Source organism: Dendrobates tinctorius, unplaced genomic scaffold (assembly GCF_039654945.1).
Source record: "Dendrobates tinctorius isolate UK_male_01 unplaced genomic scaffold, ASM3965494v1 ptg000384l, whole genome shotgun sequence".
NCBI lineage: Eukaryota > Metazoa > Chordata > Amphibia > Anura > Dendrobatidae > Dendrobates > Dendrobates tinctorius.
This window is the reverse complement of record NW_027362050.1, coordinates 2,926,755-3,070,933: the sequence shown is the minus strand read 5'-3', so window position 1 is coordinate 3,070,933 and position 144,179 is coordinate 2,926,755. Positions and strand designations below refer to the sequence as shown.

General features: G+C 44.7%; 1 protein-coding gene and 1 long non-coding RNA gene across 6 annotated transcripts; one reads left to right on the top strand and one right to left on the bottom strand.

Moving 5' to 3' along the window:
* Window positions 1–84,007: 84,007 nt before the first annotated feature.
* Window positions 84,008–132,810, bottom strand: LOC141076015 (uncharacterized). Of its 5 annotated transcripts, none has more exons than XM_073563258.1 (5): window positions 132,521–132,810; window positions 114,626–114,865; window positions 96,452–96,668; window positions 87,515–87,625; window positions 84,008–85,722 (listed from the first exon to the last, which is right to left on the bottom strand). In XM_073563258.1, the coding sequence occupies exons 2-5, from the start codon at window positions 114,656–114,658 to the stop codon at window positions 84,368–84,370; spliced, it is 1,716 nt and encodes a 571-aa protein (XP_073419359.1). In that variant the 5' UTR covers window positions 114,659–114,865; window positions 132,521–132,810; the 3' UTR covers window positions 84,008–84,367. The 5 variants fall into 5 exon arrangements, with proteins under 5 accessions (XP_073419359.1, XP_073419360.1, XP_073419361.1 ...); XM_073563259.1 differs by lacking the exons at window positions 114,626–114,865; window positions 132,521–132,810 and adding an exon at window positions 132,075–132,216 and having other exon boundaries at window positions 84,008–84,924; window positions 84,988–85,722; XM_073563260.1 differs by lacking the exon at window positions 114,626–114,865 and having other exon boundaries at window positions 132,521–132,804.
* LOC141076016 (uncharacterized) lies at window positions 132,167–138,903 on the top strand. Its single transcript, XR_012227391.1, has 2 exons — window positions 132,167–132,250; window positions 138,350–138,903. It is a non-coding gene; the product is annotated as an uncharacterized lncRNA (long non-coding RNA).
* Window positions 138,904–144,179: the final 5,276 nt, after the last annotated feature.

Below are 144,179 nucleotides of genomic sequence, written 5' to 3'. Positions count from 1 at the left end.
GAGGCGTCAACTCATGTTAAGTCCTATCTGAATTTGCTCTAATATTATCATCTGTGCCATGATGCCACTATATAGAGTTTGGATATTTTAAGTGAATTTTGTGGGATATCCTGAATTGTATGTTTAGCTCCATTGTATTTTGGGCTTCTTTTGGTGCTACAGTATTTTATGTACAGGACCATTTAAGGAGTCACTCTGTTTGATTTTGGGTCCAAAAAATATCTGCTCATTTTCTATATTAGGATGTTATCTGATAGAGCTGGTTTCTGAGGATTATTGCAAAGGGATGGTGGTGGTATATCTTCAATTCATATAGAAAGTCCATTTCACCATGTGTGTTTATTGTTACTGTAGTACTATTTGTATAGGACTTTTATACATTTAGATCTGCCAGATAGCAATTGAGCGGGCAGGTTTTGCAATTTTTTGCTTGTGTGCCTGTACTGCCTAACCAATAAGGATAACCTATGGATTATGTTGTGTATTAGTATTTTATAAGGATCTATTCCGTTCATTCCTTTCTTTACTATATTGTTTTCCCACCTATATGGATAGGGTGAGTCAGGGGAGAGAGGGATAGTCCACCTTGAGTGGGGGCGCCAAAAAATAGTTTCTTAGGGTGCCAACCTCCACGGCAAGGAAGGAGAAAGACTAGGCTATTGTAGGGTTGTGGCAGGCAGGTTTTGTTTTTGGTCATATTTTGTGTATCTTATGGTTTATATATATTTACCTCTCTACACTGGGTTAGGTGTTTTTTCTAAAAGATTTGAATAAAGTATACTGTTTTTAAAGGAGATTCATGTACACTTTATGATTCAAATTTCCTGGAATATATTTGTTTAAATGTGAAATTTCCAATATACTATTGGTTTTCTAAATCTTAGCTTATAAGTAGTAGCTAAAGTCAATCTGGCCTTGTTACGGACATGTTGTTACAGTACAGTTATCAGAAGACAGTTTTGCAACGACATGAGAACCTATCCAGGTTTTGATCTTCTGAAAGACTATGAGAGTTCCTTTTAACTGCTAGCAAAAATCTTAAGGCTTTTTCACATATTGCATTTTTGCCCTGTTATTTTCCAGGAGAAATGCAACCGCTGAAGAAAAGCCTCCCCAAAGCATGATGCTTCCACCACCATGTCTGATGTTGGGGATGGTGTTTTCAGGGTGATGTGCAGTGTTTAATGCAAAAAGTTGGTCTCATTTGACCAGAGTAGCTTCTTCCACATGCTCACTGTGTCTCTTACATAGCTTTTTGCAATCTGTAAATGTCACTTCTCATTGCCTGTTTTAAAAAATGTCTTCCTTTTGGCCATTCTTCCATAAAGACCAGATTTGTGGAGCGACCAACTAATAGTTATCCTGTGGACAGATTTTAACACCTGAGCTGTGAATCTCTGCAAATCCTCCAGATTGACCATGTACCTCTTGGCTGCTTCTCTAATTATCACTCTCCTTGCTTAGGATATAAGTTTAGGTGGACGGCCATGTCTTGGTAGCTTTGCAGTTGTGCCATACTCCTTTCATATCTGGATGATAGATTGTTCCTGTGAGATGTTCAGAGCTTGGACTATTTTTTTTATAACCTAACCCTGCTTTACTCTTCGCCACAACTTTATCCTTTACCTGCCTGGTGTGTTCCTTGGTTTTCATGATGCTGTTTGAACCCTAATGTTCTCAAACAAACTTCTGAGGTCTTCACAGAACAGCTGTAGTTATACTGAGGATAAATTACACAATTGTGGACTCAATTAACCAATTATGGTAATTGGTCACTCAGGATTTTATTTAGGGGTATCAGACTACAGGGGGCTGAATACAAATAAATTTAACAATTTTCAGATTTATAATTTTTAAATATTTAGAAAACCCATGTATCATTTCCTTTACGATTCACAAATACTTGCTATTTACTTAGTGTTGGTATATCATATAAAATCCCAATTAAGTAAATTTAAGCTAGTTAAAGTGGATTTAAAATCATGCAAGGTCAAAAAATGTTATTGACATTGCTAAAAATTTCTTGTTAAAAACAGACTGGCTGATATGTTATGTTTAAAAAAAATAACATGTGCCAATGATCTGCTAGACTTATAGGCTCTTATCACAAGGAAGCTTCGTAGTTTCTAACGTATGACATTTGGAGGATCATTGCGCTCAGACTGACCGACGGGGATGATTTCACCACCGATCAGAAGCTGTGTTCGCCGTGCTGTCATGCACATGACAGCTTGGTAAATACTGGATGTTCGGGCCTCTCATTCAAGTGAAAGGGGTTTGGATCCGGGAAATGTTCTGGTACCCAAACTTTTTGTAACTGTTCAGCCGAACCCCCCGGACCCGAACATTCAGGTGTCCACCCATCTCCAATTATATACTGTTTTTGAGGATTCAGTCTGTCCAATTGATGCCGACTCCACCAAAATGGACACTGACTCCAATTTGACAACCCTGCTGCTTTTAAAATGATAGTGTATGGGGATAGATTGAGCTACTAGTGTTTTGTCCCCTTCATTCTTCATTAGCCGGTGTAAAGAGGTTGAGAAACAAGAGCCAAACGACTTCAATATTGTTGATCACACTCATTGACCAGACTGAACTCAGCGAATGTACGGTAAATACAACCAAAATGTTTGAGTGTCATGGTGCAATATGTGAGCATTGGGGGCCTTATTTTATTTTTTGCCTAGGGCCCCACTTTATATAAAACCAGCCCTACCAACACCCCCCCTTCCCGGAAAAGTGTGGTGACCCCAACACAGTGTTATGCCCCAGCTGTGATCCCAACACAGCCCTCCAAACAGCATAATGGCCACCACACAGCCGTCCACACAGTATGATAGACCCCACACAAACCTTCACATTGTATAATTTCTCACATGCAGTATAATATGGCCCTCCAAACAGTATAATGGCCTCCATCATACCCTCCAAACAGTATAATAGCCCCCCACAAAGCCCTGAAAACAATGTAATGCCCCCCACATATCCCTGAAAATAGTATAATAGTTCCCACAGCCCTCAAAACTGTAAAATGACACACCACAAAGGCCTGCAAACAGTATAATCCCTCCCCCGCATAGCTCTCTATAAACTATAAAAGCTCCCACGTAGCCCTCCAAATATTATAATTTACCCACACATAGCCCTCCAAATAGTATGATATCCCCCATATTGTCCTCCAAATATTATAATGGCCTCCATATAGTATAATAGGCCCAACATAGCTCTTCAAATAGTATAATGGCTCCCACATAGCCTTCCACATAGTATAATGAGCCCAACATAGCCCTTCATATAGTATAATGGCCACACATAGCTCGCCATATAATATAATGGCCCCCCACATTGCCCTCCAAATATTATGATGGCCCCCACATTGCCTTCCATTTAGTATAATGGGCTCCACATTGCCCTCCATGCAGGATAATGCACCCACATTACCTTCTATATATTTTAATGAGCCCCCATTGCACTCCATATAGTATAATGCACCCTCATTGCCCTCCATATAGTATAATGCAGCCCCATTGCCCTTAATATAGTAAAAAGCACCCCTATTGCCCTCAATATAGTATAATGCACCCCATTGCCCTCCATATAGTATAATGTGCTACCATTGCCCTCCATATAGTATAATGCACCTCCATTGCACTCTATATAATATAATGTGCCTCCAGATAGTAAAATGCACCCCCATTGCCCTCCATATAGTATAATGTGCCCTATTGCCCATTTTGTAATATAATGTGCCCCATTGCCTTCCATATAGTATAATGCACCCTCATTGCACTTTGTATATTATAATGCACCCTCATTGCAATTCATATAGCATAATGCGCCTCCATATAGTATAATACACCCCATGTTAGGAATCTGGTTTCTACCATGCCTATGCAGGAATCCAGATTCTCACATTTATCTCCAGAGGCTAAGTCCTTTGTGCCATCTTCTGAGCATGCTCACGGGACGAGCTCCCATTGGAGTTCAGGAGTCAGGTGCTCAGGTCCTGCTCCGGATCCTATTGGCTCCTTTTGGAGACCTGGAGATTTCCGGCAGGTCCCGTACGCTATAAAAAGTGCGCATGGCCGTTCCGCCATGCGCTAGTATTTTCATACGGCTGCTGTATGTATGGTGATGGATGCTTGGACTGGTGACTGACTTATTAAGAACCCCTTCCCTCTGATAATACGTCTGTGTGAGTGTTTGGGCATCAGCCAGTATTAGCACCAGCGCCAGCGAGCTCAAGCTTCACCTTTGCCAGCAGCTAGCGTCCTGCATCACGCTTGCAGCATAGCGGTGCTTTCTCTGTGGCTCAGTTCACGCCGCGCTGCGGTTGCAGCCTGTCGGGCGTTCGCAGTTGCGACGTTCCGCATCCTATTTTTACGTTAGGTCTAGAAGGAGTAGGCCTGGTGTTTAAGGCTACTTCTGTGACCTTTAATACCATATCTGCATCGCTGCAAGTCTGTGACCCTGTACAGACTCAGCGTTATTTATGCTTTTGTTTGCAGCTCTGTGCATATAACAGAGTCTGCTTCAGTGCACTGGGTGCAGCTAAAACCCTGTGCACATTACCGCCTTAGTACTCTGCCTCTTTTAGCAGCGGTTATTCCATCCACTGCACGGTGGACCCCAACTGGTGAAGGCACTTTATTTATTTTTTATTTAGTGTCTTCCGCCACTCATAACTTAATACTAGCGCCAGGGTCTGGCTAAGAGATGGCAGATCAGCAGCAACTTACACAGTGCATACGGCAGCTTGAGAACCGGTTGGTTGCACAGGCCACTAATGCTGCTGTCAAGGCTCTAACTGATGCGGTTGCACGCATGTCCATGTCTACCCTCGCGCCGACAGTTACCCGCCTCCCGTTGCCTGAAAAATTTTCCGGTGATGGCGCCTCCTGTAGGGGTTTTATCAGCCAATGCTCAATTCATCTGGAGCTGCTGGCTGCGCAATTCCCCACGGAACGGGACAAAGTGGCATTTATCATATCCCTACTGTCGGGCAAGGCTCTAGAATGGGCTACGCCGCTATGGGAGCGTGGTGACCTGGATATTCGGACCGCAGCTCATCTGCTAACAGCTATCAGGTAGGTGTTTGTCGGTCCATGGGTTACACACGACACCTCTCTACAGCTCCTCGCTCTGTCCCAGGGATCCCTCTCGGTTAGCCAATATGCCGTCCGTTTTCGGACATTGGCGTCCGAGTTGGAGTGTTCCGACAAAGCTCTCATCCCGGTATTCTAGAGAGGATTAGCGGAGCATGTCAAGGATGCTCTCTCCACGAGAGAGATTCCCACCAGCTTGGAGGAGCTAATATCTATCTCCTCACGGATTGACCTCCGTTTTTCAGAGCGTGGTTTGGAGCGTGCACACTCCAAACGGAGAGGTATTCCGGCTCCCGAATTTTTTGAGCCTCTGGAGCTGCCTGAACCAGAGGTTCTACCCCCAGAGCCCATGGAGGTGTCTCGTGCCTATGCTAATACACGTCCGGCTCAGGAGTCCGTTTGCGGTTGTTACCGGTTACACGCTGCCTCTCAGGAGTACAGCGCTCCGCAATCGTCGGATTCCATGCCGGTTGACGAGACCTTTGTCCCTCCTCATTTGAGGCCTAAGATTCTCGCGTGGGCACACGCGTCCAATGCGCACAGCCATCGTGGCTATATGCAGACCACGAAACTATTGGCTTGTGCGTATTGGTGGCCGCACAGGGCTCGGGACATCAAGAGGTTCATTCAGGCCTGCACCTCATGTGCTCAGCTTAGCCTCCCTAGGCAGAGTGTGGCGACGACCGTCGACACACGGCGGCGTCCTACTGTAACTCCCACTCCTGCTGTCTCCCAGGTGTCCCTTTTGAAACCTGGCGACCTGGCCTCTGCTGAGGCCTTCCACGTGTCCCCGGTTACCGTGTCGTCTCCCAGGACACCAGGCTCGCTTCCCAGCGAGCCTAAAACCTACGCCACTATCGGGCACAGGCCGGTGGCTCGGAAGGCTCAGGGAGGGGGGGTAATGTTAGAAATCTTGTTTCTACCATGCCTATGCAGGAATCCAGATTCTCACATTTATCTCCAAAGGCTAAGTCCTTTGTGCCATCTTTTGAGCATGCTCACAGGACAAGCTCCCATTGGGTTGCAGCCTGTCAGGCGTTCTCAGTGGCGACGTTCCGCATCCTATTTTTACGGTAGGTCTAGAAGGAGTAGTCCTGGTGTTTAAGGCTACTTCTGTGACCTTTAATACCGTATCTGCATTGCTGGAAGTCTGTGACCCTGTACAGACTCAGCGTTATTTATGCTTTTGTTTGCAGCTCTGTGCACATAACACAGTCTGCTTCAGTGCACTGGGTGCAGCTAAAACCCTGTGCACATTACCGCCTTAGTGCTCTGCCTCTTTTAGCAGCGGTTATTCCATCCATCGCACGGTGGACCCCAAGTGGCGAAGGCACTTTATTTATTTTTTATTTAGTGTCTTCCGCCACTCATAACACCCCATTGTACTTTATGTAGTATAATGCACGCCATTGCCCTCCATATAGTGTAATGTGCCCCCATTGCACTTCATATCGTATAATACACCACACAATGCACTTATTGATTAAAAAAAATTACCTCCCCTTGGACTCCCGCTGCTCCAGTCTCCTCAGCATGTGGTCTGAAGCACCGCACATCTCAGCAAATGTTAATTTCATACTAAATTACTGTTTAATTTAATAATCTAATTACTTTTCTAATGTTCTTCAATTAAAAACTCACTACTGTTCAATCTCTACTCTATCTTCATATCTTGGTTTTTTGTTTTTTTTTTACTTCTGATGATGTTTCTTTTGAGAATCCCCAGTGCACGCTGGGACACTCAAATGGGACATCATCAGGGAGCCAGAGCTGCGATCACTTTTGAAGGTGCTGTCCCGATTCAGTAAGGAAACGTCATCCATTACCTTCATATCAGGGGCTTAGCTAGTCCCTGCTCCACTGAGCATGCGTTGGTTGTCAATTCAAATGCATGCTCAGTATGCGCTCCCTGCGTTATACTTCCGTTATACTTCTTTGAATGTACAGTGACAGTGCGCTCCCTCGCCGGCTCTAAAGAGAAGTGATGAGCCGACAAAAGAGCGCACTGTCAGTTTGCATTGAAAAAGAAAAATACGGCGAACGGAGAGAACAGAGACCAGCCAATGAATCAGACGTCACGTCAATGGGAGTTAAAAAGAAGAAGCAGAGTGTTAGGCTTTGGGTTCTTGCCTCTGCACAGGAGGGAACTCGAGCTTTGCCTTCTGCGGTCTCCCACTCCTCTCCAGCCAGAGAGGAGGCTGCTCAGCAGAGACGTCAGTCCCAGCGCCTTGCCCAGGCTAATGCTAGGCATCTGGTTGCTCCTTTTGGCTCTACTATTGTATCATACGTGAGACAGCAGCAAGCAGATGCTCCTCGGACTAAGTCCTGCTTTTCCCCTACTGAGCATGCCCGTGGGACGACCTCTCTTTGGAGGTCAGTGGTCACGTGCTCAGGTCCTGTTGCTGCTCCGATTGGACCACCAGGAAGGTCCCAGAAGGCTGCAGCTATAAAAGGTTCGCATGGCCTCCCGGCCATGCGCTAATATAGAGATTTACTCTTTTGCTATAATGGTGTGAAAGATGATGGATGTCTGAATCTGGTGAATGACTCATTATATACTCCCTCTCTTTGACACGCCTGTGAGTTAGGGTTTCAGAGTAGAGTCAGCACCGAGTATGGGCACTGCCTAGCGCTGCAGTGCACTCAGCATTCTCTAGTCTATTAGCGCCTGAGGGCATCAGTCACCACATGGCTCCAATACCGCTGGTACCGCAGCATCTATCAGAGCAGTGCCGTGCGCAGTTAAGTGCGCTTTCCAGCGCTAAGCTTACGCTGGTTAGTGGCGTCCGCCAGGGTTGACGTTGTACCTGCTCAAGGCAGTAAGCTATACGTTGTCGTGCCCTGTGATGCATAACAGGGCACGCTTTATACGCTGGCTAGGGCAAACTCTTTGAAGTAACAGAGTCTGTTCTCGCACACACCGGGTCAGTGGTTCCCCGCTGGTGTCCGGCTACCTTCTGCTATATTCTGTTTGTCATTGTCTAACAGCAGGTAACATCTCTGCACCCCGGACTGCGAAAGCACCTAGCTGCTACGTACTTTTAATTAGGGGAGTTCCGCCAGTCCGTAACACAGAGAGAAAGTTTGGGTAAAGTGGGACAGGTAAGGAATTTTTAATTGAAGTATATTAAAAAAGTGGTTTGATTAATAGACGTTTAGTATGAAATTCCTCTTTTGTTTCAGACCACCCCATCAACCACAGATTCTGCACTATGGAGCGCCCTGTGATTTCTCCTTTTCCTTCCTTGACATTTACATATCGTGGCACAATCAGTCAAGATCCATGATAAATTATGGTTTTGACAATTATCTTTTCCCATGTTTTCATCGTCAATTATTATCATTTTCTTGGAGGTGACTACACTGCGTTCCAAATTATTATGCAAATAGGATTTAAGTGTCATAAAGATGTAATTTTTTGTTTTTCAAATAAACTCATAGATGGTATTGTGTATCAGGGCTCTTTGGATCACTGAAATCAATCTCAAATTCCTGTGATAATTAGTTTACCAGGTGAGCCCAATTAAAGGAAAACTACTTAAGAATGATGTTCCACATTATTAAGCAGGGCACAGGTTTCAAGGAATTTAGGAAAGAAAAAGGACCTCTCTGCTGCTGAAAAGCATCAAATAGTGCAATGCCTTGGTAAAGAGATGAAAACATTAGATATTTCCCAAAAATTTAAACGTGACCATCGTACTGTTAAGAGATTTGTGGTTGATTCTGAGCACAGACATGTTTGTGCTGATAAAGGCAGAATGAGGAAGGTTTCTGCCAGGCAAGTTCATCGGATTAAGAGAGCCGCTGCTAAAAAGCCATTACAAACCAGCAAGTAGATATTTAAAGCTGCTGGTGCCTCTGGAGTCCCTCAAACCTCATGGTGTAGGATCCTTCAAAGGCTTGCTGTGGTGCATAAACCTACTATTCGGCCACCCCTAAAAAGTGTTCACAAGCAGAAATTGTAGCAGTGGGTCCAGACATACATGAAGACTATTTTTCATACAGTCTTGTTTACTGATGAGTGTTGAGCAACCCTGGATGGTCCAGATGGATTGTTGGTGGATGGCCACTATGTCCCAACAAGGCTGCGACTTCAGCAAGGAGGAGGAGGAGTCATGTTTTGGGCCGGAATCATCGGGAAACAGCTGGTAGGGCTCTTTAAGGTTCCTGAAGGTGTGAAAATGACCTCTGCAAAGTACTGTATATAGAGTTTCTGACTGACAGCTGTCTTCCATGGTATAAAAAGCAGAAATGTGCCTTCAGGAGCAAAATCCTCTTCATGCATGACAATGCACCATCTCATGCTGCAAAGAATACCTCTGAGTCATTGACTGCTATGGGCATAAAAGGAGATAAACTCATGGTGTGGCCACCATCTTCCCCTGACCTCAACCCTGTAGAGAACCTTTGGAGTTTCATCAAGCAAAAGATCAATGAGGGAGGCAGTTCACATCAAAACAGCAGCTCTGGGAGGCTATTCCGACTTCATGCAAAGAAATCCAAGCAGAAAATCTCCAAAAACTCCCAAGTTCAATGGATGCAAGAATTGTGAAGGTGATGTCACAGAAGGGTTCATATGATAGCATGTAACTTGGCCTGTTAGGATGTTTTGGAGTTAAATATCCTTTTTGTTCAGTGAATGTGACCTCCTAATGCTGCAAATTCCACAAATGAGCATTTTCAGTTCTTTAAAACAGATCAAATGTTTAGAAATTCTACTGTGCCTAATAATTTGGAACAGTGCAATTTGAGTTTTCATTCATTTTGGAGATTATACTGTTATCATTGGGAGGTTTCTTCAATAAAATTTGATGTATTCTCTAACGGGTGATGACTTTTATTAGACTGACTGTCATTTGTACCGACTATTTAGGAAAATCATAGAAAAATATCATTTGCATAATAATTTGGAACACAGTGTACATTGGGATGATTCCTGGCTTTAGTGATTAGTAATAGTGTGTGAAGCGCAAACAGATACTTGATATCTTGCAAAAAAAAAAATAACTATCACAATCCCTGAAGCTACTTACACTATCATACAGTTCACTGAGGATTCAAATTTGCATGAAAGAACCCTCACGTAATTCTTTTTTTTACAGCTCCTTCTCTATAGACAATGCTTGGCAAGGGTTCGGAGGAAGATAACCGGCGGCATTCAGTTAATACTGGCATAGCGAAATCCGTGCATATATCCCAGATATGAAACTGGTAGAACCAGTGTGTACGAGGTGTAATTTCAATAAAAGGCCCTTGTTGGAGTGAAGTGCTGATAAGGGTGATGTACGGCATGATTACATAGACATGGACAGATCCTTCTACAGGAATTCTCACCTGCTAATCACTATGAAGAATCATTCCGAAAGTATTTTCTACTTTACGAAGGTGTTGTCAAAGCTGCCGGCATCCACTTGTAAAGAACGTGTGTTGTACATATATACTCCAGCACAGAAAGCGCCCCGCCCACTCATTTGCATTGATCCCTTCTGGTGATGTTGGTTCATTCATACTGGATCATGGTGTAGACAAATAACTATTTTAGATGGTAATAAATGTAGGTTTTAAAAATGCATACATCTATCCTTTCTAACTCATCCTGGCCTTGAAAAAAATATTCTTCTTTAAAAGGGATCTTTTGCTATGTAATCTGAGATCGGCATGATGTAGGGGTAGAAAGCCTGATTCCAGTGATGTATCACTTACTGGGCGGCTTGATGCAGTTTTAATAGAATCCCTGTTTTTTTTCTGCTGTAGATGAAATAGAGAGCAGAATGCTGAGCTCTGTGTAACCTCGCCCACACCCCTGATTGGCAGCTTCCTGAGTACACTGTGAGCAAGCAGCCAATCAGTGGTAGAGGCGGTGTTACACAGATTAGCTGGACAACATGGCGGGAGACACCTAGTCTTGCAGTAATAATCTTCTACTGATTGTATTGAAACTACAGCACGCTGATGAGCAAGCAACACATCACTGGAATCAGGGTCTCTGCCACTACATCGTGCTGGTATTGGATTACATAGCAAAACATGCTGACAGATTCCCTTTAAGAGTGAAATTGCTTCCTTTTTTCCCCATCAGACACAAGAACTGCACTATTAAATGTTTGTAATATTTTATTGTACAAGAAAAATGTCCAGGATATTTTTTCCCCGCGCTCTCACTGAGTAGCTCCTCTTGGCTCACGCTCTCCCTTTACTTTCCTCCTAGTTGTGCAGTAATAATAGGTCTTGCAAACCGATTTGCTCCAATTCTACTTCTCTGTGAAAAATTAAATTGAGAAATAGTAATTGTAAATTCTTCAGTTTCTTGTAGTCAAATTGAAGGCAAAGTTTCAGCTTCACAATTGATGGCATATTCACAGCATTTTTCATGAGTGCCTGTTTGGTAAAAAAAAAAAAAAAAACTGACGTGTGAAACCGGTCGGTAGGATTCACATATAATAATAATCTTTATTTATTTATATAGCGCCAACATATTCCGCAGCGCTTTACAGTTTAACAGTTTCAAAACACAAGTCATAAGTAACAACGTTAACAATACAATAATTAAAGCAAAATAAGACGACCCTGCTCGTGAGAGCTTACACTCTACAATTGTATGATATGATAAGATTCACCAGTCCGCTCACCATAGTGTCACGTCACCGTTGGACTCGGTGACTGGTACTCCGGCCTCGGCTGCTGGGAGGCGCCAGACTCCTTCGACTGGTGGTGCCGATGATAGGAGGGCTATATCCTCATATGGTCCTGCTCCTTTGACGCATGCCTCTGTCGCTGGGCATCGCCGTGTTTTTCCTGTGGGTGATGTTGGTGACAGAGAAGGGGTCCCTGCGCAGGGGTCTGGTAGGCGCAGGCTTCACTCTTCTGTCAGAGGTGAAGTGGTTGGTGCCAGTCGTGCATCGCCATCTGGCCTGGTTCTGGGGGCGGTCCAGATTAGGTGATCAGGCTGTGAGCCTATGAGAGGTAGCCGTATCCTTCAAATACATTGGAGCCTGTCCTGCAGGCTGCCAAATATAGTCTTGGTTTCCCCAGTGATCTAGTGTGAATTACTATTTTGACTCTGACCTTAGCTTGGATTTTTCGACCCTTCTACAGCCTGCCGATTTTGTACCTCTGCTGCTCACCCGGTTTTGACTTGGACTCCTGACTACGCTTTCGGTTCCATTTTTTAGTCCCTTCCTAGAGACCGTCCTACTCCGGTCCACTGCTCTCATAGGCAGCTACCCCCTGGGCTCCACTGTAATTCCAGATCCCTGTATGGCGGTAAAGGGTCTCGGGGTTTCTCGGGGTGCTGTCTTACTTGCAGCTAAAGACTCGCAACAGACGGACGTTACACATAGAGAGAAAAAGGTGGCATGCAATTGCTCATAGTTACAGTAGGATTGGACATAATAATTGGGATAAAACATATTTAATAAAGTGAGCACAGTTTGTACGGCAGAGTAGTTTTCTATGTCCAGTGTCACTGGGTAAGTCTTTCTCTCCAGTAGAGTGTAAGCTCTTATGGTCAGCAGAGTCCTCTCTCTCCTGTAGAATGTAAGCTCTTATGGTCAGTGGAGTCCTCTATCTCTCCTGTAGAGTGTAAGCTCTTATGGTCAGGGTAGTCCTCTATCTCTCTCTTTTAGAGTGTAAGCTCTTATGGTTAGCAGAGTCCTCTCCTGTAGAGTGTAAGCTCTTATGGTCAACAGAGTCATTGCTTTCTCCTGTACAGTGTAACCTCTTATCAAAGCGGGGTCCACTCTATCTCTCTCCTGTAAAGTGTAAGTTCTTATAGTTAACAGGGTCATCTCTCTCCTGTAGAAAGTAAGCTCTTACAGTCAGAGGGATCCTAACTCTCTCCTACAGAGGGGAGGCACTGCTAAACCTAATATTATCCAACAGGCCAGACCGCATATCAAATGTAAGGGTTGAGGGTCACTTGGGTAATAGTGATCACAAATTAACAAGTTTTCATGTATCCTTTAATAAGATGTGTAGTAGAGGGGTTACAAGGACACTAAACTTCAGGAAAGCAAATTTCCAACGGATGAGAGAGGATCTTGTCTAATTAACTGGGACGATATCCTGAGACATAAAAATACACAAAGAAAATGGGAGACGTTTATTAGCATCCTGAATAGGACCTGTGCACAATATATACCGTATGGGAATAAACATGCGAGAAATAGGAGGAAACCACTATGGCTAAATAGAGCTGTAAGGGGCGCAATAAGAGATAAAAATAAAGCATTTAGAGAATTAAAGCAAGTAGGTAGTGATGAGGCATTAAATAAATACAGATTAAAGATTAAATAAATTCTGTAAAAAGCAAATCAAGACAGCAAAGATTGAGACAGTGAGACTCATTGCCAGAGAAAGTAAAAATAATCCCAAAATATTCTTTAACTACATAAATAGTAAGAAACTAAAAAATGATAGTGTTGACCCCCTTAAAAATAGTCTGGGTGAAATGTTGGATGAGAATGAGGAAAAAGCCAATATGCTAAATGACTTTTTTCAACAGTGTTTACACAGGAAAATCCCATGACGGATAACATGATCAGGGATAAAAATTCTCTATTAAATGTCACCTGCTTAACCCAGCAGGAAGTACGGCGGCGTCTAAAAATCACTAAAATTGACAACTCCCCGGGCCCGGATGGGATACGCCCCCGAGTACTGCAGGAATTAAGCACAGTCATAGATAGACCATTATTTTTAATCTTTAAAGATTCCATAATAACAGGGTCTGTACCACAGGACTGGCGTATAGCAAATGTGGTGCCAATATTCAAAAAGGGGACAAAAACTGAACTTGGAAATTATAGGCCAGTGAGTTTAACCTCGACTGTGGGTAAAATCCTGGAGGGTTTTCTAAGAGATACTATACTGGAGTATCTGGAGAAGAATAAACTTATGACCCAATATCAACATGGGTTTACAAGGGACCATTCCTGTCAGACTAATCTGATAAGCTTTTATGAAGAGGTACGTTCCGGACTGGACCAAGGGAATGCAGTGGACGTGGTGTACATGGACTTTTCAAAAGCTTTTGATACGGTGCCACACAAAAGGTTGATACATAAAATTAAAACAATGGGGATAGGGGAAAATATGTGTAGGTGGGTTAAGAGCTGGCTCAGGGATAGGAAACAAAGGGTGGTTATTAATGGAGCACACTCAGACTGGGTCACGGTTAGCAGTGGGGTACCACAGGGGTCAGTATTGGGCCTGCTTCTTTTTAACATATTTATTAATGACCTCGTAGGGGGCATAGAGAGTAGAATTTAAATATTTGCAGATGACACTAAACTCTGCAGGGTAATCAATACAGAGGAGGACAATTTTATATTACAGGAGGATTTATGTAAACTAGAAGCTTGGGCTGATAAATGGCAATTGAGCTTTAATGGGGATAAATGTAAGGTCATGCACTTACCTAGAACGAACAAGATGTATAATTATGTGCTTAATTGTAAAACACTGGGCAAAACAGTCACTGAAAAAGACCTGGGTGTATGGGTGGACGACAAACTCACATTTAGCGGCCAGTGTCAGGCAGCTGCTGCAAAGGCAAATAAAATAATGGGATGCATTAAAAGAGGCATTGATGCTCAGGAGGAGAACATAATATTACCTCTATACAAGTCACTAGTGCGACCACACTTAGAATACTGTGTACAGTTCTGGTCTCCGGTGTATAAGAAAGACATAGCTGAACTGGAGCGGGTGCAGAGAAGAGCGACCAAGGTTATTAGGGAACTGGGGGGTCTGCAATACCAAGACAGGTTATTACACTTGGGGTTATTTAGTTTGGAGAATCGAAGGCTTAGAGGTGATCTTATTACAATGTATAAATACATGAGGGGACAGTACAAAGACCTTTCTAATGATCTTTTTGCTCTTAGACATGTGACAGGGACAAGGGGGCATCCTCTACGTCTGGAGGAAAGAAGGTTTAAGCATACTCACAGAAGCGGATTCTTTACTGTAAGAGCAGTGAGACTATGGAACTCTCTGCCATATGATGTTGTAATGAGTGATTCCCTACTAAAATGTAAGAAGGAACTGGATGCCTTTCTTGAAAAGTATAATATTACAGGGTATATACACTAGTTTCCTTGATATTACGTTGATCCAGGGAGCTAGTCTGATTGCCGTATGTGGAGTTGGGAAGGAATATTTTTCCCCAATGTGAAGCTTACTGTTTGCCACATGGGGTTTTTTGCCTTCCTCTGGATCAACATGTTAGGGCAAGTTAGGATAGGATATGGGTTGAACTAGATGGACTTAATGTCTTCCTTCAAGCTTAATAACTATGTTACTATGTTACAGAGTGCAAGCTCTTATAGTCAGCAGAGTCTTCGCTCTCTCCTGTAAAGTGTAAGTTCTTATCGTTAGTGGGGTCATCTCTCTCCTGTAAAATGTAAGTTCTTGTAGTTAGCAGGGTCCTCTCTCTCTCCTATAGAATGTAAGTTCTTATGGACAGTGGAATCTTCGCTCTCTCCTGTAAAGTGTAAGCTCTTATGGTTAGTGGGGTCCTCTCTCTCTTGTAGAGTGTAAGCTCTTATGGTCAGTAGGGTCCTCTCTCTCTCCTGTAGCGTGTAAGCTCTTATGGTCAGCGGGGTCCTCTCTCTCCTGTAGAGTGTAAGCACTTATGGTCAGCGGGGTCCTCTCTCTGCTGTAGAGTGTAAGTTCTTATGGTCAGCGGAGTCTTCGCTCTCTCCTGTAAAGTGTAAGCTCTTTTGGTTAGTGAGGACCTCTCTCTCCTGTAGAGTGTAAGCTCTTATGGTCAGCGGGGTCCTCTCTCTCTCCTGTAGAGTGTAAGCTCTTATGGTCAGCGGGGTCCTCTCTCTCTCTCCTGTAGAGTGTAAGCTCTTATGGTCAGTGGGGTCCTCTCTCTCTCTACTGTAGAGTGTCAGTTCTTATGGTCAGCGGAGTCTTCGCTCTCTCCTGTAAAGTGTAAGCTCTTATGGTTAGTGGGGTCTTCTCTCTCCTGTAGAGTGTAAGCTCTTATGGTCGGCGGTGTCCTCTCTCTCTCTCTCCTGTAGAGTGTAAGTTCTTATGGTCAGCGGAGTCTTCGCTCTCTCCTGTAAAGTGTAAGCTCTTATGGTTAGTGGGGTCTTCTCTCTCCTGTAGAGTGTAAGCTCTTATGGTCGGCGGGGTCCTCTCTCTCTCTCCTGTAGAGTGTAAGTTCTTATGGTCAGCGGAGTCTTCGCTCTCTCCTGTAAAGTGTAAGCTCTTATGGTTAGTGGGGTCTTCTCTCTCCTGTAGAGTGTAAGCTATTATGGTCGGCGGGGTCCTCTCTCTCTCTCTCCTGTAGAGTGTAAGTTCTTATGGTCAGCGGAGTCTTTGCTCTCTCCTGTAAAGTGTAAGCTCTTATGGTTAGTGGGGTCTTCTCTCTCCTGTAGAGTGTAAGCTCTTATGGTCAGCGGGGTCCTCTCTCTCTCTCCTGTAGAGTGTAAGCTCTTATGGTCAGCGGGGTCCTCTCTCTCTCTCTCCTGTAGAGTGTAAGTTCTTATGGTCAGCGGAGTCTTCGCTCTCTCCTGTATAGTGTAAGCTTTTATGGTTAGTAGGGTCCTCTCTCTCCCTTACAGAACGTAACCTTTATGGACAGCAGAATTATCTTTCTCTCTCCTCCTAAACCCCTGTGTATATTCAGAGCAATTACAAGTTTTCCAACAAATGTTTGGGAGGAATTCAGTGAAGTCGGTAAATTCGAATTTCAGAAGATTGGCTCATCTGTAAATAAGACACTTGGAGGCAGTGACACCAGACATCAGGTTCAGGCGGGTGATGCTGTAATCATTCCCCATATCAGTAATTATATTTTTTTTTATAAAAAACTAGCGAATATCGTCCATAAGCAAATTAGATGTGAAGGTTTTTTCCTGAAGAGCAGAAGTGTTTGAACAATATTTGGCACTTTTCACGCACCCATTAAAGTTTTCCACAGCTCCACACATTTATCACTTTAATTGCTACTTTTAGGCAAACATTTAATGTGCCGGTGTCATGAATTTGCATAGATTTACCCACAAAAAAAATGCTGATTTATATGTGGTGCTGCTAAAATAACATTACTGTTTATATAGGAAAATCATCTTTTTATTATTGGTTTTAAAATTTCAAGTATTTTTGTCAGAAATTAAGGGCCCAATTCATCCTCTCTTTTCCACCAGTTTTTTTGAGAATGCATCTCAATTAGGGACTTTTTGATTTGCGACAAATTCATCTAGCGATTTGAAGGTTTTTTTCCCAAGTTGTCTTTTGTAGTTTAGTTTGTTTTCTGATTTTTACATCATTGTGGCTTTTCTAAATGTTTTAGACATTCATGAAATGTGACTTTGTAAAAAGTCACAAAATTTGGCTAAATTCTACCTTAATCCTCCCCAGGAGTGATTTTTTTTTATATATCCATCAGTTATTTTGGCACATTTTTCATCTTGGCGTTTTTATTCTTTGCTTTACGTCTTTCAAATGCCATAATTTTCCGTCAACAAAGTCATATGAGGGCCTTTTTTTGTGGGTTAAATTCTACTTTTGATAAATTTGCCATTCATTTTGCAACACAATGTAATGAAAAATGGGAAAAACAAATCCCAGTGCAGTGAAATCGTGAAAAAATTCTATTCCGCCATTGTTTTTAATATAGCTGTCAACTGACTGTAACTAGAACCTCACAAGATACACCGATAATTACTTGATAAATGATTTTATACCTGACAAAATTACAGGGAACCTGTCATGTCAAAAAATCTTATTAACCTGAAAATATGGGGCTAATCTTCAGGTTCATAAATTTTGTAAAGCTGTTTGGGGCGGGCAATAAGAGCCCAGCTACCGGAGGAAATGTACTTTCTGCCTCTTGGCAGCCTCCGGCTTTCAGTCATAGGGAGTCGCCGGCGTGACTTCAGTCATAACTCAGTAGATAAAAAAAAAGGATTAACCAGATCGCTAAACGGCGTAGCGAGAAGTCAAAATGCCAGAATTACTTTTTTTGGTCGCCGCGACATTGCATTAAAATGCAATAACGGGCGTTCAAAAGATTGTATCTGCACCAAAATGGTATCATTAAAAATGTCAGCTCGGTACGCAAAAAATAAGCCCTCACCCAACCCCAGATCATGAAAAATGGAGACACTGCGGGTATTGGAAAATGGCGCTTTTTTTTAACAAAGTTTGGAATTTTTTTTCACCACTTAGATAAAAAAGAACCTAGACATGTTTGGTGTCTATGAACTCGAAATGACCTGGAGAATCATAATGGCCGGGCAGTTTTAGCATTTACTGAACCTAGTAAAAAAGCCAAACAAAAAAAAAGTGTGGGATTGCACTTTTTTTTTGCAATTTCACCGCACTTGGAATTTTGCTCCGGCTTTCTGGTATATGACATGCTAAAACCAATGATGTTGTTCAAAAGTACATTGAGCAGATGCTCATTTATTCTCACATATAGGGGTCTCTTCGTCCTGAAAAAAATAAGCCCTTGCTGTAAAAATAAAAAAAAGTTATGGCTCTGAGAAGGGGAGCGAAAAACGAAAACGCACAACCGAAAAAAGCTCCGGTCATGAAGGGGTTAAGCTTTCATGAACTTTAGCCTGTTGTCTCTCGACAAGTCTTTTTTCTTAACTCCAGAAAAATTAATTTACAAGTTATGTCACAATTTAACACGTTCGATGTAACATTGCATTTTGTCTCTGAGATGCTATTGAAATATGCAGTACTATATATACGATAAAACTCAAAATCTGTAGTAGCCCCCTCTATACAAATCCACAGTTCTCTTCTGATTTGGGTGAAATTTGGCACGCCCCCTCTCCACCCACAGGAGCAGAATACTGCGCATGTTGCATCTCATTAGCGTCCCCTCGTCATGAGATCGGGGCCCCCGAAGTTAGGCCCTATACATATAATGGAGAATGTGAAGGTGAAAGTAAAAGTGTTGAGGGGAAAACAACAGTTGTGACTGACAGGGACGGATTATAGCGACGGCGCCAAAGAATCACTGTGAAAGGGGACACACCACCACACACAACACACAAACATTTCACAAACACCATACAAACATCACACAGACAGCACAAATACACCAACCCACAATCACAACTCCACACAAGTGTCACAACACACCATACAAACACCAGACCACTCTAGACACACACAACACAAACACCACCCCACAAATACCACAACACCACCCCATAAATACCACACACACACACAAGGACCTCACACGCATGCAAACACACTCAGATGGATGCACCCTACGCACATGGACGAACATTACTGAGCAGCAATATTGGTCAGGCGAAAAATGCCTCATAGTAAGATTGTCATTATTGCTTACTATACAGGGAGCTTTCATCACTGAAGCTACTGAGGTAAAGTGAAAGCTGAGCTCTGATTGATTGCTATGGGCAACTAGACAAGTCAGCTTGTGAGACGGTTTTCATTAATGAGATGTGAGCTCCCTCAGGTCATAGTAATACTGTGTGAGGGCTGCTCTGTATTTACTATCCATCCTATTACATCTCTTATCAGTGTCAGGTGAAGGGTCATAATACTAAGGACTGTGTTTTAAAATGCCGCCCAAAAAACGATCATCTATTGGGCAAGTTCATCCAAAAGCTGAGAAAGCAAAATTGTGTCAAAGATCTGAGACAAGTGAACAACGCGACTCGCTGCTTGAAAAGAAACGGATGAGACAGGCTAAATGTAAGGAAGCTGAGACATCAGAGCAACGGGAATGTCGTCTTTCCAAGAATCGGATAAGGCAGGCTGAAGCAAGGAATATGGAAATGACTGCACACGACATATGCAACGTGTGCAAAGATGTAGGCAGGCTGATTTAAGTTTGGAACCATTTCACTACAAGACTATAGGTCACATAAGAAAGTCATAATTGGCAAAATGGACATAATATGCAAACATTGTCAAGCAAAGAAGTTTATCTTGGAGTCGCCTGGTATGTTCTGCTCAAATGTCAAAGTCAGTTTGCCACCTTTAGATCTACCTCCTGAACCACTTCTTTCATACATGTCAGGAACAACTCCAGAGTCCAAGCATTTTCTGCAAAATATTAGGAGATGCAATTCATCTTTCCAGATGACATCCTTTGGTATGACAGCTGTACTCTAGGAAGCAGAATTTATGCCAACTTTTAAAATCCAGGGCCAAATATATCACAAAATCGCTTCAATGATTCCTGTAGCAAATGAAGAGCCAAAGCTTTTACAAATGTATTTTTTAGGAGATGAACAAATGCAAGCTGTTAGACGTTGTGAGGGGGGAAGGGTTGCACTTTGTTGTTAATTTGGTGTAAATGTTTTATATGTTTGTGTAAGATGCATAAATTTTCATTTTTGATAAAAAATAGTTAAAAAAAATAGTTGTAATAGTTTATACTACATAATATGTATTGAATATGTAAAATCAATAAAAATGATAAAATAGAAAAAAAAGTTGTTGTTCACATCAATGTCATGGCAAATTAGTAAGATGCCAAAACAATAAAAATTTAAAGTGGAAAAAATTTTTTTTACTGTAGCACTCTGAAAATGTCAATTTCAGGGCGACACTGAAAATTTTACTTTAGCTACCATAACCAACAATTTAACATATAAAAACTACGTATTACCTTCTAAACATATATATATATCATATATATGTATATAAAAATATATATATACAGTATAATATGAAATGTGTTTTTCTCGGATAAAATTAAAATATATAAACTTAAATTTTAAAGGGAATCTGTCAAAAGGATCCACCCTCCTAAGCCGTCTATATGAGCACATAGGTCATAGGAAGATGAATAAAATGATACTTTAATATTTACAATCCAATGTCTTAGGCTAGTTTAACACTAGCGTATCTACACGCAGCGCACGCCGCCGCTAAGCCCCGCTCCCTGCCGCGCCCTCTCCGGTCATCTCCTCCTACTATCGCACAGCGCTGCATGCGATCTGCGCACCCTATCTTTAGCATAGGGTGCGCAGACCGTGCGCTGGCCGAGCGCTAGTAGGATTTTGCGTGTGCTGCGCCCTTTTGACGGTTATTCTTAATATGAGCTGTTAAGCTCTACCGGTGAGACATAGATCCCTTTCAGAATTTGCCTCCAGAGCCTATTTTAAATGAAAGGAGAGTTACCAGTGTGAGTCATGTAGATCAGGGGAGCAGACTGTCAGTCATTACATGTTTCACACAGGTAACGCCCCTTTTATTTAAATTAAGCTCTGGTGGCAGATTCTCCAGAAGATCTATGTCTGTCCCATAGCCTGGAACGGCTCATTTACATATTAAGGAAAGCATGGATTTCTCTGGAATAAGACATCGGATCACAGATATGAAGGTATCTGTCGTGACTCTGGAAAGGATGGTTCTGCCTCCATCCTGGTCAGGTCAGGGCTAATTCTAGTTCGCCTCTCTTTGGTTCTGGGGCGGCTATTTAATGTTGGTAGTTCCTGGGTTTGGTGTCGGTGATACTTCCGTGTACTCGGTTTGTGGTTGCTGACCCAAGTTACTCATCCGTAATCATTGTGCGTTTGAGCTTTGCTGTGTATGACCCAGTTTGTCCCGACTTTTGACTCTGTGTCCTGCTCTGTACTGCTCTGTCCTTTCTGGTTCTCTGACCCCTTGGATCGTCTTGGTTCACTCTCTGTCTTATCCCTAGGTACCACGATCTCATTTGGCTTTTGACCCTCGGCTCTCCACTGACTACATTAACGTTCTGTGCCCTGTACTCCGTGCTCTCAGCTGCTTTCCCTGTCCTTACACGTGGTGACTCCTCCTCCCTGTTATCACGTGACTGCTGAGTCTCAGGTCCTGTGCGCACTGCTTAGTCTCAGGTCCTGTGCGCACTGCTTAGTCTCAGGTCCTGTGCGCACTTTGTGCCCTAGTTCTTCCACTCCCTGTGCTTGGTCCTGTACCCCCTGATAGCGCCCCCTAGGCTGCCCGAGTGACACCGTCAGTGTCATTACAGTATAATTTTAATCAGCTTCCTATGACCTACATGTCCATATAGACATGTTTGAACTCAAGTCAATAATTTTAAATGATGTGGACACCTTCATCAGCATTTTTCAATTACATGCATGTATTATGGGCTAAAACTTATTTTTACTTTTGAGTTTCATTAAAAATTTTGCATCATTTGTGATTTACAGAATTTTTTTTCCCTACACATTGCTAGCTGCAGAAAGAGCTAAATGAGAATCGGTCAGTGAAGGTGTACTGATGGGTGATTTTTGGCCATATCAAAGTTCAGCTCAACTTGGATGTGGTCTCTGGTCATAAATCAGCTCAGAAGGGTTAAAGTTTAAGCAGCAATTTCTAATTTTTTTCCAAAAATGTGTTTCTTTAGGGACCTATTCAGATTTTAATGGACTTTGAGGGGCCTATATATTGGAAATTCCCCCAAAGTGATATCATTTTAAAAATCACACCCCACAAATAAAACTGCTGGCAGGCTTTTTTTTAAACCCTACAGGTGCTACACAGGAATTAATGCAAAGTCGAATGAAAAAAAAATATGTTTACTCCAAAATGTTGCTTCAGCCCCAATTGTTTCACTTTTACAAGCAATAGCACAGGAAAATGGACCCCACAGTTTGTTACCTAGCTTCTTCTGAGTGCACTGTTACCCCACATCATGGTCAGAAACAAGGGCTCTGAAGGGAAGGAGAACCATTTGAATTTTGTAACACAAATTTGGCTGAAATAGATTGTGGATGCCATGTTGCATTTTCACTGCCCCTAAGGCACCCTAAAAGCAAAAAAAAAACAAAACAAAAAAAACCAGAGGGGACCCATTTTGGAAACTACACCTCTCAAGGATTTTATCCAGGAGTATATTAAGCATTTTGAACCCACATGTGCTACACAAAGTTTGATAACATTATGTTGTCATATTGAAAATGTTCAATTTTTTTTTCACAAAAATGTTGCTTTAGCCCTAAATGTTTCTCTTTTGCAAGAGGTAACATGAAAAAGTGGACTGTAAGTTTGTTAGTCTCTTTATTCTAAGCGTTCTGATACCCCAAACATAGTCGAAAAGTTCCATTTGCACACATAGCAGAAGGGAAGGATCACCATTTGAATTTTGGAGCACAAGTTTGGATGAATTCGATTATGGGCACCATGTTGCATTTGCAGGGCACCTGATGCACCCAAACAGCAGAAAACCTTCACAAGTAACCCCATTTTGGAAACTACACCCCTCAAGGATTTTGTTATAGGGTATAATGAGCATTTTGAACTCACAGATACTGCACAAAATTTGATAACATTTGAAAATAATAATAATAATAATGATAATTTTGAAAATGTTAATTTTTTTTCACAATAATGTTGCTTTAGCCTCAAATTTTTCAGTCTTTAAAGAGGTAACATGACAAAGTGGACTTCACAGTTGGTTAGTCACTTTCTGAGCTTTTAGCCACTTTTCTTTCTTCTATACCGTGCATGTAGTCAAAAAGTTCTGTTTGGACCCACAGCAGGGCTTGGAAGGGAAGAAATGATATTGGGTATGTGGAATGTAAATTTGTCTGGAATAGATTGGAGAAGCCATATCTCATTTGCAGAGCCCCTGAGATACTAAAACAGCAGAAAGCCACACAACTGACCCCATTTTAGAAACTAGACCCATCAAGAAATTCAGCTAGGGGGTTGTTGAACTTTTTGAACCGGTAGGTTCCTCATCCTATCCTATGGATGTGAAAACAAAATTTTTGTTTTTCCCGCTAAAATGTTGTTTTAGCCCCAAATTTGTCATTTTCACAGTAGATAATAGGAAAAAAAAAGGCCCTATAATTTGTCATGCAATCTCTTTTGAACACAAACATACCCCATATGTGATTAAAAACTGCTGATGGGGCACATGGTAGGGCTTGGAAAGAAAAGAGCGCTATTTGATTTTTGGAGAGTAAATTTGTCTGGAATAGATTGTGAATACCATGTCGCGTGTAGCGAGCCCTCAAATACCAAAACAGCAGAAACTCCCCACAAGTTACCCCACTTGCAAACTAAACTCTTCAAGGAGATCATCTAGGGGTATAGTGAGCATATTTAAACTACAGGTGATTTCTGAAACTTTATAACATTTAGATGTGAAAACAAAAGAATTACATTTTTTTTAACTAAAATATTGTTTTAGCACCAAATTTATAATTTACACAAGGGGTAACAGGAGAAAATGGGTCCCATAGTTAGTTTTGAAATTTTTACCGAATGTGGCAGTACCCCATATGTGATTGTACTCTACTGTTTAAAGGGAATCTGTCACCCTTTTTTGAGATATCATATAATGATATCATTCAATTGTGTGTCACATAAGGATTCTCTTAGTACTTTTGCTTCCCTCTGACCCCGCACCTTTCATGCATAAATACCTATTTTATATCGGTTCAGATGTATGTAAACTGCCACGGTCCAGTCCGATGGGCGGGGCTTATTCAACTGCTCCCCCCTCCCTGCCTTGCTCTACACAAGAAGAAATGCGTAGAGCAAGATGGGGGGGAGAGCAGGTAAATAAGCCCCGCCCAGCGGACCGGACGGCGGCAGTTTACATACATTTGAACCGATATAAAAAAGGTATTTATGCATGAAAGGTGCGGGGTCAGGGGGAAGAAAAAGTACTAAGAGAGTCCTTATGTGACACACAATTGAATGATATCATTATATGATATCTCAAAAAAGGGGTGACAGATTCCCTTTAAGCACACGGCAGGGATCGGATCGGAAGGAGCACTGCTTGGCTTCTAGAACGCAGATTTTGTATGAGTAGATTGTGGACTCCATTAGCCGAGCCCCTGAGGTGTCAGAACAGCAGAAACCCCCTCACACACACCTCCACAGGGGACCCCGTATTGGAAATTTCACTGCCTAAGGAATTCATGGAGGGGTGTAGTTAGTATTTTGAACCCATAGATACCTCACAGAATTTCATACCATTGGGAAGTGGAAATATGACATTTTAGGGGTAAAAATGTTATTTTTGCATTTGGTGCGAATTTGTCAGTTACACAAGGGTTAATAAGTGAAACTAGACCCCACAATTTATTGTGCAACTTCTCCTGAATGCGATGCTGCCCAACATGTTGCCAGAAATTACTCTTAGGCCACACGTCAGGGCTGAGAAGGAAGGAGCGCTATTTGGCTTTTGGAGCACAGATTTTGCTATAATAATTTACGGGCGATATTAGTAAAGCCACGAAGGTGCCAGAACAGAAAGACCCCAAAAGTGACCACATTGTAGAAACTGCACCTCTAAATGAATTCATCTACGGCTGCAGTGACTATTTTGTAACATTCATGCCGTGTTTTATTCTGGAGAATTGCAAATCTGTAAGTCTAGTACCCATACATTGTGGCCCCATATAGTGTGGAGCCCCTATATAGAGTAGTGCCCCCATACATTGGGCCCAGCTTGTGCTTCTGTAGACATGCACCGCATACATTTTTTATTGGGCTCTCTCCACTACTATAATGTCAAACATGTGGCCTCTTAATGTGGTTTAAGGACAACGGGGCTCAGGAGGAGGAGGGTATATGGATTTGGGAGCACAGAAATCACCTGAACTTATTTGAGGGGGCGAGAGCCATGTCGCTTTTCCTGAGTCTTTGTTGTACTAGTAACATAGGAACCCCCTATAGTTCCAGTGGCAGTTGACGGACCTGAGTGGGGGCTGGTTTTGTGCTGGATAAATTAGTTTTTTATTGGTAACATTTTGGGGTACATAATATTTTTTGATCGCTTCCAGTATAAGGCTGGGATCACATTATTGTGTTCTACGCTGAGCACTTACCTCGGGGTTTCCGTGTAAATTACACAAAAAGTGTGATTCCGACAAAACCCCAACGGAACAACCCACCATGAGACAAATGGAGACACTTCATACTCCGTTTGGCATCTGCTCCAGCGGTCTTCATCTTTGTAGGCAGGCAAAGATCTGTGGGCGACCACACTTTGCGCTAAAAAGACGCCGAAAATAAGTGACACCGATTGAACACAGACCAGACGGAGTCCAAAGCAATTCCATCTGCCTCATAAGTGAGTGGTTTCGTTGGAGATTTTACCTGATTTGCGGTTTTACACATTCATTATTTTACTATTTTTCACCAAGTCCCACTGTGGGACATGTGTACTTTTTACTCTGATCGTTGGTCTCAGGCACTGCAGTACTCATGTACTGCAGTGCCTGAGACTAGGGATGAGCGAGTAGTAAAGTATTCGGACTCGCTGTACTCGTTACAAGTACCTCCTAATACTTGGGTACTCATAATGAGTAGCGAGTCCAATGTAAGTCTATGGGAAATGCGATTAATGTGCTGTGTGTGTGTGCTGGGCTGGGTGGCGACTGTGCGAAGACTGTGCTGGGCTGTGCGGGACTGTGCTGGTGTGTGAGAAGACTGTGCCACGCTGTGCGGGACTGTGCTGGCCTGTGCGAAGACTGTGCCGCGCTGTGTGGGACTGTGCCGGGCTGTGCGAAGACTGTGCCAGGCTGTGCGGGACTGTGCTGGCCTGTGCGAAGACTGTGCCGGGCTGTGCAGGACTGTGCTGGGCTCTGCAGATACTGTGCGGGGACTATGCCGGGCTGTGTGGGACTGTGCTGGCCTGTGCAAGACTGTGCTGGGCTCTGCGGCACTATGCTGGGCTGTGCAGGTACTGTGCGGGACTGTGCTGGGCTGTGCGAAGACTGTGTCGGGCTGTGCGGGACTGTGCTGGCCTGTGTGAAGACTGTGTCGGGCTGTGCGGGACTGTGCTGGGCTCTGCAGATACTGTGCAGGGACTATGCCGGGCTGTGTGGGACTGTGCTGGCTTGTGCGAGACTGTGCTGGGCTCTACGGGACTATGCTGGGCTGTGCAGGTACTGTGCGGGACTGTGCTGGGCTTTGCAGGTACTGTGTAGGACTGTGCTGGGCTTTGCAGGTATTGTGCGGGGACTGTGCTGGGCTGTGCGGGGACTGTGCTGGCCTGTGCGGGGACTGTGCTGGGCTGTGCGGGGACTGTGCTGGGCTGTGCGGAGACTGTGCAGGCTGTGACGAATATTGCGCGACGAGTAGTGAAATACTCGCCAGGATTCGAGTACCGCGAGTACCGCATTACTCACCGAGTACCGAATCCTAGCGAGTATACTTGCTCATCCCTACCTGAGACCCGTCAGTGACTCCACTGACTTTACCTTTGAGATGCAGCCTATATCTGGATCTCACAGGCCACCGTACTCTGGGGTCATCAGATGACTTCAGGGTACCATGGCAACGATTGGCACCTGCGATTACGATAGTGGGGGGGCGATACTGCCGTAGGGGGTCATTCAACCACTTAGATACCGCTGTTACGATAGTGGTATTTAAAGAGTTAAACTGTCCCAATCGGCTCTTGTACAGCTGTCACCTGCGAAAATTGCGCCTGCGGCGGTGGATGCTATTAACTTATTTCCAATCGCCGTTTTATAACGGCAATCCTGAATAAGGCCCCTTAACGACCGACGTTTTAATGCGTATTGGCAGTCGTTAAGGGATTACATTTTCTTAATTTTTCACAACTATCTGTTTTGGGCCATAGCGCTAAAATTTTATGTTATGAACGATCTGACTTTTACAAATATAGTTTATTTTTTTATTTATTTTTAATGCGAAAAAGTGAAGTGATTTGAATTTTTTTATTTTTTTCACTTTTTTACATTTTTTTTAATAAAAACACATTACATTATTTTGCAGGGGGGAGAATTCATTTAGAAAGTTCTTCAATTTTACTTGGCACTCGAATTTCTCAGAAATACTCAGAGGATTAATAAGATTTATAATAACTCAAAAGATAAAGGGACCGTAGTTGTTTTTAGGTAATGGGGCCATATAATGGGGGGGGCGGACATGTGAATGTAGACTATTATATGGGAGGATCATGTAGGAGGGTCCGGGTGTTTGTTTTGCTGCGCTCTTATTTCGTGATTGTGTTAGTCTGGCGCCTTTTGTGTTAGAATTGAGAAAGAGAATTGGATGTGAGACTATGCAGGTGTAAGAACAATAATTATGAGGACGAGCTCAGATTACCACCAGGTGGGGGGACGGTTTTTGTTGTTTTTTTTTCCTAAAACATGAAACCAGAAATACCCCATACACAATATGGCCTCTTAAATACGTTCTTCATTTCAAAGGGTAAAACCGGCTTTATTCCATTTATTCCATGCCGTTATTTATAAAAGAAAAAGAAATTATAGCGACAGCTACATAATGAATCCAACATTTAACTCTCTGTACAATGATCAGGAGAAGAAACACAAGAGCACGCAATAAATTCCATATAGAAAAATGTAAATTTTTATTAAATAGATAACAACAATATAAAATGGATAGCAGACGATGTGCTCATGGACAATTAGGACAATAGATCCCATGTACCGACCCAATCCCCCCAGATGGAAAACCAGGTGAGTATGTATCAAGAGCCTCAGATCATATCATAGATCAACGTACCACCCCAGCAGATATGAAATATATAATCAAGGTAGCGGTGACTGATAATGCCGGTGCCAATACACGCTAACAGCGAAAATCAAAATGCTGGTGGATGTGATATTCCCCTTTTTTCTTCCCCCCCCCCTTTTTATCTTGTTTAGACTTAATCTGAATTAATTGTAATATGGTTCTTCTAACTTGTTTCAGGTTCCCGCAGGACTCTATATTTCCCATGTTTCCCTGTAGTGGTTGTTTTATTATTTTTTCTTTTAATCTTATTGTTTTTAATTCTGATATATATTTTTTGTTATTTTCAGTATTACCTTATATGTCCCGGTTTCGCTTCAAGTAGCCCTATATATTGGATCCGATTGTCCTTTGTCTGCAATCAAGAATACCTATGGATATTTCTATAGGTCGAACATCATGCAACACGCTGTATACTTGAATGTGTTCTCCTTTTTCCTTTGTTATATATTTTTGTATTCCACTTTTTATTGATCTTATGTTCAATTATTATAATTAGTATGGAATTACATCTTACTATATTATATATACAATATTGCATGGGGGCTTTTTGGTATATTGTCTACAGTGTCTCTAGTATTTATATACAGCATGGTTGCCTCTAACATTATGGGGTTTATTTTTACACAACCCTGGCCCCCTGACATGGAACTTTGGATCAGGGATCACATACATTGTATCCTATTTTAATTTCTGTATGGCCGTGCGCATCGCCGTGCTGTGTGCGGCTCCATGCTGCGGTCGGCGTCCTCTAACACAGTGCGCCTTGCCTCGGGTTCCGACGCATGCGCAGTGTGTGGACGCCGGGCTGCAGCATAGGACCTGCAGACACCCCGGCGCATGCGCGGCTTGTGCCATTCTGATTGGTTGACGCCGGTCATGTGACCGGGGTCATGGGCTATTTGAAGGCCCTACTGGGACCTTCCTACTCACTCTCCTCCTTGATAAAGCGGCGGGGGACGTCGCGAAACGCGCGTCGGAGGCCCCACTGCTGGACTCCTTCCTCTTCCCCTCCCTGGTGAGTTGTTACCTACTTGATCCTCTATCTTTACCAGCACTTTGACCTTCACTAGTAGTGTGTATTGGCACTGGTATTATCGGTCACCGCTTCCATGATCATTTACTCTATATCTGCTGGGGTGGTAGTTTGATCTGTGACATGATCCGAGGGTCATGACACATACCCACTTGGTTTTCCATCCCCTACTTCCACCAGCATTTTGATTTTCGCTGTTAGCGTGTATTGGCACCGGCATTATCAGTCACCGCTACCTTGATTATGTATTTCATATCTGCTGGGGTGGTACGTTGATCTATGATATGATCTGAGGCTCTTGATACATACTCACCTGGTTTTCCATCTGGGGGGATTGGGTCGGTACATGGGATCTATTGTCCTAATTGTCCATGAGCACATCGTCTGCTATCCATTTTATATTGTTGTTATCTATTTAATAAAAATTTACATTTTTCTATATGGAATTTATTGCGTGCTCTTGTGTTTCTTCTCCTGATCATTGTACGTTTTGAGCTTGCGTTTAGGGTGTTGGAGCTGGGTTGTCCCTTGTCTCCCTCATACCCTTTATTTATGGGACTTTTGTTGCCAAACATTTAACTCTCTGTGTAGATCCTAAAAAGACGTGACTGACAACTATATAAAGAATATGGGGTGTTAGTATCAACAATTATGTTAGGTTTCGTAGAATTCAAATAAAGCAAAGGATTGGTCACATCTTGCAGAAATGCTTATGTTCAGGTCTTTAAGTTAGGGCACGTTCAGACGTGGTAGATTTGTTGCAGATTAAAAAAAAATAATAAATCTAAAATCCCTGACAAATTGAAGAATAACACATTTAAATTAACCACAGTAACATGTAAAAGTTTGGGCTCCCCCGGTCAAAACGACTGTTATTGTGAACAGTTATGTACGTTGAAGATTAAATGATCTCTAAAAGGCCTAAACTAAAGATTACACATTTCCTTTGTATTTTAGGAAAAAAAAAAAATACTTTCATCTTTTACATTTTAAAAATTACAAAAAGGAAAATGGGCCGATTCAAAAGTTTGGACACCCTTAGAGATTTGTGTGCTCGCACAACTTTGACCAAGGTTTCAGACCTTAATTAGCCTGTTAAGGTTATGGCTTTTCAAGATTGCCTTTCTTCAGTTCAAAATGTAATTATAAAATGGCAGTTACGGTAACAGGAACAGTGGAGGTCAAGATAAGATCTGGAAGATCAAGCATTGATAGCTGCTCGTAGGATTGCTAGAGAAGCAAATCAGAACTTCCGCCTGACTGCAAAAGATCTTCAGAAAGATTTAGCAGACTCTGGAGTTGTGGTACATTGTTCTACTGTTCAGAGACACCTGCATGTTATGAATGGGTCACCGAGGAGGAGAGCAGGCCCAGGTTAAGCCACAGAAAACCAGAGAGGTTGGTAACTAAGCGGATTGCAGACCCCTGATCCTATCCACACAACTAGCAGTAGCCGTGGAGCGTACCTACGATCATACTTGACGCCTCGGCACAGCCGGAGAGCTAACTAAGCCTAAAGCAAGAAAGGGGAAATCTAAACTGCCCCGGAGCAGACCCCAAAGGAATAGATAGCCCCTAAACATATATTGTCAGTGAGACAAGATGAAAACACAAACGCAGGCAGGAAAATAGACTGAGCAAATGATGGGGCCCACACTGACTAGACAGGACAGGAAAGGAAAGACACTGTCTGCAATCACGCAAAAAACCCTGCAAAAAGTCCAACACCTCTGATGCACAAAAACACTAAAGTCGCACGACTTCGCCCCCACTATATCAGCACTCTGGTATATTCTGAAAGCATAGCAAAAAGAGACCAATCTAATCTAATAGGGGACAAAACAAACTGGCACAAGCAGTAACATATGGGTGGTGATTCAGCACAGCCCCAGCCGGAGCTGGCTGACCCGCACAAAGCAGAGATAGACAAAACCAGATCAAATGCAAACAGAATAGCAAATGAACCACTAAGCTGAACCATGCAGAGACAGAGCAGGAGACATCAGACCTCAGGAGGCACAGGAAGAAAATGACCAGCAGGGATAGAGGGATTCGACGGTCTTAAATACCAATCTGAAACCCCAGATCTCCAATCCTCATTATTAGGTGGCAAGCCTCTGTCAATCAGATCAGCTCCATTACCTCCAGTAATCACCAGAGGGAGCCCAGAAAGAGAACTCGCAACCCCTCTGTCAATCTGACCAGCTCCACTACCTTCAGTAATACCCAGAGGGAGGCCAGAAAGTGAATTCACAACACCTGCACAAATATGGCCTTCATGGAAGAGTCATCAGAAGAAAACTTCTTCTGCATCCTCACCATAAAATTCAGCATCAGTAGTAAGCAAAAGAACATCTAACAAACCTGATGCATTTTGGAAACAAGTCCTGTGGACCAATGAAATTAAAATAGAACTCTTTGGACACAATGATCAGAGGTATATGTGGAGAAAAAAAGAGCACAGAATTTCAGGAAAAAAATACATCTTGCCAACCATTAAGCATGGGGTAGATCAATCATGCTTTGGGGTTGTGTTGCAGCCAATGGCACGGGGAACATTTCACGGGTAGAGAGAAGAATGGATTCAATGAAATTTCAACAAATTCTTAATGAAAACATAACACCATCTGTAAAAAAGCTGAAGACGAAAAGAGGATGGCTTCTACAAATGGATAATGATCCTAAACACACATCAAAATCCACAATAGATGACCTCAAAAGGCGCAAGCTGAAGGTTTTACAACGGCCCTCACAGTCCCCTGATCTAAACTTCAGTGAAAATCTGTGGCTAGACCTCAAAATAGCAGTGGATGGAAGACGATCCCAGAATCTCACAGAGCTGGAAAAATTTTCCAAGTAAGAATAGATAAAAATCCCTCACACAAGTGCTGAAATACTCTTGTCTGGCTAGAAAAAGCATTTACGAGCTGTGATACTTGCAAAAGGGGGTGCTACTAGGTACTAACCATGTAGGCTGGCCAAAATTTTGCATTGGCCTATTTTCCTTTTCAAAATTTTTAAAAAGTAAAAGATGACAAAATATATATATTTTTTATGCCTAAAATACAAAGGAAATGCGTAATCAGTGACTTTAAGCCTTTTAGAGATCATTGCATCTTCAACTTGCTTAACTGTTCACAATAACAATAATTTTGTCCAGGGTTGTCCAAACGTTTACTTGCCAGTGTATATATACTGGAAAATTTAGTGCTGTGGATATTAAAATCAGTCACATGTTACAGATTTGCTGCAGATTTTACTCTTTGCAAAGAAAAGGGGGACACCTATTACTCACTTGTCCCAAATATTACGCTGTGCTCCATACCTTCCTTTTCCAGCGACCAGCTCCCTCTGCTCTTGCTTAGGCCTTTTAAGGACAACTCAGGCAGCACTACACTGCCTGAGTATTCAGGCAGCTAGGCATGCACCATTACTATCTATCTGGAATCTGTTGTGTCTCCTGACAAACACAGCTGAGCCATACCACCGAGCTTTACTTCATATATTCTAGTGAGTTTCCTGACAAATTTAACTTGCCAGTTTGCTTTGTCAGCTTTGCTGTTTCAAGATACCCATTCACATACTCAGCTCTCCATTACCAAGGTGTCCATCTGTATACTAGGCTCTGCTGTCTAAGGTACCTGTATGCATACTCGGCTCTGCTGTACCAATGTGTCAGTCTGCAAACTCAGCTTTGCTAGGCAAAGGTCCCAGTCCCCACACTTTGCTCTGCTTTACCCAGGTGCCTGTCTACATTCCCAGTTCTGCTGTTCCACATGCTATACAGCATATCAAGTTCAGTTGTTCCATGGGTTGTCGGACATATCCAGCTCCTTCTCCACGTAGTACCATCTGCCTTTTACCATATCCAGCTCCACTTTTCCATGATGAAGCACGTGCCATCCAGGATATCCAGCTGCATTGTTCCCCAGAGTTCAGGTCCTGACCTGCCTATCGGGCTCTGCTGTTCTACAAGCTGTCTGACTTTTCCAACTACGCTGTATTTCACTGCACCAACAAATCTGGTCTGTGATCATCCAGACCCATGGTTTAGTGAATACAGTTAAATGCACTTTACCGCATGCAAAGTCTTTCGAGCAGGTCAGAATATCCCCTGCATGATTTTCTTGACCTGCTTGAAAGACTGTAGATACAATAAAGTGCATTTACTTGGATTTGGAGATAGAAAAGTGTTTGGATTGCTTTTTTCAACTTTTCCATGCACCAGTCATAATGATTCAGATCTATGAGATCCCACCAGGTGAACCATAACAAAACTCATGACAAATTTGCTGCAGATTTGTTACTCCTTACACCTCATTCAGACATCTATCCATTATTTCACAGATTGAACTTATGCCCACTATTATCTAAGGTGCTGTTTGCATTTCTGGGTGTTTTTCTTATGTGGGTTGTGTGTCTGCAAGAAAATGGAGACATCAGTTTTGATCTGAGTCACAGATCAAACTCTCCTCTACGAATCGATGGGTCCATGTAAGAAAAAACTGTCCATTCTTCACTGTTTAAGGGCTCAGGCAGACGCCCGAGTAACACGGTCCGAGAACGGACCGCAACGCACGGGACTCCCGAGCTCAGCATGACAGCTTTCCATAATTCTATGAGTCCGTCACGTTAAGGTCAGGAGAACCGCTTCCACTCCAACCATTGCAGTCCGTGATTGGACCGTGTTGCACAGACGTCTGCATGAGCCGTAATTGGTAAGAGAACCTTAGAAATGTTGTTGTGCTTTGTAGATGCGAAAAATGCATGTCATACCGGTGGCAAAACTTGATAAACAGGAAAAAAAAAAGGATGAAAATCGATATAGGATACATGCAAAAAAAAAAAAAAAAGCAAAAAAGTAACAGCAGAACACTAACGGCTTCCATAAAGATATTTTAATCCCCTGCGACATAAATACTAACTCAAACATAAGTGTAAACAATGAATCGGTTATGGAGATACATTAGTATAGTACAATAGTTCACTTACTACATTCTAAAAGATAGCATTAATATCAGCATTAAAGGGGTCGTCCAAGACATTTATATCTTTTTACCATGGGCCTAATAACTAACAGTCTGTTAGTTGCTAACAGAGGAAACTACCTGCCGGCTCAGAGCGGTCATCGAATGCTCCGGCTGTCGACTCAGCTGCTCCACATCAACATAGCAGCTCTTCTTCTTTTGGGCTGCTCAGTTGATGGGGCATGACTGCCGACGTCATGCTGATTGACCGCTGGATCCCCGCAGTTAGGCAGCTGGGAGCCGACTGTCAATCAGCAGCATGTCGGCAGTCACGTCCCATCAACAGCGCAGAGCGGATGAGAAGTCGCTGAATCGCCGGCAGGAGCAGTTAGTGACCGCTCTGTTCCGGAAGAGATTGGCATCGGGCACAACAGGCAGGTAGTTATCAGTTACATTGCCAGTAAGTTATTTGCCCATAGTGAGAAAACTGAATAGTCCTGGATATTCCCTTTAATTAATAATATTAAGATATTCACATTTTTTATAGTTCTGATATTGCTTTGTGCCTCATTAGGAAGCCTTTCTTTTCACAATTAATTATCATGAGGACGTTATAACGAGCCACATAATGGAGCCGTACGTAACACGAAAAGCATTCGCTCAGAGCCAATTAATCTAATTCCAGAAAAGGGATCAGTGTAATGAAACCTCTTGTATTTTTTTTTTTCTTTAGCTTGTCTTAAACTATCATTTTACTGGAGTAAGAACACCTGCAAAGATGGAACAATACATAACCCTACATGTGAAAGGACTACTGATTGCTGGGGATTAAGAAAATGTATGGTAGTTGCTTTTAGCAAGGCAATTCCATAGTAGGTAAGTGGGTTGTAAACTTTGAAGAGGTATTTATTAATGTACCAGAGCGGGCAGAAATACCACTATTAGTGTGTTCTGATAAAAGGTAATTGGAGACTGCAAGGATTCAGGCTAAGAAATGCATTAACCCTTTAGATCACGTCAGACAATACCTAATGTAACTCACATTGACAAAAAAAAATATTGAGTACACACGATTGTTTTCGAAAAGATCAGAGGGAGAGGTACGGAGGGATGAGGCTGCGATTATGTCGGTGCCTTCTTTTTTTGTGCCGTTTATTAGAAATATTTCTATAAATGCATCATTTTTGCTCCAGGTATTTATTGATGTCATTATTTGGGAAAAAAAAATGGCTGTCATTGTACATTAAGGGAACCTGTTACATTGTACATGCCGCTTTTTTCTTTTCATCTTCACGATTCTTCCGAATGGTTTGCCATTCAATCCGTTTGCAGATGTATGTCACCACCACTGTATTAAGTTCTATATACCACTTTGGCTGAGTGTGTATACAATTGTGGCCAAAAGTATTGACACCCCTGCAATTCTGTCAGATAATACTCAGTTTCTTCCTGAAAATGATTGCAAACACAAATTCTTTGGTATTATTATCTTCATTTAATTTGTCTTAAATGAAAAAAACACAAAAAGAATTGTCCTAAAGCCAAATTGGATATAATTCCACACCAAACATAAAAAAGAGGGTGGACAAAAGTATTGGCACTGTTCGAAAAATCATGTGATGCTTCTCTAATTTGTGTAATTAACAGCACCTGCAACTTACCTGTGGCACCTAACAGGTGTTGGCAATAACTAAATCACACTTGCAGCCAGTTGACATGGATTAAAGTTGACTCAACCTCTGTCCTGTGTCCTTGTGTGTACCACATTGAGCATGGAGAAAAGAAAGAAGACCAAAGAACTGTCTGAGGACTTGAGAAACCAAATTGTGAGGAAGCATGAGCAATCTCAAGGCTACAAGTCCATCTCCAAAGACGTGAATGTTCCTGTGTCTACCGTGCGCAGTGTCATCAAGAAGTTTAAAGCCCATGGCACTGTGGCTAGCCTCCCTAGATGTGGATGGAAAAGAAAAATTGACAAGAGATTTCAACGCAAGATTGTGCGGATGTTGGATAAAGAACCTCGACTAACATCCAAACAAGTTCAAGCTGCCCTGCAGTCCAAGGGTACAACAGTGTCAACCCGTACTATCCGTCGGCGTCTGAATGAAAAGGGACTGTATGGTAGGAGACCCAGGAAGACCCCACTTCTTACCCCGAGACATAAAAAAGCCAGGCTGGAGTTTGCCAAAGCTTACTTGAAAAAGCCTAAAACGTTTTGGAAGAATGTTCTCTGGTCAGATCAGACAAAAGTAGAGCTTTTTGGGCAAAGGCATCAACATAGAGTTTACAGGAGAAAAAAAGAGGCATTCAAAGAAAAAAACACGGTCCCTACAGTCAAACATGGCGGAGGTTCCCTGTTGTTTTGGGGTTGCTTTGCTACTGGACTGCTTGACCGTGTGCATGGCATTATGAAGTCTGAAGACTACCAACAAATTTTGCAGCATAATGTAGGGCCCAGTGTGAGAAAGCTGAGTCTCCCTCAGAGGTCATGGGTCTTCCAGCAGGACAATGACCCAAAACACACTTCAAAAATCACTAGAAAATGGTTTGAGAGAAAGCACTGGAGACTTCTAAGTTGGCCAGCAATGAGTCCAGACCTGAATCCCATAGAACACCTGTGGAGAGATCTAAAAATGGCAGTTTGGAGAAGGCACCCTTCTAATATCAGGGACCTGGAGCAGTTTGCTAAAGAAGAATGGTCTAAAATTCCAACAGAGCATTGTAAGAAACTCATTGATGGTTACCGGAAGCGTTTGGTCGCAGTTATTTTGGCTAAAGGTTGTGCAACCAAGTAATAGGCTGAGGGTGCCAATACTTTTGTGTGGCCCATTTTTGGAGTTTTGTGTGAAATGATCAATGTTTTGCTTTTTGCTTCATTCTGTTTTGTGTTTTTTCATTTAACACAAATTAAATGAAGATAATAATACCAAAGAATTTGTGGTTGCAATCATTTTCAGGAAGAAACTGAGTATTATCTGACAGAATTGCAGGGGTGTCAATACTTTTGGCCACAACTGTACATCTATTGCAACGTTCAGCTCGCATTCTAAACAACTGCTTACTTTTGGTAGCTTTGTGTATTAGACGGTGCTTATATCACTCATACCCGCTTCTTCTCTCTTGTATGTTTTCCAGGTTATTTTGGTGTGTGGCACTTTATACCGTGTACCACTACGAGAACCATGCAGTCTTGGTGCATAATGTGATTCTTTTTGTATGTGGCTTGAAAAAGGCCCTTTGTGGCAGAAATGTCGTTTTTTTTGTTTTTTTTTTATTCTGTATATGCTGTATAATAATCAAGATAACCTTTTGGAGAAAAATTGATTGGATATTTTGGATTTGGTATTTTATATGTAGTATTCGCATCCCAGCTTCATTTGTTTCGCCCTTTATGCAGTTCTCCTATGCAGCCGTAATGCAGTTGACAGAGCAGTGCTCTTCATCTCCACAACTCATCGCATCTGGCCGGTACTAGGAACAGTTGATTGGCAGGAGTGATGTTGATGCATCCTCCCCCCGATCTGATGTTGATGATCTATCATGAATCCTGAGGACAGGTCATCAATATTAAAGTAATGCCTGCAGCCCCGACGCACGTTTCGCGTGGGCTTCATCAGGGAGTTGACAAGCGTGTAAAGCAAACTGCCCATCGGGGCTGTAGGCATTGCATCCTACAGGGAGAGACATGGGTAAGAGATATCTGTACCTTTCTATATAAATTAATTGCTGTTGTCTTCTATGCAGCTTTCTATTTAGCAGTATCATAATTTAGACCATATAGGGACACACTAATGGTTGCCGTACATATAATGGATAGGTTTTTTTTACTTCCTTTTGCTAAATAGGCACATGTGTAGTAACCTTGATACCCTTATGCATCGTTAATCAGCATTGGCACTTTATAGACTTTTTATCTTATAATATTCTCTTCCATCCCCATTATGCATATGTGGAATACATGCCTTTAATACCTGAGTCTTATTGTTATCAATTTTATTCTTATATGGGGATGCACATATTTTTGGCATTTTTTCTATAACTTAATAAAATCTATTGAATATATATTGTTGGATTTATGTGTGACGTTTTCAGTAGTATATTCAATACTGGGAGAACCCATCTGGTTATTTGAACATGCCTTTTTGAGGCATGAGCTCTATTACACGCATTGTGTTAATATATTATGTTTTTCTGTTCAGATGATATTGTTTAAAAGGCTTGAGCCCCAAGCCTGGACAATCCCTTTAAGTCTTAGACAGGGAGAAGTGTTTGCTGTGGCTTTCCATATGGTATAAATTTCTAAATAATCCTTCTTCTGAAATACATGTGATAGAGTCAAACTATACTGTTTCCCAGAAGTAAATGCTGCCAAATTACCAGAACCAACCGCTTAGAGGGCTAGCTCGGAAGAGCAGCATTAATGCCTAAGGCGGTAAAGCCAGAGAGGCAGCATTTGCTGCCAGATTAAATATGTCTAGATGTCTGTTTACGAATTAAAAGTGTTGTTTGTCTGGCAAAACTTTAATGACTTTGAGAACCTTCCGAATTATTTTTTTTAAGCTTTGATTTTCTGCTTTGTTTGGATTGGCACTCCTAAATATAATACTTTGTTTGCTATTGAAACAATGCAAGAAGCAGAAGAAGCAGAAGTTGCAGCATGGTAACTAACTACGGTTAGTTATAACAAATTATAATGATTATATCTATATATATATAAAGCTGAGTGTATAGCCCCGCCCACTCCGCATAGCCACATTCACTATAATATCCCACATCGTCCCGTCAGCCAGAGCTACCGGACTACTACCCCTAATATCCCAAATCATCCCGTCAGCCAGAGCCACCGGACTACTACCCCTAATATCCCACATCGTCCCGTCAGCCAGAGCTACCGGACTAATAACCCTAATATCCCAAATCATCCCGTCAGCCAGAGCCACCGGACTACTACCCCTAATATCCCACATCATTCCGTTAGCCTGGGGTCAGAACCAGAGCGCTGAGTGGAACAGTCCACTCCTAACTTCCATACCGGGGATCCCTATAAGAGAGGCCTGGGGTCAGTACCAAAGTGCAGAGTGGATTTTCCCTCACTTCCATACCGGGAATCCCTTTAGGAGGGGCCTGGGGTCAGAACCAGAGCGCTGAGTGGAGTTGCCCTAACTTCCATACCAATGATCCCTTTAAGAGAAACTGGGGTCAGAACCAGAGCGCTGAGTGGATTTGCCCTGACTAGCATACCAATGATCCCTTTAATAGAATCCTGGGGTCAGAACCACAGCGCTGAGTGGAACGGCCCTAACTTCCATACCGGGGATCCCTTTAAGAGAGGCCTGGAGTCAGAACCAAAGCGCTGGATTGATTTGCCCTGACTTCCATACCAATGATCCCTTTAATAGAAGCCTGAGGTCAGAATCAGAGCGCTGAGGGATTTGCCCTATCTTTCATACCAATGATCCCTTTAAGAGACCCTGGGGTCAGAACCACAGCGCAGAGTGGATTTGCCCTCACTTCCGTACCGGAGATCCCTTTAAGAGACAATGGGGTCTAAACCAAAGCGCTGGATGGATTTGCCCTAACTTCCATACCAATGATCCCTTTAAGGTAGGCCTGAGGTCAGTATCAGAGCGCTGGATGGATTTGACCTGACTTCCATATCAATGATCCCTTTAATAGAAGCCTGGGGTCAGTATCAGAGTGCTGAGGGATTTGCCCTAACTTCCATACCGGAGATTCCTTTATGAGGGAAGATGTACCTATGGGATGGAGGATGTGTGATGGGGATATGGGTATGGGAGGGGGTGATTCATTTGTCATGTGCTCTCTGCTCCTTTCTGGGGGGCAGACAATGGCTGGGAGCTTATGTTCCCGGGGAAGCTAGATTTCTCCCACCATGTCAGTGTCTGCTGAGGTGTTATCAAGTGGGAAAACTGTTGCTCATAGCAACCAATCACAGCTCAGCTTCTTTTAAACAGCTCTGGTGAAATGAAAGATGCTTAGTGATTGGTTGCAAAGAAAGCTGTTGCTCATAGCAACCAATCACAGCTCAGCTTCTCTTTAACAGCTCTGGTGAAAGATGCTTTTTGATTGGTTGGTGATACACATACACATACATTCAATTTTATATATATAAAGTCGTGACGCCACCCGTGATGTTCGGCAATAGATGGCCGACGCTGCGATTCAGGTCCACTGGGGGGTTGGTGACGCAGCAGACATGTTACAGTTCTCCACGGGTAGAGTGGGCCGCAGGGCAGTTATAGGGTTAATTTGATGATGATAGCTGTTGTAGTACAGGGCAGGTGATACCTTAAATAAATCTGAGGGCACAGCAGGGTGCAGTCTTCACACTTTAATCACAGTCTTTAGGTTAAAATCACCAGCTGGGTGCTGTGTCCTCCGGGTCGGTGGTCCAGCCAGCTCTCAGGTAGTTTTGGTGCACTTTTCCGGGACCCCCTTCTTGTGTACCTTCCCAGGTTGTCTCTCTGCTCTGGCTCACGCCCTCTGATCCTGCACCTCACACACAGTGTCCCAAGCCAGCAGCCTCATGTCCTGTCAGGTGACGACCTCCTGGTCCCCTTGACCCCATGTGGCTGCCTTTTTAGTGATTGTGTGTCGTACATACAGCCTCCGGTTTTCTAGCTGAGTCCTATCGTCTCTCCATCAGTCTGGGGCTGGTCCCCACTGCGACCTGGTCCCCACTGCGACCTGGTCCCTGCACCCGACTACGGTCGGCGTGGATTCGGGCACCTAACCTAACCTTTTTCCTAACCTAACAGCTGTTTGTCTTCTTTGTAAACTAATGCAAACTTATAAACAGTTGTGTAACTAAAGCTCAAGTGACCATGATGTAAAAAGCCCAATCTTCTGAAAATAAATGATTATTTAGTGAAAAGTTATGCAACATTATGTTTTTTTTTTCGCTGTGAGGTCAGTTTCACATGTTCACGAAACAAGAACTGTGCTCAGATGACAATCCCAGGGCTAACTGTTGGGTGTCATGACCTGAGCGAACTTCCTCATAGATCTTATACAGCTGAAATCAAAATTATTCAACCTTCCTATTGCAAATTTGATTTATCAGAAAAATTTTCAAACTTTCTGTCATTTGCAATAAATCTAACAAGAACAATTGAAATAACAATAATATAATGACTTATTTCTCCAAATGTAACTTTTACCGACAGCAGCAGTCTCAGAATTATTCCAGCCCTTCATGAGAAGCATTTTTGGCCCTTAGTAGCGCTCCTCTGACTGTTATCCCTGCTGCAAATAGCCGGACTGCAGCTTCTGGGAATATTTCTGAAGAATCTTAGCCCATTCTTCATCTACAATGACCTCCATTTTCCTACTATTTTTGGGTTTGTGTGCCGATACCACCTTCTTCAAATCCCACAAAAATTGTTTTCTGGGGATCAAGTCAGACGATTGTGACAGTCATTCCAGAATCTTTAGAAACTTTGTACAAAACCAGACCTTTGAGGTATGCTTGGGATCATTCTCCTTTTCCAATGACACTGAAGCTTCAGCTTCTTCACAGAAGACATGACGTTTCCGCCTAGAATTTCCGAACAATTGTTCTACAGCCAAATTGGTTCAGAGACGAAAACAGTTGAACTCAACTAATTTTGTGATGCTGAACATGAATGTAATGCTTACATTTGCTGATTGGCTCTAATTTTCAAGATTCGGAGGAGGTTGTTATTGCTTATGACACCTTTCATGAAGGCTTATAGAAAAATTGCGTATTTATTGTTGCATTGTTAGTAGCTGGTCTATTACATCACCAATTTAAAACAATAGTCAAAATAAGCAATTCTTAACACTTTTGCCAAGAGAGGAAAGCACCTCACTCCCTAAATGAATCCACCACACATGGTAACAAGTGGAATACTCCCAGAAATATGAACACATGAAGGAACGGAGTACAGAGAAACCACCAAAAATAATAAAACCGCAACATGTATAATAAGCGGGAACTGGCAATGATCAATAAAATATATTTGTACATAAAGCCAGGCTACGAAGCCGCACAAGTTTTAATCCTGCTTACCCATCATCATTGGTAGTGCCCACACATCAAAACTTGTGGGGCGTGGTAGCCTGGCTCTACTTATGTACAGATATATTTTATTGATCATTGCCGGTTCCCACTTATACATTTTGTGGTATATTGCTCATATCTGATGTTAGTTCTGATCCTGCTCACCATTGGGTACTTGTGATTCACCCTCTCCCTGCTGTTCTAGCATGTCTCCTCGTTTATTATCCTCTCTGTATTATGATGCCTATTGCATTTCATTTTCATATGAATTATTGATTTAATAAAACTATTCATTTTATTATTCTTGATGGTTTCTCTGTACATCATCTATTTAGTCTATTGAACCTTAAGTATTCCATCACCTTGGATCTAATCCTTACAAACAGGGAGGAAATGGATGAGGAGGTAAGAGTGGCTGGTACCCTAGGAGGTAGATTTTATAATGTTGGACAACTAGAGGAGAAAGACCTGTGAAGACTCAGACGTCAAGATTAGATTTCAGAAAGGCAGATTTTAAGTGACTCAGAAAGAGAATTGGTGGGATCCAATGGTTGAATATCCTTAAGTACAAAAATGCCCAGGAAGGATGGGAAATTTTGAAAAATGAGATTATCAAAGCACAATTGTTAACAATTCCGAAAAGTGGGAAGAATAGGAAGCATTTAAGGAAACCAGGATGGATGAACACAGAACTTAAACACATGCTAAAAAGGAAGAAAGAAATATTTATCAAATGGAAAGACGGAGGCATATCTAAAGAAGAATATAATGCTGTCTGCAGAACCTGCAGGGCACGAATCAGATTATCTAAAGCTGACAATGAATTAAGGCTTGCAAAAGATGTCAAAAGCAATAAAAAAGGATTTTGGGAATATGTCAAAAGTAAAAGAAAAGTCAAAGATGCTATAGGATTTTTACAAGACGAAAATGATGAAATGGTAAGAAAGGATGTTGAGAAGGCCAAATTTTTAAATTCCTATTTTGCATCTGTTTTCTCTCAGAAAGGAAATGTAACACCAACTGATCTTCACTCTTCTATAACAGGAATAGAAGAATCCAGGCTATCTATAAACAGAAAGATAGTGAGGGAATACTTAGCTAACATAAATGAATTCAAGTTTCCAGGTCCAGATGAATTACACCCCAGACTACTGAAGGAGATAGCAGAAGAAATTTTTGAACCACTCTCCATAATTTTTGAAAATTCTTGGAGATCAGGAGAAGTCCCAGAAGACTGGAGAAGAGCAAATGTTCCTATCTTCAAAAAGTGGAAGCAGGTGGACCATGGAACTATAGGCCGGTGAGTCTGACTTCTATACCAGGAATGATCTTTGAACAAATTATTAAACAACATGAATGTACGTACCTGGATAAGAATGAAGTGATTAACCAGAGTCAGCATGGGTTTGTAACTAATAAGTCATGTCAGACTAACCTAATTTCCTTCTAAGACAGAATCACTGACTTGGTGGATCAGGGAAATGCTGTATAGTATATCTTTGCGACGCCCGCTAGAGCCAGGGGTACTCGGTCCAGGCCGATCAGTTCTTCAGGGGATGTCACGGCAGCAGTGACTCGGTCTGTGGCACTGCGCGTGCATTAAAATGTAAGGGGGAAAGTTTATAGGGGATTAATTTGTGACACCACCCGTGGTGTATGGCAATAGATGGCTGACGTTGCGATTCAGGTCCACTGGGGCGGTTGGTGACGCAGCAGAGATGTTACAGCTCTCCACGGGTAGAACAGGCACCAGGGCAGTTATAGGGTTAATTTGATGATGGTAGCTGTTATAGTACAGGGCAGGTGATGCAGTAAATAAATCTGAGGACACAGCAGGATGCAGTCTTCACACTTTACTCACAGTCTTTAGGTTACAATCACCAGCCGGGTGCTGTGTCCTCTGGGTCGGAGGTCCAGCCAGCTCTTGGGTAGTTTGGGCGCACTTTTCTGGGACCCCCTTTCTTGTGTACCTTCCCAGGTACTCTCTCTGCACTGGCTCACGCCCTCCTGCTCTGCGCCTCACACACAGTGTCGCAAGCCAGCTGCCTCAGGTCCTGTTGGGTGACGACCTCCTAGTCCCCTTGACCTCATATAGCTGCCTTTTTAGCAATTGTGTGTCAATTTGGCAGTCACACATACAGATACTACAGCCTCTGGTTCGCTAGCTGAATACTACAGTCTCTCCACTAGTCTGGAGCTGGTCCCCACTGTGACCTGGTCCTTCCACCTGATTGCGGTCGGCGGGGATTCGGGCGCCACGGGTGGATTCTACACTTCCCTGGCCCCTAGGAACTTTTCTCTCTCCCTGGAGCCCCTCTCTGACCCCACCGTCACTCCTCTCTCCTCTCTTGACACTAGCTCCACCTGACTCCCGTTTCCATGACAACTATCCACTACCAACTGTCAACATTCTCTCCAACTGTCACTCTGCCTCAAGGTCTCCTACCCTTATCTACTTCCTCCACCCACACCCTCTACCTAGTTCCCCCTGCAGCCTGAGATGGGGACCTCTGTTATGATCGAGTCACCGTAGGAGGCAAAAACCAGAAATGCTAGCTAAGTCCTGAAAACCAGAGAAGTTGGCAACTATCAGATTGCAGACCCCTGAACCTATCAACACAACTAGCAGTAGCCGTGGGGGGTTCCTACGATGACCTAGACCCCTCGATCACAGCCGGAGAGATACATAGGCCTAAAGAAGGAAAGGGGAAATCTAACTGCCCCAGAGCAGACCCCAAAGCAATAGGCAGCCCCCCACATATAATGACGGTGAAGCAAGATGAAAACACTTACACAGACAGAAAGACAGGCTGAGCAAAGAAGGGGCCCAAAAACTACCTAGATAGGAACGGATAGGAAGGCTGCTGTCTGCAATCTGCCAAAACCCTATCAGAGACAAAAGCCAACAAGCTGATATAAAAATGGCCCTGAAGCAACTAAGCTTCAAAAACTAAATCAGCACTCAGGTACATTCAGAAGACAGAGCTCACGGAACACTGCACACTCCAGCAGGGAGTGGCAGAATCCAAAAAGCTAGAAAAACAAAAACAAATCTTAGATGCAAAAAGGCAAAACAGAAAATTTAGCTTTAGGAGAGCAGGAATCAGACTGGAGTCCAAGAGTCCACAGAGAAATCACCCGCAGGGCAGAAAGGGTGTAGGCTGCCTTAAATCCAGTCAGTGACTCCACTCAGCCAATCGTCCTCATCAGTCCCAGGTGTCTGATAATCAGGCTCACTACCTTTCTTCACTAGAATAGGGAGTTCACCAGGCCTCAGTGACGGAGGGGAAAATGAACTCACAACAGTACCCCCCCTTGAGGAGGGGTCACCGAACCCTCAACAACGCTACCAGGGCGATCAGGGTGAGCCCGATGAAAGGCACGCACCAATCTTTTGGCATGAATATCAGAGGCAGAGACCCAGGAATTATCCTCCTGACCATAACCCTTCCACTTAACCAAATACTGGAGTCTCCGTCTAGCCAGACTGGAATCCAGAATTTTCTCTACCTCATATTCCAAGTTACCTTCAACAAATACAGGGTCCGGAGGTGCCACCTCAGGCACAACTGGCTCAACAAACCTCTTCAACAGGGACTTATGGAACACATTATGGATCTTAAATGTGACAGGAAGAGCCAAACGAAAAGAGACCGGATTAATAATCTCCAAAATCTTGTAAGGTCCAATTAATCTAGGCTTAAACTTAGGAGAAGCCACCTTCATAGCAATATTTTTTGATGATAACCACACCATATCACCAATCTTAAACTGGGGACCAATGGTCCTATGTCGATTGGAAAACCGCTGGGCCTTTTCCTGGGAGAGAGATAACTTATCCACCACTTGGTCCCAGATCTGGTGCATTCTCTCCACCACAGTGTCAACACCTGGGCAGGCAGAAGGCTCCACCTGCCCTGAAGAAAATCGAGGGTGAAAACCAAAGTTACAAAAAAAAGGTGACATCAAAGTGGCAGAACTAGCTCTATTATTTAAAGCAAATTCGGCCAAGGGCAAAAATGAAACCCAATCATCCTGATCAGCGGAAATAAAACATCTCAAATACGACTCCAAGGTCTGGTTTGTTCTCTCTGTCTGCCCATTGGTCTGAGGGTGAAAAGCAGAGAGAAGGACAACTGAATTCCCAACTTGGAACAGAACGTCCTCCAAAATTTAGACACAAATTGAACTCCTCTGTCAGATACAATGTTCTCAGGAATCCCGTGCAAGCGAACCACCTGTTGCAAAAACAGAGGCACCAACTCAGAGGAAGATGGCAACTTAGGGAGTGGTACAAGATGAACCATCTTAGAGAACCTATCACAAATCACCCAAATAACAGTCATTCTTTGAGAGACCGGCATATCAGAAATGAAATCCATTGTAATATGGGTCCATGGCCTCCTGGGGACCGGCAAAGGCATCAACAACCCACTAGAGCGAGAACAAGATTTAGACCGGGAGCAAGTCCCACAGGACTGCACAAAATTCCTGACATCATGAGACAAGGTGGGCCACCAAAAAGAGCAACTCACCAGATCTCTAGTACCAAAAATACCTGGATAACCAGCCAATGCAGAGCAATGAACTTCAGACATCACTCTCTTCTTCCACTGGTCAGGAACATACAACTTTCCACTGGGGCAACGCTCAGGTTTGTCCTCCTGGAACTCTTGCAGAGCAAGTCTCAAATCGGGCGAGATGGCAGAAAGAACTACCCCTTCGCCTAAGATGGTGGCAGGCTTGGTCACCACAGGAGAATCAGCAAAGAAACTCCTAGAGAGGGCGTCTGCCTTGACATTCTTAGTTCCAGGAAGGAAAGAGACCACAAAATCAAAACGTGTAAAAAACAAGGCCCACCTAGCCTGTCTAGGGTTCAAGCGTTTAGCCGACTCTAGGTAAATCAAATTTTTGTGGTCAGTGAGGACCACAACTTGATATTTGGCTCCCTCCAACCAATGTCTCCACTCCTCAAATGCCCATTTCATGGCCAACAGTTCCCGATTCCCCACATCATAGTTACGTTCAGATGAAGAGAACTTACGGGAAAAGAAAGCACAGGGATTCATTTTAGATGTTACCGGATCCTTTTGGGACAACACCGCTCCTGCACCAATCTCAGAAGCATCCACCTCTACCTGGAACGGGAGTGAGACATCAGGTTGCCGCAGAACCGGGGCGGAGGTAAATCTACGCTTCAGCTCCTGAAAGGAAGCAACCGCCTCCGGAGACCAATTCAACACATCCGCACCCTTCCTGGTCAGGTCAGTCAATGGTTTGGCAATACTAGAAAATTTTGCTATAAATTTCCGATAAAAATTAGCAAAACCCAAAAACTTCTGGAGGGCCTTCAAAGAAGTGGGCTGAACCCAGTCATAAATGGCCTGTACCTTGGCCGGGTCCATTTCAATAGTTGACGGAGACAAAATAAATCCCAAAAAAGAAATTCTCTGTACTCCAAAAAGGCATTTTGATCCTTTGACATACAGAGAATTCTCTCTCAAGATCCGGAACACAGTCCGAACATGTTCCACATGAGAATCCCAATCCTTGGAGAAGATCAAAATATCATCCAGATAGATTATCAAAAATTTATCGACAAAGTCTCGGAAAATATCGTTCATGAAGCACTGGAAGACAGAAGGGGCATTAGTGAGCCCAAAAGGCATCACCAGGTACTCAAAATGTCCCTCCGGAGTATTAAACGCCGTCTTCCATTCATCCCCCTGCTTAATGCGGATAAGATTATACGCCCCCCCTGAGGTCAAGCTTGGTAAACCAGCAAGCACCTCTGACTCTAGAGAATATATCCGAAATCAGGGGTAACGGATACTGATATTTAATAGTAATTTTATTGAGGGCACGATAATCAATACAAGGCCTTAAAGAACCATCCTTCTTGGCCACAAAAAAAAAACGGCACCTAAGGGTGAAGAGGATGGTCTAATATGACCCTTCTCCAACGCCTCCTTAATATAGGACCGCATGGCCTCGTGCTCGGGTACAGATAAATTGAAGAGCCGACCCTTAGGAAACTTACACCCCGGGTTTAGTTCAATTGCACAGTCATAACTCCTATGAGGAGGCAAGGACGCAGACTCATTCTCACTAAATACATCATAGTAGTCTGCCAATTAGTCAGGCACCTCATGCGACTGAGGAGAGGTGGAAAAAACCGGAGCCTCACTAAAGGTACACCGGCAACCCCAACTCACCACAGACACAGACTTCCAATCCAAAACTGGATTATGAATCTGCAACCAGGGAAACCCCAGAACAACGGCATCATGCAGACCATGCAACACCAAAAATCTGCAATTTTCTTGGTGGTCTGGGGCGACCCGCATGACCAACTGGGTCCAAAACTGAGGTTTATTTTTTGCCAGAGGGGTAGCATCAATCCCCCTCAAAGGGATAGGCGTCTGCAGAGGTGTCAACGGAAATCCACAACGTTTAGCAAAATCCAAGTCCATTAGGTTTAGCGCTGCTCCCGAATCCACAAAAGCCTTGGCGGAAAATGTGGACAGGGAACAGATCAGAGTAATCGCCAAAAGAAACTTAGGCTGAACCCCACCAACAGAAAACGTGTGTGCAAAGCGTTTCTCACGTTTAGGACAAACAGAAATAACATGTGAGGCATCCCCACAGAAAAAACACAGCTTATTACGCCTTCTGAATTCCTGACGTTGCGCCTTAGACAAAACTCTATCACATTGCATAGGTTCAGACGTCTGTTCAACCGGTGGCAACACCTCTCGTGTAATCTTGCGTTCACGTAAACGCCGATCAACCTGAATAGCTAAAGACATAGAATCGTCCAGACCAGAGGGAACAGGAAATCCCACCATAGTATCTTTTACGGCTTCTGACAAACCCTTCCGAAAGAGAGCAGCCAAGGAACTATCATTCCAGGTAGTAAGGACTGCCCACTTTCGGAACTTTTGACAGTACAACTCTGCAGATTCTCGATCCTGGTTCAATGCTAACAGGGTCTTTTCAGCCTGATCAATAGCATTAGGTTCGTCGTACAGCAACCCCAAGGCTTGAAAAAATGCGTTCACATTAGTCAGAATAGGGTCATCTGGTTTCAAAGAAAACGCCCAATCCTGGGGATCGCCGCGCAGCAAAGAGATGACAATTTTAACCTGCTGCGCGGGGCTCCCTGACGAGTTAGGCTTCAAAGCAAAAAATAATTTACAATTATTTTTGAAACTCAAAAATTTAGATCGATCCCCAAAAAATACATCAGGTGTGGGGATCTTTGGTTCAACAGCATGTGAACGAGCAAGATAGGCGGAAATTCCTCGCACTTCAGCAGCGAGCTGCTCCACACGATCAGACAATTGCTTTATCTCCATTGAGAGAAAAAAAATTCCCCCTACGGCCTCAGAGATATAGAGGAAAGAAAATACACTTTTTTTTTTTTTTAAACACAATTCTTTCCTGCTATTGAGTACCCCAGGATCTGCGGTTGGGCGGGTGATTCTGTTATGATCGAGTCACCGTAGGAGGCAAAAAACAGAAATGCTAACTAAGTCCTGAAAACCAGAGAAGTTGGCAACTATCAGATTGCAGACCCCTGTACCTATCAACACAGCTAGCAGTAGCCGTGGGGGGTTCCTACGATGACCTAGACCCCTCGATCACAGCCGGAGAGATACATAGGCCTAAAGAAGGAAAGGGGAAATCTAACTGCCCCAGAGCAGACCCCAAAGCAATAGGCAGCCCCCCACATATAATGACGGTGAAGCAAGATGAAAACACTTACACAGACAGAAAGACAGGCTGAGCAAAGAAGGGGCCCAAAAACTTCCTAGATAGGAACGGATAGGAAGGCTGCTGTCTGCAATCTGCCAAAACCCTATCAGAGACAAAAGCCAACAAGCTGATATAAAAATGGCCCTGAAGCAACTAAGCTTCAAAAACTAAATCAGCACTCAGGTACATTCAGAAGACAGAGCTCACGGAACACTGCACACTCCAGCAGGGAGTGGCAGAATCCAAAAAGCACGAAAAACAAAAACAAATCTTAGATGCAAAAAGGCAAAACAGAAAACTTAGCTTTAGGAGAGCAGGAATCAGACTGGAGTCCAAGAGTCCACAGAGAAATCACCCGCAGGGCAGAAAGGGCGTAGGCTGCCTTAAATCCAGTCAGTGACTCCACTCAGCCAATCGTCCTCATCAGTCCCAGGTGTCTGATAATCAGGCTCACTACCTTCCTTCACTAGAATAGGGAGTTCACCAGGCCTCAGTGACGGAGGGGAAAATGAACTCACAACAGACCTCCCTATACAGGGTCCACCCAGATCTCCTGGCCTGGAGTGGTGTGGTGTTGGATGCTAGTGTGCGGATACCGGGTAGTACCCCCTCCTTATCCGAGAGTGGGGTACCACACCTCTGGCTGAGGTGCAGTACCTCTGTGGCGACTGGACCCTCAGGGGCGCCACATACCCCCCGTAAAACACAGCACGTCCGCGAGCTGGAACAGAGTAAAACAGATGTTAAAACATGCAAATAATTTTCTGAAATGCATTTCAACGAGTAAAACAGTTAAACAGGTAACTCTTTCTTCCCTTTATGGGAGGTACTTTTTACTTGAACATTGCATATAAATACCGGAAATATAAAACATAGCATTACTCTAAATAAAAACTTTCTGAATTAAGTTCAGCAGGTTTCAGTGAGATCCCGAACCGCGGTGTCCTTCTCACCATCCTCAGTGCAATATTGGGGAACCCGTCTCAAACCCCCAAGGTTGGCCCTGGGCATGGCAACAGGGCATAGCTGGTGAACTTTTTGGACCATTTTTCTGCCACGCCAGACGTTTTTGTTTTTTGGTCAATTGTAACTATATACAAGAAAAGTTCTGGCCATTCACTGTCCATGACCACATTGTCTTTCATACCTAACAAGGTTAACTATCTATTTATATTTACATTCTGCCACTTCTCACTTTCTCTTCCAAGGCAGTTCTTTAGGCCTGCAATCTTCTGATCGGGAAGTTCTTTCTCATATATCATACCGGACGACACAAACTGAGCATCTCCTGCAGTCGGGGTCTGAGTTGCCTGTGTCCGCACTGCAACTTTATTTGAAGCTGCAAGGACTTGTGTAGTGTCGGGGTTGAAGACGCTGGTTGCCTTTCTGGCACTGCAACCACTAACATGGGGGCAACACATCCCCACGTACTATTTTTCACATTGAGGGAGTACCACCCCCTTTCGCCCACATGTTGGGTGAAGGTCACAAGATTCCCCAGGTACAAGTCACGATAGGGTTGCCCCTTTAGTAAGTGTGACTCCACGTCCCGTCGAGTCACGAACAGTTTTGAGGCTACCCCAGGCTCCTTGATAAACCCACAGCCCCCTTTCAAGTCAAAGTAGACCACAGTGCCTTGGCTCTGTGGACTCCGGTTGGCGGGTCTAGCCTTGCAGGCCTGGGTCTTGGCGTTCATGTTTCTGTCCTCCATAGCTCTCCAGAGGGCTTTGTGTTCTTGCACCTCCGCTTCCAATTTGGGTATCTGCTGCCAGCAATAGTCCTCCCAACTGAGGGTCTCTACCCAGGCTTCTCCCGCTTGGGCCTCCCCAGGGAACCCTATCAGTTCCATCCCCAGGTGTTCCCAACGAAAACCCACTCTTGCACTGTGCACCTCCCAGGGCATGGGTTCAGGCTGAAGTGGAATTGCCAGTCTATCCCGGTGTCTGACGACCGGTCCCAGGCTATATCCCTAAACACCTGGCCAGGTTTTAGGGCTGTTGGGGGTTTTAAGGGCCCAACCAGGGGTTCCTTGGCCTTCGTGGCAATGTCGTTACCTGTATCTTTTGCCTCTCCGATGCCGTACTCCTCTTCCTCCTCCTCTGGGGTCGAGGATGCTGGTTGGGAGGCCGCCCACCGCTCAGACACCTTTTCCAGCAGGGCCTCCCTCCATTTCGACATCACTGTGATGTTTCTTTAGGAGTTGGCAGCGTAGCTCCTCCATTTCGGCTCTAAGAAATTCCAAGTCTACCGCGGGCAGCTGGTCTGGGTCTTCATCCCGTCAGCTGGGGGAGCCCACCGCTTCAACCCCACGCTCCGGAGCTCTCTCTCCACTGCTCGCCATGGTGCTCACAGGGTTCCTTATCGCCTCTCCCACAGTACACATTGTCGCACACTCTCTAGTGCTTCTTCCACCCTCTCCCTTTTGTGGGTGGTTACTCTCTCTTCTGCTGTCAGCCACATCAGGAGGCAGACCCCCTGTCCGATGGACAAGTCTTTTTGCATTGAAGTCTTTACAGTGGGCGGGTAAGGCTTTCACACTGTTCAGCAACCCGGCCCACGATAGGCACACAGGACCCGGTTTACCGGGTCGGCACATCCTGTTCATGATGCCAAGATTGCCACACCCGCTAGAGCTGGGGTATTCGGTCCAGGCCAATCAGTTACTCAAGGGATATCATGGCAGCAGTGACCCAGTCTATGGCCCTGGGCATGCAACAAAATGTAAGGCAGTAAGTTTATAGGGTTTAAGTCGTGACGCCACCCGTGGTGTTTGGCAATAGCAATTCAGGTCCACTGGGGCAGTTGGTGACGCTGCAGAGATATTACAGCACTCCACAGGTAGAGCGGGCCTCAGGGCAGTTATAGGGTTAATTTGATGATGGTAGCTGTTGTAGTACAGGGCAGGTGACGCAGTAAATAAATCTGAGGACACACAGGGTGCAGTCTTTACACTTTACTCACATTCTTTAGGTTACAATCACCAGCTGGGTGCTGTGCCCTCCAGGTCGGTGGTCCAGCCAGCTCTCGGGTAGTTTGAGTGCACTTTTCCAGGACCCCCTTCATGTGTACCTTCCCAGGTCCTCTCTCTGCGCTGGCTCAAACCCTCCTGCCCTGCGCCTCACACACAGTGTCCCAAGCCAACAGCCTCAGGTCCTGTCGGGTGACGACCTCCTGGTCCCCTTGACCCCATGTGGCTTCCTGTTTAGCGATTGTGTGTCAATTTGGCTGTTGCACATACAGATACTACAGCCTCCGGTTTGCTAGCTGAGTACTACAGTCTCTCCACTAGTCTTGGGCTGGTCCTCACTGCGACCTGGTCCCTCCACTCAACTACAGTACCTCTGTGGTGACTGGACCCTCAGGGGCACCACATCTTGACTTCAGAAAAACATTTGACAAAGTATCTCACACCATCCTTATTGAAAAAATGACTTAATATGGAATGGACAAGGCAACTGTTAGGTGGATTCATAACAGGCTTAGTGATCGTGTCGAGGTAGTTATTGAGGGAGGATCAAGTGACCCTTCACGGTTGACCAAGTGATTTCCAAATTAATCCACAGGGCATTGCTAGCAACTGAGAATGACCAGACGGAGATGTGTGTATCTGTATGGGAGGACCAAGGCAGATCACTAACCCCGTTTATTATGTCACCTTTTTATAGTATTTTGCTTAATTATGCAAAGTACTCAGCTACCAATAGCATCGTCGAGACACATTTACTTTATAAGCCAATAGTATTGCAAGAAAATCGGAATATGTCCCTAGCTACATGACGTAGAGAATAGAACAATAGCACATTCATCAGGGTCTCATATCTTATATCTTGTGCAAGCTGGAACAGTCTGGTTTCATAACAACCGTGAACTTTACCCTAGTTAAGTTACTAAAATTTTTCTTGCAAACAAGATGGCGTCGCAAGCACAAAAATGGAGGTCTGGAGAACAAGATGTCACATACATCTGAATACTGTACTTCACAATCGGACCCAAAGAGTGGTCGTAAATGGCTGGACATCCAGTTGGAAGAATGCCAGTGGGGTACCACAGGGCTCTGTTCTGGGCCCTGTATTGTTCAACATTTTTATAAATGATTTAGATGAAGGAATTGAGGGTACACTGGTTAAATTTGCTGATGACACAAAGTTAGGAGGAATTGCTAATACTAGAGAAGAGAAAGAGAGGATTCAAAAAGATATAAACAAACTGGAGCAGTGGGCAGCAACTAACAGAATGGTTTTTAACAGGGAAAAACGCGAAGTACTACATCTCGGCAATATAAATGAAAAAAAGCATATATAAAATGGGAGGAATAGGGCTAAGCAACAGCATATGTGAAAAAGACTTGGGTATACTATTAGATCATACATTAAACATGAGTCAACAGTGTGATGCAGCAGCAAGAAAGGCAACTACAATTCTGGGATGTATTAACAGAAGCATACAGTCTAGATCACGTGAAGTCATTATTGCCCTCCACTCCTCTTTGGTCAGACCTCATCTGGAATACTGTGTCCAGTTTAGGTCACCATATTTTAAAAAAAGACATCAACAAACTGGAGCAAAGTTCAGAGAAGAGCGACCAGAATGGTGTCCGGTATGCAAACCATGTCCTATGAGGAACGGTTACAGGATTTGGGAATGTTTAGCTTGTAAAAAAAAAAGACTCAGTGGAGACTTAATAGCTGTCTACAAATATCCCAAGGGCTGTCACATTGTAGAAGGATCATATTTATTCTCATTTGCACAAGTAAAGACTAGAAGCAATGGGATGAAACTGAATGGGAGGTGTTGTGAGTTCATTTTTCCCTTCACCAGTGAGGTCTGATGAACTCCCTCTTCTGGCGAAGGAAGGTAGTGAGGCTGATTACCAAACAGCTGAGCAGGTAGATGATGACTGGGTCACAGAAACTGATGACTGGATATAAGTCAGCCGACGCCCTGCTGCCTTGCCGGTGATTTTCCTGCTGGATTCTTGGAGACCAGTCTGATTTCTGCTTCTCAAAGCTAAGTATTACTCTGCCTTTTGTACACTTTAGTTCTGGTTTTGTTTGCCTTGTTTTTTTTAGTTCAGCCATCCCCGGCCAGGGGTGAGCTGAATTCCATTTTTGTCTCTGATCTGTTGATCTCTGGCTCTGTCTTCAGAATATACCTGAGTGCTGATATAGTCTTTTGAAGCCTAGCGACTTCAGGGCCTGTTTCTCCTATCAGTCTGTTGGTACATTTTTGGATAGGGTTTTTGCGGATTGAAGACAGCAGCTTTTCTATCCTGTCCTATTTAGTTAGCTTGGGCCCCATCATTTGCTCAACCTATCTTTCTTTCTGTGTTAGTGTTTTTCATCTTGCTTCACAGTCATTATATGTTGGGGGCTGCCTATTGCTTTGGGGTCTGCTCTGGGGCAGTTTAGATTTCCCCTTTCTGTCTTTAGGCTAATTTAGTTCTCCGGCTGTGATCGCGAGGTCTAGGGCACCGTAGGAACCCCCCACGGCTACTGCTATTTGTTGTGGATAGGTTCAGGGGTCTGCAATCCGATAGCTTCCAACTTCTCTGGTTTTCTGGACTTAACTATTATTTTTGTTTTTTCCTCCTTCGGTGACTCATCCATAACAGGGAGGAGACACAGATTAGATATTAGAAAAAAACTTTTAGACATTGAGGGTGATCAATGAGTTGAACAGGCTGCCACGAGAGGTGGTGAGTTCTCCTTCAATGGAAGCCTTCAAACAGAGGCTGGACAGACATCTGTCTGGAATGATTTAGTCAATCCTGCTTAGAGCAGGGGGTTGGACCACATGGCCTAGGAGGTCCCTTCCAACTCTATGATTCTATGATTCATCTTAGGGCGACCAATGAAAAAAGCCACCTCAGCCCCGATGATGTTGTCAGGATCCTGATAGCGCCTGCGTACAGCCTCCCTGAGCAGGGACTCACCCGCACTGTAGGGACCCTAGGGACCAGAACAGCCAGAAAGTACAGATGCACAGGACCTGAACGCTGAAGTTTAGCAAGCCGGCACAGGACCTACGGTCATGTGACTGCAAGGGGGCGGGGCTTAGCATCCTGCTTTCAGAGAAGGTAGAAAACTCAGAGTCGGGCAAAATGGAGGTCATACACAATACGGGCAAACGAGGTACAGGAGGGATAAACAGACGGGAGGTCAGACAAAGCCAAAGGTCATACACAAGAGGGCGGTGCGGTACCAAAGGGACGAGCAGAGAGCAGTCGAGTCACAAGCAGAGAGTCATGCACGAGAGAGTGGTGCGGTACAAGAAGGGCAGGCAGAACTCGTAACAGGGACAGAACCGGATCACAACCAAACAAGCAACAAGTTATCAGGCACAAGGCACACGTATACAAGAGGTCAACTAACTCAGCCGAGGGCAGGAGTATAACTGACACCGGACCTAGATCCAGTGAGCATTAAATAGCTGCCCTCTGCCAGAGAGAGGCAGAAACAATTAACCCCCTGTCTGACCAGGATGGGCCAAAGCGAAACTCCGTCCTGGATCATGACAGTACCCTCCTCTCAACCACTGGACCCCCAGGTCTCAGGGTACTTGGCGTGAAAGGCCCAGACCAAGTGATCCGCATGAACCAATCGAGCAGGAACCCACGAGCGTTCTTCAGGACCGTAGCCTTTCCAATGTATCATCTGAAGGGTACGACGGACCAACCTGGAGTTGACAATTCGTTCCACCTCGTACTCCGACTGCCCGTCTACCAAAACCGGTGGCGGGTGTGCTGATGATCCCTCCCCACCGGACCTCACAGGTTTCAAAAGGGGCCTATGGAAAAAATTTGGGATCCGCAGAGATGGCGGGAGACGCAACAGAAAAGCCACCGAGTTAACTGCTTCGGTATTTTCATAGGGACCTATAAACTTGGGTCCAAGCTTTGCAGAGGGGACCTTGAGCCTTATATTCTTGGTGGACAACCATACCTTATCCCCAATCTGAAACACCGGTCCCGCGGATCGTTTTTTGTCTGCAAAAAATTAAAATTTGTCCTGGGCCTTCGTAATGTTACTCTGGACCTCCCGCCATACCTCCCCCAACCGCTGGATCGTCTCATCCACCCCAGGACACCCAGAATTCAAACGAGAAAATTCTCCAAAATGAGGATGAAACCCATAATTGCAGAAAAAGGGAGATGTACCTGTAGACTGGTTAATGCGGTTGTTAAATTCAAACTCAGCCAACGGTAACACAGAACACCAATCGTCCTGTCGGACTGAGGTCAAGCAACGCAGAATTTGCTCCACAGACTGATTGGTCCGCTCGGTCTGCCCATTAGTCTCTGGATGATAAGCGGATGAAAAGGACAGACCAATACCCAACCTCTTACAAAAAGCCCTCCAAAATCTGGAAACTAATTGCACTCCTCTATCAAACACCACATTGAACCGCACCACATGCTCAACAAACAATCTGGACAATGTTTCCGCATTAGGTAGAGCTGCCAAAGGTACAAAATGTGCCAGCTTACTAAACCTGTCCACCACAACCCAAACGACGGTATTACCCTTGGAGGGGGGAAGATTGGTGATTAAATCCATGGACAAATGAGTCCATGGTCTCTCAGGAATTGGCAGTGGTACCAATTCCCCGGCCGGACAGTTATGGGGGATTTTTGCACGGGCACAAACATCACATGCAGACACATATTCCCCAACATCAGAGGCTAAAGAAGACCACCAGAATACTCTAGCAATAGCCCTCCGGGTAGCCGAGATCCCTGGATGTCCACCCAGAACTGAGTCATGGAACTCCCGGAGGACCTTGAGACGAAACTGAGCTGGCACGAAAAGTTTATCCACCGGCTTAGCCGGAGGTGTAAGAGACTGGGCTTCCCGAATCTCCCGTTCCAACACATTAGAAATACCTGCCACCACCACCCCAGGCTGAAGAATGGAGGATGGAGGTTCGGGGGGAGACACCAGATCCAGACTGCGTGACAAGGCATCAGCTCTGACATTTTTGGATCCTGGCCAAAAAGTGATCGAGAAGTTGAATCGGGAAAAAAAAAGTGACCATCTAGCCTGTCTGGGAGTCAACCTTTTAGCTGACTCAATGTAAGCTAGGTTTTTGTGGTCTGTAATTACAGTTATAGGATGGACAGCCCCCTCCAAAAAATGCCTCCATTCTTCAAAGGCCAACTTTACGGCCAGAAGTTCTCGATTCCCCACATCATAGTTTCTCTCCGCAGGGGAGAATTTCTTCGAGAAAAAGGCGCAAGGTCTCAAATTGGTCAAAGTGGCGGGTCCCTGGGACAATACCACCCCCACCCCCACCTCTGAGGCGTCTACCTCAACAATAAATGGTTCAGACGGGTCCGGTTGAATAAGAACACCGCAGATTCCTGCCGCTCTCTTGCCACATCCCTCACTTTGGGACTCTGAAAAATTGTCCTCTTTCCATATACCTTGACACTCCTATTGAGTATGGTTTGAGAAAGACCTAGGTATAGGTTGAAACGTAACCGTGTAATACTCATGTTTGGAATCTGATCTCTGTTTGCGGTGTTTTTTCACTTTTTTTGATTTATTGAAAAAAAATAAAAATCATAATAATTCCTTTAATGACTCTGATGCAAGTGACATTCAATTTTGAGTGCGACTGTCTACCCGTTGACTAAGAACCGGGACAGACATGAAACATTTTTTTCAAAAACAGAAATGCCGCTACCGCTGCGGTTGACCAATTCTTGATATTGGCCCCCTTTTGAGTCATGTCTGTGAGGGGTTTAACCACCTGTGAGAACCCCCTTATAAATTTACGATAATTAGCAAACCCTAGGAAACGCTGCAGAGACTTCAAATCACAAGGTTGAACCCACTCAACAATGGCCTGCACCTTATTAGGATCCATGCGATACCCTTCAGCAGACACGAGGAACCCCAGAAAAGACAGTTCTTGAACAAAAAATAAACATTTTTCTAGTTTAGCAAAGAGACAGTTCTCCCGGAGTCTTTGGAGAACTGCCCGAACATGACCAATGTGAGCCTGTTTATCAGGAGAGTAAATCAATATGTCATCCAAATATACCACCATAAAATGTCCAATAAAATCAGAGAACACGTGATTTATGAAATTTTGGAAGACCGCTGGAGCATTGGTCAGGCCAAAAGGCATGACCAAATTTTCAAACAACCCTTCAGTAGTGAGAAAAGCAGTTTTCCACTCATCTCCGTCCCGGACTCGGATAAGGTTATACGCTCCCCGTAGATCTAATTTCGAAAACCACTTAGCTCCGGACAACTGGTTGTATAAATCAGGAATAAGTGGAAGGGGATACGTATTCCTCACAGTTATCTTGTTTAACTCACGAAAATCGAGGCATGGGCGTAAACCACCGTCTTTTTTCTTTACAAAAAAGAACCCCGCCGCTACGGGAGAAACAGAAGGACGAATGTGTCCCTTACCGAGACTCTCGGAAATATATTCCTTCATCGCAGCCCGTTCTGGACCCGAAAGGTTATACAAGCGGGCTTTGGGCAATTTAGCATCTGGAACCAGGTCAATGGCACAATCAAATGGGAGATGTGGTGGTAAAACCTCAGCCTCCTTTTCGGAGAAAACGTCCGTATAGTCTTTCAGGCACTCTGGAATACCTTCCAGACTCATGGACGACACAGACACAGTAACAAGACATTTTTCAGAACAATAGGGACCCCATTTAACAATGTCCCGATATTCCCAATTAATCACAGGATTATGCAATTGTAACCAGGGGAACCCCAACACCAGTCCCGCAGGCAGGTTGTCCATCACAAAACATGAAATATGTTCCTGGTGCAAGGAACTCACTTTAAGGAGAAACTCTTCAGTACGAAACATAACGTCATTCTTAACCAGTGGTGTTTTGTCAATGGCAACAATGTGAATAGGAGTCTCCAACCTAACTGTCCCTAACTTACACCTGGACACCAAGTCAGAGTCAATAAAGTTCAATGACGATCCGCAATCCATGAAGGCAGAAGTGGATGTGGAGACACTCCCACAAAGTTCCACTTGCAACATTTTTGAAAAGGCAGAAAAGGGTAGCTGAGAGCCTGGGTGACCTCCACGACAATCACCCGGGCTCAGTCACTTGTTGGCCAGTGGACGGGAGGGGCAATCCTTTTTCCAATGTCCAGAATCGCCACAGTGAAAACAGCATTTTCCCACGCGCCGTTGTCTCCTTTCATTCTCTTGAGGTTGATGGTTCCCATCTCCATGGTTTCCAATGTAGGACTGGCTCCCCTTCCTTGGGAAAATAACAATGTCTCAATTTGCATCACTCCCCTCGCCTGTAGCCTGCAATCCATTCGGACGGCCTGTGTCATAGCCTCCTCCAGGGAATCAGGCGGAGGGTGGAGAGCCAAAGCAGCTTTCAGATGTTCAGACAGACCTCTACGGAACAAACTCCGGAGGGCGGCATCATTCCAGCAGACCTCAGCAGCCCAGCATCTGAACTCTGAGCAAAACCACTCGGCTGAGTGCTTCCCCTGGCACACACTCATCAGCATGTCCTCCGCCATACGCATCCGATCAGGCTCATCATAAATATGCCCCAGGGCCTCAAAAAATGCATCCACAGTCATACGCTCAGGGGCCATGGTCGGAAGGGAGAAAGCCCAAGCTTGGGGGGCTCCCCTTAACAGAGACATAATGACCCCCACTCTCTGACTTTCATCCCTAGAAGAGTGCGGTCTTAATGAAAAAAAAAGCTTACAGCCCTCCATGAAAACTCTGAATCCCTCTTTATCTCCAGAAAAGGTATCCGGTAACTTAACCGGAGACTCAGGGGAAACTAATGTAACATCCCGAGCCCCCGATGAAAACACCCCCTGCACAGTGTCAGCGATCAGCTGCTGAGGCTGAGCCAGGACTCTTTGTTCTCCAAGGAGTTTCTGAGACATCTGAGTCAGTTGCTTTACCTGCTCAGAAAGAGCGTTCATAGGATCCATCACACACACAGGAGAAGGGGAGCAGAGAAAAAAAAATGGTAACGGTCAGTTATAATGTCAGGATCCTGACAGCGCCAGCGTACAGCCTCCCTGAGCAGGGACTCACCCGCACTGTACGGACCCCTGGGGACCAGAACAGCCAGAAAGTACAGATGCACAGGACCCGAACGCTGAAGTTTAGCAAGCCGGCACAGGACCTACGGTCATGTGACTGCAAGGGGGTGGGGCTTAGCGTCCTGCTTTCAGAGAAGGTAGAAAACACAGAGTTGGGCAAAACGGAGGTCATACACAATACGGGCAAACGAGGTACAGGAGGGATAAACAGATGGGAGGTCAGACAAAGCCAAAGGTCATACACAAGAGGGCGGTGCAGTACCAAAGGGACGAGCAGAGAGCAGTCGAGTCACAAGCAGAGAGTCATACACGAGAGAGCGGTGCGGTACAAGAGGGGCAGGCAGAACTCGTAACAGGGACAGAAGCGGATCACAACCAAACAAGCAACAAGTTATCAGGCACAAGGCACACGTATACAAGAGGTCAACTAACTCAGCCGAGGGCAGGAGTATAACTGACACCGGACCTAGATCCAGTGAGCATTAAATAGCCGCCCTCTGCCAGAGAGAGGCAGAAACAATTAACCCCCTGTCTGACCAGGACGGGCCAAACTGAAACCCCGTCCTGGATCATGACAGATGTAATCCAAATTACAGTTGCATCATCTACCTTTATAAGTTCTCTATATGTAAGGCATACAGTTTTTGGACCCCTTAGCTTAGTTTCTTAGCGCATTGACATTTTTCTATATGTTTTTTCAGATATGCCTCATTCTTGCATTGACAAAGCGGATAGTTTTTTGCTACATACGCGGAGAAGTCACTTTTGAGTCACAAAGGCTAATCTTGACTATCATGATAAGGAAAGCCTACAATTTGCATTTTGGCAGCAGAATAGATCAGGACAAGAGTTGGGCTCCACATATATGGTGCAATAAGGTCAAAAGATCAAAGGTCAAAGAGCCCCGACACCTGCGCACTGCAGTACTTTGCTCTGCCTTCAACAGAGTAGAGAAGCACACCTGCGCAGGAGTGCGGTGCCGAGGAGACTGTGTGGATGATGTAGCGATGAAGCAACAGGAGGGCGGCGATCATAAGAAGATGGGATGAAAAATTATTTTTTTTATACACGCTTATGAACTGAACCTAATTGTGGGAATACACAAATTGATTTTTTCTTCATGCCATAGACTTTACTAGATACGAGATCTATTGGTGAAAAACACAGAGAGAATTCGCAAGTGAAAATCAGACGTCAGAATGAGCCATGAGAAGTGACTTTTATTCACATCTTGATACTTACCACGGGCATTAGGATATCTAAAAAAAAAATGCAGGATTATCGTTGGAGGTTTCCATAAGGGTATCCAGCTAATTGCACCTTATTTACAAAAAGAAAGTTTCTAACAATCAGAGAACTCCGTTAATATGGAATATTATTCCACAACGATCTTAACTTTCCCGTTTGTGCATTTTTTTTCCTGCACAATGGTCCTTTTTGACTATGCCCATGGTTTTCTGATTGACAGTGTGATTACTATAGCGGTATCGATGTTGTATTTGTTTGCTTTAATTATGTTGCTATGTAGTCTGTCTATTTAGACTGGAGCTTGGCAACAAAACACAGCTGCACTGAAGATGACAGTGTCTGCACGATGGCTTCACGATCTATGATATCATGTATGCTTATCTGATTTTTACATTTGTTTGGAACATTTGAAACCCTGTACGGAAACGATGATATCTTTGTCAAGTGATTTTTGCCATTTTTTTTTAATGAAAAATGTAAAAAATGTTACAATTGTCTGACGTGTCCGTCAAAATTAAAAAACAGTGAATTTAATGGGAATCTATCAAGAGGATCAACCCTCCTAAGCTGTCTCCATAGGCATGTAGGTAACAGGAAGATGAATACAAGGATACCTTGATACTGTATCTGTGATCCTATGTCTTATTCCAGAGAAATCCACATTTTCTTAATATGTAAATGTGACAACACAGCATTTAATCTTAATTATGCTTGACGTATATTTTCAGTAGGTTAAGAAACAGACTATTGTTCATATAAGGCTGCGTTCATACGTCGCTTTTTTCGCTGCGGTTTTTGACTCTTGTTTTTCCCGCGAAAACACAAAAAAACCAGCATCCCATGCATTCCTATGGGATTCCGCAATGCTGTGCTAATGCTGTGGATTGTCCCGCGGCGGAATCGCATCGCAGAAAAATCCGCAGCATGCTCATTAATTTTGCGGAATTGCGGGGATTACGCCCACATACTGAAGGAATGCATTGTTTTGCTTACTTTCCGCATGTGGCTGTGCACACCATGCGAAAACTAAGCAGAACATTTGCGGATGGTATCCACGGTTCGGAGGAGAGGAGACTGTCCTCCGGGCTCTGGGTACCTTATCCCTGTAAAAAAAAGAATAAAAAATTAAAAATTGGGTTATATTCACCTTCCGGCGTCCCGCACAGCCTTCCCAGGCCTCAGCGATGCTCCCGTTCCCAGTAATGCCTTGCAAGACCTTTGATGACGTCGCGGTCTCACGATTACTGTAGCGGTCCCTATTCCTCGCGAGATCGCTACAGTATCATGAGACCGCGACGTCATCAAAGGTCTCGCAAGGCATCTCTGGGAACGGAAGCATCGCTGAGGCCTGGGAAGGCTGCGCGGGACACCGGAAGGTGACTAGAACCCGATTTTTTATTTTTTTTAAATTATTTTTAACATTAGATCTTTTACTATTGATGCCGCATAGGCAGCCTCAATAGTAAAAAGTTGGTCACACTCGTCAAACACTGTTTGACGAGTGTGACCAACCTGTCAATCAGTTTTCCAAGCGATGCTATAGATCGCATGGAAAACGCTAGCATTCTGCAAGCTAATTACACTTGCAAATCGCTAGTTTTTCCATGGGAAAATCGCGGGAATTTAAAATGTGATTTTCCCGCGGCATGGAATTCCGGAATTCCCGCGGAAGTTATCGCGGGAATTCCACAACGTGTGCACATAGCCTAAGTCTGAACGTTGACTCTTGACCTGATGTTTGTGAATTGTTGAATGGCTGCTGTTTACCTCTTATATCAGCTCCTACAAGTTTTTGCCTGCTATCTTTGGAGGACAGGGACACAAGGACTTTGAACAATCGATGTTTGCTAATATGTTGATTAACCATTGTATAAATCCATGTAGCCCCACCAGCTCGGCCTTGGGAAGAGGACCAGAATGAATGTATAACCGCAACAAGAAACGGCAACTGCAGGAGCTGCCCCAGCTTCGACAGATTGAATACCAGGCCACTGACACTCAGTTGGATGTGATCTAGGAACCAAGAGATGCGGAGCACATCATGCGTGGATGCAATGGACACAAGTCGGTTCTCGTCAATTACGTGAGGAGTTACCCAGGTCAAGTCGAGAGCCAGGAGAAGGAAGATCGGAATCCTATCACGTCTGTGTAATTAAGATGGGGGTGCAATGTGATGACACAGTATTTAATCTTAATTATGCCAGACCTATATTTTCAGTAGGTTAAGAAACATAGACTATTGTTCATATGAATCTGGATAAAAAAAAAGAGCATGGACCACACCTCCAAAAATCATACAGTGATCTAATGCCTCAAGCAAAAATATATATGACTGAACATGAGGTTCTTAGTTTAACATTCTGATCAGGCTGTGTGAAGCCCACCGCCACGTCACGGCGAACCTCTTAGTCCCCATGACTCCAGACCGCGTCGCCCCACCAGCACAACACCACAGCAACAATGGCTGCCACATAGCACCACACCAAATGAAAGGAGCATGGAAACTCACCTTCCTCAAGCTCCAGTGAGAGCAAAAATAGGATGGATCCTTTTCTTTGCAGTCTCCTGCTAATTTAAAATCACCTGTGCCCAATGGGAGGAGTGCTGGTCCAAGAAAAGAGAAAGAACATGCTATACACAAAAAAAAAGAAAAAAAAAAGAGCATGGACCGTACCCTCCACTGCCGTGATGTAACAGTGTGCTTCATACACTCTGATCAGAATGTTAAACTAAGAACCTCAAGTTCAGTTATATATATTTTTGCCTAGCGGCATCAGAGCAATGTATGATTTTGGAGGTGCGGTCCATGCTCTTTTTCAGCATATTGCACGATCTGTCCTTTTTTTCTTGGATGCGCACTTCTCCTATATGGTGATTTTAATTAACTGAATAATATTGGTCTTGGTGCTGTCTGTTGTTTTTTCATAGACATCGCTCAGACCGAAAATATGCTTGTGTGAACCTACCCATATAGTGTTCAGCAAAATTAATAAATGAGCTTTCAGTTTTTGGTTAGAACTTGACTTCTTGATTTCGAAGACCAGCATGCCGGCTTATTGTCAGGTCCAACAGACGCCATATAAAATAAAATTAATGTTTTTATAAGGGTAAACTGGCAGCAAAATAGTTAATTTGCTTAAGTAATTGTCACGGGGTTTATAGGCTGTTTGCATCATCCTTTGTGTATCTTCCTCCTGGAATCAAGAATTGTCTGAACACCCTTTGCAAACATGAAAAAAGAGATCACAGCGAGAGTCGGCAGCTGCTTCAACACAGTCCAATATTGCTTCTGGGAAGAACAGAACAGTAAGACAGTTGGAAACTCTTAATGAACATAAAATTAATGAATATTGTTTAACATTCCCATGGAAGATTTCACGCGCACAATCTGCTTTCTTTCCATCAAAGTAAATTAAGATTAGTGCATGTGGAAGTGTCACACTGCAACATGTATAATAAAGGACAATGGATCTGGAAAATACAAATAAAGGTTACATAATGAAGTCATTTGGGGCACATTTACAGACAAGACTTAAAGGGCATCAATCAGTACGATCAACCCTCCTAAACCGTCTATATGGGCATGTAGGTCATAGGAAGCGGATTAAAATGATACCTTGATATCTGCGATCCGATGTCTTATTCCAGAGAAATCCATGTTTTTCTTAATATGTAAATGAGCTGTGTCTTGCTCATAGATCTTAACAGCTCTTTTACATACTAAGAAAATCGCGGATTTCTCGAGAATAAGACATCGGATCGCAGATATCAAGGTTTTGTTTTAATCAGCTTCCTATTACCTACAGCTAATATAGATGGCTTAGGAGGGTTGATCCTATTGACAGATTCCCTTTAAATGCACCCTTCCTATAATTTTAAAAATAAACCTTTTTTTCTTTTTCAAATTATGTCACATTAGAAATACATTAGTGATTCATGCAATCCGAGGCAGTCTTATATATTATTATTTTGGGCAGTTTGTCGCATATATTGCTATTCGGTTAGCCATACCTTTTAAAGGGCATTTGTCAGTGTGATCTACCCCCCTAAGCCGTCCATATGGGTGTTAGAGGCATGTAGATCAGTCAATCATTACATGTCTCACATTGGTAACACCCCCTTTCATTAAAATAAGCTTTGGAGGCAGATTCTCGGGGAGATCTACGTCCGACCCATAGATCTTAACAGCTAATTTACATATTAAGAAAAACGTGGATTTTTATGGAATAAGACATCGGATCGCAGAAATTAAGGTATCATTTCAGTCATCTTTCTACAACCTACATATCCATATAGACGGCTTAGGAGAGTTGATCCTATTGACAGATTCCCTTTAAAAATGAATGAATATGAGAAATCAACAGCAAAAATTACTTTATTATTAATACAGGACACATTGGCATATTCTTACATTAATATCTAAGTGACAATGTCTCATACATACATGTTTATACCTTTCGTCCTGTCGCTGTGATTTGCATCCCTTTGACAGAGGTAAGACTTTTTTAGGGGGGGGGGGCAAAATTTGTTAGCTTTACCATTTGAAATACCCAAAAAGCGAGTCAAAAGTTTTGAAAACTCCAACTCATAACAATTTTTTTTTTACTATTTTGTATATATTAAAACAATTGCAAATTCATCAAAATATTTTAGCAGCTGCTCTTTTCCTTAGTGAGCACTTTGACCACTTGGTATTCTTTCAATCAACTTCATAAAGAAAAGTATCTTGGAAGTTTTACCAGTTTTATCGTGAAGGGGTTAATATGTACACATCATAATCAAATTATATCTATAGGATAAGTCAGATGACTGGGAAGACTAGGTTATCTCATGCTGCCTACCTCAAATGTCCTACAAATAGTCTGGAGGTGTGCTTGGTAATCAAGTCTTTTTGAAAACTAATCATACACCAGACGTTGTGGCATTTTATTGCAGTACTGGGGCAGTTGTACTATTTAAAGGGAATCTGCCACCTTTGTAATCTGAGAGCAGCATTATGTAGGGACAGAGACTCTGATTCCAGTCATGTATCACTTTCTACTCTTCTTGTTGCAGTTCCAATAAAATAAGTGTTTTATCAGCAGGAGATTATCACAACAGGACTAGTGGTCTTGTGCCATGTAGTCCTCCTGCTCTGTGCAACCACGCCCCCACCACTGATTGGCTGCTTCCTGTGTACACTGTGCATAAGCAGAAAGCTGCCAATCAGGGGTGTGGGGGCTCAGCATTTAGAGAACCGCTAGATCTGCAGCAGAGAATGTCTGAATTTTCTCATAGGGAATCTTCACACAGACTTTTCTGTAAGAGAAAAAAAGTAATGCCCAAAATCCTGCACTTTTCATGCAATTTTTGATTTTTTTTTTGGTTAAGACATACTACTAAATAATGTGTCTTTGCACTCACTTTATGATGCGCTTTTTTAAATCACTTATGTTGCAATGTCAAGAATGCAAGTCACAATAAAATACGTTTAGTCAATTAAAATATTGAGCTTTATGTGTAAAATATTACAAAAAGTCAGAAAAAAAACTCTTGTAAAGCATAGTACTTTAAATAAAAGCAACAATCACAAGAGATCCAATTAAAGTGGAAAAAAAGACACCTGTGTACAGTGCTTTAGAAGTTTCTATCACATTTCTGGGGTGATTCTGTTTTCTTTATTTCTGAATTATTTTGTGGCCCAAACAACACTCAAGTCAAGCGTTTTTCAATAGAGAAACAAACTTTAGACTTACCCTGTGTTGCATTATTATTATTAAGATTTTTTGTGATTGTGGTTTCTTTTATTTTTTGTTTTCTGCTTTTTTTTTTTTAATTATTTTTACATTGTAGCATGCTATAGGTATGGCATACTGTTGTAGCCACTTTTATGGCGCTTTTGTACCGTAGCCTGTTAGTTTTTTTTTTTTTGCACATTTTTACAGTATTAAAAAAAGAAGCATTTTAAAAAGCAGAAAAGGTTGTGTTTTTTTTCTCAAAAAACTCTGCAGCCAGGCATTGTCATCCATTTTTTTTGCAATTGTTGCCATTTTATAAGAACGCTGCATGCTCTAAATATGGTGTTTTTTCCCCATAGACTCCTTAATCTATAGCGTGTGTGTTGCATTTTTGATATTACTAGTCATGGGCCTCTTTGAGAAATCGTGGAATCACATGAATCATTGAGCCAAATGACACGGACTAACATCAACACAGGATTTATAGCGCCACCTAGGGGAATCATGTATTCTCGCATGTACAGGAAATAGCCATGGTTATGTAGCCTTTATCATTGACCACAGTGGGTTTTTTTCCAGTGGGATGGATCCATTTTTGGCCCATCTGTCAATTTTTACACTCCTTGTTGCATCCATGTCGCTTGTATGAAAAATTAAACTAAATCTTAGTTTCTAATACCCATTAAACAGCAAAATGCGTATATACTTGTAGATGACATCCATCTAATATATATATATTATATATACAAGGGGGCCATGAAGTTACATTGGCGAGTTTGATCCACAACACAAACCAAAATACAAGAATTTTTGCAGACAATCGTTACACAAAAAAAAGGACACATACAAAAAGAAAATTGATTTTAATATGTCCTTCATCTATCCACAAAAATAATGGATAGTGATTGTACCAAAAATACGACACGTGAAAGGGCTATAACATTATGTAATAGTCACTGTATGGCGGTGATACTTAATTCTGGTATAGAGGCGGCACTTTTTAGTTGGGTGGGACAAAGACTTGTACCTATCATCTTTTAAAAGGCCCTAACTATGTGGCCCCTAGTGGTCTAACTTGAAGCTAAAAGGCTCCAATGTAAAATCTCTGACTCCCCAACTATCATATAATAGTATTAGTAGTCTCACAGGAGATAAATGGACCTTTTGGGCTCCCTTAGGCTCCAGTACTGGGATGCAACTGGAGTCTGTGTACTCACTCTAGTTATGCAGGTTTTATCTATTATGATTTGCTTATATAGCGCTACCATATTCCACAGCACTTTCGTTACTGTCCCCATTGGGGATCACAATCTACATTCCCTATCAATATGTCTTTGGAATGTGGGAGAAAACCAGAGAACCCAGAGGAAACCCCCATGTACAGTATATGTTGACCTTGGTAGGATTTTACCCCAGTGCTCTGTTTATTCTAATATATGTGAAATCATTTTGGCAGGTTGCTTTTATTCTGGAGTTACAGCGATTGGTGTTGGTGTTTGAAGTGGAAGTGTATGGCACCGTAGTGGGATCTGCAGCAATGCCTAATTTGTAGATCCAAATAATGTAGATCCAACGTAAGGCCGATATCTCTACTAATTATTTTTTAGTTTTTTTTATATTTTATGATAAAGTTGTATCATTGTTTACTTGTTACTTTTTGTGTGTCAAGTTTATGTTTTGATGCGTACTTTTGAAAAATGTCAGACGACCGTATTATTGGTCCGAGTGAGATCCTACAAGACTGCGGATCGCACCTGGACCAATGTTATGTTATGGGGCTGTGCACATTCCCATATTGTTTCTTGGATTGAACCAGACCAAGGAAGAAAAAAAACGTGTCTGCATGCCCAAGTTTGAAACGATATTTGGATTGCATTCGGCCATGCAAGTCAATGAGTGCGTGGAAAACATCCGACTGCACTTGGATGACATCGGAGTCCGATTTGCACAGACTAACACAATGGTGAAGATGGAGACTTTTTTTTCTCCATCTTCTCATCTAAGAGAATCGGATCACACTTTGATGAAACTTTGATCAGTGTGATTTCCATAATTGACCCACTTCTTGAAGATGAGAGAAAATATGGTTGTGTGACCCTAACCTAATAGGACGTCATAACGAAGAAACCCCTCTAAGGGTATGTGCATACAACGCTTTTCTCAGTATGGCACACATGCCAAGTTTTTCAACAAGACGACGCTTCAGGATACACCAGAGTATTTCCCTTTTTTTTTTTTTTCTTTTCTTTGTTTCCTAAGCGCTTTTCTGTTTTTGACCCCCCCCAGTGGGTTTTTTTTTAGCATCTCTCCAGTGTTTTTGAAGATGTTTTCACCAGTGTTTTCCGGCCTTCCATATATTTTTGTTTTAGCTCAAATTAATGATAAAAATGCTACCAGTTTTTGAAGCTAAACGGCCAAAACATTCATATCTTTCCAGCCTTCCCATTGACTTTTATTATAAAATATGGCACGTCTGCAGAGCAGAAAATGCCTGAAGAATAGTTGTCAATTATTTTTACCGCTTGCCATATTTGTAAGCTTGAAGTGGTTAAAAGACGCTTAAAAGACTGAACAAATGAGCAGCGAGTCGCTTGAAACTGAATATGTTCGTTCTTTCGAACGTTTAGTCAGTGCTTTTTCAGGTGGTTTTCGGAGCTGAACCACCTTAAAAAGACACTGTGTGCATATAACGGTACAAAAGTCAGAAAATTATGAGCAAATTTAAAAAAAAAAAATATATATATATATATATATATATATATATATATTCTTTAACTTTGGTAAATCTTCCAGAAAAGTTCTCAACATGCCCCTTCCTGCACAATCCCACCCGCATTTCCGTGTGTCAGGGAGGGAAGAAAGTTACAAAAGTTAGAGCAAATTCTGGGTGCTCAAAAATGTGCACACTCCAAAATTGGAGCAAAACTTATAAACTTCCTGCAAGGTATTAAAACATACGAGCGAACATTACATTTCCTATCGTTTAATTAAGCATCATTGACGAGAATGACATATTAGCGAATACGGAAATGTGTCCAAGTCTCTAAATATTCATAGGAAACTCATCAAACATTTGTGATAGTTTGGGTTAGTGGTTACTTTCATGCATTATTGTAAAAAAAAAAAAAACCTAAGGGCAATTCAGCTGGAAGTTTTATAACAGAGCTTTTTTTTATGAAGGAAAATAGATTTTAGAGAACAAGATCCGCCAGAGGGAGTCTGGAAAGGATGTGCCGACTCAGAGAAATAAATGAGAACTGGCTGCATAAAAGTCTTTATTACAACTGGAAGTAGCCAGGGGCTGGAAGGCACCGCTGAGAACTTTCCATAGAGCCGCAGGCAACTGCAAGGACATAACCTACACTACAGCAGGAATCCTAATTACAAAACGTCCATTCTGTTTTCTAGCTTTTACTTCCCGATATGGTATTATGTACCTTCTATATTTACGATTTACGAGGTTAGGTTTTACCTATATGACCTCCATTCCTCACATCTGTAATAGGCTCAGTACTCTATCAACCCCATGACTTTAGTGCACGCTTGCTGGGCAGTAGTTCCAGTGTGAAAGAGAATCTGTCAGCATATTTTTGCTCCCCATATTACAGAATTAGGTCGGGACAGAAACCCTGATTCCAGCGATGTATCACTTAATTAACTGGGTGCAGCAGTTGTGATACAATCACTGTTTTCTCTGCTGCAGATCTACCAGTTAGGCTGGGGTCACACTGGCGAGGAATACGGCCGAGTGAGAGGCGTTAAAAGCACACATTACACACGGACAAATGATTCTCTATGGAGCAGCTCCCAACAGCCGTATATTTCTCGTCTGTATTCTACGGTCCGTGCCAATCACAGCATGCTGCGATTGTAAGCGTACTACGCCCGTAATACGCCAATGAAAGTCTATGGGTGCGCAAAAAATACGGATTACACACGGACCACACATGTGACTTGCGAGAAATACGCACTCGGTGTCTTTTAGAGAAACCGGCAATTCAGTGCGCTATACAGTAAACTCACACTGACAGGTTTAATAAAGAAACGTAGATATATACACATAGAATACAATATACATACATACATACACACACACACACGTCATTGAGACACATATATATATCTGTATATATTTCACAGAGTTCTTCATAGCAGAATAGACGCTAATTCAATTGCCGGCTTCTGTCAAATCATTCCCCAACCCGACATGAAATGACACATGGTTTACATACAGTAAACCATTTCATTTCAAATTTTTATATATGTCTCTGACTAATAATTAGATGAGGGTTTGTGTGCAAAATTGGGAGGTGTAGGTGTTATTTTAAGGGGTTAATTTGTTGTAAAAAAAAATGCGTGTGCTTCCGCTGTAATTTGTCAACCAGAGAGGTTAAGCAGGTGAGTGAGGGCAGATTTTAATAGCCATGAGAGGGACCATTGTTTTTGGCCCCCCCGGCTACAAAAATCTGCCCCCAGACACCCCAGAAATGGCGCATCTATGAGATGTGCCAATTCTGGCACTTATCCTCTCTATTCCCATTGCCCTGTAGTGGTGGCGAATGGGTTAATATAACAAAGGATTAATGTCAACATTCGATTGTAAGGTGACATTAAGCCGATTAATAATGGAGAGGTGTCAATAAGACACCGATCCATTATTAACCCTATACTAAGGGTTAAAAACCACACACAGACATTAAAAAGTTATTTAATGAAATAAATACACCAAGTTTTGGACAAATTTTTATTAGTCTGGTAATCCCAAATAAACCATGACCTGCAAAAAAAATAACAAAAAAAAATCACCAATATCCTTACCTCTCCGCCGTTCAGTCATGTCCCACGCTGCAATCCATCAGAAAGGGTTAAATAGTTTACAATGAGGACCGGTGCTAATGCGACCAGCCTCACTGTAATCTGCTACAAAATGAATTGATTCAGCTCTGCGCAGCCTCACTGGCTGCCTGTAGATGATCTAATTACCGTGGGAAAGTTTCTGACTTTTTTCCCACGGTCATTAGTTCATGCACAGACCAGCCAAGACTCCCCGCAGCCTCAGTGACGTCAGCGGGAATTCCCGGCTAATTTGTGAATGAACTAATGACCGCGGGAAAAAAGTCAGAAACTTTCCCACGGTAATTAGATCTACAGGCAGCCATTGAGGCTGCGCAGAGCTGAATCAATTCATTTTGTAGTAGATTACAGTGAGGCTGGTCGCATTAGCACCGATCCTCATTGTAAACTATTTAACCCTTTCTGATGGATTGCAGCGTGGGACATGACTGAACGGCGGAGAGGTAAGGATATTGATGATTTTTTTATGTTATTTTTTTTGCAGGTCATGGTTTATTTGGGATTACCAGACTAATAAAAATTTGTCAAAAACTTGGTGTATTTATTTCATTAAATGACTTTTTAATGTCTGTGTGTGGTTTTTAACCCTTTCTTAGTATAGGGTTAATAGTGGAGAGGTGTCTTATTGACACCTCTCCATTATTAATCGGCTTAATGTCACCTTACAATCGAATGGTGACATTAACCCTTTGTTATATTAACCCATTCGCCACCACTACAGGGCAATGGGAATAGAGAGGATAAGTGCCAGAATTGGCACATCTTATAGATGCGCCATTTCTGGGGTGTCTGGGGGCAGATTTTTGTAGCCGGGGGTTGCCAAAAACAATGGTCCCTCTCATGGCTATTAAAATCTGCCCTCACTCACCTGCTTAACCTCTCTGGTTGACAAATTACCGCAGGAGCCCACGCATTTTTTTTTACAACGAATTAACCCCTTAAAATAACACCTACACCTCCCAAATTTTGCACACAAACCCTCATCTAATTATTAGTCAGGGACATATAAAAAAAAACATGAAATGAAATGGTTTACTGCATGTAAACCATGTGTCATTTCATGTCGGGTTGGGGAATGATTTGACAGAAGCCGGCAATTGAATTAGCGGCTATTCTGCTATGAAGAACTCTATGAAATATAAATATATGTTTGTCTGAATAACATGTGTATATATATATATATAAGTATTCTATGTGTCTATATCTATTCTTTCGTTTCTGCTAGAAACCCTGTCATAGGGCTCCATTATATGTCCATTTTGCAAGCCGGCGAGAAAATCTCGGCATATGGATGCCATACGGATGCCATACGGATGCTGACATGCGCAAAATACGCGACCACACCTTGCTTACGGATGACATACGGAGCACTATTTAGGGGTCATTCATCCGTATTACGCATGTAAAATACGGACTGTATTTTGTGTCGGTTAGTGTGACCCCGGCCTTATATGAATGCTGAGCCATGTACTACCCCGCCCACACCACTGATTGGAAGATTTCTGTGTACACTGTAGAAAACTACCAATCAGTGTTGGGGGCGGGACTACACAGGGCAGTTGACTAGGAGGCATGAGACACCTAGTCCTGTAGTGAATCTCCAGTTGATAAAAAAATACCCAATTTTATTGAAATAACACAGCCTAGTAAGTGAAACATTGATGGAATCAGGTTCTCAGCCCCTACATCAGATTACACAGCAAAAATCTGAGAACAGATTCTCTTTAAGAGATCCGTGAACTATCCATAGGATGGTGAAGGAGATATACAGATGATGGCACCCGCATGATGTTCAGTTTTGACTTACATTGCCGATTTTGATCCATCATTTGAAACAATATCAGATTTTGCAGATTGTGAAACAAAAAAAAAAAAAAATGGACATATGAACTGCCCCATACTCTATACTAGGTACGAGTTCTGTCCAACAAAAACTACCAAGCGAAAAATGGACGTCTGAATGAATCCTTAGAAAGTTTTGAAAATAGCATCGTATAAGAAAAAATAAATTTTTGGCACTCATAGGACCGGGAACGCAAATGAAGAAGTTGGATTTTCTTGTATGAAGCTGAAGAACTCCTAAGAACCTCGCATGCAAAAGCGTGACGTTCTTAATTATTGCAGAGGTGAAATGGACAAAGTCTTGGATGTAACTAGTATGATACAATCAATTCTATAATAATGGAAATTCTGATTCTTTTCTCATCTTTGTATTCAAATGTTTGGATAAATCAAGAAGCATTTCCCTAGTATATCCATATTGTCTGTAAGGGTATGCTCAAACATGTCGGATTTAATGTGAAGTTTGGCGCAAATTCTGCTTTCAAGTCAAAACCTGAAGACAATCTGCATCTAAAACATTATCGTTCTGTTCAGATGTGTAATTTACTTTACATTGAGGCATGACTAGGTAAGAAACGCCCTGAAAAGCAAGTAAGCGTGGTTGAATAGGAATAGCTTAGTTACTCACCGATAACGGTGTTTCTCGGAACCCATGACAGCACCATGGAGGGGATCCGCCCTTCAGGGACAGGAACCTACAGATAAAAACGCCGGTACCTCTCCTCCACCTCCAGTTGGTTACAGAGCATCAGAGGGTCTCCAGGTTAGACAACAGAAATATATGCACAACATTATATTGCTTATTATCAGAAGCACCGTGCCTAAACGGAAACACTCTACAACAAAAAAAACGTGCTCCCCACTCATGAAGGGGAGGGGAATAAGCAGGTGCTGTCATGGGTTCTGAGAAACACCGTTATCGGTGAGTAACTAAGCTATTCTCTCTCACCCATGACAGCACCACGGACAGAATTACAGAGATTGGTAGCTTAGGGAGGGACCACCGTCTGAAGGACCCTTCTCCAGAAGGTCAGGTCAGATGTAGAGCCTAGATCTAATCGATAGTGTCTGAAAAAGGTCGAAGGTGATGACCAGGTGGCAGCCTTACAGATTTGTTCTATCGATACCTCAGATCTTTCAGCCCATGAGGTCGCCGTCGCTCTTGTGGAATGGGCTCTCAACCCTTCCGGGATGGTATTTCCACTGGATGAATATGCCAGGGCAATCGCATCCCTTTATCCACCTTGCCAGGGAACTCTTAGATGCTTTGAGTCCCTTCCGAGGTCCCTGAAAACACACAAAGAGAGCCTTCCTATATTTTTTGGTGGCCTCTAGATACTGCACTAGGCACCTCTTCACGTCTAAGGTGTGGAATTTTTCTTCTCCCTTATTTTTAGGATTTGGGCAGAATGAAGGAAGGAGTACCTCTTGGGACCTATGGAAGTGTGATGACACTTTCGGGAGATAGGGTCATTTTAAAGCCTGACATGGCCTATCATCTAGAATCTTTGTGAAAGGTGGCCCTACTGATAAAGCTTGCATATTGCTCACTCTGCGAGCTGATGCTAGCGCCAAAAGAAGCACTGTTTTTAACGACAGGATTCTTAGGGATGCTGAGTGAATAGGTTCGAATGGAGGGCCTGTTAGTGTGGATATAGGTCCCATGATGGTAATCTTTGATTAGCTATCGGCCTGGATCTGGATACGGCCTTAATAAATCTTGCCACCCAAGGATTACCTGCGACATCATGGTTATAAAGGGCGCCCAAGGCCGCTACTTGTACCTTTAATGTGTTGACCGCTAGACCCTGTTCTAGGCCCTTTTGTAGAAATTCTAGGATTTTATCAATGTGAACCCCGTCCTGAACCTTTACCCCCGAAGTGGATAAGAATTTTTTCCACGTTCTCCCGTAGGCTCTCATCGTAACCGGTTTCCTACTTTTTTGTAATGTGGTTATCAGGTTCTCTGAAAACCCTCTGTCTCTCATCAGTGCCCTCTCAAATTCCATGCTGTTAAATGGAGCCTCCCTGCCTGAGGGTGTAACACTGGAACCTGCAATAGCAGGTCCGGGAGATCCGGTAGGATCCATGGGTCGGTTACCGAGAGTATTCTTTGCCAGGAGAACCAGGTTCTTTTGGGCCAGAAGGGGGCTATTAAAATCATTCTTGCCCCATCCTCCCTGACTTTTCTTAGCACTGCTGGGATCAGCATGATCGGGGGAAAGGCATATGTTAGGCCCTATGTCCATGGAGTAAGAAGGCATCCAGAGCTAGAGGATTCCCCCTGGGGTCTATGGAGCAGAAAGTTTCCACTTTTTTGTTTCTGAAGTCAGTGAACAGATCTATGTCCGGGGCCCTCCACATTTTTACAATCTGCCAAAAAATGGACCGCTTTAGGACCCATTCCCCTTGTCGTAATTGGGTGCGACTCAAAGTCTGCCCTTTGATTCTCCGTGCCCCGGATGTGTAGTGCTGACAGAGATAGCAGGTTTGCCTCTGCTAATTTGAGGACTTTGGAGGATGTGTCCATTAGGGCTCGGGACCTGGTTCCCCCCTGATGATTTAAATATGCTATTGTGACTTGATTGTCCGAAAATATGCAGACATGATGACCCCGGAGCAGGGGTAAGAAGTGTGTTAATGCGTAGCCCACTGCTAAGAGCTCTTACTGGTTCGAGGAGGCTTCTAATTCTTGAACTCCCCACGCACCCTGGGCCACTTCGCTGTTCATGTGTGCTCCCCACCCCGTGGGACTGGCGTCTGTGGTAACTATGTGTGTTATTTTTGTTACCCAGGGGATCCCTTTGGAAAGGTTGTCTTGGCTTCTCCACCTGGCTAGGGAATGAGTAGTTTTTGAATTTAGGGTAATACGACCCTCTAGGTGTCCCCCTACTGCAGACTGGTTGGCTAGTACATCCCACTGTAGATCTCTCGTGTGTAACTGAGCCCATTGGACTGCTGGCAGGCAGGCGGAGAGAGAACCTAGTCATGACATCGGTTTTCTTAATGTCATGGAGGGATTTTGGATGGCTCTTGTTACAATTTGAGCGATTTTCTCCTTCTTGCGGCAATCTTGAATGTTTGAGTCCAATGTTAGACCCAAGAATTCCTGTACTCTGCTGGGCTCCAATCTTGATTTTTTTAGATTTAGGAGCCAGCCCAGGCCCCACAGAGTGTCCATCACCCTGTCCCGCATTTTTGAGCCGAGCAGCTTGCTATTAAAAAATAGTCCAGATACGGGATTATTATTAAGTCTTGCTCCCTTATATAGGCCATCATCTCTGCCACTATTTTGGTAAATACCCGTGGAGCTACAGATATTCCGAATGGCAAGGCTCTGTACTGGAGTTCTCTTATCTCGCCCTTTATCGAGACGGCTAACCTGAGATATTTCCTGGAGTTTTTGTGAATGGTGACGTGATAATAGGCGTCGCTGAGATCTAACACCGTCATGAAGCAGTTCAGGAACAGGATTTTGGTGGTGGACCTGATTCACTCCATTTTGAAGCTTTGATTTCTGACGTATTTGTTTAATTTTTTTAAATTTTTAATCGTCCGAAACGTGCCGTCTGGCTTGGTCACCAGGAAAAGAGGGGCGTAAAACCCCCTGCCCCTTTCCTGCAGGGGAACCTCCTGGAGGACTCCCTTTTCTACCAAGCTTAGGACTTCGTTTTCTAGGGCTTCCTGCTCTTGCATACTGGATCTTAGCGGAGTCATTACATACTTTTGAGGCGAGAGGGAGAGAAAGTCCATCCTTAGGCCCTCCTGGATTAGGGGTTTCCTATCCATGGGTTGTTGCTTTTCTAGTTGGCCCACCCAAACCATTAGGGCTCTCGAAGTACATGTTGCCGCTATGACTGGCCTGAGGTTACCTCCAGCTAATTCCCATGCCCCTTTAAGAAAGGTATCTGCCTTTGTATCTAGGGGATCCCTGAGGGTGCCCAAGTCCTCAAAGGGGAGGGCGAATTTCTTTGAGGCCTTTGCGACAGCTACATCGAGCTTCGGGGCTTTATCCCAAGATGTAGATGCCTCTTCCTCAAAGGGATATTTCCTTTTACGGGAAGGGACCGTGGTGTTTTTCCTGTCCGGTTTATCCCATTCTTTTTTGATTAGACCACGCACATTTTCATTTAGCGGGAACACTCTCCGTTTTTTCTGGCCTAGTCCCCCGAACATTATGTCCTGGACTGTTTTATCGGGCCTAGGGTCCAGCACCGCATGGTAGACCTTACCGCTTTCACTAGTTTATCTACCTCGTCTAGGGGGAAGCAGTGACGCCCCTCTGTTTCCTCGTCTGAGGATGAGGAACTGGAATCTGCGGTTTGTGACGTGATTTCTCTCGACGTCGAGGAATCCGACTGGGAAGTCACTATTGTGTCTGTCTTTCTTTTTTGATTTGTCCCTATGCTTAAGGGATGTAAGGGCACTCTGAACCTCCGATTTTTTTGCGGCTCTTAGGTCAGAGGTGAAATCCGGAGTTTCCTGACAGAGGATTTCTTTTGTACATGACTCAGTTTTTTCTCCCAAGAAATAGGTAGGGGCCTCAAGTGGGGCACTCCCTGTTCTTTTTCCCCTTCTTTCCCTAGTAAGGGAAATGGATTTTTTAATACAATGGTGAACATTCACGAAGATCACTCATCCAAAAGTATGCGGCTGCAGGTACCGATTCGGGAGATGGAGTCAGGTCCTGAATAGGCTGCTCTCCTGGTGGCGATTTGCTCCTTGCAGCTGACGTGCTACGCTGCGTGGAGTGACTACTGGAACGACCATCCGTACCGTGTTCCTTTTGACGATGATGGTGGTGCTGCTGAAGCTGCTGCCTGGCTTGCTGCTCCTGTTGCTGGTCGCTATCCCAGATTCTCAGGATCGCTTTCAGCCAGGAGCGCTTGTGCAACCACCATTTTTAATTTCCCGGCTGTGACGTCACTGCTCCCATCCTGCACCGCGGTCCCCAGGAGAGCGCTCCTGCGCATGCGCAGGTTCTGGGGACCCGGAAGCCGGCTACTTCCGGGGCGGCCGCCATCTTGGTACACCTCTGTACAACGGTGCCGCCCGGATGTTTGCCGGGTCCCCGCGAGCCCCGACTTCCTCTCCGGAGCGGCGGCTCTGGCGTCTCTCCCGCCCGCTCACCCGGCAGCCCGCATCGGCCCCAGCAGTGGCGGCTTCGGGCACCGCACCTTACCGAGGCAGGGGCCTCCCCGCTGCCATCACCGGTCAGGCCGGCCCCAGATCCTGGACACACGAAGGGTACCGTACTGTGGTCCCCCATCAGGGACAGGAACCCAACTGGAGGTGGAGCAGAGGTACTGCCCTTTTTATCTGTAGGTTCCTGTCCCTGAAGGGCGGATCCCCTCTCTCCATGGTGCTGTCATGGGTGAGAGAATGCTGCCATTTCTGGGGAAAAGAAACAGTACCCTTATGGCAAAAACACAGCGCCTCTATAAGGGTATTTTCACACACGGCATTTTTTTCTGCCGCAAAAACTAGAGTGTTGACAGGAACAATGCTCCAGAAGATAAATGCATTTTTTTTGCGATTCATTAGAATGGATGAAAACATTGCATTTTTTCTTTGGCAAAACTAGAAAAATGCAGCAAAAACACCAAGTGTGAACTTACCCTTATTCCTCAGACTTGATGTTTTTATCCTATAGTTTGTGGTTATGGACTATAGCAGGGGTGAGGAATCTTTTTTCTGCCAAGGGTCATTTGGATTATTTATATCATCCTTCGGGGGCCGTACAAATCGTGTGACAACACCGCCCACAAAGTACGTCCTGACGATGGCACTGGTGACAGCACGTAATCTTTCACTGCACACGTCTCACCGTTGAGAAATGAACATTGCGTTTGTGTGCTCGCAGAGCAAGAATTTATGGGTCGGCAAAATACAGGTGCTGGCATAAGCACTATGGTCCCTGTGAATCTGCCCGGGGACTGGACGAAAGGTCATCGAGGGCTGTAAATGGTCCGCGGGCCTGAGGTTCCACAACCCTGGACTAGAGTAATGGGACTGTTGCGGTTAGGTTCACCAGATGAGCCTCAGGTCCGTGTGGGCACATGGACCCCTGGCGTTGGTGTAGCTTCCTCGAGGACACCGTGATGAGTTGGACAATAAGGACTCTCAGAAGCAGCAGGACGGTGAAGTGAAACTCAGTAGAGATGGCAACAAGTTGAAGCATAGTGAGCACAGAAGGTGGAGTACATCAAACATAGAACATTGATCCACGCCGGGTAGCTACAAAACTTGATGTGGAAGACAAAAGGGGGCAGTGGATCCAGGGGAAAGAAGCAGATCCTGGGATACCCGAGATAGGTCTTTGACAGTCTCCTGTCCTGATTCACGCAAGACTTGATTTGGAGTACAGGAAAGGGCAGTGGACCCAGGGAAGGAAGCAGAACCCGGGATATCTGGAACAGGTGTATAACAGTTGCCTGTCGTGATCCATGTCTGCCTACCTGTGTTGAAATTCATCCAGTCTGCATTCTCCAAGTTACGGCTAACTCTACCTACTATGCTATTCTCCTTAAAAAATAATTGAACCCTGGATGAAAATTGTACAATGCCAGTAGTCTGTAATTCAAACCTGTGGAGGGCACTGTAAGAACAGGACTGGACAGTGAAATAACAATGGTCAGAAGCTGTTGTCTAATTTTATTCATTTATTGTGTTTATTTCTTTAGCACATATAAAAATAATACATATGGATTGTAATGGCACAGTTTAGACATAAGAATCAAACAGACATAGAAACATGAATTTGGCACAAAGCAGAGGGGTTTAAGAGTTTTTAGTAAAGTCAGAATAAATCTTTATTTTAATGGTCCTTATAATTTTTAAAGATGGCGAATATTTTACCTGGACAAAAAATATTTTTAACACATTTCACAGAAAATGAAATAATCTCTTTTTAATATATCTAATGTTATGAGTTTCATCAGACAGTACAAACAGCGGGATTTTACTTCAAATCGAGCTGCGCTGGGGTTTCATAATTAGAGCTTTTGCAGTAAGTTTTTTTTCGGGATGTTCCCACGATGAGTTTTTGATATTTGTTGCTGTGCAAAAAAACACCGCACGTTACAGTGCCAACAAAGTGGATGGGATTTATAGAGATCTCGTACCTGCTGTGCTTTTTTTTTTTTACAGAGTGTAAACGGAGCTGCGGTGCGTGTTTGGAATTCAATACATGTTAATTTCTCTTGTGGAGTGCCATCTGCGGATTTTCCCCAAACTCTAGCACTAGTTGTCGAAAATCTGCAGGTAAAAAAAAAAAAAAAAAAAAAAAGCACGTAATGCGCACATGACTGTATCAAGAAAGTTTAATCAAAGCCAAAATGTCAGGAAGTATCAAAATTAGAAAAAAAGGCACAGAATCAAAAATGCGATAAAAAAGCATCTAAAAAAAAAAACTAAAAAAAGTAATGAAAAAAACGCAAGTCGCCTAATAGATGCAGAAAATCTGAAACATCAAAAACTCAATGCGACAACATAGCCTAAAAAAAAAAAAAAAAAAAAAAAAATAGTTTCTTTAAATCATTTAAGTCAATAAAAGACAAACTAAAAAATAAAAACTGTCAATAATCTGACTTTGGTTTAAGCAGCAAAAAAAAAAAAAAAAAAAAAAAAAAAAATGAAGGCAACTCATCCAAGGAATTTATAATAATTGACGTTTAGTAAACGGTTAGCCGTACATGTGCCATTTCACAAATTAATAGTTCCAAAGTTGTGAACTCCGATGCTGCGCTTCTCCTGTAGTCTTATTGGTTCAGTACAAATGACGCTGGTTCTTCGACTGCATAATTCACGGTGCAAAATATAGGTCCAGAGGAACCAAATACAAAAAAAGGGAGAAAAACAGAAAATGGACTTTTTTTGCAGAGTCGAAGACATCAATAATGGTTTCCACGGATGGTGATGAAAGAGTTCAGGAGGCGATGATGTGGTTGGTCCTGATGAAGAAGTCTGAGAACTTTGAAATGCGTTACTGATAAAACCGCAATTGTCTACACATCACCTCCTGGATTCTTCCATCACCATCTGTGGAAATCATTATTGGCAACTTCAGCAGCGCAAAAAAAAAAGTCCATCTTCAGTTTATCTCCCTTCCTAGAATACACTCTTGGGTCTGCAGCAGTCGTTTTTTTGTTTTGCGCTTTTATGGTGTTGTGGTCCCACGACCCTGCTCCTCCTGTTTTTCCATCATCTATTTGGGCAAGACCCTTTATTACGCTTTTGTTTTCCAACTTTCCCATTGAAAAATACAAAAAAATAATTACACAAACAGTTTTCAATATTGCAAGTTGACTTTTTCTGCTAAAGACTTTGGCATAAAAAAAAAAAAAAAAAAAAAAAAAAAAAAAAAAAAAAATCAAAAAAACCACACAAAAATGACACGTGAATTCAGCTTCACTTCACATTCTGGTGCAATTTTTGTTATGTGATATTAGTCAAAACATTTTGGGAAGTATATAGAGCAAAATCAGCCATATGCATCCAAACAGACTTCTATAGGCGTCAGATGCTCGGGGAAGATGTTATTTGAGCATGCTCAGGTGCTAACCGAGTTACTTTGCCGTGCTCAAAAAATATGTTCGAGTCCCCGTGGCTGCATGTCTTGTGGCTGTTCAACACATGCTGGGTTTGTCTGTTTGTCTGGCAATCCCTGCATGTGTTGCTACTGTCGAACAGCCGCGAGACATGCAGCTACGGGGATTGGAACATATTTTTCGAACACGCTGAAAGTCACTTGGTTAGCAACTGAGCATGCTCATATAACACCTAATCCCAGAACGCTCACTCATCACTACTCATAGATCAATAATAGACATTTTCATCTTTTTTTGACAATAATTGGCTGAGTATTGTGCTGGTTAATGATGGCAACGAGTCCTGAAATGCATAGTATATTATATTTATTATCCTTCATGGTGTTTTCGTGTTAACTGTCTATAAAATACATTTAGAAAAATGTGCAAAAGAACAAGATTATTATTATTATTATTAACCTGAAGGACAGGAGTAAAAGGTAAATGTTTGTTAGTCTCCGCCATAATCCTCGTGTGAAATTAGACCTTTACTCCTGCTTAGATTGCACTTATCCGGAGTGTGTCACTGGCTGCAAAACACTTCAGTCATTTACTGCACATGAAGTCATCACAAATGCACCGATGGTGGTCAAAGAGAATTAAAAATAAAAAAAAATAGCAAAAAAGTTACCATCCTTAAAATATAGGGGTCCAACTTGACGCAATCTGTTTACATGTCAGATTCGGCGTACATCCCATTAATTAAATAATCTACTTGAGTATAGTCTTTTTTCTTGTAGCTCTCGTAAGCCTGAAGTATAAAGAGGACTATTACAGCTAAAAAGAACAAGTTTCCTAAGAGCAGCACCGCCAGTAGAAAGCTGGTATTTTGGACGCGTTTCGTTACCTCCCCGGCAATAATAACGATACTGCCATCATCTTTCTGTTGGTTTCCGTCCGTTGAAGACGACACGGTAGGCGGCAAGACGTGAGAGTTTGGTGTAGAAGTTTGGCTCGTGGATGTGCTACCGCTGGATGATGGAACTCCTGGCGTGGTGGTAAGATTAGTTACTGTAGGTGAAGAGGTCTCCGACAACTTTGTAGGAACGTGGGCGGTTTTCGAAGGTGTTGTATTTGGTTGTATCGTGGGGATTAATTTTTCGTTTTCCTTTGAAGTGACAATTTGCGTTGTAGGATTGAGGATTTGCGTTGTAGGATTGAGGATTTGCGTTATAGGATTGAGGATTTGCGTTGTAGGATTGACACCTTGTGTTGTAGGATTGACACCTTGTGTTGTAGGATTGACACCTTGTGTTGTAGGATTGACACCTTGTGTTGTAGGATTGACACCTTGTGCTGTATTCACTGTTGTAGCGGTGGTTTCCGGTTTGGCTGTTGCAACGTATCTACTCGTAGTGATAATATCCTCTATAACCGATAGTTGAGTTGTCACAGGCAATTTGCTCTCGATAACCGTTGGAACTATGACTGTGATTGCATCAGGTATTTTTTCTTTCTCAGTTATTAAAATAATTTGCTTTGTTGTTGCCTTTGCTGTTGTGATTTTAGGCTTCTCGGTGAGAATAGATTTTGTTGTGGTTTCTGTGCCGGTAGTTACTTTTGTAGTTGTGTTTTTAGGAGAACTTTTTACTGTTGTACTAGACGTTGATTCAGCAGTTATCGCGATTTCTTCTACTCTAGAGGTTGTTGGATTAAGTTTCTTTGCTTCCTCGGTGGTTGTGGTAGCTTGTTTTGTACTAGTTGTGGACTCGGTAGTAGTTTTTGTTGTGACTGCTGCTGTCGTAGAGGTTTCTAAAGTAGTTATTGCTTTTTCAGTTTTGGTATCTGGTATTTCTGGATGTTTGGTAGTAGGAGGCACAGATTTGGTGGTGGTGGTTGTTGTTGGTTGAGTTGTTGCATTTTGGGTCATTTTTATTGTTGGTGTAGGTCCTATGACTCTTTTTGAGAGCAGAGAAGGAATTGGGGTCACTTTATTTGCTACAGTCCTCTTTGCAGGATGTGGTTTCTTGCCTTTAAGTTTTATTTCCTTATTTCTTTTTCTTCTTTTCTTTAAATAATTTTTATCTGTTCGATTGTTAAAAATGAATAAATTACGAATCCGCTTAAAATTTCAGCAACAAATTAATAAGTCAAATATGATCCAAGCCTAGTAACCAGGTCAGAAGAGGAAGATGTCGGCACTGACACAAACACTTCCTAACTTGTGACACTTGATGGGATTGTCCAGTATTAAATGTTTATTTATCCATAGGTTTGCGGCAGTAGAAAATAATGGACAGAGCTACACGCTCCTTCTCTGGGATCAGCACTGCCTCCCCTCTGCCGCGGTCTTTGTTGAAAGGTTGCAGCAGTGACATGATGCCTATATTTTCACATGACTAGCGCATCCAATGACTGGGCTCAGCGATAATGCTAGTGTAGGTGGAACAAGCTGCAGAGCCCAATAATTGGCTGCAGCGGTCATGTGCGCTGTAGTTGAGACTTCACCACTGCTGCCTGTAAACAAAGGCAGGGATAGCAGTGGAGAGACAGCACTTGACCTGTGGAGTGAGAGCATAGCTGTATTTGTTCGTTCTTTGATTTGCAAGCCTTTGGGCAAATAAAAATGAATCCTGACCACTCCTTTAACCCTTTCGCGACTTTAGACAAATGGGTACGTCCAAGGTCATGTTCCTTCCGTCGATGCGGGCTCTGGTCCTGAGCCCGCATCTTTCCCAGCACATGACTGTAGATTCTCTTTAATCCGACTATCAGGTTCCTGACAGCGCCGGCATGCAGCCTCCGCTGAGCAGGGACTCACCAGTGCTGTAGGGGTCCCAGGAACAGTAACAGCTGGAAAGTACAGATGCACAGGACCTGAACGCTGAAGTATTAGCAAGCAGGCACGGGACCTACGGTCATGTGACCACAAGGGGGCGGGGCTTAGCGTCCTGCTTACTGAAATGGAAGAACACTCAGTCGGACAAACCAGAGATCATACACAATACGGGCGAACAAGGTACAGGAGGGACAAGCAGATGGGAGGTCAGACGAAGCCAAAGGTCATACACAAGAGGGCGGTGCGGTACCAAAGGGACGAGCAGAGAGCAGTCGAGTCACAAGTAGGGGGTCATACACGAGAGGACAGTGCGGTACAAGAGGGTCAGGCAGAACTCGTAACAGGGACAGAACCGGATCACAACCAAACAAGCAACAAGTTATCAGGTACAAGGCACACGTATACAAGAGGTCACTTAACTCAGCTGAGGGCAGGAGTATAACTGACACCAGACCTAGGTCCAGTGAGCATTAAATAGTCTCCTTCTGCCAGAGAGAGGCAGCACAATTAACCCATAGTCTGACCAGGACGGGCCAAAGCGAAATCCCGTCCTGGATCATGACACCGACCATACACATCAGACAGCTGTCAGGACAAACGATGGATCGTTAAGCTGCTAGCACTCTCTGCTGACTCTTCCTAACACTGGAGAGCTGGTTGGCCCAAATTCCCCCTGTGTTCTCTTTGAGAGAACCATCACCAGACATGACTGGTGGCAGCCCATCTCTGGGAGACCATACAATCGGCAGTCCGAAATCAGATGAGACGGATTGATATTTCCTCAAACAAGAAACTGTCTGGGGATCTCACACACTTTAAACTGTCCTCCGAACCTGTCGATATTCGCAGGTTCGGTCGCCATTGGCTTAATGTGCATATGGGGTTTTATTGTGCCCCCTGACTTCGGATAAGTCAAGAAATTACATGTAAGCAAGCAATACCCGGCTGCATCACGTAGCATTCTTAGTATGATCTGTAGTCATAGCATGGGTTTTGAAGGCTTGCATATATATTACGTGTAGAGTGCCCAAAACTTACCTAAAGCAGAATCTGTGACCATTTTAACTTCAGGTGTGCGGCATAATTGGTTACAAAGCATTGCTGCACACCACTTGTTACGTAGCAAAGATTTGCTGCAGTTAACGTTATCTGGGGGGAAAAAAATGACAAATGTTAAAAATTATTTCTTTTTCCCAAATTAAAGGGACCCTAATTCTCAAAGTTTGTGTGTCTGAGATGGTTTAGTGAATTCTACCTTGAGCAGGGGGTTGGACACTATGACCCTGGAGGTCCCTTCCAACTCTAACATTCTAGGATTCTAAGCAGTTGACGGATCTCATAGTTCAGAGAGGCTACAATGTATTTTCGGTCCAAATGTGATCCGATGAAACATTGGATTTAACTTGGACCAATGTCAGATTTTTTCCTGGGACAGAGCCGATCCTGGGAAAAAAATAAAAAAACAAAAAAAAACTGCAGTATGTCAGCGTTTCATCCGATATTCGGATCGCACTCGGCAATGCAAGTTAACGAGAGCGTGGAAACCATCGGACTACACTCGGATGACATCTGTGTGCAGTCCAATTTCTACGAACTGACACAATGGAGAAGATGGAGGCATTTTTTCTCCATCTTTGAGAACTGGATCCCATTATGATCACACTCTGATCAGACTGTGAATAGCATAATCCGCCTGATTCTCTCGGATGAGAGAATACACAACGGCCTGTACCTTAGACTAGCACAAATTCGTCATAAACGAATTATTTTTCTCCCACATGTCACCAGTTTTTGAATTAGTTTTACTGTTATCACATCCATTTTTAACAATTGAAGGAGGTGTAGTATTGGAACTTTTTTCCCCTTGATACTTCACAATAGATTAGTTAAAACTATGTGAAAAAGATTGGATGGAAAATAGGTATTAGACCTACCGGTAATGTTTCCAGGAGTCCATCCTGACAGCACCATTGAGGACGTCCTCCTCCTTAGAGGGACAGGAAAGCACACAAGAGGTTAAAAGGTCCCGTCCCACCCCATTTCCCTCAGTGATTTAACAAGTACCACAGCGTGGATAATGCAAGTGACACTTTAATGATACAATCATATTACAGCATATGACATAACAGGGGAGGGAACTACTCGTGCTGTCAGAATGGACTCCTGAAAACATCATTACCGGTATGTCTAATACCTATTTTTCAGGACGTCCACCTGACAGCACCATGGAGAGTACCAAAGCACCTCCTCAGGGTGGGATTACCGCCTGGAGAACCTTTCTCCCAAATGCGGTCTGTTGACCAGATAGCACATCAAGCTTGTAGTGCTTGCAGAATTTATTAAATCTGGCCCAGGTTGCTGCTCTACAGATTTGATCAACCGAGGCGCCCGCCCGTTCGGCCCACGAGGCCGATACTGCCCTTGTAGAGTGGGCCTTTAAAGTATCTGGCGGGTTGGCACCTTCGGCTTGGTAGGCGTCTGAGATTACTGAAGTAATCCATCTTGCGATGGATGCCTTAGAGGCTTTTTCCCCTTATTTTGACCCCAAAAAAGGATGAACAGGTTTGGATCAATACGCCAACTGTTGGTGGCCTCTAAATAGTCTATAACCGCACGCCTCACATCCAGTGAGTGAAGCCGCTGTTCCTTTTCATTACGGGGATTGTCACAGAAGGATGGCAACACTATCTCCTGATTTATATTTTGGCCAGAGGCTACTTTTGGAATAAATTCCGGATCTAATCTCAAGATTATACGATCTTCTCTGATCTGGAGATATGGGTCTCTGGTGGACAGGGCCTGGATTTCCCCTATTCTCTTGGCCGTGGTAATGGCTACAAGGAAGGCCGTTCTGCGAGTGAGAGTTGAGATAGTCATCTCTTTCCTGGGGACGTAGGGATCTCTACATAGGAATCTGAGTACCAGGCCAAGGTCCCAAGGAGGGGTGAGCTGCCTAATTGTGGGGCGAAGACGTTGCGTGGCCCTTATGAATCTTACTACCCAAGGATGAGAAGCTAAAAGGTGATCAAAGAAGGACCTCAAGGCCGAAATCTGGACCTTTAAATTGGTGGGCTTAAGGCCTTTATTAAACCCTGACTGTAGAAAGTTTAGGATACTAGGGAGGTCAGGGGTACCCGCCACAAGATCGGACCTGCCCCCGTACAGACAGAATCTCTTCCATATTTTCCGGTAGATTGCGGATGTCACCAGTCTCCTACTGGCCTATAGGGTAGATATGACCTGATCTGACAAGCATTTTGCCTTCAGGATGTCCCTTTCAGGATCCAAGCCTAGAGGTGGAGCCTTACTGGATTCGAATGGCGGATCGGGCCCTGGTGGATGACGTCTTTCTTCAGAGGTAGCTCGACTGGGTTTTCCACTGCCATGGCTCCTAGTAGGGGAAACCAGCTTTTCCTTGGCCAGTATGGAATGACCATTATCACCTTTGCCCGATCCTCGCGGATCTTCCTGCGTACCGCCGGTATGAGCGCCAGTGGTGGGAACGCGTAAGAGAGGGGTTCTTCCCAGGCCTGGCTCAGGGCATCTACGCCTTCCGGGTGGTCCGCCGGGTTCAGGGAGTAGAATCTGGAGACCTTTGAGTTATTTCGGCTTGCGAACAGGTCTATACTGGGGGTCCCCCAATGCTCACACAGTTGACAGAAAATTTCCTTTTTCAGTTCCCACTCTGTCGGGCAGACCTGCTGTCTGCTTAGGTAGTCCGCTACCACGTTCTGGGAACCTTGTAGGTGGATTGCCATTACTGAGAGGACTGTTCCTTCTGCCCAGGCGTATATTCTTCCTGCTAGGGCTTGGAGTGGTCGGTGCCTGGGGCCTCCCTGGTGCTTCAGGAATGACACTGCTGTTACGTTGTCGGATAATATTTGGACATGTCGATTCTTCAGGACTGATCGGTTCTGCCGCAGGGCATCCCAGACCGCATAGAGTTTACTGAAGTTGGAGGATCAGCTTCTGATGTCTACTGGCCATCTTCCCTGGAAGATCTTCCCTTCTACATGGGCTCCCCATCCCCACATACTGGCGTCCCTCGTGACTACCACGTATGGAGAGGTTGTCCATAGCACGTCCACCTGGAGGTTCCTGGGCTGTGTCCACCACCATAGTGACTTTTTCACCAGTCCTGGCAGCCTTATGGGTCTGTCGAGTGAAGCCTGACTCCTGTCCCATCTTGCGAGGATCGCCCTTTGTAATGGTCTCGAATGGAACTGGGCCCATCTGACGCACGGAATGCAAGCGGTCATTAGGCCCAGAACCTCCATTGCCCCTCTTATGGAGGAGCGATGCTTCAAAAAGTCTCCGACTCTGTCCTGATTAGTCTTCTGCTTTTCTTTTGGTAGCAGGGATATCCTGTCTCCTGAGTCTAGGAGAACTCCGAGGAAGACCTTTCTGGACTCTGGTATGAGGTCTGACTTCTGCCAGTTGATCACCCAGTCGAGGAACTTCATCACTGTAATTGCTCGGTTCCTGTCTCGAATGAGCGCTTCTTCGGATCCTGCCATCAGGAGGAAATCGTCTAAGTATGGTATGATCACGATACCCTGACTTCTCAGGTAGGCCACTACCTCCGCTACCAGCTTTGTGAAGATTCGAGGGGCCTAAGCCAGCCTGAATGGAAGGCACTGGAACTGGAAGTGGCAGGTCCGAGTTGGTAATTTTACCGCGAATCTTAACAGCCTCTGGGATGAAGGATGGATAGGGACCTGATAGTACGCACCCTTCAGGTCGAGGGTGCACATGACCGCGTCCCTGTCTATTAGATGTATTGCAGACCGAATTGATTCCATCTCGAACCTCTTGTACCTGACCCAGGCATTTAGAGGTTTTAAGTTTATAATAGTTCGGGCCTCGCCGGATAGTTTTGCAATGGAGAACAGGGAGGAGTAGTGTCCTTTTCCCCTTTCTGTCAGAGGAACCGGTACTATAACCTCTGAACTGATCATTTCCTGTAGGTCCGTCCACATGGCGGAGTCTGCCAGGACTACGGTGGCAGCAATATATCTTTCGGGGGGAGGGAAGTAAAGCTCTATGCTGTAAACCTCCACAAATGGTTCTGAGGACCCACTGGTTGTGGGTAACTCGGGCCCATTTTACTGCGAAGTGTCCCCCCGATACCTATGGTGTCACTGCCTTCTAGATCTGGAGGCTGACGCAAAGAGGGAGCTTTTGCTTCTCCCACCCTGGCTGTGGAAGCTCCTATAGGAGCCTCTGTTGGACCTGGTTTGGCTCCTGAAGTCGGCCTGTCTCGTAGAGAAGGGGCCTCTCCGAACGGACTGAGGCCGCTTAGGTTTTTCTTCTGGGAACCCTTTATTCTTGTCGGACACTAGCTCTAAAATGTTATCTAGGGCAGGACCAAACACCCTTAGGCCTGAGAAGGGAATGGAGCATAACTTTGCTTGAGAAGCGTTATCCCCCGACCAGGATTTAAGCCAGACTGCTCTCTGAGCTGCATTAGACAGGGAGCTGTTCCTGGCTGCGAACCTTACTGATTCGGCTGACGTGTCCGACAGGAACACCGTGGCCGACTTCATGAGTGGAAGGGATGCCAGGATCTCGGATCTAGGGGTCTTGTTGGTTAGGTGTTCCTCCAACTGCCCGATCCACAGAAACATAGACCTGGCCACCGAGGTGGCTGCTATGTTAGTCCTAATGAGGGCCGCCGAAGTCTCCCAAGTTGGATATTGACTTAAAGGGCCACTTAATATGGTGGTAATGATGGTTTCCGAAAGGAGCCATTCCTTGGCTGGGTCCTTCCCTGGAGGAAGATCTGGCTAGTCCCATGTTTGAGACTCTTAAATGAGGCTCCACAGACTTTATTTGTATATTCGTATTTCCCAGGGAGCAATGCACCTAGGATTTCACTGATTGAGCGCCTTTGCCGGCTACCGCAGTGTTTTCTTTGACTGGTCTCCCTGAGGTCAGTGATTGTTTCGTGATGTCCTTTTTAATAGATTCCGCCTTCCTGTCCATCGGGTCCTGGAGACTTGAGTCCTCGAACGGGATGGTGGTTTTCTTGGCGACCTTGGCTACTGGAACATTGATTTTGGGGACTTCCTCCCATGCTCGTGTTTCCTCGGGGTCAAAAAGGCAGACGACTTTTAAAGTCCCGGGATAGTACAAGCCGACGTTCTGCCTCTTTCCACTCCTCATGGACCATTGTCTTGATGTGTTCACTTACGGGGAACACTGTCTGTCCCTGGGCCACCAGACCTCCGAACATCAAGTCCTGTCTGGATTGCGGTTTAGGAACTTCCTCGATCTGCATAGTGTTCCTGACCGCCTGGACTAACTCATCAGTCTCCTCCAGCCTGAACAGGAATTTCCTGCCTGGATCCTGTCTGTCCGCCAGGATCTCTCTTTCCTCCTCCGGATCCGAGTCCCGGAAGTCTGACTCCTCGATAGAGCTTGCTTCGGAAACTGGGTCTGCCTTCCACCTCGGACGCTTGCGGCTCGGCCCTGGACTGGGGGACTGCTGCCATGCGAGGCTAGCTCTGGAGGCTTGGACTTCCTCCCGTATCAAGGATCTCATCTCGGAGAGGAGGGATGGCTGTTCGTCTCTTTTGACCCTTGATGTGCAGGGTCCACAGAGGGTTTTGCTATGAGTGTCTGGCAGCTTTACCCTGCATACAGGGCATCAGACCGACTTGAATGTGGCCTTGGCAGGGTCCTTAGTCACTGACGGGGGGACTACTGGGGTTCCCTTATCCTATCAACATAAGATGGGGTAGCCATGTCAGTTGTCCTGGGCTGCGGGGATGGGTGTGGGGAGGGTGGTCTGCGCCAGGCGCACTTACCCCTCCATTCGCCGGAGCCTCTGCGTCCAGCCTGCAGCGATCCGCGCTTCCGGAGAGACCGTGAGCCCCTGGAGCGCGCGCCGCGATTCAAACCCGGCGTGTGACGTCACCGGCAGTGACGCACGTGCTCTCGTGATAGGCTGGGTCCTGCCGCTTCCTCCCGGACTCTAGCCCCGCCTGCTCCTCTGACGGCGCTATCCTCGTGACGCCGGCGGCTGCCTGGCCAGCTGCCTGCGGGGGACAGACCTTCGCCTGCCATGGCGGCCACCGACTGGAGCAGAGGAGCAGAGAGCCTCCCACCGGGAGGAGCGGCTCCCTCCAGGAGCGTCGTCCTGCTTCTGGCCTTTGGGGCAGAGGGACTACCGACCAGGAAGTTTCGGCCCGGGCATCTTGACAGGGGGAAGGTTTGGACTGGCTGCCCGATCCCCCCAGTAAGCTTCTGCAGCTCCTCTCACGTGTCCCTCCATGCAGGGACAGGAAAAACATTGAGGGAAATGGGGTGGGACAGGACCTTTTAACCTCTCATGTGCTTTCCTGTCCCTGTAAGCAGGAGGAGGAGGACGTCCTCCATGGTGCTGTCAGGTGGACATCCTGGAAAACTGATTTATAACGGATGTCTTCGATTTTTCAACAGTTTTTTTTTCTATTAATCTTCAAAGAACCTGGATGATCTGCAAAAACGGATGTAAATAGGATGAGCTGAACGGAACTGACACACGAGATCACAGCCAAATACCAGGAAGTATCAAAAACAAAAAGTCAGTCAAAAACGGGATAAAAACGCACGTAAAAAAAAACAAAAGTGAAAAGTGGAAGAGCTGCTCTGTTGACGTGAGGTAAAGTGAAGGAGCAGAATCGCCATAAGAAGCGGCCTGTGACTGCTCTGTGCCGGCAGAAATCAGTACCGGGCAGAACAGGAGGCCCAATGCAGAACACAGGTCCGGAAGGTGGTGCATGGAGCAACGTCACGAGGCTTTGGCATATAGCAGATTACTTACTGTACTTGGGTTAATACAGTTTCAGGATAGTGATGATGCTGAAAGGGATAATTAGGATTAGTTCATACTAAGGCGTTTTTTCAGCGTTTTCTTGGTGCGTGTGTTTTATGCTAATTTTCAGCTGCGTTTTTCACTACCAGCAAAGCCTATGAGATTCCAGAAATCTCATGCACACACATTGTTTTTTGTGTCATCAGGATTTTGGGCTTTGCATGGTTTTTTGGACATAGAGCATGACACTGCTTTCAGTGTTTTACGCCCACTGACATGAATGGGTGGTGAAAAAAACGCTGAAAACCTGCAGCAAAAACGCAGGTATCAGGTTTTGCTGCGCTTTTTATGCCAAAATCTGATTCTATAGAATAGGACTTTTTTTTTTCCAACACTAAACTTTATCAGCATGCACAAGAGACATCCCTAGCATGCCAAAACCACCGCAAAGAAAAAAGCAAGGAAAACATGCTTTTTTTCTGCAACTTCATTCCTGCCAATAGATCAGGTCTTGCTGCAGCAAAAAAAAAAAAAAAAAAAAAAAAAAAAAAAAGGCTAGTGTGAACTTACCCTTCTACATTTCTTATGCAAAAATGATTGCAGGGAAAATATATGGCCACGTGTAGCTTTCCCCAATATTAAGCGGTAACTACAAGGAGTTGAACCTGTGGCGATCAGCAGAGGGCTTCCCTTTTTGACACATTTAACTTCCATATTAAAATCTAATCATAACGGATGTCTACGGCATTTTGACATCTTGAGCCGATGTAATTGGTGTGAACTGCTGCAAACGATATAACACAAGCTGTGAAAACAGCGATGAGGTATAAACAGGTAAAAGGTCTTCAGAAAGCAGCGCGTTCCGCATCATCCATCATCATTAGAAACGCCTGATGCCGACTTGTTCGGCCCTAAACACATTCACATCGCGTTTTACTAAAATGTCCTCCGTGTGCAATCAGCGTGAGACTGTGGAATTGGGCACTTAGGAAGAATAAATATATCTGACAGATTGATTAGAAATATCCACAAACTATAAATGCAATTTGTGCACAAGTATGTGACACTTAGTGCTGTATACAAGAGCAGAACAAAGTAATGATAACAATAAGAAGTAAAGACACCAGTGCCCTCTAACGGCTGCCAGACTCAAAGCTGCTGGCAAACCTGCCGGTCCGTTAAAAGTAACTGCTAAAACAAGAGGGAAAGTACTGCTGTGCCGAATGTTTTTTTTGTTTTTTTTTTTTAGTATACAGTCATACCTTATTTCTCTTTGTCATTTTATATAGAGCATAGTAAGGAACTGAAAAATAGATAGCATTTTTAATGGAAGGCTTACACTAGGACCATTTCTGAAATGCATCTGTCACCACGTTTTTGCCACTTAATCTGAAAGCAGCATGATGTAAAGGAGGAGACTCCAATTCCAGTGATGTATCACTTACTGGTCTGCTTAGTGTACTTTTTATGACATCACTGTTTTATTAGCAGGAGATTATCAAGAGAAGACCATTTGGCCTGCTGCCAGGTAGTCCAGCCACGCCCCCACCATTGATTTGTTGCTTTCTGTTGTATGCAGAGTGTAGACAGAAAAGCAGCCAATCAGTGGTGTGGGTGGGATTAGACAGAGCACAGCTTTCAGAGAACTGCTAGACCTGCAGCAGATAAATCAGTTTTTAATATAAACTGCAGCACCCAGTAAAGTAAGTGATACATAGCCGGAATCAGGGTCTATACCCCTACATCATGCTGCTCTCAGATGAGGCAGCAAAACTTCTGGTGACAGATTCCCTTTAAGAGATATATCAAGTTCACTGGAAAACTGAAATTGCTGACAACCTTAAAAGAAAATCAGGATCGCAATCGTGTATTAAAAAAAACACATACTTTGATAATGGAAAAAAAAAAAAGCTAAAAATCAACTGTAAAAAATGCATGTTAAAAGGGAGGGTCTAACTGAAAAAGCTCTTAGACTAAAGTTGTCCAGGTTACAGGAATTGTGACATTGCGCCCATTCATGTCTGATTTTCGTCTGAGTGTTGTATCAAAACCGGGCAGTTCAAGTTTATGGGTCCGTGGAAAAAAACAAAACAAAAAAAAAAAAAACACCAGGAAAGAGAACATCCAGTGAAAATGTGCCGCAACAAATCGACAGACAGGACAGCACGATCACTTACCTGGGGACAGGCTCTCCCTGCAGATTTGTCTACATTCATCCTCATTGCTGATCTCAGACACCTCCGGCAGACGGACCGCGTTCTCTGCCGATACAACCCTGCTATCACATAGGCACAGGCTCACTGACCAGACCAGTACGAGAGTCTTCCACACCATGGTGGGAATCTGTAGACAGTCATCCACAGTAAGCGTCCATTTCAGAGCGGCATATCGAACCTACGATGACACAATGCAGCAATTATATACACTGCGACAAGCACTAATCGTGCCACACTACTGGCCCTCATTCAGACATCACATGGTTTTGTTTTTTGCGAAAACCACAAACCATTTTGTAGCGCACTAGATCTGATTTTCATCAATTTTTGCTCTTGGTTCTGTTTTTACCACCAGTGCAGCATCTGTTTTTCCAGTGTACAAAAAAAAAAAAATTACTTGCAAGCATCGCCTATCCTGGTGAAATCTTTGGCAAGCAAAGCTGTATCCCAACAGTGTGTAATGTACCAACTGTTAGGATTCCAGTGATTTGCATACTTCAGTAACGGGAGGAAAAACTTATAGCGGCAACAAGGGGAAAAAAATCCAAAGAACCAAGACATGTTTGGTGTCTATGAACTCGTAATGACCTGGGCAATCAAAACGGCAGGTCAGTTTTAGCACTTGGTGAACATGGCAAAAAAAAAAATATAATTCAAAAAACAATTGTGGAATTGCACTATATTTGCAATTTCACCGCATTTGGAATTTTTTTCCCCCATTTTCGAGTACACGATATGGTAAAACCAACGGTGTCGTTCAAAAGTACAACTCGTCCCGCAAAAAACAAGCCCTCACATGGCCATATTGACGGAAAAATCCGCAAAAACGAAAAAGGGCTCCGTCATGAAGGGGTTAAAACATAAGAGGTCAGGAATGAATATTGCCATTTTTGCCCTGTGTTGTGTAAATGGTCAGCAAAAACAATTGATTCTGTATCTAACTTTGAAACTGAACTCCATGTTAAGTCACATCCCTAAATACATCTTTTTTTTTTTTTACTTTTGATAACTTTTTTTTTGTGAAAAAGGGTAACAAGAGGTAGAGGGGGGAGATGCATTTGGGTCCTGTTACTTTAGTCTCCCATACCTTTGCTTTGGGGTGGGAAGGAACCACTGGCTTCGTCTATCTAGGGCACCAGAATACATTGTCCCAATCCCGGCTGAGGGACTGCAATGGAGACTGCACAGGTCAGCTAGGAAAGCTGAGCAGTCTGCGTGTTGGAGCTGCAGAGTAACGTGTGGAAGCTGCAGCCTGTTCAGTGTGAACTGTGCCTAGAGTTGAACACTTCTGTTTGACGCTGGAAGCTGCTGGAGCTCGGGCTGAAGGTGATACCGACCGAGACTGGTAGGACCCTACCTCTTCTGTGTATGAAGTATGCTCTGGGAGAAAGGACTAATCTGTTTGGGCGAGTCCGCACTAACATGGATGTGCCAGCTGAATTAACCATTTATTTGTTGTGATCCCTTTGTGCCAGGAAGAGGCTGTTTTTGATTTTGAATCCCTTGGAGTTTCATGAAAGCAATAAAAACTGCACGTCTTGACCAAACTGCATCACCTGTGTGAACGCTACCCGAGAACGTGAATCGCTCAAATAGTAAAAACTAGACAGCACATGGGTGACACGCGGAAATGTTGCCCGTTTTTTACTGACCCATTCACTTGAAAGGTTGATTGTGCTTCGCAAATCGGATCAATAACTGACATATGTCCTGGGCAGAAATTTTGTCGCCAAAAAAATGGACACGTGCACCTGCTATATGATGGCTATATGTTGTATCTGGGAAACACACGGATACAACATGAACGTGAAAAATGGACGTCTACATGACGCCTTACTGTAAATGTAAACGTGGATGACCCCGGGTTTGATAACGTTGGCTTAGGATCAATGTGCACCGTTACATCAGAAATAGAACATCACAACAGGACGACTAGGATCTGGCCAAGTGAGACATGGAGGAGTCCTCGGGACATTCTAAAGTCATTTGAATAAAAACACAATGAAGGTCCCACCGATTTTCAAAACGGTCTTCTGTGAGACAGCTGTCTGCAGAGAACATGCCACTGTAGAAAGAGTTCACTCTATAACCAAATGATCAGGCTTACCGTTGCCACCTTTGGTTATTCCAACATAAAGAAACCTTCACAAAATTAGCGTTTATTGATTGGGCCAATCAATTTTATATTTTGTTAGATCAGACTTTTTTTTATCCCTTAATATATTGCATTCATCATACTATACAGCACTGGGTACTTACAATTGCTCGTTTTGCCTTTCTACCAGCTAATTGTTCACTTTTCCATTAGGTCTATAACATCATGTGATTGAGATTTGATGAGCTGAATCCTTCTAAGCTCTATGTTTAACCCCTTAATGACAACCAATACGTGTTTTAAGGCTATGTGCCCACAGTAGCGTTTTTGAACGCTCAGGAAACGGGTCTCCTTCCCAGAAAACGCACGTTTTTTGCCGCGATTTTTTTGCGCAAAAACGCACGTCTGAGGGTGGTTTCACATTAGCGCTTTTTAAGCGCACGCACGGCCGGGGTAGCTCCGCCCCCGAGCCGGCTCTCTGCCCGGCGTGCCCGCCCCTTGCTGGTAGCGCCGCCTCCTAGCGCACAGCGGCGCCTGCGATCGGCGCACCCTATCTTTAGCATAGGGTGCGCAGATCGTACGCAGGCCGTGCGCTAGTTGCGCTTTGACCTGCGCTGCGCACCTTTGACGGTGCGCCGTGCGCGCCAAAATCAAACTTTTCGGATTTCGGCGTGCTCGGCGCACCGTCAAAAGTGCGCAGCGCAGGTCAAAGCGCAACTAGCGCACGGCCTGCGCACCCTATGCTAAAGATAGGGTGCGCCGATCGCAGGCGCCGCTGTGCGCTAGGAGGCGGTGCTACAAGCAAGGGGCGGGCACGCCGGGCAGAGAGCCGGCTCGGGGGCGGAGCTACCCCCGGCCGTGCGTGTGCTTAAAAAGCGCTAATGTGAAACCACCCTGACGCGGTTTTTTCGGCGCGTCTTTTGGACTATTGGAAATAGCCAAAAACGCGGACCTAAGCGGAAATTAATGAACATGCTGCTTTTTTACCGCTAAGCGTTTCCTTAGCGGTAAAAAAACACATCCATTGGCACAAAAAGGCCAAAATGCATTAAATTGAATGGGATGCTTCTTTTAAGCGTTTTGACCCCGAAAAACGCATCAAAAACGCTTAAAAAAACGCAACGTGGGCACACAGCCTAACTGACCTGTGATATAAGAGAATAGCATCCCCATGCAAAAACACAAAGAATCTGGAAGGAATCAAAAAGCAGCTGCAGGTCCCAGAGATTTCAGAAATCTCATTGATTTTCCTGGTACTGTAATGTGCTGTGTTTTGAAAAACAAAAAAAACAAAAAAAGAAATGTGTGAACAAGTCCTAGATCAAGGCAGAGCTACCAGCGCGGACACTGCTTTTCCATCTATGTTGTTTCTCCATATCTGACCCAAGAGGATCAATATAGAAACCTTGAACGTGGATTGATCCCACCATGGTGAATCTGCTGGTGGATTATTGTATATTGCATTGGCGCTGAAGATGTAATATGTGCTAACATAATAATATAAATGAGCACTGAAGACATTTTTGTCCAGTCTTTGATTACGGCTGGTATTGAACCATTGGTGGCACCACGACTTAGGAGGGGTGCTCCACTGCCAATGGGTCGATGCTTCTGTAAATAGTGAATGACGTGTGTCACGTGTTCTCCGATAGTAACAATTGTACTGTCAGAGCCATAAATGACCACATAGACGGGCTGAGTGCATGCATTCAGGTTTCTTCCTCAGAGATCAGTCACTTGTAACCTATATACAATGCATATACGAATACACTGGAAATGTAGCACTAGACTTATCTTTGTACGCCCTCTAGTGGTAGATCTGGGGTACTGTTCATCTTCAAACATCATGGTAGCAAGTTTATATATTTGCCATTGTCTGCAGAAATTGAAAATCACTAAGGTTTGCATTTGGTGCAGCATTATACCAGTAGGCTTACTCTTCTACCGTTATGCCAAATGTTAATAAAAAAAATAAATAAAAATCCTGAAAAGTCCTTTACAAATTACAGCACTTGAATAAGACAAGAATAAGTTGTGCACTTAAAGGGAGTCTGTCACCAGATTTTTTGCCACCTAATCTGAGAGCAGCAAAATGTAAAGACAAAGATCCCGATTCCAGCGATGTGTCACTTACTGGGCTGATTACTATAGTTTTGACAAAAATCACATTTTGCTATGCAGGAGATCACCACTAGAGCACTGGTAAACCTGCTGCCAGGTAGTCCTCCATATTCATGAGCTCTGTATAACCCCGCCCCCACCACTGATTGGTAGCTTCCTGCGTACACTGTGAGCAAGCTGCCAATCAGTGGTGTGGGTGGGGTTATACACAGCTCAGCATTTAAAGAGAAAACATGCTGACAGATTCCCTTTATAGGGGTGTCTTCACATGATAAGTGGTCAATATTACAAAATACTTGTAAAAACTAGCAACTTTGCAATTTACTTGTTCTCAATTGTTTAAGTCTAGAGTTTACCGCTCATTTACCACTAGGTTACTGGTTACCTCTGATTGCCTAACAAACAGGTAATCCCTGCATGTGTTGCGGCTGTCGAACAGACACGAGACATGCAGCCGCGGGGACTCAAACATATTTTTCAAGTATGCTGAAGTCACTCGGTTAACACCCGAGCATGCTTAGATAACACCTTATCCGAGCACGTGAGCTCATCACTAAACACCACCCCTCTCAAGCGGGAAGCAGAGAGGCTCTTGTGAAGAACGATCTTGAGACTTTTATACCCAGTAGAGCCACGTCCAGATGTAGCAGATTTGTTGCAGATTGTTTCAACCAACAAAGTTCTTTGAGCTGCTGCTAGAAATATGCTCAAACGTGCAGCTTTTGCCAGGCATTCACTACTTTGCCATGTCTCTGTTTACTTTGTACATGATCACACCCTGACAAACTTATTCTACCTACAAGGCAAATAAGCAGCAACTTCAGTTCTAGAAAGCAAAAAAAAAAATAAAACGGAGAAGTGCACCAAATATGAGCAAGCGCTAATCCTAACAGCAGGGAGGCAGAGAGGATTGCCTGCAGTGCTGGGGCATTGGGCTGGAACCTGGCATGGACAGTATAGGTTCTTCACATTTACTTTAGGGTTCTTTATTCTTCTCCAAAAGCAAAAATTTATGCAGCTTATACCCAGGTTTTCAGTTATAGTTTTTGGATGCAGGTGTGGTCTAATATCACATGTAAGATAACTCTAGAGCAGGGTTCCCCAACTCCAGTCCTCAAGGCCCACCAACAGATCAGGTTTTCAGGATTTCATTAGTATTGCCAAGGTGATAAATGCATCACCTGTACAATACAAGGGAAATCCTGAAAACATGACCTGTTGGTGGGCCTTGAGGACTGGAGTTGGGGAACCCTGCTCTAGTGGGAGTAGGCAGTGCGGGGCCATGGAGGAGATACATGGACCTGTACGCCACCGTATTTCTCTCATCCGAGAAAATCACAGTCTGATCAAACTGTACAGAGTTCGATCACAGTGTGATCTGATTTTTTCGGATGTGAAGATGGAAAAAAAATAATTATCCATCTTCTCCACTCTGTCAGTCTGTGAAAATCAGGCTGTAGTCATTGTCATCTGAGTAGGGTTGTGATTTTTTTTGACGGACCCATAGACTTGCATGGCCGAGTGCGATCCGATTTATGGATGCAAGTCGAGCACACTGAGATTTTTCATTGAACAGACTCGGTCCGGGGAAAAAATAAATAAATAAAAAAAAAAAATCAGACCAGACACATGCAGGGGCCCATAGAATAACAATGGCCTGAGTGCGATTCATCGTTTTGTGGGGTCGCACTCGGATTGAAAATATGTATGGTCATCTGCACCTGCCCTTAATCCTCCAAACTTAGGGATGAAAGTGGATATAAAACCCAGGCTGCTGAGGATCCAATATACGATTGGGAAACAGATGCGGTATGGATGTGGTTTTATTTATTAGCAAATTTCGAGGTGATCATACCTCTTCATCAGGACAAACCACAATGATCATTGTGGTTTGTCCTGACGAAGCAGTATGATCACCTCGAAATGTGTTGACAACGATCATTGTGGTGTCCTGATGAAGAGGTATGATCACCTCGAAACGCTTTGACAAAGATCATTATGGTTTGTCCTGATGAAGCAGTATGATCACCTCGAAACACGTTGACAATGATCATTGTGGTTTGTCCTGATGAAGCGGTATGATCACCTCGAAACACGTTGACAATGATCATTGTGGTTTGTCCTGATGAAGCAGCATGATGACCTCGAAACACGTTGACAATGATCATTGTGGTTTGTCCTGATAAAAAAGTACGATCACCTCAAAACGCATTGACAATAATCACTGTGGTTTGCCCTGATGAAGAGGTACACCTTTACAATGATCATTGCGGTGTGTCCTGATGAAGAGGTATAATCACCTCGAAAAATGTTGACAAATAAAACCACATCTGTTTACCTATTGTATATTGGATCCTCAGCAGCGTGGGTTTCATATCGACTTTCATCTCCAAGTGAGGCTACTGCATGGCAGCTACAAAAAAAGAAAAAAAAAACAAAAAAAAAAAAAACAAAAAACAGTTTTCCAACCAGCGCTATTGTTCTGTTTATATGCTCGAGCACTTTAAAGGGTTATTCCACCGTCTTAAAAGAGTAGGATTAGGTAGTCCTTGGAAAGAAAAAAAATTAAAAAAAAAAAACTTTTCAAATTACTTGCCTTTTAAATTGACCCCACTACCCTCCAAAATGTCACCTTTTATTTTTTTTTTTTGCTTACTGCTCAGCGGACTGCAGCAGTGGGCGGTTAGTCTGCATAGGTACTTCCTATCGGATTCTTTGGGTCTTGTGCAAAACATTGTATTGCACTCAGACCGATGTTGGTCTATGAGGTCGTGCCAAAGTACAATTTTCTCCTCGGACTGAGTCTGTCCTTCTCTCCAGCTGCAAGCATGAACGTTCGGGCCAGCGGTGTGAGGATGCCGCTGGCCTGAATTGTCAATCAAGCAGGAGCACTTGTGCCTCCAGAAACCTGGAGGTTGGGCAGGGTGGGGAGTAGTGGGCTAAAGAACACATACAATAGGTATAACCCTTTCATGACATAACACTAGTAATGCAACAGCAAATCAAACTTTCCCCAATTACATATTGTACGAGTTTCACATCACCACATGGCGCCATGCTGGGGATGCCGGAAGGTAAGAGATTTGCAGGCCTCCCATCTAGTAGCCAGTTACCACTGACCTGGACAGGAGTCAATCCACACATCTCGAATAGCAAGAATATGCCATCACCTAGTGGAGATTTCACTCCTAGGATCTATCAAGTCTTCATTATGTAGAAGACAGTGCTAGTTCAGGGTTTCCCTCAATAACTTGAATACTGTCGTGTGGCCCACTTAGTCTAGTTGGAGTTTCCAGAGGTCAGACCTCCACAGGTTTAATTGTCCTGGCATATCCTAGTGATACACTATAAGATAACGTGATGGGAACAAAACTTTATTCAGTGATGTACTGTGTTGTAAGGGGTTAATTTAATGGTGTAAAATAAATAGGCAGTAACAAATTAAGGTAGTAGTAGCCGGACTATTTTCAGATATTCACACTGAAAACAGAAATAGAAAACTGAACGGTCCACGCGTTTCAGGGCTACACAGACCCCCTTTGTCAGGGACAAGTGGTCGATGCGACCCTAAAACGTGTAGCCCTCTCAATAATCATTTATATAATAATTTCTATTTTGAGCATGAATGTCTGAAGATCCTACCCTTATTTCTTACTGCCTATTTATTGTATACTACTAACTTCTCGAAAGACCATTATAGATCTTGTGTTCTTATTACAACTTTGGAGGCGATATAGAGGGCGCGAAGGGGAACCTTTTACATCTATCTTTCCTTATGAAGCACTTTTCAATTTTTTTTTTTTTCTTCACAATTTGACTTTATACTACCACGTTAATACTCTTAGTTTCAGCTTTGATTTAGCCTTTGGGAAGGGAGGTACCAGTGGACTGATGTGTACTAGAACATTCCTAGCTATTCTCGTTACCTTAGGACATGTGATCAACACAAAGACTTATTTTGAGTGTAGAAATGCCTAAGCTAGTTTGGGTGGGGAGTTGGGTGGTATTAGACAACGAACAGTTGAGTCCAATTGAGGCTGCAAGATGGAGGAGGAAGTGGTTAGTCCTAATGAAACACCGTGTGCCTACACCAACAGATGACATGGCTCCCCAAACCATCATTGATTGTGGATACTTCACACTAGACCTTAGAAATCAAGGTCCCAGAGTCTGGAGGAAGAGTGGAGAGGCCACATTCCAAGCTGCTTGAGGTCTAATGTGAAGTTTCCACAATCAGTGATGGTTTGGGGAGCCATGTCATCTGCTGGTGTAGGTCCACTGTGTTTTATCAAGACCAAAGTCAGTGCAGCCATCTACCGGGAAATTTTAGAGCACTTCATGCTTCCCTCTGCCGACAAGCTTTTTGGAGATGGAAATGTCATTCTCCAGCAGGACTTGACACCTGTCCACACTGACAAAAGTACCAATACCTGGTTTACAAACAGTATCACTGTGCTTGATTGGCCAGCAAACTCGCCTGACCTTAACCCCAGAGACTCTATGGTGTATTGTCAAGAGAAAGATGAGAGACACCAGACCCAACAACACAGACGAGCTGAAAGCTGCTATCAAAGCAACCTGGGCTTCCATAACCCCTCAGCAGTGACACAGGCTGATCGCCTGAGGAGATAAAATGAAAATTTAAATTCCAAAACAGTTGAGTGCTCAAATGAGGGGAATCAGCATCAATAATAAAACATGTCCCCACGTAAATTCATACCCTTCAGAGTTCTGGTTTCCAAATTTAAAATCTAGAATGCTACTCTGATAAGTAATGGCCATTGCCAGTCACCTCCTCTAGGTCTATCGACTATCTCTATGGAACAAACATGAAAAATATTTGTGCGTCCTTCATGTTCTTGAGCAAAGTGTTTTGATGCCCAGGTGTTCTTATTGCCAACTTTACTAATATCGTTAAGATGTTCCGATATACGCCATTTAACGGTCTGGTTGTGCACCCTTAATATAGAAGCCTATCGTGTAGGATCGATTCTGCCCGCTGGTTGTAAAAATAGGCATTAGACCTACCGGTAATTATGTTTCCAGGAGTCCTTCCTGACAGCACCAGGGAGGACGTCCCTCGCCTCCTTGCAGGGACAGGAAGAGCACACAAGAGGTTAAAAACAGTCTCCACCCCCATTTCCTCAGTGTTTTTCCAAGTACCACACCGTGGATGATGCAACTGAGCACTTTATTTACAGAATCAGATTACGACATATGACATCATTAATTCGGGAAGAGAACTATCCGTGCTGTCAGGATGGACTCCTGGAAACATAATTACCGGTAGGTCTAATGCCTATTTTCCAGGATGTCCCTCCTGACAGCACCAGGGAGAATACCAAAGTATCCAGTTAGGGTGGGATGACTGCCTGGAGAACCATTCTCCCGAAAGCAGTCTGTTGGTTAGATAACACATCTAATTTGTAATGCTTACAGAATGTGTCCAACCTGGACCAGGTTGCGGCCCTACAGATTTGGTTTACTGAAGCCCCTGCTGTTTCCGCCCAGGAAACTGCTAAAGCTCCTGATGAGTGAGCTTTTAACCCTTCTGGGGGAGGAACCCCCTGAGAGACATAGGCTAAACTGATTAGCGATGTTATCCATCTCACAATGGAGGCTTTTGAGGCTTTTCTCCCTTTGTTTTTCCCCCCCAAAGAGTAGAAATAGGTTATGGTCCTGTCTCCAACCCTGCGTGGCCCTGATGTAATCAATAACTGCCTGGCGTACGTCTAATTCGTGCAGGGCCCTTTCTTTGTCATTTGAGGGGTTCTCACAAACGGAAGGTAAAATTATTTCCTGGTTTAAGTTTTGGACTAACACAACTTTGGGCAAAAAGGTGGGGTCTAATCTCATGATTATTCGATCCTCCCAGATTTGGAGATATGGGTCTCGGATAGATAGCGCCTGTATCTCACTTATCCGTTTTGCAGTGGTGATCGCCACTAAGAATGCTACCTTCATGGTTCGATGTGAGATGGGCATCTCCTGACTCTGGATAAAGGGATCTGAGCAAAGGGACCACAGGACAAGACTAAGATCCCACGGGGGGACTGACCTCCTGACTGTGGGACGTAACCTCTGAGTTGCCCTGATAAATCTTATTACCCAGGGATGGGAAGCCAAGGGGTAGTCCAGAAAGGCGCTTAATGCCGAGATCTGGACCTTCAGCGTGCTAGGCCTAAGTTCTTTATTAAAGCCTGCCTGAAGAAAATCCAGTATCTTTGGGATGTATGGCTTTCCTTCAGCTGAGTCAGGCCTGCCACAATCCAGACAGAATCTTTTCCAAATTTTGTGGTATATCGCAGAAGTTATGGGTTTTCTGCTGGCCTGAATAGTCGATATGACCTGGTCTGACAGGCCTCGAGCCCTCAGGATCTGCCGTTCAGGATCCGCCATTCAGGATCCAGGCTGCCAGGTGAAGTCTCCCTGGATCTTGGTGAAGCATCGGCCCTTGGTGAATGATGTCTTCCCTCTGTGGAAGCAGGAGTGGTCGATCTTCTGCCATAATCCCCAGGAGTGGAAACCAGCTCCTTTTCGGCCAATAAGGTGCTATCAGTAACACTCTTGCCTGATCCTCCTGAATCTTCCTGAGGATGGCTGGAATGAGAGCTATCGGGGGAAATGCATATGAGAGAGTCTGCCCTCACTTTTGGCTTAGGGCGTCTACCCCTTCTGGATTGTCCAACGGATTCAGAGAAAAATCTGTACGTCTTCGTATTCTTTCTGGTTACGAAGAGGTCTATCTGCTAGGTCTATCTAGCTCTGGCATAAGTTCTGAAAGATCTCGGTGTTCAGCTCCCACTCCGTGGGACAGATCTTCTGCTTGCTTAAATAATCTGCCACTGTGTTTTTCGACCCTTCGAGATGGACGGCTGTTACTGACAGAACCATGTATTCTGCCCAGGAAAAGATCTTTTTTGCCAGGTCCTGGAGTGCCCAATGCCTTGTTCCTCCTTGATGCCGGAGGAAGGATACCGCCGTCACATTGTCCGATAGAATCTTGACGTGTTGATTTCTTAGTTTGTCCTGATTTCTCCTTAGGGCCTCCCATGTGGCGTTAAGTTCCTTGTAGTTGGAGGAGGTGGACCGCATGTTTGCCGGCCATTCTCCCTGAAAAATTCTGCCTTCTAGATGAGCCCCCCAGCCCCATTTGCTGGCGTCTGTAGTGATTATGACGCATGGGGAGGTGATCCATGGGACACCTTTCCTTAGGTTTTGTCGCTGCATCCATCACACCAGGGATCTTTTTACTGCTGGAGACAAGGCCATTTTCTTGTCTAGGGAGGTCTGGTGACGATCCCAGGCACACAGTACTTCTTTTTGAAGGGTTCTCGCATGGAACTGTGCCCATCGGACACAAGGCATGTAGGATGTCATGAGGCCCAGAGCGCGCATGGCTATTCTGATGGAAACACGACCTTTTTGAAGTTCCTTAATGCTGTCCCGTATCCTTGTCTGTTTTTCTGGTGGTAAGAAGGAAGTTCTGCTTCTGGAATCCAGTAGTACCCCCCCAAAAAAAAAAAAAAAAAAAAAAATCTTTCTTCTTTCTGGTACTAGGTACGATTTTTCTTTGTTTATGATCCAGCCCAGAAACTCTAGAACCTTTATTGTCTTCTCCTTGTGTCGCCGTAGTTCTTCTGCCGATCTCGCCACCAGGAGGAAGTTGTCTAGGTATGGAATGATGATTATTCCGCGATTTCTTAGGAACACCACCACTTCCGCGATTAGCTTCGTGAAGACTCGAGGCGCCGAGGCCAGACCAAAAGGAAGACACTGAAATTGAAAGTGGTAAGTCCAATTCTGAAGTCTTACTGCAAACCTCAGGAATCTCTGTGACATTGGGTGAATTGGCACCTGATAGTAGGCACTTTTCAGGTCCAGGGTACACATCTGGGCATTCTTGTCCATCAAATGGACTGTGGATCTGTTTGACGCCATTCAGAATTTTTTCTACGTGACCCAGGCATGTAAGGGTTTCAGATTTATAATGGTATGGGATTCTCTGGATGGCTTTGCAATGGCAAATAGGGACGAATAGTGGCCCGCCCCAATTTCTGCCCGGGGAACCGGAATTACCACCCCTAAGTTTGCCAGTTCTGTCACGTCGACCCACATCTGGGAGTCGTCTTTTATTCTGCGGGGAGAAATGGACCTTTCGGGGGGAGGGGATGAAAATTCTATTTGGTAACCCTTTGCTATTGTCCTCAGTACCCACTGATTTTTTTGTGATCTGAGACCACTGGGAACTGAATTCTCTGAGTCGACCCCCTATGTTGGTATAGTCATGTTCTCCTGGATCTAGTACGTGATCCAGAAGGGGGGGGGGCTCTAGATCTTCCAGCTCTAGAGTGGGTGCTACCGTAGGAACCCCTCTGAGAGCTCCCCTGGTACCTATAGTACTGCTGCCTTCTATATCCCCCGGGTCTACGAAAGGGCTGGTCCCTAGGCTTCTTTTCCTCAGGGAACCCTTTCTTTACATCGGATGCTTTTTCTAATATATCATCCAATGCTGGGCCAAAGACTTTTAACCCAGAGAAGGGAAGGGCACAGAGCTTGTTTTTAGAGGCTCCGTCACCCGTCCAGGTCTTTAACCAGATGGCTCTGCGTGCCGAATATGACAAAGAGCCATTCAGGGTGGCAATTCTAACAGATTCCGCCGATGCATCGGCTAGGAAGGCTGTGGCTGACTTCATGATCGGAAGAGAATCTATAATTTCCTCCCTTGGGGTTTTATTTGTTAAATGTTCCTCTAACTGGCCCAACCATAAACACATAGATTTTGCTACCGAAGTACCTGCTACGTTTGTTTTAATTAAAGGTGCTGATGTTTCCCAGGCCCGCCTTAGTAGGTTATCCGCCTTCCTATCCATGGGGTCCCTCAGACTAGATGCGTTCTCAAAAGGGATCGTTGTTTTCTTGGCTACTTTTGCCATAGGGACATCAATCTTGGGAACTACCTCCCATTCTTTAATGTCCTCGGGGTCAAAGGGGAGACGTCTCTTAAAGTCCCGGGATATCACAAGACGTTTTTATGCCTCCTTCCTTTCCTCCAGGACCATAGGAAGAGGGGAAGAGTCTTGAGGAGATCATTTGCATATTTCCTGTTCCTTCTGGGATAAGTGAAGAGTCTCCGAGAGCTCAACTATCACTGGGTTTTGGCCGTTGCAGCTGAAAAGAGGAAATCAGAAAACCAGGGGAAGAGTCTTGAGGAGATCATTTGCATATTCCCAGTTCCTTCTGCGATAAGTGAAGAGTCTCTGCGAGCTCAACGATCACTGGGTTTTGGCCGTTGCAGCTGAAAACAGGAAATCGGAAAACCAGGGGAAGAGTCTTGAGGAGATCATTTGCATATTACCAGTTCCTTCTGGGATAAGTGAAGAGTCTCCGCGAGCTCAACGATCACTGGGTTTTGGCCGTTTTTAAGAAATCTCAATATGGAAGAGGCCAGGAGCCATTTGGTGAGCTGCATTTCTTGCTACATGTTCACAGACTTACCAGTGGAAAAGCCAAACTTCACATGCCACAAATGCAAGCTTGTGTCCCTGTTGGAGGAAAAGTTGCAAAATCTCAAAGAGAGGTGAGCTACGTTGAAGATCATTAAGGAAGGTGAAGGGTTCTTAGACAGAGCAGAATTATCTCTTCATGTTACAGAAAGAGAAGAAATTCGAAGTGCACCTGAAGAAACAGAGGAATAGAGACATGTGACGCAGAGAAGCAGGAGGATCAGGAGGCAGTCAGCATACTGCTCAGGAACCAGTACCAGGCTCTCACGCAGGAAAACGATGAATACATCAGGATAAGACTTTGCCCACAAACAGCAACCTTGTACGCCTTCAGAGTCCTCCTGGATGGAGAAAGAAAAATGTTGTGAAGAAAAAACGGAGAGTGGTGGTCATGGGGGATTCCCTGTTGAGAGGAACAGAGGCCGCTATCTGCAGACCGGATATAACTTCAAGAGAAATGTGCTGTCTTCCAGGTGCAAAAATTAAAGATGTGTCTGACAGGATATCAGGACTCTTCAGACCTACAGATGACTACCCGTTCCTGCTACTACATGTGGGGACAAATGACACCGCAAGAAGTGACCTGGAAACCATCTGCAGAGACTTTGAAGACTTAGGCAAGAAAGTGAATGAACTGGGAGCGCAGGTGGTCTTCTCTTCCATCCTCCCAGTGGATGGCCATGGAACAAGGAGGTGGAATAAGATTCTGCAGGTGAACAACTGGCTACGTCGATGGTGCCGTCAGCAAGGATTTGGATTTATGGATCACGGAGTGAACTACTTATACGATGGACTACTTGCTAGAGATGGGGTGCACCTTACGAAGACTGGAAAACATGTATTTGGAAGTTGCCTTGCTACACTTGTAAGGAGAGCTTTAAACTAGAACATGGGAAGGGAAGCAAAAGACCAGAAAAAGCCATACACCTGACAAATGCTATTGGGAACTCTGCTATTAGAAGTGGAAAGGAAGAACAAAGACAAAAGAATCTAATTAATAAAAATATTGGAGAAAGAGAAAACAATCACAAACTAAAATGTTTCTATACCAATGCACAAAGCATGGGCAACAAACAAGGAGAATTGGAACTACTAACACAGGAAAAGAAATATGATGTCATTGGAATCACTGAAACTTGGTGGGACAATACACGTTTGGAATACAAGACTAGAAGGATACAACTTATTTGCAAGAAACACTTGATAAACGAGGAGGAGGTGTCGCATTGTATGTTAGAAACGCGTATATCTGCACAGAGATTGAAGCTTCTGAGACCGGGAGTTCTGTGGAAACTGGGTAAGAATACAAGGACAGAACAATGGAAAGGACACCATTTGTAGGCATTTACTACAGGCCACCTGTGCAAGCTGAAGATATGGATGAACTCTTTATGCATCAAATGGCCAAGTTCTCCAAAAAATATGACATAGTTGTCATGGGAGATTTCAACTATCCAGACATTTGTTGGGAATCTCTCTCAGGCAAAACTAACAGGTCAAGGAAATTCTTATCCTCTCTTGCTGACAACTTTATCTTCCAAAAGGTAGGGGAAAAAACAAGGGGAACTGCTACCTTGGATCTAATCCTTATAAACAGGGAGGAAATGGTTGAGGAGGTAAAAGTGGCTGGGACCCTAGGAGGTAGCGACCATGCTATTTTAGAATTTTGGATAACTAGAGGAGGAAGACCAGTGAAGACTCAGACGTCAAGGTTAGATTTCAGAAAGGCAGATTTTAAGGGATTCATAAAGGGAATCGGAGGGATCCAATGGCTGGATATCCTTAAAGACAAAAATATCCAGGAAGGATGGGAAATTTTGAAAAATGAAATTCTCAAAGCACAATTGTTAACCATTCCGAAAAGAGGGAAGAATAGGAAGCATTTAAGGAAACCAGGATGGATGAACACAGAACTTAAGCACATGCTAAAAAGGAAGAAAGAAATGTTTATAAAATGGAAAGAGGGAGGCATATCTAAAGAAGAATATAATGCTGTCTGCAGAACCTGCAGGGCACAAATCAGATTAGCTAAAGCTGAAAATGAATTGAGGCTTGCAAGAGATGTCAAAAGCAATAATAAAGGATTTTGGGGATATGTCAAAAGTAAAAGAAAAGTCAAAGATGCTGTAGGATTTTTACCGGATGAAAATGATGAAATGGTAAGACAGGATGTTGAGAAGGCCGAACTTTTAAATTCCTACTTTGCATCTGTTTTCTCTCAGAAAGGAAATGTAACATCAACTGTTCTTCACTGTCCTATTAAGGGAATAGAAGAATCCAGGATATCTATAAGCAGAAAGATAGTGAGGAAACACTTAGCTAACCTAAATGAATTCAAGTCTCCAGGTCCAGATGAATTACACCCCAGAGTACTGAAGGAGATAGCAGAAGAAATTTTTGAACCCCTCTCCATAATCTTTGAAAATTCTTGGAGAACAGGAGAAGTCCCAGAAGACTGGAGAAGAGCAAATGTTGTTCCTATCTTCAAAAAAGGGGAAGAAGGTGGACCCAGGCAACTATAGGCCGGTGAGTCTGACTTCTATACCAGGAAAGATCTTTGAACAAATTATTAAACAACATGTATGTCAGTACCTGGATAAGATTGAAGTGATTAAACAGAGTCAGCATGGGTTTGTAACTAATAAGTCATGTCAGACTAACTTAATTTCCTTCTATGACGGAATCACTGATTGGGTGGATCAAGGAAATGCTGTAGATATAGTATATCTTGACTTCAGAAGTATGGAATGGACAAGGCAACCGTTAGGTGGATTCATAACTGGCTTAGTGATCGGACCCAAAGAGTGGTCGTAAATGGCTGCACATCCAGTTGGAAGAATGTCTCAAGTGGGGTACCACAGGGCTCTGTCCTGGGCCCTGTATTGTTCAACATCTTTATCAACGATTTAGTTGAAGGAATTGATGGTAAACTGATTAAATTTGCTGATGACACAAAGCTAGGAGGGATAGCTAATACTAGAGAAGAGAGAGGATTCAAAAAGATATAAATAAACTGGAGAAGTAGGCAGCAACTAACAGAATGGTTTTTAATAGGGAAAAATGCAAAGTACTACATCTGGGCAATAAAACTGAAAAAAGCATATACAGAATGGGAGGAATAGGGCTAAGCAACAGCACATGTGAAAAAGACTTGGGTATACTAATAGATCACAGACTGGATATGAGTCAACAGTGTGATGCAGCAGCAAAAAAGGCAAATGCAATTCTAGGATGTATTAACAGAAGCATACAGTCTAGATCACGTGAAGTCATTATTTCCCTCTACTCTTTGGTCAGACCTCATCTGGAATATTGTGTCCAGTTTTGGGCACCACATTTTAAAAAAGACATCAACAAACTGGAGCAAGTTCAGAAAAGAGTGACCAGAATGGTGACCGGTCTGCAAACCCTGTCTTATCAGGAAAGGTTGCAGGATTTGGGAATGTTTAGTTTGCAAAAGAGAAGACAGAGGAGACTTAATAGCCGTCTACAAATATCTAAAGGGCTGCCACATTGTAGAAGGATCAACTTTATTGTCATTTGCACATGGAAAGACTAGAAGCAATGGGATGAAACTGAATGGGAGGAGACACAGATTAGATATTAGAAAAAACTTTTTGACAGTTAGAGTGATCAATGAGTGAACAAGCTGCCACGAGAAGTGGTGAGTTCTCCTTCAATGGAAGTCTTCAAACAGAGGCTGGACAGACATCTGACTGGGATGATTTAGCGAATCCTGCTTTGAGCAGGGGGTTGGACCAGATGGCCCAGGAGGTCCCTTCCAACTCTACGATTCTATAGCTCGCACATGGTCGTTCACAGGAAATACTACTTTCCTCTGCGCCTAAGGCCCCCGAACATCATGTCCTGCCTGGACTGAGGTTTCTGGACCTCCTCAATCTGCATTGTGTCTCTGACCGCCTGAACCAGATTGTCTGTATCATCCGAGGAAAAGAGGTATCTTTTCCCCATACTCCGGTTCGCTAGTGCCTAGCTTGCCTTCTTCCTGATCCGACTCCGAGGAGTAGGAACCTTCCTCTGAACTAAGCTCCATCTCCTGTCTGGTTCGCTTAGCACTGAAGCCTGGACTGGCTGGCTGTGGCTGGGACAAGGTGGCCACGGAAGCCTGGCCCTCTCGAATCAGCGATTTCATCTCCGATAGGAGGGACAGCTGTTCGCCTTTCATTAGTTTGGCCGTACAAGTGTCACAAAGCAACTTTTTGTGCTTGCTGGGAGCTTAACTCTGCATACGGGACACTTATTGGGCTTCCCTGGGTCTTTCTCCGCCTGTTTGGTCGTGGGAATGGGCGCTGTCGGTTGTGCCTTTTCCTGCATAGTGCAAGAGAGGGACAGTCAGGCTCTGATCTGGGCCTTCCGGGTGTCAGTCGGTCGGTCTGCGCTATGCGCACTTACCCCATCCGGGTCGATTCTGCCCTGGTTCTCCATCACTGTTGAGAGCCTCTGCACGGTCAGTACAGGAGGGTGCTGCCTGTCTCGCTGATACCGCGCTCGGGTCGGGAGAGACGCCGGCCAGTCCGTGCTTTGTGTTGCACCCTTCGTCCAAGTTATGTGGCCGTCTGACTCTTCCCTTACGGAAATATTTGTAAAGACAGACGGCAGGGTGAAGGGATGGTTTTCATATAGTTATGGCAACTGGATAGAATGAAAAGACTGAATTCAATATTTTTGTTCCTATAGTGTGCATCAATATAAGGTAAATATAACTATGCAGATACATTTTATGTGATCATTGCTGCAATGTGGCCAGGCAGGTGATATTTGTGAGAAGTTACACAACTACAATAATGGCATTTATACTCAGGCCTTCTCTTATCACAATTTATGGCAGTGGTGCCTCTTTCAGCAACATTCTGCAGGTCTTAAAGGGAATCTGTCACCCTTTTGTTGGCTTTGCAGCTGCTGGCATAGACATCGGGGGCTTATCTACAGCATTCTGTAATGCTGTAGCTAAGCCTCCGATGTAACCTGAAAGAGAAGAAAAACACGTTATATTATACTCACCGAGGTGGGCGGTGCGGTCCGATGGGTGTCGCCGTCCCGTCCGGCACTACTTCTTCATGCGATGACGTCCTCTTCTCCCATCCTGTAATGGCTCCGGCGCAGGCGCACTGCTCTGCCCTGTTGAGGGCAGAGTCGTGCAGTGCGCAGGTGTCGGGAGAGGTCTGGCACCTGCGCACTGCAGAATTCTGCTCTGCCCTCAACAGGGCAGAGCAATGCGCCTGCGCCAGAGCCATTTCAGTACTGGAGAAGAGGAGGTCATCGCATGAAGAAGGGAGGCGCCGGACCGCAACACCCATCGGACCGGACCGCCCACCTCGGTGAGTATAATATAACGTGTTTTTCTTCTCTTTCAGGTTACATCGGGGGCTTATCTACAGCATTACAGAATGCTGTAGATAAGCCCCCGATGTCTATGCCGGCAGCTAATAGGGGATAAAAAGGGTGACAGATCCCCTTTAAGGCCCCGTCACACTAAGCGATATCACTAGCAATATTGCTATAACGTCACTGGTTTTTGTGACGCAGCAGCGATATTGCTAGCGATATCGCTATGTGTGATACCTCCGACTGGCTCCCCCGCTGGTTATCACTGATTGTGCGAGAACGGCCTGGGCCGTTTCTCGTTGTCAGCTTCCTGCTGAGGCGACGAGCGACGCGTGGACACAGGCGGGAGGACGTCTTCATCGCCTCGTCTGACAGGTAATTAGCGACAGCCGACCGCTGCTATGTCGCTGGTGAGATCTGCCTGTTTGGCAGCTCACTAGCGACCACTTAGCGATGCACCAGCGATCCTGACTGGGTCACATCGTTGTCGGGATCGCTGGTGCACCGCTAAGTGTGACAGTACCTTTACCTACCAGCTATATCCTGTTGTTGGGATGCAAGCTTGCAGAAAAGGTGTTTTCTGATAGGCACCAGTGTAAAACTAGTTGCATGCATTACCTGAAAATTCTCGATAAAGGTGATTAGAGAGATTCAGGACCGTAAATCATACTTCTGAATAGGCTCCAAGAAAATGAAACTTTTGGGCTGTGCTCAAGATGGTGATTCATTATTGCAACAAGATATAATTAGTCATCTGCAGATATCTAGAATGCAGTCTGTGGCTATGTTTTCTGTACTCATCTAAAGGGCAACCTGTCAGTAGTACAAGTTTCTAGCAAATGTCCTACAGCTAAATTATGGGAGTGATGGCATCGGCTAATCGACCCTGAAGACCAGTCAGCAGCTACAATCCAAAGCTAATAAGACTCTGGGGCCTCAGTTCTACTAAAATGGCCTAGAGTGCTCATAGAAGCCATTCTCTTGGTCCCAAGCATACAGTATGTGCCTTCAAATTAAAAGGTGTTGCCCGGCGCTGACAATCATGGGACCACAAGTATGTGATTTGCATACTCCTGTCACATTCCCACTAGACTGTGTTAGGCCAATATTCCCCATTATTTACATAATTGGCTTTCTATACAAAAAAAAAAAAAAATTGGCCTTAGCTTGTGTGTTTGATACAGGAAAATCAGACTGGGATCCCATCTGGGAAAAAGGACTGGTGTAATTTGAAAATCACTAGGGAATACCATATGTTAGAGAAATAAATATATATATATATATATATATATATATATATATATATATATATATATATATATACACACACACACATATACATACATACACACACACAGGAAATATAAGGGTAGTTACTTGGAAGTGACACTAAGGGCACGTTGCTTTGGTGGCTACTGTTGAGCATGTTTGCTCCGGAGGTATATATCCAAATCCACTGCCGATTTTGCAAGTTTTCCCACCTACAAAGAATGGAAAGGTATGCAATTTTTATCGTAGGTGCACTTCACCTGTGGGAGACAGAATCGTAAAATAAATTCTAGAAAATCACATTGTATCATCTTTACATAATAAAATTGCATTTTATTGGATGAAATAAGTATCTGATCACCGACCAAACAGCAAGAATTCTGGCTCTCACAGACCTGTTCGTTTTTGTGTAAGAAGCCTCCTACGCTGCACTCATTACCTGCATTAATTGCACCTGTTTGAACTTGTTACCTATATAAAAGACACCTGTCCACACACAATCACACTCCAACCTCCCCACCATGGCCAAGGCCAAAGAGCTGTCTAAGGACACCAGGTACAAAACTGTAGACCTGCACAAGGCTGGGATGGCTTATAGGACAATAGGTAAGCAACTTAGTGAGAAGGCAACAACTATTGGCACAATTATTAGAAAATTGAATTAACACAAGGTGACTGTAAATCTTCCTCGTTCTGGGGCTACATGCAAGATCTCACCTCATGGAGTAAGGATGAATCTGAGAAATGTCAGGAATCAGCCCAGAATTACACGGGAGGCCCTGGTCAATGACCCGAGTTGGGACCACAGTCTCAAACATTACACATTACGCTGCCATGGATTAAAATCCTGGAAGGCAGGCAAGGTCCCCCCTGCTCACGCGAGCACATGTCCAGACCCGTTTGATGTTTGTCAATGACCATCTGGATGAATGATCCAAAGCAGGCATGGGAAAGGGCCAGATGAAACCAAAACAGTAGTTTTTGGTATCAACTCAACTCGCCGTGTTTGAGGGGAAGAAAGAGGGTAACAACCCAAAGAACACGTCCCAACCGTGAAGCATGGTGGGGGAAACATTCTTTTGGGGGTGCTTTTCTGCAAAGAGGACAGGATGACTGCACCATATTAAAGGGAGAATGGATGGGGTCATGTATCGTGAGATTTTGGCCAACAACCTCTTTCACTCAGTAACAACATAGTGATAGGTCATGGCTGGGTCTTCCAGCATGAAAATGACCCAAACACACAGCCAGGGCAATTAAGGAGTGGATCTGTAAGAAGCATTTCAAGTGGCCTAGACAGTCTCCCCACCTGAAACCAATCGAAAATCTTTGGAGGAGCTGAAACTCAATGTTGCCCATCGACATCCCCAAAACCAGAAAGATGTGGAAGAGATTTGTATGGAGGAGTGGGCCAAAATCCCTGCTGCAGTGTGTGCAAACTTGATCAAGAACTACAGGAAACGTCTGACCTCTAATTGCGAACAAAGGTTTCTGCACCAAATATTAAGTTCTGCTTTTATTCGGTCGTCCATGACAGCACCACCTGAGAGAGGGGATCCGCCCTTCAGGAACAGGAAACCTACAGATACAAAAGGGCGGCACCTCTCCCACGCATCAGTTGGTTTCCTGTTCCTATAGGACGGGACTTCCTACAGATGGTCCATCATGGAGTCGTCGAGGGATTCCCAGGCCGGCTGACCGACCCAGGTAGCGGGGGGGGGGTCTCCTACCTCGGTCAAGCTCGGGTCCCTGGATGCGCCACGGTGGGGCCGGGTAGGTCACCACGACAGTGGTTGGAGCAGGCGGAGCAGAGGGTCCGGTGGACAGCCGTCTCCATACGGCCGGCACAAGGTATGTATGACCCCTGGAACCCCTCCTGTTGCATCCACCCGGTCTCCGCTTGCTCCTCTCTCTCCGGGGGCTGGCGGTCGCGCCTGTGCGGCGGGCGCAGGTCGGCGCATGTGGGGGCGGCAGGCATTCCGGAGCCGGGGGCGCCGTGCCGGCTCCTTTCCGTGCGCTCCCGCGGTCTTGATCGCGCGGCGGAAGTGACGCAGCGGAAGGGGCGGGGCCGGGAACGCCGAAACCGGAAGTCGGGTGCCGGCCGGCTTTCCGGGATGCGCCGCCGGTGCTCGGCGGTCTGGGGCGGCGCGCGGTACCCGGGGAGGGGGTGGGGAGGAGGACCCGGGGGGGAGGTGCCGCGCCAGAGCCCTGCTGACCCGGACACTGTGGGAGGCATTAAAAGACAGGAGGTGACGCTGCTGGGGTGCTTCTGAAGGCCCAGCAATGGATTCGACAGAAGCCCCCACAGAGCAGCAGGACGAGGCGCAGGAGCGCCCAGAGAAACAGGCCACAGTGAATTCACAGGCGAGTGGCCAGCAGAAGAAGAAACGGATGGGCAAACAAAGCCACAGAAGTTCCTCCAGGCTAAAGGACCCTCCTGCCTCCCTCCGTGACCCGGTACCTGCCTCATCTGCATGGGTAAGAGATCTCCGTGAATGTACCCTGATGCAGTGTTTTATTTTTGTTCTTTCGCAGGCAAGGAAAGCTACGGGGAAGCAGAAGCACAGGGAATGTGCCCTCTGTAATTGCCCTTTGCCAGACGGCCACCCTAAAAAGTTGTGTCAGCCATGCGTGCGACAAACGGTAGGGGTTGGATAGGGGTACCCTAGGGGTAGATTGACAGGCCCTTACACTCTTCCCCGTCCATACAGGTGGCGGAAGAAACACCGGACTTCACCACAAGCCTGAGGGAGATAATCAGGACAGAAATGAAGGCCCTATCTAAAAAAAGACTCCTCTAAGGGAAGAGATGTTAACCTCTCTGGTTCAGAGTCCTTGGCCGCACCTGGAATCGATATCTCCTCAGATTCCCCGGCCTCCACTTCATCATCTTCAGAGGAAGACTCGAGCCGTTTCTGCTTTCCCTTAGACCAGATGGATAAGTTAGTTAAAGCAGTAAGGTCCACTATGGGGGTAGCAGACACAAAACCGGAACTTTCAGCACAGGACGTGATGTTCGGAGGCCTAGATCCCAGAAAGCGCAGATCCTTCCCGTTGAATGATAAAGTCCAGAACCTAATAAATAGAGAATGGAAAAAGCCTGAAAAAAGAGGTTCTTTGCCACCTGCCTTCAAACGAAGGTACCCGTTTGATGACCCAGTGGTAACCAAATGGGACAAGGCCCCTAAGCTGGACGCGGCAGTGGCCAAAGCCTCCAAAAAGTCCTCCATACCTTTCGATGACATGGCCTCCTTAAAAGACCCGCTAGATAAAAAAGCGGATTCTTTTCTGAAAGGAACATGGGAGATGTCAGCGGGTGCATTGAGACCAGCGGTAGCGGCCACATGTACGGCCAGATCCTTGATGGTCTGGCTGGATCAGCTGGATTCCCAATTGAAGGATGGAACCTCAAGAGGATACATTCGAAAAGCCTTACCAGTTATCCAAAGTGCTGCTGCTTTTCTGGCTGATGCGTCAGCAGATTCTGCGAGGATGGCGGCTAGGACCGCAGGTTTATCCAACGCAGCTCGAAGGGCTCTCTGGTTAAAATGCTGGCCAGGAGACATCCAGGCCAGATCTCGACTCTGTTCCATTCCTTGTGAGGGCGAATACCTGTTTGGGCCCGTCCTGGATGAACTTTTAGAGAAGGCCGGGGACGATAAAAAGAAGTTCCCCAGTCTGCCGAACCCCTTTTAGACGCCCCTTTACCAGGAAAGGATATTTCCGTAGGAGGCCGTCCAGGGATCAGGGCAGATGGGACGACAAAAGAAGGAGAGGTACTGGATTCATGTTCGGAGGAGGGGGGCGCCAGGAAGGTCCAGCACGGGACACTAAAAAGCCGCCCCAATGACTAGTTGCTCCGGTAGGGGGGAGACTAGCTGCCTTCTACCCGGCCTGGGCATTAATCTCTAATAGCAACTGGATACTGGGGGTGGTAACTGCGGGCCTACGACTAGAATTCTCCCGGGTTCCCCAAGATCGTTTTAAGGTCACTCTTCTTAGGTCATCCTCATCAGAACAGTCTGCCCTGGAAGCTGAAGTTCGGGATCTTTGCCATAAAAAGGTCCTAACTAAAGTTCCAGAGGAAGAAAGGGGGAAAGGTTTCTACTCCCCTTTGTTCCTGGTCCGCAAGCCAGACAGTTCCTTTAGGACCATAATAAATCTTAAATCCCTCAATGAATTCCTGGTCACACGTCCATTTAAGATGGAAACAATTAATTCAACAATAAAATTACTGTTTCAAAACTGCTTCATGGTGGTGTTAGATTTGAAAGATGCCTACTACCATATACCCATTCATGCAGATCATCAGAGTTTTCTCAGAGTGGCAGTGCAGTTAGATGGGTCAGTTCAACATTTCCAGTATGCGGCCCTCCCCTTTGGGGTAGCAGTCGCTCCCCGTGTGTTTACTAAAGTAGTAGCGGAAGTTATGGCCCATCTACGTGAATCAGACATTTTAGTAGTTCCCTACTTAGATGACTTCTTGATTGTAGGGAAAACGGCTAACCATTGTTTGCAACAGCTACAAAGGGCAAGGTCTGCCCTAGAACGGTTAGGATGGCTGCTTAACATTAAAAAATCTCGGTTACAGCCGATGAGAATCCAACAATTCTTGGGCCTCATCCTAGATTCCGTAAAACAGGAATGCCGTCTGCCCCCGGAGAAGCTGGTTCGCCTACACTATCAGGTCCTGAACGCTTCCAATAACCCGACCATGTCCCTCAGGAAAGCCATGTCCCTTCTAGGTTCACTTTCCTCCTGTATCCCGGCGGTCCAGTGGGCCCAGTTTCATTCAAGAACTCTACAGGGCGAGGTCTTAAGGCATCAAAAAATGCTTGGGGGTTACTTAGAGGGCCAGCTAACCTTGTCCCGAAACACAAGGGAGTCCCTAGAATGGTGGCTAGATGAGAATAATTTATCCAGAGGGGTTCCCTGGGAATATGACATATCCCGCATAATCACCACGGATGCTAGCCCTTCCGGTTGGGGGGCTCATATGGGGGAAATTCTGGTCCAGGGCCTATGGGAGCATCATCAGATAGAGATGTCATCCAACTTGAAAGAATTGACAGCAGTAGAGCTGGCGGCTAAAGAACTGCTTGTGTATCTACAGGGCCATCATGTGTGAGTGTTCTCCGACAATCTGGTCACCGTAGCGTATATCAACCACCAAGGCGGGACCCGTTCCAAATCCCTGATGAATGTAGCAGAACGGCTGTTCCAGCTAGCAGAGCAGCATTTCCTATCATTAACAGCTCTACATATAAAGGGGAAAGAAAACACCACGGCAGATTTCCTGAGCCGCAATCTCTTAAGGCAAGGAGAATGGTCCCTAAAAAACTCTATCTTCGACCTGATTGTACAGAAGTGGGGACTGCCAGAGATAGATCTCTTCGCCACCAAAGAAAACAGGAAAGTAAGGCAGTTTTGCTCACTAAATCCCAGAGAAGACCCCCTGGCGGTAGACTCCTTACTGATAAAGTGGGATTTCGGGCTATCCTGTGCCTTCCCTCCCCTATCGCTATTACCTCTAGTGGTGAAGAAAATCAGGAGAGACAGAGCGAAAGTTATAGTGATCGCTCCGTTTTGGCCCAGGAGGGCTTGGTTCTCATGCCTCAGGACCATGTCAGTGTCCGATCCTTGGGTCCTGCCGGAGATCCCGGATCTCCTATCCCAGGGCCCAGTCTTTCATCCTCAGGTGGCTGGCCTACATCTGACGGCGTGGAGTTTGAACGGACACTGCTGAAAGATAAAGGCTTCTCCCCAGACCTGGTTGACACTCTACTTAAAAGTAGAAAGATCACTACTACCAAGATCTATGTCAGAATTTGGAAGAGATTCCTAAAGAACTCTAGAGTAGTCGCTGGGGGTTCGGCTCCTATAAATCAAATCTTAGAATTTCTTCAGAAAGGTCTAGAAATGGGGCTCTCCACTAGTACCCTCAAAGTACAAGTTTCAGCCTTGGGGGCCCTCTTTAGCTGCAACATCGCGGGTAATTACTGGGTCAGTAGATTCATCAAGGCAGCAGGTAGATCCAGGCCAGTGGTGAAGGATAGATTCATGCCATGGGACTTGAACCTAGTCCTCACAGCCATGACAGAAGCTCCATTCGAACCCAGCTCATCAGCCTCTATAAAAAAACCTGTCCCTCAAGGTAGCCTTCCTGGTAGCTCTAACCTCAGCTCGTAGAGTAAGCGACATCCAGGCATTATCTAGGCGTCCTCCTTATTTACAGTTTAAGGACGATAGGGTAATACTCAGACCTGACCCGGCGTACTTACCGAAGGTAGTTTCTAGCTTTCATAGAACACAGGAAATAGTCCTTCCATCCTTCCTCCCTAATCCAGCTAATGAGAAGGAAGAGAAATTACACACCTTAGATGTTAGAGAATGCCTTAAAGAATATCTGGCGGTTACTGACCCCTGGAAAAAGGAGAATGCCCTATTTATCTCCCATCAAGGTCCCAGGAAAGGCTGTAGAGTGTCAAAAAATACACTAGCTAGGTGGATTAGAGAGGCTATTTCAATTGCATACACCTCAAAGGGCAGACCGGCACCTGCAAAACTGAGGGCGCATTCCACCAGAGCCATGGCGTCCTCGTGGGCCGAGAGATCAGAAGTCTCCATTGACCAGATATGTAAGGCGGCTACTTGGTCCTCTCCGAGCACCTTTTATAATCATTATAGGCTAGACTTGGGTGCTTCCACAGACCTCTCTTTTGGTATAAGGGTACTGCAGGCTGTAGTCCCTCCCTAAAATATTTATTACTCTCTGTAAATCTCTCAGGTGGTGCTGTCATGGACGACCGAATAAAGTCTTAGTTACTCACCGGTTAACGGTATTTTTCGGAGTCCATGACAGCACCCGTATATTCCCTCCCTTTAGTTTAAATTTGGGTGTGCACTTCTTCCTCTTGTATGTACACTGGTAAAGAATAGTTGTGTAAAGTACTGTATATAATTTTGCTATTAACCATTGTGGTCCTCTTGTGCTCTGTAATCCAACTGATGCGTGGGAGAGGTGCCGCCCTTTTGTATCTGTAGGTTTCCTGTTCCTGAAGGGCGGATCCCCTCTCTCAGGTGGTGCTGTCATGGACTCCGAAAAATACCGTTAACCGGTGAGTAACTAAGACTTTCTATTTTGTAAAATACTTATTTCATGCAATAAAACACAAATTAATTATGTAAAAATCATACAATGTGATTTTCTGGATTTTATTTTTAGATTCTGTCTCTCATAGGTGAAGAGTACCTACGATAAAATTAGACGTTTCCAAATACTTATTTTCTCCACAGTACCACGTGAAATACATTATTTTTAGTGATACTTTGTATAGTAAATTAAAGTTTGCTCTACTTGCCTTTATTGTCAAAGGGAATCCGTCAGCAGGTTTTTGCTATTCGAGAGCAGCATGATGTAGGGGCTGAGACCCGGACCCTGATTCCGGCGACATGTCACTTGCTTATCAGCTAGCTGTAGTTTCAATACAATCAGGAGATTACTGCAGGACTAGGTGTGGTGCGCCATGTAGTCCAGCTAATCTGTGTAACCCTGCCATTACCACTGATAGGCTGCTTGCTTAAAGAGTAAACAAAAAAGCTGCCAATCAGGAGTATGGGCGGGGTAAAGGCCCCATCTCACATAACGAGATCGTTAGCGAGATCGCTGAAACGTCACAGATTTTGTGACGCAACAGCGACCTCGCCAGCGATCTCACTAGGTGCGACACGCAGCGGCGACCGCCCTCCCCGCTGGATATTGCTGATCGTGCTCGAATGTCCTGGGCCATTTTTTGATCCATGGTGTCCCACATGCATCGCTGTGTTTGACGCTGACGAGCGACCTTGTTGGCGACGCAGAACTAAGGGACGCAGGCGTGAGTCGTCAGAATAGCTGCTGTGTGACAAGATACCAACGACCGCCGAGGTCGTTATACGGATCGCTGCTGCGTCGTTGAAGAGATCTGCCTGTTTGGCAGCTTACTAGCGACCATGTAGCGACGTACCAGCGATCCTTACCAGGTCGTATCGTTGTCGGGATCGCTGGAGCATCACTATGTGAAACAGGACCCTAATGCAGAGCTCAGCATAGAGATTATCTTTAGAGGACAAAAAAGCATGCCAAAAGATAAAAACCTTGGTATGAATTTGGATGCATATAGGAGAGTATAGTGGTCAGTTCACACACCTTCATGGGAGCCCAGTTTTAATTCCGTACAGAGCAGAGTCGTAATACAGCCGTGTACATAAACCTTTTAGCCCGTGTTTCTCCGTGCATTGGTGACTTATTCTGCAAATTTTTCCCCCAAAATAAAGTCCTATCTGCTGTCAGACGTACGCAGGGGTGGGATTCAAATTTTTAACAGGTTCTGTGTTTGTGTGTAGGAAAACCACACCCATGATTAAGCCACACCCATGATTAAGCCACACCCATTTACACACCTTTTCCTAGGGGCGCAGTCAAACAGTTGAAAAAAAAAATTTGAATGAGATCAGAACAGTGCACCTTCTGGCCAGCAGCTCTCCTGACCCGAGTGTGACAGCTGCAAATATTTCTATGCAGCTGTCTCACTTGACTGACCGGCTGGCCAGGCTGTGCACTACATTCTGATTCATACGACAGTCTGTCTGCACCCTAACGGTAATTAAAAGTCCCAATAGACAGGCACAGGTCCCCAATAGGCAGCACAGGTCTCCAATAAGCAGGCACAGGTCCCCAATAGGCAGGCACAGGTCCCCAATAGGCAGCATAGTAGTCCCCAAAAGGCAGCATAGTAGTCCTGCGCCTGTGTTGCATATGGAAAGCCGCAAGTCCTTCCTCACCACATTGTAGCTCCGCCCGCGAATAAAGGGCCCGCCGGCATTGAACTGTAGTGATGTTCAATGTCGGCGGGGCTAACGGGCCGGATAGATGTCCTCGGTGGGCTGCATGTGGCCCGCGGCCGTAGTTTTTGTGACCCCTATTTTGGGGCATGCAGCACAGGCCCAGGGCAAACTTGGGATATTTCATGGCACATTTTGGGGCAAGCAGCTGCACACATGGTGTTACTTGACAGTGTCATGATGTCACCGTTTTGGGCTCTGACCTAGCGTTGGAGTGGTAGGCTTGTGTCTGAAGTCCCGGCGGCGGTTGACCAGGCCTCCTGGATGGCCCCCAGCGCCCCCGCACCGTCCTGCTCCATCATCCGTGGCCGTACACACACAAAAACACAGTAACTGCCAACTGGTGACTGCCACACCACCGTGCCGGTGACTGGGCCCCCGGGGTGATAAAGATGATGGCAGCCGCAGGTGAGGTCGCACAGGCAGGCCAGACAGACTGGAGTCACATTGACTGGGTAACGGCGTGCGCGTGTGATTCCAGGCAGAGATGAGACAGACACGTGACGCACACACCCAATAGCCGCACTGCACTGCAGCAGGTATTAGTGCGCGGGGGCTGCCGGGTCACAGTGTATGCACCTTGCACGTGACGTATCAGTGCGCGGTGTCCGGCGGGCGGGGTGGCCTGTGCGTACTGCAGGCTAGGGAGCAGCGCAAGAGTCCCTCCTCGGCTCCTCTCCTCCTCCGCTCCTTGGTGTGAAAATGTCAACTTGCACGCGCCGCCGGCCGCTGCAACAAGGTGCCGGATCACGGCTCTGGTTCTCCCCGGTTCGGGCAACCGGCTGCTTTTTTAGCAACCGGTTCCACCGAACCGGTGAGAACCGGCTGAATCCCACCCCTGGACGTACGGTTTACCCATTTGTGCCACAGTTTAAGCCATTTGCACCTTGCACGCCACTGGTGGTTTATTTCGGAACATGACTCTTTAAAAATATCACAAAATATTTGTACAATCTCAGTCCGGGAGGAGGTGGTACAAACATTTCTAGACAAACGTGCGACAAATCTATCAACCCCCTTTAAAACATTTTTTATTCATTTGTTGCAAGTGACAGCAATATTAAATATAGCAAAACCCCCCAAAAAATATCACCCTAACACAGAATTTGTAGGGGAACAGGAAGAACTTGTAGTGAATTTTTCTTTTGACATTTTCAAAACCAGTTGTGTAAGTATATTTAGCAGTGAGTGCCAACCAAATGAATAGATCAAGGGGAAAAGAGGTTACAAGGTATAAGGGAATGTGCACAAGAGGTTTTTTTTTTTTTTTTGTTTTTTTTTAAGACGTCAAAACCAATTAGTTTCTGCCACTCTTGATGCATATCACAAAGGATTATCTTTTGCTATATGCATCAACACAGCAGCATTTGCAGTTTCACATCGCTGATCTGTCTGCAACAGGCAAGAAACACAGCTTTGCACTGCTGTTATGGAGGAGAGGACAGTTGAGCTCCGCTAGAACCAGCTAAGGATGTGAACACAACACTGTGGATATGCGGATTTTAGAACACAACATTCAGAAAATGCTCCTTTGGGGAACTTTTGGGTATGTGCATACAATGTCTCTTCGGCCGGGATCAGACTTGCGAGAAACTCGCACAAGTCTCGCGTCTCAATATCCATCACTCCCGCCGGCAATCGGGACCGGAGTATGCGGCTGCATGTATTTCTATGCAGCTGAGCGCTCCAGTCCAAGTGCCGGCGTCAGAGCCGGGTATTGAGACGGGAGACTCGTGCGAGTTTCTCGCAAGTGTGACCCCCGCCTTCCAGTCAGGACCATGTTGAAACCCCCTGAAAATGCTCAAGCTAAACACTCAAAAGAATGAACATATGCATTTATATCTAAACACTACCGCACTTTCTTTTCATATGTTTAGTCTTTTGAGGGTAATCTTTAGGTGTCTAAAGATGTCAAGCGGTTAAAATAAATGACCCGACCATTCTACAAGCATTTTCTGCTTTATATTTTACAATGCAAATCACATGGAATGCTCAACAGACGCCTGGAAGACACTCAGATGTCGTTTAGAGCGTTTTGCCAGTTTCTTCATCGTTGAATATAGCTACAAAAACACCCGAAAAATTCCAGTAAAAAAAAAAAAGCCCTAAATAAGAAAAAACGCTAGCAGCCAAGAAAAAGAAAATGCAAGCATCTCCTGAAGTGTCTCTCTCTTAAACAAGTTCACCCGCCTTGAAAAGACGTCCTGTACACACACCCTTGGGCTATGTTCACACATTGCATTTTTTTTTATGCAAATTTTAAATTGCGTTTACACTGCTTACAAAAAAGCAGGTTTCGCTGTGTTTCTTTCTGTCTTTTGAGCATGTTGATAGTTTTGTAGCCCCAAAAAAAGCCCGATTCAAGTTTTTTGCACCAAAAACACAGCAAAAACTGATACCTGCATCTTTTGCTGCTTTTTTGCACTTACCCATTGTTTCCTAGGGGGTGAAAAAATGCTGCAAAAACGCTGAAAGAAGCGACCTGCCGCATTTTGCAAAAACGCAGCATTTTTCCAAATCAGTCAGGAAAAAAATAAGGTGTGTGCACGACGTTTCTTAAATCTCAGACTTTGCTTGTACTATAAAAAGTATAAAAACAAAAGGCAACATGTGATCATAGCCTTAGGGGGGTTTAGATCCTCAACCATTTCCTGGATCAGTCTTGAAGATTCCTTTTTCCTAAAGTGTTTTGTTTTTTTTTTTAAGTTTTTTGATTTTTTTTTTCACTTTTAAAGTGATTTTTTTTTTTTCAGGCTTTTTGGAGTGGATATACTGATGTATAACTAATGAATCTGTGAAACAAGACCAGTCTGTAGCGTAGGTATGAAAGGGGGGGGGGAAGTTAAAAAAAAAAACAAAAACTTGGCAACAGCACATCAACAGAGCGGAAAAGAAGCCTCGTTGAAGCAGCTGAGTCGCCGGCAGGAGCGGTCTGTGACAGCCGAGTACAGCAGGCCTGGGAGTTAGCAACTATGGAATGTTAGTTCTTAGGACCAGGGGCGGACCTACCGCCCGTGCATTGCACTGAGGCCCCCGGGGGAGAGGGGGGTGATGGAGCGAAGGCAATGATGGGGGTGATGGAGAGAGGGCAATGATGGGGGTGATGGAGAGAGGGCAATGATGGGGGTGATGGAGAGAGGGCAATGATGGGGGTGATGGAGAGAAGGCAATGATGGGGGTGATGGAGAGAAGGCAAGGCAATAATGGGGGTGATGGAGAGAAGGCAATGATGGGGGTGATGGAGAGAAGGTAATGATGGGGGTGATGGAGAGAAGGTAATGATGGGGGTGATGGAGAGAAGGTAATGATGGGGTGGTGGGGGAAAAAAATGATGATGGGGTGGTGGGGGAGAATGCACTGGTGGTGGTGGAAAGGGCAATAATGGGGTTGGTGGAGGAGAAAATGATGGAGGTGGTGTATTGGGCAATGATGGGAGTGGTGGGGGAGAAGAAAATGATGGAGGTGGTGAAGAGGGCAATGATGGGGTGGGGGAGAGGACAATAATGGGATGCGAGGGGAGGAGGACAATGAGGGGTGTGGGGGATTGGGATGTTAGGAAGGGGGACTTATAATGGCCTTAGGAACAGGGGGAGGTGGAGGAAGACGTTATCGCTTATTATGTCTAACACAGTCCCTTAGTATATAGTGTACTCTCTATGTCTAACACAGTCCCTTAGTATATAGTGTACTCTCTATGTCTAACACAGTCCCTTAGTATATAGTGTACTCTCTATGTCTAACACAGTCCCTTAGTATATAGTGTACTCTCTATGTCTAACACAGTCCCTTAGTATATAGTGTACTCTCTATGTCTAACACAGTCCCTTAGTATATAGTGGACTCACTATGTCTAGCACAGTCCCTTAGTATATAGTGGACTCACTATGTCTAGCACAGTCCCTTAGTATATAGTGGACTCACTATGTCTAGCACAGTCCCTTAGTATATAGTGGACTCACTATGTCTAGCACAGTCCCTTAGTATATAGTGGACTCACTAATTCTGTATAACACCACCCTTAGTTACAAAGTTTCCTCTTTTATTATGTATAACACGTCCCTTATTACGTACCATCCTCGCTAGTTATTTATGGTGCCGTCCCTTATTATATAGCTTCCTCTGCTGTTATGTATAGTGCTGACTATTACATAGTGTATTCTTCTTAATTGTTATTTACAGCGCCCTCTTTTATTACAGAGTCCCCTCTCTTGTTAGATATAAAATGACTGCTGATGGAGCAGCCGGTGACCAAACTACCAGTCCATCAGCTCCTCCATTAGAAAGGAAGCATTCCCATGCTCCATCAGCCATCATTGCATTATACAGCCAACAAGACAGGACGGTATGTAATAAAAAACAGGGCTCTATATAATCCAATATGTAAGGGACGGTACTGTACATAAGAGAGGGCACTGTGTAAGGGACAGCAATATACATAATAAAGGAGACTATGTAATATACAGTGGGGAAAAAAAGTATTTAGTCAGTCAGCAATAGTGCAAGTTCCACCACTTAAAAAGATGAGAGGCGTCTGTAATTTACATCATAGGTAGACCTCAACTATGGGAGACAAACTGAGAAAAAAAAAATCCAGAAAATCACATTGTCTGTTTTTTTTTCATTTTATTTGCATATTATGGTGGAAAATAAGTATTTGGTCTGAAACAAAATTTCATCTCAATACTTTGTGATATATCCTTTGTTGGCAATGACAGAGGTCAAACGTTTTCTGTAAGTCTTCACAAGGTTGCCACACACTGTTGTTGGTATGTTGGCCCATTCCTCCATGCAGATCTCCTCTAGAGCAGTGATGTGTTTGGCTTTTCGCTTGGCAACACGGACTTTCAACTCCCTCCAAAGGTTTTCTATAGGGTTGAGATCTGGAGACTGGCTAGGCCACTCCAGGACCTTGAAATGCTTCTTACGAAGCCACTCCTTCGTTGCCCTGGCGGTGTGCTTTGGATCATTGTCATGTTGAAAGACCCAGCCACGTTTCATCTTCAATGCCCTTGCTGATGGAAGGAGGTTTGCACTCAAAATCTCACGATACATGGCCCCATTCATTCTTTCATGTACCCGGATCAGTCGTCCTGGCCCCTTTGCAGTGAAACAGCCCCAAAGCATGATGTTTCCACCACCATGCTTTACAGTAGGTATGGTGTTTGATGGATGCAACTCAGTATTCTTTTTCCTCCAAGCACGACAAGTTGTGTTTCTACCAAACAGTTCCAGTTTGGTTTCATCAGACCATAGGACATTCTCCCAAAACTCCTCTGGATCATCCAAATGCTCTCTAGCAAACTTCAGACGGGCCCGGACATGTACAGGCTTAAGCAGTGGGACACTTCTGGCACTGCAGGATCTGAGTCCATGGTGGCGTAGTGTGTTACTTATGGTAGGCCTTGTTACATTGGTCCCAGCTCTCTGCAGTTCATTCACTAGGTCCCCCCGCGTGGTTCTGGGATTTTTGCTCACCGTTCTTGTGATCATTCTGACCCCACGGGGTGGGATTTTGCGTGGAGCACCAGATCGAGGGAGATTATCAGTGGTCTTGTATGTCTTCCATTTTCTAATTATTGCTCCCACAGTTGATTTCTTCACTCCAAGCTGGTTGGCTATTGCAGATTCAGTCTTCCCAGCCTGGTGCAGGGCTACAATTTTGTTTCTGGTGTCCTTTGACAGCTCTTTGGTCTTCACCATAGTGGAGTTTGGAGTCAGACTGTTTGAGGGTGTGCACAGGTGTCTTTTTATACTGATAACAAGTTTAAACAGGTGCCATTACTACAGGTAATGAGTGGAGGAAAGAGGAGACTCTTAAAGAAGAAGTTACAGGTCTGTGAGAGCCAGAAATCTTGATTGCTTGTTTGTGACCAAATACTTATTTTCCACCATAATATGCAAATAAAATGAAAAAATACAGACAATGTGATTTTCTGGATTTTTTTTTCTCAGTTTGTCTCCCATAGTTGAGGTCTACCTATGATGTAAATTACAGACGCCTCTCATCTTTTTAAGTGGTGGAACTTGCACTATTGCTGACTGACTAAATACTTTTTTTCCCCACTGTATATACACACATATATACACACACGTAGCTTTGACGCCATAAAAGGAGGGGGGCCCAGACACATTTCTTGCACAGGGGCCCCAAGCTGTCCTGGACAATCCCTTTAAGGTATTTTAAAGGATTTGGGGTCCGTTTTTCTAAAAGTGGGGAAAGAAAATCCCTTTCATATTTTAAAAATATCCCTATGTGGCACAGATTCCCTAACATTAGGGACTTAGTAGGGCACATCCGCCAATCCCTGACCTCACTTACTTCCCCGGAGGCTGGAAGGAGCGCTGAGAAAAAGGAGACACCTACCTGACTCCTAGAAGAAAGGCCACATTTACCGGGGGCTTCCAGACGGTTCCTTGTGCGTGACGTCATGACGCTCAACCTAAAGACGGCGTCCGTCCATTTGCACAGTCCCGAAATGATGCAGCGTGGGACAGACACAGCCCCCCAGATACCCTAAGTATAGAGGGGACGCCCCACAGGTAAGTACAGAGCTACAGGACCACGGGCAGAGCAGGGGCATCACACGGGGGCCATGAAAATTGGAAGTTTTGTGATTTTGTGTAAACTTCTGAAGCTGCGGCTAACATGGCGCAGATGTGCTCGATGAAGAGGGGTCTGCAGTCCCATGTAAGGAGACATTATGGGGATGTTCCTGGTCACCAGTCACACCTGTGAAGGAGGCTCATCACTAGGAACCCCGGTCTATGCAGGAAGTCCTCCCAAGTGACAGCAGCTCAGTTACTACTCACCCTGTTCCGGCAGAGGAACCGCTCATGGAGATGGCAGCGTGCAGCACAGGGCGTCACATCACGAGGCAGAGTCCGGAGTCTGTGCTCTGACGCTGTGTGACAAGAACAGGGTCAGCCACACCGCACATGCAACGTCACCTCCACGGCCGCGACCCCGGGACACGCCCACATTCCAATGCATGAGGAGAAAAAAAACAGGCGGGGCGGTGACGTCACGGCCGCCACAGCCCAGGGGAGTATAAATTCGCGGGTGTTCCGAACTTCCGAGCGCTCCTCAGAGAGAAAGGCACTGTGACAGGTGCGCGGGCAGCTCCCCTCAGTGTCACGAGCAAAATAGAGCAATAATAGGGCGCCGGCCTCATTCACACATCAGTATTTTGGTCAGTATTTGTATGCCGAGACCAGGAGTGACTCCAAAACAAAGAACTGGAGTCAGTCTTTAAATTATATTTTTTCTCGGTAGTTCCACTCCTGGTTTTGGCACACAAACACTGATGCAAAATACTGACGTGTGAATGAGGCCTAAATGTGAGGAAAAAACACCTTGGTGACAGGAAAAAAAATCCTGCCAATGTGGACTATGTTCACACAGAGTTTCTTTTTATCTGGGTTTAGAAGATCATCCTCTTAGAAAAACCAAAGGTTTTTTTTTAACTTTTAGGCTGAGAGCAGACGGACTTTTTAGCCCAGCGGATTTTTCCGCGCAGAATTGAAGAAATCCGCAGGTCAAATGACCTGCATTTTTCCTTCGGATTTCTTCCGGTTTTCCCCTGCAGATTTGGAGAATGGAGCAGGTGGAAAACCGCACAAAAGAAGTGACATGCTGCATGTTTTGAATCACAAGAAAACCGCGCGGAAAGATCCGCAGCGTCTGCACAGCGTTTTTTTTTTTTCTATTGATTAACATGCTACTGTACATCACAATGCGGATATGCAGCGTTTCTGTGCGGTAAAATCCACTGCGCATCCGCTGGAAATCTGCATCGTGTGCACATGGCCTAAGAATTTATTTTTTCCCCTCTTCAAAACGGTTTTTGGAGCGTTTCCACCTCCACGTGGTGTTTTAGGCCCTCTGCACACGGTGCAGATTTGGCCCAGCAGAACTGCAAGTGATGTACAGAACCATTTAAGGCTATGTAAAACAAAAACACTGTGCACATGCTGCAGAATTTTCTGCGCAGATTTGGTGCGGAATAAAATAAGCAGCATGTCGCTTCTTTTGTGCGGTTTTGCTGCAGTTTTCCACCTGCTCCATTATAGAAATCTGCAGGTGAAAACTGCAGGGGAAATCCGCAAAAAACTGCACTAAATCTGCAGGTAAAACGCAGGTAATTTTACCTGCAGATTTAGCTAAATCTGTGCGGAAAATTCCACAGCAGAATCCGCACAGTGTGCACATAGCCTTACAGCCTTTTTTGAGTTGTGAGCGGTGGCACTCTAAAGGCCCTTTTAGGCTAAGTGCACACGGTGCGGATCCTCCCACGGATTTTAAGAAATCTGCAGGTCAAATGACCTGCATTTTTCCTGCGGATTTCTTCCTTTTTTATGCGGTTTTACTGCAGTTTTCCCCCTGCGGATTTGGAGAATGGAGCAGATGGAAAACCGCACAAAAGAAGTGACATGCACTTCTTTTAAATCCGCAGCAAATCCACACTGATTTTTCTGCACAGCTTTTTTTTTTTCATTGATTTACATTGTACTGTAAGGGTATGTGCACACGGTGCGGATTCTGCTGCGTTGTACAGTACCTTTATTTCCTATGGAAATTAAAAAAAGCAGTGCACATGCTGCAGATTTTTCCGCGCAGTTTTGCAGCGGTTTACAATCCGCAGCATGTCAATTGTTTGGTGCAGAAACGCTGCAGTTTTACACCTCATCCATTATGAGGTGTGAATCCGCAGGCAAAACTGCAGATGAACCGCAGGACTTTTGTCCTGCAGATTTACCTGCGGTTTTCTCTCCAAAATCCGCACACCTAAAAAACTACGTGTGCACATAGCCTAAATCACAGTGCGGATCTGCAGCGTTTCTGCGCGGAAAAATCCGCTGCGGATCCGCTGGAAATCTGCACCGTGTGCACATAGCCTTACATTTAGCGATGCACCAGCGCTCCTGACCACGATATGACCCGGTCAGGATCGCTGGTGCATCGCTAAATGGTCGCTAGTGAGCTGCCACCAGGCAGATCTCACAGCGATGCAGCAGCGATACAGCGGACAATACTTACCTGTCAGACACGGCGATCCTGACGTCCTCCCGCCCGCGTCCACACGTCGCTCGTCGGCGCCACGGGAAGCACAGCAGGAAGCACCCGACGAGAAATGGAGCTGCGCGATCTTGCGCGATCAGCGACAGACAGCGGGGGAGCCGGTCGGAGGTAAGTATCACGCAATGCGATATCGCTATAACGTCACAAAATCGGTGACGTTATAGCGATATCGCTATGTGTAAAACCCCCTTAAGGCCGTGTGGACATGACGAGTCTTTGAGGCTACGTTCACACGTTGCGTTTTTGCAGCTTTTTTTTTTAAGTAGGGTTTTATGCAAATATTCACAGTATCGGCAAAATCTATGAGATTTCATAAATCTCATGCACGCACATTGGTTTGTTTTTTTTTGTTCCTGACTGTATTGTCAAAAGGCTGTGATTTTGAGAAAATGCAGCATGTCGCTTCTTCTGGGGATTTTTTCTGCATTTTTCACCCATTGAAAGGTTTCGCTCCGTTTTTGGTGCCAAAACCTGATGATGTTGATTATTTTTTTTTATGCACTAAACATTGTCGGCGTGGACAAGAGACAAATGTAGCCTGACAAAAATGCCGCAAACACTCAGCAAAATCTGCTTTTTTGACGTTGCTTCTTTACTGTCAGACAGCAGGTTTTGTCTGTGGAAAAAAAAAAACCACTACATGTGAACATAGTCTTACAGTTTATGCATAGTGGATGGGATTATAGGAATCTCCTGCTCACTGGGTTTTTTTGTTTTTTCTTTTTATACATAGCATAAACTGACCGGCACCATTTTGTTTCAAATTCGCAGCATGTCAGTTTCTCTTGCATGTGTGCTGAGTTTTCTATGCAGAATTTCCCCATAGACTTACATGTACATTAGATGCAAAAAATCTGCAGGCAAAAAAAACCAAAACGCACAGGTGTTTTTAGTGCTGCAATGCATTAAAACGTAATCCACATGACTATCAATAAACTTTTGTCAAAGCCAAATACCAGGAAGTGTAAAAAACAAAGCGGCTTTAGGCTACTTTTACACTTACCGCTTTTTTTTGCAGCCCATTATTGCGGCCCGTATCGCCGCAATTTTTAGGGTCTTCCGCAATAACGGGCCGCAAAAAATCTTGCGGATTGCCGTTTTTCATTTTTCCAATACTATGGAAATAGTATTGGAGAGAAAAAAACGCTTTCCGCAAAACCGAAAGTCACGGTGCGCTGCAAAAAAAGCCCATGGCACTGTGACTAACCTCCCTAGATGTGGACGGAAAAGAAAAATTGACGAGATTTCAACGCAAGATTGTGCGGATGTTGGATAAAGAACCTCGACTAACATCCAAACAAGTTCAAGCTGCCCTGCAGTCCGGGGGTACAACAGTGTCAACCCGTACTATCCATCGGCGTCTGAATGAAAAGGGACTGTATGGTAGGAGACCCAGGAAGACCCCACTTCTTACCCCGAGACATAAAAAAGCCAGGCTGGAGTTTGCCAAAACTTACCTGAAAAAGCCTAAAACGTTTTGGAAGAATGTTCTCTGGTCAGATGAGACAAAAGTAGAGCTTTTTGGGCAAAGGCATCAACATAGCATTTACAGGAGAAAAAAAGAGGCATTCAAACAAAAAAACACGGTCCCTACAGTCAAACATGGCGGAGGTTCCCTGATGTTTTGGGGTTGCTTTGCTGCCTCTGGCACTGGACTGCTTGACCGTGTGCATGGCATTATGAAGTCTGAAGACTACCAACAAATTTTGCAGCATAATGTAGGGCCCAGTGTGAGAAAGCTGGGTCTCCCTCAGAGGTCATAGGTCTTCCAGCAGGACAATGACCCAAAACACACTTCAAAAAGCACTAGAAAATGGTTTGAGAGAAAGCACTGGAGACTTCTAAGGTGGCCAGCAATGAGTCCAGACCTGAATCCCATAGAACACCTGTGGAGAGATCTAAAAATGGCAGTTTGGAGAAGGCACCCTTCAAATATCAGGGACCTGGAGCAGTTTGCCAAAGAAGAATGGTCTAAGGGTACCGTTACACCTAGCGACTCACCAGCGATCCCGACCAGCGATATGACGTGGTCAGGATCGCTGGTGCATCGCTAGGTGGTCGCTAGTGAGCTGCCACACAGGCAGATCTCACTAGCGACATCGCTGGGGACGGGGATCGCTACTTACCTGTCAGATGCGGCGATCCTGCGTCCTCCCGCCCGGCTCCACGCGTCGCTCGTCGTCACAGCAGGAAGCGCCGCAGGAAGTGACCGATGAGAAATGATCCAGCAGCTTCTCAGGAGGTCGGAGGTAAGTATCACATGCAGCGATATCGCTAGCAATATCGCTGCAACGTCACAAAATCGGTGACTTTACAGCGATATTGCTAGCGATATCGCAGTGTGTAACGGGGGCTTAAAATTCCAGCAGAGCATTGTAAGAAACTCATTGATGGTTACCGGAAGCGGTTGGTCGCAGTTATTTTGGCTAAAGGTTGTGCAACCAAATATTAGGCTGAGGGTGCCAATACTTTTGTCTGGCCCATTTTTGGAGTTTTGTGTGAAATGATCAATGTTTTGCTTTTTGCTTCATTCTCTTTTGTGTTTTTTCATTCAAGACAAATTAAATGAAGATAATAATACCAAAGAATGTGTGTTTGCAATCATTTTCAGGAAGAAACTGAGTATTATCTGACAGAATTGCAGGGGTGTCAATACTTTTGGCCACAACTGTATGGCTCTGCTCCCACTCTCCCTCCCTTGTATATATGGTTCCGCTCGGCTCCCCCATCATACTTACCCTCACGTCGCTGACCTTCCTTCCCGTCGCTGAACTTCCCTCCCTGCATCTCGCGGCGCTTCAGCTCATGTGCGGAGCGGTCAAGTGTACCGCTCATTAAGGTATATGAATATGGACGACACGCCTATGGGAGATGAGTGGCGTCCATATTCATGACCTTAAATGAGCGGTACACTTGACCGCTCAGCGCTGGATGAAGCCGCCGCGCCGACAGGGACCGCTAGGTGAGTATCAGCTGCTGCACCGCCGCCGGCTCCCCTTGTGTCCGCGGACCGGCAAGGGCACTGCAACGGCCCGGTGCTGGGCTGCGGACCGGTGGTTGGGGACCCCTGAGCTAATGTCTTATAACTATTATTATTATTTATTGTTATTGTGCCATTTATTCCATGGAGCTTTACATGTGACCTATGGAGACATTGGGCCTGATTCATCATTTGTGTTTTGTTTTTACTGAAAGCACCACTGCAGCTTTTTTTTCTCTCAGCTCTGGAGTGGCGCTTTAAATCTAAGTCTTGTGCCCCCGGTCATATACTCTCTCTCCGACATCTTTACCGGCGTTGAAGGCTTTACAGGCCTCCTGGTCAGTCTGACTAGTTATATGGAAATCTAAAACCTTGGGATATTATTTATCTAATATTAGATGGTGTGGGTTTTTTTAGCGATAAGCTAATGTGCTCAGATAGAGTTTTATCCGAGCATGCTCAGGTGCTAACCAAGTGACTTCAATGTGCTCAAATAATATGTTCGAGTCCCCGCGGCTGCATTTCTCGCAGCTGTAGCAGGGTTTTCCTGTTTGCTAAGTAATCCCTGTCTGTGTTGCAGGTGCCGAACAGTCACTCGACATGCAGCAGTGTCAAAGACGCGGTTTGTGGAACCACTTTGCCACAGACAGCCTGGAGGGGCGTGACTAAGCGATCACCGGACTGTTCACTAGAGCCTCTGATGGTGAAGTTAGATTTGGCTCCCGATGAACGCCAGGTGCCACTCCAGGGCAGACCTACGGTTGCGCAGCAGCTGGACCCAGACTAGATGGAGCAGCAGGCAGAACTTGCATCAGAGTGCAGCTGACCAAGTTCGTATCCGATTGCAGCAGACAGAGTTTGTGTCAGAGTGCAGCTGGCAGGATTTGCACTGGTATGCGACCTTTCACAACATAGACTGTAAAAAGGAAGATTGCTCAAGTACCTCCCCAGTGGGGAGGAAACAATATATACATAATGTCCCACAGCCACTGACTGGGGAGGAAACAGCAAGTGCACGCACTGACCCTTTAAGAGAGCGGGAGCGCACGCGTGAGTGCCCTAAGGACATGACTAGAGAAATGGCTGGAAACATGCAGAGCATGAAGAAGGGAAGAACTGTCTGCAGCACAGGTGAGTGAAAAGACACGCTGGAGACCCTGCCTGTCAGAGCAGGGATCCGGCGTGGTGCTAACAAGCAACGTGGACCGGAGCACACCGAAGACACTCAGCACCCGAGCATGCTCAGATAACATCTTTTCCCACCTTGTTCGCTCATCATTATTTTTTTTTCCCTTCACCTCATTTTGCATTTTCACTTATTAGGCCTCTTTCACACATACGTTTTGCGCCGTCAGGCGAGATCCGGCTTTTTTTTGTAAAACTGGATCCGGCAAAATGCAATGCCGGATCCTGTTTTTCCCCATTGACTTGCATTAGCGCCAGATCGCGCCGGATGGCATTGCGGTTCGTCCGTTTTTTGCCGGATCCGGCTACTTGTCTAATTCCGGCGTCTGGAAAAAATGGCTACTGTAACGTTTTTTGTCTCCGGCGAAAAAGCTGGAAGCGCCGGATCTGACGCTTCCGGCTTTTTGCCACTATGAAAGTCTATGGGCGCCGGAATGCGCCGGATCGAGAAAAAGACGGATCCAGCCACCAGATCCGTTTTTTTAAGTCTGCGCATGCTCAGATCCAATTGGCCAGCCCCTAGGAAACATATATAACCTGCTAGACGGATCCGGCAGAAAAACGGATCCGTTTCTACAGTTCTCCAAAATTTACGCCGGATCCGTTTTTTCTAAAAATAGCCAGATCCTGCCTGACGGCAAATAACTGATGTGTGGAAGTAGCCTTACTCTTTGCTATACACACAGTACCTTCTGTGCAGAGGTTTTGTATGGCATTACGTTTTCAATGTATAACCTTTATTACGCACAGACTTTGTACTGGCCCTGAATGACCTCTTATCTGATGCTTTTTTCCCATGAACTACGATTCTTTGTTGGTTATCATTATTTGGGATATTCACTAAGTATTTATATTAATAATTTATAATTTGTAGCTAATTACATTGAATTGTGCAAATTGTCTTCCAAAGATCAGTGATGAAAACGTATGTAAATGCTGGCGTTCATCAATAATTTATACAGTATGTTTTGTTTGGACTGCTATTTTATTAGTGTAGTTAGTTAGTATTAGGTGTTTTAATTATCACCTTAAAGGGAATGTGTCATAAAAAGGCAACAAATGAAAAAAATCTACAGTATTAATGTTTTAATTTAAAAAATATATATTACTAGCTAAAGAGCCCGGCGCTGCCCAGGCGTAGTAACTAACTGTGGTTTGTTATAACAAATTATAATGATTATATTGCACATAAATTGTTGCTGTTGAACATAGCAACGCTCCCGCACTGGTACATGGAACATAACCGGCACCATTTTGTTGAAGCAATTTTTTTTTAACACAATGTTAACCCCTTAACAACTGCCGATACGACTTTTAGCGGCGGAAGTTAAGGGGCCTTATTTCTCCTGCACCTCATGCTCCTTTTTACACAGCCTCCTCCTGCACCTCACGCGCCTCCTTTATGCACAACATTTTTCTGCTGCACAGCTTTTCTCCTTTATAGTCGCCTCCTCCGGCGTTCACACGTTATTTGGCCAGTATTCTTACCTCAGTATTTGTAAGCTAAAACTTGGAGTAAAACAATCAGAGGAAAAGTATATTAGAAACACATCACCACTTCTGCATTTTTATCGAACTCATGGTTTTGGCTTATAAATATTGAGCTAAAATACTGACCAAATACTGAACGTGTTAATGTGGCCTTATACACAGCCTTCACCTGCAGCGCCTCACTCTTCTCTATACACAGCCTCATTGCAGCAGCACCCCACTTCTCTCATTTTCCCCCTCACTCCTCTCATTTTCCCCCTCACTCCTCTCATTTTCCCCCTCACTCCTCTCATTTTCCCCCTCACTCCTCTCATTTTCCCCCTTACTCCATTTATTCTCCCCCTCAGTCCTTTCATTTCCCCCTCACACTTCTCATTTTCACCTCACCCCTCTCATTTTCTGATCACTCCACTATTTTCTCCTCCTCTCATTTTCCCCCTCACCCCTCTCATTTTCCCCCTCACCCCTCTCATTTTCCCCCTCACCCCTCTCATTTTCCCCCTCACCCCTCTCATTTTCCCCCTCACCCCTCTCATTTTCCCCCTCACCCCTCTCATTTTCTCCCTCACCCCTCTCATTTTCTCCCTCCTCTCATTTTCTCCCTCACTCCTCTCATTTTCTCCCTCACTCCTCTCATTTTCTCCCTCACTCCTCTCATTTTCTCCCTCACTCCTCTCATTTTCTCCCTCACTCCTCTCATTTTCTCCCTCACTCCTCTCATTTTCCCCCTCACCCCTCTCATTTTCTCCCTCACCCCTCTCATTTTCTCCCTCACCCCTCTCATTTTCTCCCTCACTCCTCTCATTTTCTCCCTCACTCCTCTCATTTTCTCCCTCACTCCTCTCATTTTCTCCCTCACTCCTCTCATTTTCTCCCTCACTCCTCTCATTTTCCCCCTCACTCCTCTCATTTTCCCCCTCACTCCTCTCATTTTCCCCCTCACTCCTCTCATTTTCCCCCTCACTCCTCTCATTTTCCCCCTCACCCCTCTCATTTTCTCCCTCACCCCTCTCATTTTCCCCCTCACTCCTCTCATTTTCCCCCTCACTCCTCTCATTTTCCCCCTCACTCCTCTCATTTTCCCCCTCACTCCTCTCATTTTCCCCCTCACTCCTCTCATTTTCCCCCTTACTCCATTTATTCTCCCCCTCAGTCCTTTCATTTCCCCCTCACACTTCTCATTTTCACCTCACCCCTCTCATTTTCTGATCACTCCACTATTTTCTCCTCCTCTCATTTTCCCCCTCACCCCTCTCATTTTCCCCCTCACCCCTCTCATTTTCCCCCTCACCCCTCTCATTTTCTCCCTCACCCCTCTCATTTTCTCCCTCACCCCTCTCATTTTCTCCCTCCTCTCATTTTCTCCCTCACTCCTCTCATTTTCTCCCTCACTCCTCTCATTTTCTCCCTCACTCCTCTCATTTTCTCCCTCACTCCTCTCATTTTCTCCCTCACTCCTCTCATTTTCTCCCTCACTCCTCTCATTTTCCCCCTCACCCCTCTCATTTTCTCCCTCACCCCTCTCATTTTCTCCCTCACTCCTCTCATTTTCTCCCTCACTCCTCTCATTTTCTCCCTCACTCCTCTCATTTTCCCCCTCACTCCTCTCATTTTCCCCCTCACTCCTCTCATTTTCCCCCTCACTCCTCTCATTTTCCCCCTCACTCCTCTCATTTTCCCCCTCACCCCTCTCATTTTCTCCCTCACCCCTCTCATTTTCTCCCTCACTCCTCTCATTTTCCCCCTCACTCCTCTCATTTTCCCCCTCACTCCTCTCATTTTCCCCCTCACTCCTCTCATTTTCCCCCTCACACTTCTCATTTTCACCTCACCCCTCTCATTTTCTGATCACTCCACTATTTTCCACTCATTCCACTATTTTTTCCACTCATTCCACTATTTTCTCCTCCTCTCATTTTCCCCCTCACTCCTCTCATTTTCTCCCTCACTCCTCTCATTTTCCCCCTCACCCCTCTCATTTTCCCCCTCACCCCTCTCATTTTCCCCCTCACCCCTCTCATTTTCTCCCTCACCCCTCTCATTTTCTCCCTCACCCCTCTCATTTTCTCCCTCACCCCTCTCATTTTCTCCCTCACCCCTCTCATTTTCTCCCTCACCCCTCTCATTTTCTCCCTCACCCCTCTCATTTTCTCCCTCACTCCTCTCATTTTCTCCCTCACTCCTCTCATTTTCTCCCTCACTCCTCTCATTTTCTCCCTCACTCCTCTCATTTTCCCCCTCACTCCTCTCATTTTCCCCCTCACTCCTCTCATTTTCTCCCTCACTCCTCTCATTTTCCCCCTCACCCCTCTCATTTTCTCCCTCACCCCTCTCATTTTCTCCCTCACCCCTCTCATTTTCTCCCTCACTCCTCTCATTTTCTCCCTCACTCCTCTCATTTTCCCCCTCACTCCTCTCATTTTCCCCCTCACTCCTCTCATTTTCCCCCTCACTCCTCTCATTTTCCCCCTCACTCCTCTCATTTTCCCCCTCACTCCTCTCATTTTCCCCCTCACTCCTCTCATTTTCCCCCTCACTCCATTTATTCTCCCCCTCAGTCCTTTCATTTCCCCCTCACACTTCTCATTTTCACCTCACCCCTCTCATTTTCTGATCACTCCACTATTTTCCACTCATTCCACTATTTTCTCCTCCTCTCATTTTCCCCCTCACTCCTCTCATTTTCTCCCTCACTCCTCTCATTTTCCCCCTCACCCCTCTCATTTTCTCCCTCACCCCTCTCATTTTCTCCCTCACCCCTCTCATTTTCTCCCTCACTCCTCTCATTTTCCCCCTCACTCCTCTCATTTTCTCCCTCACTCCTCTCATTTTCTCCCTCACCCCTCTCATTTTCTCCCTCACCCCTCTCATTTTCTCCCTCACCCCTCTCATTTTCTCCCTCACTCCTCTCATTTTCTCCCTCACTCCTCTCATTTTCTCCCTCACTCCTCTCATTTTCTCCCTCACTCCTCTCATTTTCCCCCTCACTCCTCTCATTTTCCCCCTCACTCCTCTCATTTTCCCCCTCACTCCTCTCATTTTCCCCCTCACTCCTCTCATTTTCTCCCTCCTCTCATTTTCCCCCTCACCCCTCTCATTTTCTCCCTCACTCCTCTCATTTTCCCCCCTCACTCCTCTCATTTTCCCCCCTCACTCCTCTCTTCCCCTCACACCTGCACAGCAACTTCCTGTTGTGAGGACAAAATCCATGAGGCTCCTCCCTTTCCATTGACGTCATGCCTCACAAGGGCAACTCCATTCTAGACACAATGGAGCTAGATGTGGCCTGTGCCTGCCGCACACTGATACTCTGAAGGTGGCGGCCCTGATTGTAGCTTGCAGCGTCTGGGACGTTGCAGCCGGTGAGTTTTGCAGGGTAGCTTCTGAGATAAATGTTTATCTGTCCGTGTGCGTTAACAATGTGTACGTGGCTATGTGGAGTGGGCGGGGCTATGTGGAGTGGGCGTGGCTTGACACATACGCAGTCACATACATACACTCACGTTTATATATAGATTTATTTAATTGGCATAAAATATGAAAAACAACAAGCAGTATGGATATTTTCTAATTTTAAACACTAGTGGGAGCAGCTGCTAAAATTTGTTAGGAAAACCTAGTGTATTGCTGGCTGGCGTTATGACTGCTGTGAATGTGGGCGGGGTATGCTTCATCTTCTCACCAGTGGAAGAAGTTACTGCTGCAGCACAACTCTCATGGTTCAGAGCAGCCCT

Coding starts and splice junctions, on each gene's coding strand:
- LOC141076015 (XM_073563257.1), bottom strand. CDS start 132,140: ATGACGTCACGCACAAGGAACCGTCTGGAAGCCCCCGGTAAATGTGGC. Junction 96,669..132,074: donor GCCTTTCTTCTAGGAGTCAG/GTAGGTGTCTCC, acceptor GTGTCATCGTAG/GTTCGATATGCCGCTCTGAA. Junction 85,723..87,514: donor GGTCACAGATTCTGCTTTAG/GTAAGTTTTGGG, acceptor ACAATCGAACAG/ATAAAAATTATTTAAAGAAA.